Raw genomic sequence first — 144179 nt, 5'->3', positions numbered from 1 at the left:
CTCAGCCTGCTGGCCACAATGCTTTTGATGCAGCCCAGGACATAGCTGGCTTTTGGGGTACAAGCACACACTGCAAAGTCATATAGAGGTTCTTGTCAATCAACAACCCCAAGCCCTTCTCCCCAGGGATGCTCTCAATCCATTCTCCACCTAGCCTGTTATTTGTGCTTGGGATTGCCCTGACCCATGTACAGGACCTTGTTGAACTTCATGATGTTCAAACACAGCCTCTCAAACACCTCTCAAGCCTCCCTCCAGGTACTGACCACATCACACAGCTTGGTGTCACCAGAAAACTTTCTGAGGGTGCCTGAGTCGCACTGTCCGTGTCACTGACAAAGATGATAAACCCCAGCAGTCCCCATACCAATGCCTAAGGAACACCACTCACAGCAGAAGAAGGCAGTGACTGAGGTGCTGAAATTGGATGTTGGCAAATCAGTTGAGAAAAATAGTGAATTGTTTGTGAGAATGTAGTGAGACGCAGATTTATGAAGTGTAGGCTTTGTTCTCTCTTTCCTTCCCATTGAGTCAATGGGAACCTGATGCAGTTTCAGCTGAGCATCTGTGTCGACTGTTCCTGTTCCTACTACTGCATGTGGCATATCGGATCTTCCATAATACTGTTACATGTTCCATTTTTTCCTGACTGGTAGCAAAAGTCCTTCTTGGCATCAGAGGGCAAGTGTGACCCAGAGCTCCTAGTGCCCAAGATCTCTTTAATGATGCTGGTAACAAATGGCAGTTCTTTGCCTGAAACACACTAAAGAGTTCCAGAATCTTTAAGTAATAGAAACCCTGTACTGCAGGACAGGTCACTGGCGTGGGACATCTCTAGACAACTGGTCTTCTCTCTTTAAAAAGACTCAGGAACCCTGAAAACTGCAGTGAAGATCATCTAGGGAGAACTTCGAGCCTTCAGTAGCTGTTCAGAACCTGTCAGCAAGTTCTGCAGCAAATGAAGTTGTAAACTACTTGCTTCCACTGTTTCTGGTATCCCTTGGAACTGAATTGAGCCCAGTTTCAGTACTGTGTTTCTGGGTGGGGAATTGCTTCGAAGACTAGGAGTCCTTCCAGAATCTGACACCCAGTGAAGTGAAAGTAGGAGGTCATTTTAGGAGGAAGGGAAATGAGCCTCCAGAGTGTGGTGAAGTACTAGCACATTAGAGAAGAGGTGTCTGCAGACATGCTGGCTGGAGCTGCCCAAATTAAGTCACATGGAAGCTAGATGCCTGGCTGCAGCTCTCATGAGGTTGTCATATGTACTGCTCTGACTGATATATACAACTTAAAACCTCACCCTTTGTGTTTCAGCTGTAAAGAATACAAAAATCTGAATTCCTTTTTTGCTATTATCATGGGACTGAGTAATGTTGCTGTGAGCCGTCTCTCATTAACATGGGAGGTAAGTCTTAGCTAAAATCCAATTCCAAGAAACTTGACAGGAATTTATGCTTTTGGTTAGGAAAATCGTGAATTGGGTCTTTATTATTGATAAAATTAGATCTACTAATTCAGCTCCTGACCATAAGTCTTTAGTTAAGGCTGACAATTTTTAATAGTAAGGCAGTACACCATACCCATAAGATATGCTGAATACCCACAAGCAGTTAACAAGAGTGACAACAGTGGCTTCAGTCGATGAGCTAAACTGTCCAACAGGATGAGCAAGTTAGCCAGCTAACCTCTGAGATCAGCTCATCCTCTGTGTGCCTTTACTGGTGGTTCAGTGAGATCACTCCAGAGATAAGTCCCTAAAATTCATCCTCTGTTTATACGTATTATTTTCTGATCTCCATAGGGACTCTGTTGCCCTGTTAAAATGTGGGTTTAACCCACATTTAACTGTCTTAACCAGTTCTGGTTTTCTCTCTGATGTGCATTTCCCTGCTTACTGTCAGGGGTGCTCTTCATTCTCAGAGCTTCCACCTTTTTCTGTGGCTTTGCTCTTTTGTATATCAGTATATAAAAGGGGTACAGTGTCCAGCAGGGTGAGGTAGTAAGCACATGTAACCCCTGAGAACATATAGGTCATCAGAAGCAGTGCCGATTTGAATGGGCATGTATTTTGTTCATTAGACATTCAAAATAATTAGCACAACTATGTTATTGATGGAACTGAGACCAAAATTTCAACACTTTTACAAATGTGCTCTGAAACAGGAGATCAGACTAACATGCCCGAGAAGTCACCAGCCCTGTTTTCAAAAGTACATGTTGCAAGGAGCATGTACAATCGGTGCTATAGGCAAAGATTTTCAGTTCCTTAAAATAATGACCCTTCATTTGTGGCCACTGAGAGGCTTTGGGAGAGCTGAAACAGTACAGTAGTATGAACAGAGAAGAAGGAATTGAATGTATATACTACATACAGCAATCTGAAATGGGCACCAGCTCTGAGCTGGGGGAGCACAGATCACTTGTAGGTGTGGGGTATTAACTTGAGATCAGGGAAATGTTATCACACTTTGGTTCTGTAGAGCAATTGGTTCATCAAGAGAATTTCTGCAATTTGATTTTTAGCCAGAAAAATACACAGAATAGGCTTAAAAACAAACATATCAAGACCTGATTTTTGCTATATTATCATGCATTTACATTAGTTGCATGCGCAAATTAGATATTTGCAGGTGCAAATGTCCAATTATACCACTTATTTCACAAATACCTAATCTGCATGCATATGCAAACTAGGCACACAGTTGTTGACACACATCATTAAAAATTAGGCCCTTGCTGTGGCACAGTGTAAATAGCTTGCTAGGGTACACACTCCAAATGTAGAAAGTATTGCAAAAAATAATTTCTGCACTAAAAAGTCTCTGTTAATTTTTAATGTTACCCACTTCCAGTGGTTGTCTAATTAATTCAGCAAATACAGAGAAATTTCTTGTTAAAATTAGAAAGCTGACATGTTCTGAGTGTACCTAAAAAATTACTGTGATGTCTGAAACTAATTTATAATGTATCTAATAGTCTTTATCGTGAAGTTATTTGATCTGTATGACATAACATGCATGAGGGGGGAAAAGCGTGTTTACTGAAGCCCATTTCATCTCAATCATTGCATGATCAACTGGCCATGTTTTATTTGTGTAGGTATTGTGGACTGAAAAAAATATTCGTTAATTTATATCCCAGAAAATGGTAGAAGCCCTTTGTTGCTGGGCATGTCAAGAATTTAAGCAATAGTTGGAGATGCATCAGCATGAGCAAAAAAACCTGCTGGAAATGCCCAGGCATGGATATGAATGTTTGCAAGGGCAGTTCATCATAGGTATGAATAATTAAGCTGAGCTGCCCCTACACAAGTGATGTGTAAATTATGCTTTCAGATAGGCTATAATCAGGAATATCCTGAAAACATTCACTTGAACTTCCACTTACATTCTGAATTTAGTGATTGTGATGTGAGCCAAACAAAAATCTGAATCTAAACATCCCAAAGGAGTAAATTCAAGTCGGGGTTTAAATCAGGATCCAGGTTTCATGGCTGGTCCCGTCTCTATTTATAATCTGGTTGCTAGGAAACATGTTGTATTTTAGATTAGTACATTGTTAGAAATATCTGGCAAAAAAGAGCACTTTCCTGACTTAGGGCGTTGTAGAAGGAACTAGCATTTACAGTAAAATTACCACACTAATCAGATTTAATTAAGGTTTGCTATTTTTGTTTTTATTAACAGAAACTTCCAAGCAAGTTCAAGAAGATCTATGCAGAGTTTGAAAGCTTAATGGTGAATAGCAATAGATCCCTTATCCTATGCACAATCTGAGATAATTCAGTTTCTGAGTAACTGATTTGAATTCCTTGATTCAGAACATTTTATATGTCCTTGTTTGACTTTAAGAAGTTTATGATCCCGTTTTAGAGCTGCTAAAACAAGTATGTATGACTAATAAATTATACTCTTAGGAACCTACTCTGAGAGAACTTATGTACCACTCAAAGTTAATCTGGGAACTCAGAAAAGCTTTATCACATGTTTTCTGATAGTACATATGGGAATTTCTATTTTTCAACCTGGATTTTTCCAGGCAATACATTTTAGTGTTACAACATACGCAGAACTGGATCTGCAGCTGCAAGGAGGCAATAAAAATGTGTGGTTTCTTTTATGAAGGAGGTTTTTGTAATCATATCTTACCTCGCTATTTGGCACAAAAAAATGTTTGTGTTTAGTGGCTGCGTCCTCATCATGTAAGCAGTTTGGGAGAAGGATAAAAGGTGTCTGAATTTCCAGATGCACTTTTAAAGGCAGAGAAAAAAATAATTATTTTAATAAATGTCATGACACCTAAATGAATGCATGCAGTGTCTCAATACATATAATAATACATATTAGTAATTATTTGATTTCTCTTTTTTTTCCATAAGGATCCATCGAGAAACCACAGGGCCTACAGACTAACTGTAGCTAAATTGGACCCTCCAATAATTCCTTTCATGCCACTACTTATAAAAGGTAAGCTTGGAAGTTACCAGAATTATTAACTTGAAAGCTATTTGTCAAATATTTGAAGGATAAGAGTAGCAGCAAGAAAAAGCAAAAATCAATCTCAGTGTGAGGTATGATCTTTTTCCATTATAAAAAGCATGACACAGAGACAAGAAAAACTGCTTTCATACATCTGAATATCGTGCCTTGATTTTATTAGTCTCGGAAATGCTGCAAATTAAAACCCAAATGTTTCACTTTTACAGCTGCTATGATTTTTGTAAGGGATAGAGAAAATGTTCTACTGTTTTGTATGGCCACGATTCAGTAACGGGCTTTTATGTGTCTTTTATTTCTATACAGACATGACATTTACTCATGAGGGAAACAAGACATTCACTGACAATCTAGTAAATTTTGAAAAAATGGTACGTATAACATATTTGAAAGAAAACTTTAAAAGACCTCCCTATTCTCCTCTTCAACAGTGAACTTCTCAACAGTGACTTGCAGAGCTAGAGAAAGTGAAGGCAGGAGCAAGAGCTGGCAAAAATAGTCTGTGTTGTGTAAAGCGCCTGGGACCTTTGGGTTTCTGGAAAACCTCACAGAGGCAGAGAAGGAATTGCCCACTGAGCCACGCACAGCCAAAATGTTTCCTAGGAGAGATAGCAGCAGTGACAGGAAGCAAAGCTGTTAGAGACACTTTTTAACAGCCAGTTTGGGACCAACCTGTGATTTTAACTGCTGTTCTTCAAACAAAACTGAACTGCCTAGGGTTGGGATAGTTCTGCATTGCTCCTCAAAGAATGAAGGAAGCATTAAATAGAATGTGCACAACATCTTATTTTCTTCTTTCCTTTAACAAGTGAGACATCTGTGACTTGATTGCTTTCATATTGGAAAGGAGAATCAATGATAAAAGGCTAGATTATGCTTCAGTTTGATTTATTTTAAATCCTACATGTAAGCTGTCATCATTTTAAACACTTTTGTCAAAAACTGCAGGCAGGAAACTTGCCACCACAGAAATCTCAGGTAAAACTCAAGTTCCTCAGCAGTGGTTGCTAAGGCCGTGTTCCTCAATAATGTTGTTAATGACACCTGCACCTGAGAACCTACAATAGCCAAGCCCAGCTATGAGCATCTGAAAACAAAACCTGACTTACTTTTCTGGCAATGAATTGTAAAGTCATAGAATCACTAATGTTGGAAAAGACCTCCAAGTCCAACCATTAACCCAGCACCACTGTTCTCACCAGTAAACCATGTCCCCAAGTGCCACATCCACACACTCTTTGGACACTTCTATGGACAGTGATTTCACCACTTCCTATGCCTATTCCAATGCATGACCACCCTTACAGTGATGAAATTTTTCCTCACATTCAATCTAAACCTCCCCTGGTGCGACTTGAGGCTGTTTCCTCTCAGCCATTCAGCAGCCACGCTAGAGCATATCTCCTCTGGCACCTATGTATGCTTGTTCTTAGTGCTGCAGTAACCAGAACCACTCCATGGTTATTTCCACTGCATTGTGGAGGAGTTTGTCTGACCCTCTGAGTACTGATAACTGCAGAAGTGGGAAAAAAGAGGACTTTCAGCTCTTGAAAAAACTTCAGAGAAAAGTGGTCATCACTCTGAGTGAATCCTCTTAGATTTTAATCTGTAGCTCTAGGACAGCCTCTGTCCTAGGGTAAAAATACCCCTCTACTAAGATGAGACTTTTTTGTGGGTAAATGGCAGCACTAATGCCTGAATAAGGGCCTGACCTCACTTTGCAGTAATGGCGTTTTGTAGTTGCATACACAGACTGTGTTGCCATCTCCTTCCAAAGGCCTTGAGCCTTCTACCTGCAGAAAAGGATTTTTTTTTTCTCAATCGCCTATTCTCATTAGGTAGACAAATATATATATTTTCATGTAGATAGTAAGTACTTTGGGGAACACAAATGGATCTCAGACTTGGTTGGAGCACCTCCAAAGCACAAGGGATGGCAGCTGCATTGCTATAGCCGTGGTTCTGTGGCTGGCACCAACATCTCCGCCTCCCTTGGCCTGTTTACACTCCTGAGCCAGAAGAGCCAGTACATCCACTGACCTCAGAGCTCTATCCCTCAGGCTCTTTTGTATGCCTGATTATGTGTAAAAGCCATTACAGGAGGCAGGAGTTCTCCTGTAAGCACTTCAACTTCAACCCAGGCTTGTCATTTAGAAATAGTTCTGCACCACTGTATACCACACATTGGCACTCCCAAGGCAAGGAGTGAATTTTATAGCAGCCTAGACCGATCTAGGCTGCTGCAGATCTGACCTTTTCACCCTAAGACATTGCCTTCTCTTCAGAAGTATGTTATCTCCGGAACAGCAGTTTATTAGTAGTACCCAAAAAGTTTTAAGTAATATTTTACACTGCAAGAAGGTAGTCCCAGTAATCGGGGTTTTGATAATTTTCTTTAGGAGGGGGAAGTGAATATCAATTAATTTTTTTTGATACTATATATTTTTTTAAAGAATCAATATTATGTCTCATGTTCCTCCAGTCAACGGAAAGGGAAACATTCTCCTTTTTTAGTATTTTAAACCTTTCTTCAGTTGGTGCGCTACCTAAAAGCTCACTCTGCTTTTTCTCTTGGCCTTACTACAAGTATATCTTTGTATTTTTATTGTTCTTCACTAGCTATTCTGCATGCTTCTATGGTGTTTTTACTGGCTCTCAACCCATAGCTGTTCAAAGCAACCTGTATTCTAATTCCACCCACATAGTTCATTCAAATCCTAGTGTGGACCTGGCAGGTTTTAGCTTTTTATATGTGACATCAGGTCAAGCAAAGAAGAAAAGCCTACTGTTAAACCTCAGTCGCTGCCGCCTACTTGTGTTGAGCTTAAAACTGTCATATCCACACATAATTGCCAGATATTAACCAGTGAAGACAAGACCATTCAGCCAAATAACTCTCAGATAAAGTTTGCTCTTTTTTACATAAGCATAAACCCAAGGTAAATCTGTGATGTTACTCTGCCATTTTCAGGAGAGAAGCAGAAACCAGATTTCCTCACAGGAATCATGTCCTGCCATTTGTTGTTTCTGTCTGTTTGTTCTGCTGCACGATGTTCTCTCACAAGCAGATGGAGATTCCTCTGAATATTGCTGGGAGCTACCCTTACCGATCTTTCTAAAACATCTTTGTTCTTTGGAAAATTGTTTCCCTTGATCCATCCTAAATTTGATATTTGCTGAAGTTTATGAATAAAAATATCTGGGTAGTAGCCATTGGTGGTGCCATTTGCCACCGGAGGAGGTGGGTCCCTCTGACTCTCGTGTAAGCACAGTGATGAAACTGAGAACAGCCTCTGGCATCACGTCTGCATTCTCACCACAGAGCTCTGATCCCGACAGCTGATGTGCTGCTGACAACTTTATTCCTGTAACTGGCAGCCAAAAGTAGAAGTTTGATCTAATGGCATCTCTTCAGCTGAAACAGCTTCCTTTAAATCTGTTCTGTTTTGTGATGTTTCTGTTATTATTTATATTAAACCATGCGTCCTAAAACATGCAGGAGCTGTGAGGCAATGTCTGAGCCAGGAGATCCCTGAGTGCCAGAAACAGCGAGGCCTGGTTCCCTAAACGTTTTTGTTTCATGGCTGCCTGAGCTCTGCTCAGAGCTTTCCTCGTGGCTGGGGCATGTGTCGTTTCTTCATGGTTGGGGAATTCTGTGTGAATAGGCTTTTGTCATAACATAGGAACTTGCACTACAGCCTTTTTCCTGAAGGAGACAGGAGGGCACTTATACAATCTTTCTCTTGTCCACAGCCATCTATTTTCACAGAAAATTGTTAGGAGCTGTCTTGTGTTTGAAAACTCTGGGTTCTTTTTTCAAATTGAACAAAATTATCTAGAGAAGAAGGGAAAAAACAGACAGATGGTGTGAAACCACATTAGCCTAGTCTTTTTTAGCAACTCAAGCTAAAAAGGAAAGAGCCTGAGTCGATTTTTTCCTGCTACACTTTCCTATAAATTCATCTTTTCAGGGATGTAGTGACAGAACTGTGGTATTGGCAGTAGTAGGGGGACATCACTCTGCAGAGCATTGCTGAGCTTTTGTGACTGCCTGTGTGACTGCCTGCTCCTTCTTCCCCTTCCCCATCTCCTGATCCCCCATGGATGCCTTATTTGGAGGAGGCTGTGAGGAGTGGGGGGACAGGGACAGCTAGCCAGGGAAGAGAATAACCATGTGTGGCAGAGCCATGGCTGTGTGTAAAGAAGGACGTTTGTAAATGGAGCCATTTGGTTTGTACAAGATGTGGGCCAACAGTATTGAACATGTCAGAAATAGGTATGCTCTTATTCTCTGTATTTGCACTGTACTTGAGCTCTTTACTATGCCATTTATTGCATGAAGCAAGGGGGAAGGAGGGGTGGTGCATGTGGAGCAAGCATTTGGCCTTAAAATCCATCCTGGAAAAGGTTATTTATACTCCTGTCAGCAAGTAGACAGAATAACTAAATCACCAGTCTTAGTAGTGCAAGTCTTTAGTAAAAGGCTTTGTCTTCAATACCAAACAGACGTGGTTTTAGAGAAGTATTGAAGGTCTTTTACTTATCTCCCTGCAAGAAACTGATGGAACAGGTTACAAGATGTTTCCACATGGTGTGGCACAGATGTCCCTTCTAGTTTGGCATATACTTCATGACACTAAACTACCTGCATCTCTTCTCCACTAGTGAGTTGATAGATGCTAACTGTAAGTGTTGTTTAAGAGGACTCATCTGTGTAATAACTGAAGACATATTTGTCACAAAGAAACAAAACTTGTAACATTTTTTAAATGCTGTTCTTCTAGTTTGACAGGTGGGGGATATTTGGGGAGCTGCAAATAATGTGAAAGATAAAAAGGTGCCAGTAGGCAGCAAACACAGTTAGTTTGCAATCTAGAATGACCCTCTTTTCAGGTGAAGGCAAGCACCCAAAGCTGTCAGTAGTAATAGTTCCTATAAACTCTGTATGATTTAGCAGATAGAGAATAACCTACAACCTGCAGTGCAGTACATGGCAATATATAATGTTCAAGTGACACTGCTTTTATGGCTATACATTTAGAAAAAATTTAAAAGCCCTTTCCTAGAATTATGTCTTGCCAGGGAAAGAAGAGAGAGGAAAGGAAGGAAAGTACTGAGCATGATTCTTTGTAGGGACAGGCAATATTTCATCCTCTTGACCACTTACTGATTTCTGCATTTTTCAAATCTCAGCTGCATAATTCTGCACTCTGGCTGCCAGTACAGTATTTTGTATTCATAGACAGAGGAAAGATGTGGTTATTTGGGAACTTTATCAGTGACATTTCTCAAATCATCAGACAGTCTGAACAAAGATCACTTTCGATGGCACCATCTTCATGTCACACTACCCAGCATATCTCAGAAATGGAACCTGCAGAGGGAGCAAAACTCAGGGAAAAGCTCTGAAAGTGCTGACCTCCCATGGTGGCACAAGACAGTGCCATGGTGCTGACCACTGATGCTTCTTTTTGTCAAGCCTCTTCACCCTTCAGGTGTGAAATGAGGATTAGAAAATCTGTGCATATTCGTTTTCAGGTTTTGTGGAGATGAACAAAAGGGAATTCACCCTCTGATCCATATGCAAAAAAAAGGGCAAACATTCTTTCATTTTTGGAACATAAAGATTATGCAAAAAGTATGTGACTAAAGCCCTTAGTATTTTCTATGGCATATATGAATATTTATAATATTTAGCAACCTGGGTTTGAAATGGATTAGAAGATAATGTGTTGGCCTGCTGCCACAGTTCCAGACTGTGTAAAACTTGAAAGGGTATTGTTGTGTATATATAGCATGCTGGTAGTAGCTGTTGCTTGTTATGTTATGCAGTTGGTTGTATTTCAGAAAGATCCAAATTAAGGTTTGTATGGCTTTTCGTTCGTGGTCTTCCTCAGCACTGTGACTAAACAGAGGTCAATCTTTGCAGGCATTGACTAGAGGTAATCCTCTGTTTGAAGAAAAATTGTAAGGAGCAGGCAATTAAACTTCCATCTGAACATTTTTTCTGTGCATGTTTCTAGTTTTCTTGCATGAAAAGAAGACAATCCAACTTATCTACAAGATTCAGGAAGGAAGATTCACTTTTGTTTCATATGCTGTGTTTCTGTTCATTTCACACCTTACAAAGAGTAAATCTTAAGAGCTTAGACATTATTAGACAGTACAACAGCACCTGGAAAAAAAGGCAATGTGAAAGAAGATTATGTATCGTCAAGGATACATAATGCTTCAGAATCTCCCCATTGGGTTGTGGTGCTGTCTTTGGGCCACAGTTTCTCCATTTATTCAGCCTTAACACACACTTACTGATTCATTCTGTGTTTCATCATTGCCAGAACACTTCTGAATGCACAGATTGAATCACAGTATCCTCAGGAACAGGCAAAGTAACCCCTTAAAATGAAGTCTTTCAGCCAACTGAAGGAGGCCAGGCAGTTCAGCCTTTCACCAGAAGTCAGACAAGTCCATTGCCACTTTGATTTTCCTTGCCTGGAAGAGCCCATATAATGAGAAATTTGGAAATAGGGAAAACTTTTTAAAAGCCTTCACTACACACATAAATTGTCTGTCAGTACAGTCCAGCGTTACAGTATTTACTCTCAATGCTATGTTTTGCTTATCTAAGAGGTTCCATTGAAGTCAATGGGACTCATTCACATGCTTAATGCTAAACACCTGTGAGATTGTTTGCAAGGTAAGTACCTTAAAAAATCTGCCTGGTTAGAATGGCTTGAAGAGGTATGAAAATTAACACAGGATAAAACTTATTCTTACTTGAATTCTACTTGTTTTCCATATGTAAATACATATGACTTTAGGAACAGTATAAGCAGGCCCATATCCAAATTCCCTAGATCGTTTGGGAAAGTGTGTTTTAGAATTAAGGTATTTTAGATCAGTTCAATAATAGCTACATTTCATTTGATGATACAAGTTGTAATCCACAAACATTTAGTACACAGTGTTTCTTAAGCTGACCAGCAGCCATACCCATTTTTGTATACTTGACAGTACGTTAAAATGTGTGGGATTATTCAGTATGTCTGTAAGGAACGTTTTGCATTGCTGTTTCCCCCTTCTGGAATGACAGATTTCGCAAATATATTTTATTTAGAACATCATTTTCGTGTAAAATTGTAATGGTGTATGAATTTTGAGGAGTGTATGCCCTAGGCTTTACTAGTAAGAGATATATAATTCCATTGTGTGAGGGTTTATGACTAACTAGCTTGTTAATCTCGCACCATATTTCCAGAAGGTATCAAGTAGCCTGGTGAGAGTGTGCTGTGTTAAAAGATGTAGCTGCCTTGGAACAAACATTAGAGACTGATTTGGAATAGCATTTCCCTCCTCTATTTTTTCTTAATCTAAGCAAAAGAAATCGAAACAAATGTTGTCCTCATAACAGTGATTGGATCAAACTACCTAGCTAAGGAATTAAGTCTTACTGCTGAAGTTTCAGTTTATTTGATATAATGCAGAACAAGTAATCCTGCCCCTGCACTGATGGGAGTATTACCTATGTGGCGCTAATCACACAAGCCAGTTAAAACTGTGCAGTCCAGAACTAAATCTGAAATGTTTTGCTCTTTGGCTTACCTTAATTTCTGGTATTAAAAACTATATTGTAAAATAACACCTGATTTATCAGAGCAAAGTGCGTTGATTAATATTTTCTTACCTAAGTGAGTGAAATTATGTCTTTTTTTACTGAAAAGGAGGCACAGCCACGAACTACTGAAGTGATTTCTGGGGGTTTTTTGTGAATTGATATTAGAAGGGCCCACTAAAAGTAAATCCACTTTTCATGTTGTGTTAGGTACACTTGGGCAAGCTAACACTGCCTAACAGGACTGTTTGATGAAACTTGCCTACAGGACCACAGTTCTAACTGTGGCCTTCCACCTGTGAACTGAGCATTCTGCCAGAGGAATCAGTGAACATGCACCCTCACATGCTCATTTACACTGTCATTTTCCAGGAGGACTGCATTTTAAACTCAAGCTCATATAAAAGGTGAAAGCTCTTTAATTGTTGAATATGTTCTAGAAATGGCCTTGCTGTTAGGCACTGATGGTCTTTAAATTACTGTGTATATACTCCACGGTGTTCCACACGATACTCCTTTTACTTTTTAATGTGGTAAGATGTTATCAGAGAAATGCACATCGAAGGGGCCGATGTTCATTCTTAGTTAGGGCCTTTTACAGCATTCAAGCAAGGGAAAGGGCTCTCTGAGCACATGTAAATTATACTCATGCTTATTTAAAGCCTGTGTAAATGCAAATCACACCCTACATATGAGAGTATCAGCATTAAAATTATATTTTCATTCATATGACTGCTTTTATTGGCATATGTCTTCACACTCAGGCACAGTTAGGTGCTTCGTTTAAATGATGATAAAATACAGTGCTTGTTCTCTGATTGCATCCCGTCTTTTCCTTCCAGCGCATGATTGCCAACACTGTCAGGACAGTGAAATTCTGCCGAAGCCAATCTTTCAGTAAGTGTATTACAACATCTGCACAGTCAGCATTATCATCAGTAGCTACAGTAATTACAACTAATTCTGTGTGTACCAGAATTGAAAAGCCTGGTTTCCAGTGATTCTTCCATGTTTGGATCCTGTGATGTTTCACAGGGCAAAATATCTTTCAGGAAGCTCTAATAAACCCCTTCTCTTCCATCTCTTTTCCAAGCATGTGAAAGAGCTAAATATCTGTGAGGTCTCTACCCATCTGTCAAATTAGAGCCAGTTGAAATTGGCCAGTGGGCTCAGAAGTGGTTGAAATAAGTCTAGCAGGCAGGAGCACACAGATACGTGCCAGATACTTGCTTGGGTAAACCCTGTTTTAATGGGAAACCAGTCCGGAAACATGACATTTATAAATGACATAAGGTGATGCATTTAAAACCTGTTTGTCAGTATAATTACTAGAACTTACTTGAGGCCCTGTAAGATGACAGGGCTGTATGGTCAAACTGGCTTGCTCTGTGGGTCTCGTCCCGTCTAGGTGCACTGTCAGCCCCAGTCGCATTGACATTTCCTCAGGGTTCCATCCATTTTGACTCAGAGAAGCCTTCCTCTTTCTTGACTGACAAAATGAATTATATAAACAATATCTTTTCACAAAAATAGTTTCTTTCTCTCTCAGTCAAAGCTTAACTTTAGATCGAGTTAAAGGAAATTCGTTGGGTTTTTTTTCTCCCACCATTCAGATTTTATTGTCTGTGTGTCTTTAATTTTGATGTTTTAAGCACCACAGAGACCTCCACATATTTAGAAATGGAAGTAGATTTTCACTATATTTGATATAACAAAATGTCAGGTATACATGGATCTACTGGATCTAAGTCCCACACTTTTTTTGTGTATGTGTATTCATGTGTTGTAGATGCTTCGGTATCTTTTTTTAGTCAAATTTAAGTTACCTAACACATATTTCATTACATTGTAAGGTGTTCCTGTAAGGCTGAAGATACTCATTTTTAACTCAGTGGTATTCCGTAATTGTTGCCGGAGCAGGTATAATGTGGTTATGTTAAGTAATGTAAAAACGTAGTAAATTCTGAGGCTTGAATGGGATGGCCATTAAGCCCTGCATTGTTACAAATATTTAAGAATGAGCTAGAAATGGGAATATTACGTGAAAGGAGGCTTAAATCAATGCTATAATTTTGAATCTGTGTAAAGTTGCGGGTTCAAAAGCCGATGGGTAGCTTTAAATCGTACTTGTTAGCTATATAATTTATAGGTATTTACTGGTAAGGTGATTATGAAACTGAAACCGAGGGCCATCCATTTTAGTAAATGTAGCCAAGGATATCCAAGAGAAAAAGTTAATTTGTGGGGGTAGTCACCAGAAAGACTGTCAGATACGGAGGAAAGGTTTCAAAGAGACCGATTTGTAAATATTTTCTTTTTAACTCACCAGGATCTAGTCTTTCCTGTGACAGCCTGTAAAGAGTTATGCATTCTGTTCAGGCATTTGTTCATTTAAGTGTATCAATCCTACATCATTTCTCTTTCACCAGATCCTGATGCAGCCCTAGCTAATAAGAACCATCAGGATGTTCGGAGCTATGTGCGGCAATTAAATGTGATTGACAACCAGAGAACTTTATCACAGATGTCTCACCGACTAGAACCGCGTCGAGCATAAACATTTGAAGCGATGATGAGAAATGATCTTTAATCCTGTCAAGGTCACTTGTTAAGAACTTCACTTTCTCTGCTACTGCACTGCCACTACAAAAATAAGCAAAAACATATTCTAAGGTCTTAGGCAACGCACAATATACCAGCCTGTTGGAGAACTTTGGCTGAGGAAGAATTTATGCACTGTAGGCGTACAGGTGGCCATGTTGTGAACTGTTAATTCCTTTTAAAGTGTAGTGATTTCTCATATGGATTAAAAAAAGGCAAAACATAAAATAGAATAGTTAGTGGGAAATGCACAAAAAGCTTCTAACAATTCTAAGGTAGGTAGTGATTTCTTCTCCCTAATTAAAAATCTGTATTTTGTGATTTAGTCTCCAGGTCAGGACCAAAACTGATCATCAGTTTAGCTTGCTTAGCTACTGTTCACCTCAGTAGATTTATGTAAGCATCTGATGAAAGAATGCAGGTTCAAGAGAAGTCCAAGATATAATTCCATTCAGAGAAGACTTGCAAATATTTCCCTTTTAAACACAACAGATGCTAAGAAAATTTCCTAAGCTTAATTATACTGTCTACTACTACAAGCAGTGTGGCCATTTCAGAAAACTGACAGGACTGAAAATATTTCAAATAATAAATAATCTGTGTTTACATTTTACTTCTTTATTTTTAAACTACCAATTAGGTTTTTACAAAATTCCATTGCAAAAGTAAGGTTGTCAAAATCAATAGCATTAAAGGTAGCAAAGGACTGGTTCAAAAAGAGCACAATATGCACAAATGGATTTCAAGAGAATATTTTCCTGGACATTAAAACCTTAAACTTTAGCTATAATTAATTGTGGCTGGTTAACACATATTTTCTGGTCTTAAGCATTTACAAATATCTTAATTTTCAGCCAATTGTTTTGCACTTTCAATAGACTGTAAATAAATGTTAATTAATTATGTTCTAGAATATTTATTTATGTAATAGTTATTGTGCCAAAATAATTCCATTTTATTTATTTTGTTTAGCATGTTATGGGAGTGCAGGTTTTGTCTTCACACTTGGTGTGCATTTATGTGTAGGAATTGTGCGATCTCCCTTTTCTGTAAATAACACACAGTACCTTATTAAATGTAATTGCTGGAAAGGTTTAGTCACTGGCCTTATTTGCACTTTCAGCTTCATTCCTGCATAAATAGCAATGCTACTAGTTGGCTGATATATCAAACTTGGCTTGTCGTTTGCTGGGCCTCGAAACTACAGTTGGCCCACATCCACTGTGATATGGATGACGAGTTTAAAGCCTGTCAGATCCATCCCTGACACGGGGGATGACAGGCCTGCAGTGACATAACACTACGGTTTTATTAGCTGGTTTGTTTCTAAGGAGAAAACATTTAAATTGGAAAGAAGGGATATAAAAGAAGAAGGGATGTATTCTTAATTTTAGCTATCTGACTGATTTGTCCTGCTCAGTCAGTAATGTGAGTGCTACAGGTTATCTTATCTTGGACAGGATTTTACCTCAGGTTGGTTAACTCGAGACCTTGGCTAATGTGGCACTCGAGAGACCTCTGGCTTCAGTCACCATAGGGCCTGCAGACATGAGGGAAGAGGTGATCTGGCATGTACCCTTTCCCCTCCGAAATACTCCTCAGGATAGTTGTACTACTGCTGGGTAAGCCCCGATGATGGCCAAGTGCATGCCAAGGGAATGACGATGTTCAAATGGCAAAAGTCTTTCCTATTGCATTCACACTTGTTGTGTGCTGTGGAGCTGGACGTCATAAAACTGATTAAGCCTGCAATTAGAAGCTGCGAGTATTATCTCATAATTAAGCTTCAGAGATGACCTCATTGATACAGTCTGCATTTTACTTCAGACACAGAGTATTCTTTTCTTGGCACTGAGCAGGCCTGTATGGAGTCAGTATACACATAAAGTTTTTTTTTATCTATAAAAAAACCTGCATCCTTTTAGTCAAAACATAAATTTTGCAAAAGCTGAGAGTCACCAGGGAAATGCTGACACATAGAACCACAATCTGCTCACTACCTGCATTCTGCAGAGGAAAGAATTACACAGTTAAGAAATATTCTGCAGCATGATGAAATAATTTATTTTAACTTTGCTGTCTAACTAGAAGTTCAAGATGATTCAGAGGAAAACCAGCTAATAACATAGAGACAAATTTGTGTCTTATTATTTCAAGTGAGAAGCATTTATTTCCATTTGTACTGTTCTATGAATATACTTCATATGCCTTTTTCAAATACAAAATCTTCCCAGAAGCAAAGTATGCAGTAGAATAAACTACAGGGACACAATTAATTCAAAAGGCATTTTTATCTTTACAATCAATTTGTAACGTTTTTGAGTTCATGATTTTATTTGTTCCAGATTTGTTCCTATTGTTTGGACTTTCATTTATTTCTGTGTTAGCTGGTTTATAAAGCTGCCAAGTTTTGGCTTGGCTCTGTGCATAGACCAATTCTTCATCTGTTTAGTATGTTTTTATCCCCTTGGTTTATTTTTTTTTTCTTTAGAATCTCGATCTGTTTTACTTATTTGTTGCCAACAGTCTCTATTGTGTAGATATATCCCAGTGATACAAAGGGAGGTTTTATGGCACCTCCATATCAACAAATGAATGCAGTTTACCTATTCAATGAAACTGGTATCTGACATTTTTTAATTTTCCAATAAAGGGTGCTGTATAAATAACAAGTGTTGCTATCTCTGTATCTAACTCATTCAAGTGGCTCAGATAGTTGCTATGGTGCTGATCACTGTCTACATACTTAGAAATTAGATGAATAAAATTACCTTGTGGCTCCGGGATCTGTCCTGGGCTTCTCTTGCTGCCTGTGTTGACTTTACAACAGGAAGGCAGCTGTCAGTATATTGCTCTTGCTGTATGAAGTCAAAACAACCGTTGCAATAGTGTGAAGAATGAATAGGAACTCAAGAAACACTGAAATGTCAAAACGCCTGTTCTGACTTCACCCCGTGCTCATGGCTGCGAGTCACAACTTGATCCTGCTTCAGTGAAGACAATCCTTTACCTGCTGACTCGGGGCCGGTCTGTAAGCCTGGGCTCAGAGGCTGTGCCAACACAGACAAGCTGGAGACAGTCGGGTGATGCCCAGCACTGCTCTGCTCATGGTCCACACTGCTTTAGCTGCAGCACTTGACCTGGTTTTGGCCCATGCCAACTAGCAACAGAGACTGTATCCAGCTGTTATTTGTGGGGGAGCATGCACTACGGACCATTTCCAGTGGGAACTGCAGACAGGCCTGTCCTTCCTTTCTCCATGTCCCACCCCCTGTCCTCCAGTGAGACCTAAGGCGCTTCACACCTCCATCCCACCCACTTGCATGAACAACATAAACACTGCAGCACAGCACCCTCTGCATTTCAATTGCCGGTGGAAAATACAAAATATTTTTTGTATTTTCACTGTTCAAAATTGTGGTTATACCTGAGGGTCACAGGCTGCAGAGTGCTGGTATGGCTGGTCTGTGCTACTTGGCCTCAGGCCCCAGACCCTGACCCTGTTTTATTTACTGGCATGGTCACAGCTGTAGTTTTCATATGAGAGGTGACCGGGTGGAAGTGTCCATAGTAAACTTCCACTGCTGAGGACCAGTGAGCCAGGGTGGGGAGGACAAACATCTCTGTTTAGGGCTGTAGAGCCCAAAGAGTCACAGGGTACCGCTCTCCCTACCTGGCACATTTCGCTGGTGTCGCTTTGTTAGCATTTGCTCTTTTTCTCAGTGATCAGGCCTGGTGTTGACAAAGGCAGGGAACAAAGGTTAAATCCAGAGAGGCTTGAATCCTGCACACCAGGAGGCTACAACTCTTTGATAAAGGCAGGATCCAAAATATTTTCCATGGAGATCTTGTTGAAACCCAGTCAGTGACAAAGACGTGATAGTGCCAGATAGAAGAGTTCAAATGTTATTTGCAGGACTCTGCAGATTGAGGACTTGGGTTCTTCCTTCCTAAGTAAACTACTGTAATGGCACACTGCCTCTGCAGATCAGGTACAAAGAGAGAGACAGAGATTAAAAAAAAAAATCCCTTTTCAGAGACACTGGCAAAACAACCTTTTAAATACAAGAAGTTTAAATATAATTTAGAAATCTTACAAAATAAGTTAGAGAGAAATCAAAAGATTTAACTTGCAGGGGTTCCAAAAGAGATAATGAATTTTGCTGGGGAAAAAAAATTAGCAAAATTATAAATCTAAATTGTTAACATAGCTTCTTAGTAAGGTCAACTGCATAATATACAGCACCTTAACCTCTTCTAGCAATTTTTAAACACCATGCAGCTTAAATAGACTACCTCTGAATTCAGCAGTATTTCATCTGGGAGCTCTGAATGCAAATCAAGAGGTAATAGTGGAAGAAAATTAAAAGATGTGCTATTCTCATTTCAGTTTTTGTACTGATAATAAGGAAAGCAGCATAGAGTAATATGGCAAAGTGAACCTCTAACTTGAATAGCTTTTCTTTCACTGTTAATCTGAAATGCATTACACTCTGCCTTTTCAAATAATCATAATGTTCTTTACTGTAGCCTGCATTAACGTTTAGCAGGCATAAGCAGCAGCTGTCACCAGAGGTCAAGGTATTAGCAATCAAAGGGAATAATGACCAGATTAAAAAGTTATCATTAAAATTACTAAACCAGAAACTTCTTCAGCAGCCTATCTCTGGAGCCCTGCCCGCTGGGCTGTAGCTGTGCCTGTGGAACCCCTGCCCCCCTCAGACACCTTGCCACAGCAGCACCGTGGGGCTGGCCAGCTCTTGGCTGGGGTGTACACACGGAAGCCTTGGCAGCTGGAGGGAACCCTCGCCCCTCTGCCTCTCTTGGAAATGTACATTGCTGCCCCAAAACAATTCCTGCAGGACTGGTGGCTAAAACCTGACCTCGAGCTTCCCATGTGCTACAGGAGCACATGGGGTACGTCCTGCATGTGTTTACCTACACGTCACCCAACAGCATCCAGAGACTGGCTCCTACTTCATCAGCCCTATGCTTTGCTTTAGCAATTACAGGCAGCTCTCATACACCATCTAACTCAGGAAGCAACTTGTACGTTCACAAAGGAACATAATCCAACCATGGGCTTGGCAGTTCATAACTCAAGTGATGGGGGGACTACTGTAAAAAAGGAGATTCTTAAAAGGGAAAAAAGAGCATGTACAGCTACAAAATCTATCATGTCTAACCGATGAAGGATATTTCACAAAGGGTTCACTTTTAATAGGCCTGGCATTCAAAGGTAATTTCTGAATTCAAAATAAACTCAAAAACCGACATGATAATGCATAAAGAACAAGTAATTACTGACGCAAATTGGAATATTTTTCTTGGAAACTCCATGTAATAAAAATGTGACACATGGAGGTACTGGTAAGAGCTTGACCTTTATTTCCTGGCCCTAATCCATTTGGGTCAGAGTGACAAAAAGCTAAGCCTTTGTCACATGGCAGGGGTCAGCCAGTCGTCTAATTTTTTTCCTCTTTTTGCTTTCAAATGCAAATAAAGCACATTACCAATGAAAATAATGATTGTAAATGAATACCTCAATTAAAGGAAATTTACATAAAGATACATAGGATAGAGGTGATAGTAGATACTCCAACATCCTAACAGACAATAATCCATTTCTTAATCAACTTCTGTCAATAATCATAAGCTCCCTGCTCTCCATGGTTTCCTCATTATAACACCACCTCTTGTGTTTTTAAATAGTTCTTTCTTCAGATGCTGTCCAAGCCAGCAAGTGAATCCACTAGCTGTATTTGCCGACTCTTTGTGGTTTTTCACAGGTGTACATTATTTCTGCACAGGAGTACTGTCGGCAGCATTGTGGATGTTCTCAGATAACAGAGAGCCAGTGCTGCCTTGGGTTTTCTTTAGATGTCCTCATTCTCTGTAGGACTGACCCTTGAGGGCTGCAGTACTGGCAGGTTGCTGTCTAGTGTCTGTTTGAAATCCAGCATTTCCTTCCATTTGTGATTCCTGCCCTAGTGTTTCTCCTGTTCCAGTCGTCTGGCATGTAACTCCTTTGTGGTGCTCCTGATCAGTTAGCACTGCTGCCAGAAACTAGTTAGAGGTTTGCATGGATTTTTGTTTTCTTCTGGTCATAACTAGATATTGTTAATAGTGTGCTTGTGTTTTGGGGGGGTTGATCACCTTTTTTTGGAATCGGGCAAAGGGACTGAGATGATATGGCTAAACAGATTTATCAAGAATAAGGGCTTTTCTGAGGCAGGCTAACATTATGGACATTCTCTAATCTTATTTAATCTCTAAATCCAAAGAGAAAAAGATGTGATCTCCAGTAGATTTTTTTCTAATTCACATAGTCTGGATTAAACAAGTAGCAAAAAATGTACGCTACTAATACTACAGTATATCATTAAATAGAGCTAATATTTTAATCTTAATACAACTGATTCCCTGTCAATGCTGGTCAAAATTTTCATGATTCCAGTACCTGGATATACTTTCAAAGAAAGATAAATGTGCTAAATAGTTATGTGCTAATTGGTTTTAATAAAGAAAATATAATATTATGCTTTAAATCAGTTGTTGAAAGTTCTGTGATGTCATCTTCCCTTGGTGGTCCTCAGAGGTGGTGGAATTGTGCCTGCCTCTCCCTAGACTCTCTGTGACTGAGCAATCTACTGGAAAAAAATTTCAAAGGAAATGAAGGGACTGTTGCTTCAGTGGAGCTTGCAGTAGTGTGGATTAGAAAACACAAATGGGCACAGCTACAATAAGTTCAGTACAGCTTTAAAACAAAGAAAACAAGGTTAAGCTGTATTACACTTTAGAGGAAAAAAGTGCCAAAATTAGAAAAACAAATTAAGTCTATTGGACCAAAAAATTTAATATAAGAAGGAATATGAGCTATATATATATATAATTAAAAGTATGTAATGAAATGGTAACTGAGCAGTGTACTACTGAGTGGATTACAGCTGAGTATAATGATCAGCTAAAAATTGTGGTGCCAGAAAAAGATAAGAAAACCATTCTTGTAAAACAATCAAGAATTGGATTTCTTGTTAATATTTTGCTATTTCGTGGCTATCTCATTGTTAATTATATTGACATTTTTGAAGTTATATGTGCTTTTTATACTGCACACATTCCTGATCAAAAGGCAAACAGTGTACAAGCTGTAGCCTGCCAGTTCTGAAAACCGCTGTGCACAAAGCAGGTGTTTGATCCACATGCAATACACCTACTGCACACAAGCATACTCTGCCACATGAATGTTTGTATTAAATAATTCTAGTCTATATTTTGAAATTCTGTACTTAACAAATTTATAATTAATTAATATTAAGTAATATGTTTAGAATTTTATATTAAATATACCATATAGGCAATTTCATGAATTCCTTATTTTTCTCTCTAATACCAAAAAAAAAAACAACAGACAAGAAAACAACAACAACAACAAAGGGGGGTCTAAGAGATGTACGACGGTTAGTACGAGCTCTTTCTTCATTTCCTATGAAAGTTGAGAATAAGCCATTGCCCACAGCACAGCAAAGACTGGGCTGATGAAGCAAACAGGAACCACAGCCTGCATGTGCAGGCATGGGGGCTGCATGTGGCGTCAGGCCGGTGTTTGTGGGTGCATTTACAGCAGGAATGGCAGGATTGCCTCAGAGCCAAATCCAAAGAGAATTCCTTAGATTTTCCACTTGCCATCTCTCAGAAAGAGAAAAGGCAGCTTATTTTGGCTAGCAGTACCATGCAAGTTGCCTTTTAGTTATGCCAGTTGTGTTTTGGGGTGTAACTGCAGAAGTGTGGATTGTGGCCTATGTGGACATACCTGCATAAATTTCAGCGAGTAAAGTGCAAGCAAAAGTAACACAGAGAGGGCTTTCACGCCAGCCACTCATTTACCTCTTCCAGGTCACAAACCTGACGGAATAAATGGCATAAAATTAATGCCACCTTCTTGTTACTGCTAATATTGTTCAAACTAGCTGTATTACCACTAGCATACACTAGTGCTACATCTTCTACAGTAACGTGTGTACAGCCTTCCCAGTGTACTCCAGGCATGACCTCCACCATGTTTTATGGCAAATTTTTAAGCTAGAAGTGGAAGCAAGCCATAGCAACCAGAGAAACAGCAGTGCTTCAAAGAAACCTCTGTACTAAGCCCGAGATGAACTCTGAGCCAGTCTTGAAGGAGAATTGAAAAATACGGAGCAGGTGTCCACCTCCAAATTATCTGTGTCTAGAGTTTCACGTACAGTTTAAGCTGGCATAAACCAGCACTACTGCTAAAAAAACACTGCCAGGCTCCATCCTCTCTCAGCTGCTTATATCAGCCCTTGCTCCTTTCCTGCCTTTGCACTTGGTGAGTCTTGGTGCAATTGCCCCATGACCTGCATTCTGATCAGGGTGAAAACTGATTGCTTTTCCCTGCAGTAGCTTCTCCCCAGCCCAGTTCCCTGTGCAGCCGTGCAAACACCGTGCTGGCAGAAGGTGAGGTGAGCAGCTCAGCAGCAGGAACAGGGCTCGATGGGCAGGGGAGGGGTGTGCCTGCTGCTTTTGGCAGGCAGGATGATTCAAACCGCCTGGACGCATGCATGAAACTGTATTTTCCATGTTGAAAGGTGGTGAGACAACATTGCACACCCTGTGATGAGATGTAAAGAGACAATTCATATGAATCCTTTCAAGTCTAAAACTGAGTTAAAAGTTGCTAGAGCTGCCTTTATCCTTTGCCAATTGTTGTGGCTTTACAATAACTTAGCTTGTTAGCTTTTAAATATTTTCTTTTTCTGCCTGTTCCTTATAAATTGAAGAAGTCTAAGATGAGGATTGAGCAATCCAGGGGTAACTTTTGAGTTTCTCAGGTTGAATTTGCTGCCTGAAAAAGGGGGGAAAACATAACATACCACCGTGTGCTGGCTCACTGTTTTATATCTTATTATGACCACCTAAAATAGTGTAGCACTGGGCTTGAACAGTCCTTGTGCAGGTTCCTTTGCTTTCTCTCACTTGTCCTCTAACAGAGCAGGTGCAATTACATGTTTTAAACAAGTGGCATGTTAACACAGTGCCTGGTGCAGACTCTGCACTCCTACTCTTGAAGTAGGAAATATTAACCACCCCCTCATTTCTCATGTGCTACTGGAATAATTTTTCTTTCTGCAACTAGGGCCTAAAGTCAGACACGATAAATCCTAGCTCTGCAGTTAGACAGCCGTGGACAAAATACCTGGACAAGGCATGCTGGGCAAGAAACCTCTGAATGCAAGTGTTCAAGTCTCTGAAGAAGATGCCTATGAATCAGGTCATTTAACATTCAAATAGATTTTTAAATCATTTGACTAATTGGCAATTGCCTCAGACAGGAAGGATAAGCACTTAAGTCACAGCATTTAAGAGACTAAGTATGTGGCACCTCTCCTCCTCCAGAGCATGAGTTTCATGTGACTTGTGTTTGATATTTGTGTGTTCTTTTAATAATGTGGCTCCTTTGACTGGAGACTTCTCCAGGCTTACCGGCATATCAGTTCATAATAAAGCACAAGCACTCTCAGATCAGACAAGAAGGGCCTGAAACTTTTGTAACCAGGGGAAGCCAGAACATGCTTGTCCTGGCAATACTGAACCTGTCAGATGGGCTAAAGGGATCACCAGTGTCCGCTTTTTGACTTTCTTACCATCTTCATGTACTTATTGCACTGAGTGCTTAAGCTCTTAATGAACTTTTTTCCTATTAAGCTACTACGGTTCAGTGAAATGTCTTATTTTAAGTACAGAAATGTATGCGCTTATGCTCCACTGTTTTGACTGGTTTTTACCCTCTCTTGTACTGAACTATCACACCTCGGAGGAAAGCCTCTGATGTTTGTTAAAATACTGTATTTGATTCATTAGTAAAGTGTTCTTCCATTATTCACCTTGATACCATACATCTTTGAGATGTACAATTAATGTATATGACTAAGTGTGATGCAGTGCACCTCTTTGTGAATCACTGTGCTACACAGCTGGGTTTATATGGCAGATCTACATATGCATGTAAAAATAGTCAAATATGAGAGATAGCAAGGAGCTGCTGCAGTGAATGGAAAATCGCAGTGTACAGTCACCTGTAGATGACCTGGGGAGTGCAGAGTAAAGCAGTGATAGGCATTGAATCTTTGCACGATACTGATACAGAAAATGTGCTGTCACAGCCATGTGATGTGCTTGCCTCAGTAGAAAAACTGTTTGCCCCCCAAGTCTTTTGAGTCACTTCCTTTAAGCATGACAGCCTATTTTTAATTTGCAAAAAGTTTTCTGCGATGGCAGAGTACCTCAATGGCATTAAAACATTTGGCTAAGAAAGGATCCAGGTGACTTCAGAGGGTGGAGGTGGGTTGTCTCTGTTTCATTCCTGACCTGGGGTGATAATCCTGAGGGCAGCTGGGGAATATGGACAAGGAAAGGGAGGGTTACAATTGCCAGTCAAATCCTCCTCTTCTTACACATTCCTAAAAGGAGGACTGCCTATGGGAGCACAGCCTGCTCCCTTCCTACTCCTGGGGACCTCCAGACCTGCACCCACAGCAGTTTGGCAATCCCAGAATATAAAGGTGCTGCACCTTATGGAAACACCATTCCAACCCCTGTGGCACAAGAACAATGAAGCAGGGTTTTTTTACAGTTAGCATCTTCTGGTCATTTTGGTAAACAATTTAGCCCTACTGCCTGTCACTGAAGCAGGAACCCTGGATGGAGGAACTTGTGCTTCCAAAGCTGTGACTACTGCAGCACAGCCCCATGCCCAGACTCCCTCCACCTGCAATGACCGGGCTGCACTTGTCAACTAGAAATACCTGAGCAAACAGCCCTGCCTGATCCAGAGGCTTTTCCCAAGTTTGGCATGGCTGACCAACAAGCAGACATCCACTGAGCCAGAGGGCATCCTCCCTGGACAGCCCAAGCTAGGTGGGCCAACTGTGGGGCACAACTGTGGGGGCAGCAAGCAAAGCATCGCCAGCTGGTCGAGGGAGGGGATTGTCCTGCTTTGTTCTGCACTGGGGCGGCCTCACCTTGAATATGGTGGGCAGTGTTGGGCACCACAGTATAAAATAAGATATAAAGCTATTAGAGAGTGTCCAAAGGAGGGCAGTGAGAATCGTGAAGGGCCTTGAGGGGAAGCCGTATGAGGAGTGGCTGAGGGCACTTGGTCTGTTCAGCCTGGAGGAGATTGAGGGGAGATCTCATTGCGTCTACAACTTCCTCGTGAGGGGAACAGGAGCGGTAGACATTTATCTCTTCTCTGTGGTGACCAGTGAGAGGACCTGAGGGAATGACCTGAAGTTGTGTCACGAGAGGTTTAGGTTGGATATTAGAAAGAGGTTCTTCATCCCGAGGGTGGTTGGGTACTGGAACAGGCTCCCAAGGGAAACGGTCACAAAACCAAGCCTGGCAAAGTTCAAGAAGAATTTGGACAACACTCTCAGGCACATGGTGTCACTCTTGGGAATGGTCCTGTGCAGGGCAAGGAGTTGGGTTCGATGATCTTTGTGGGGACCTTCCAATTCAGAACATTCCGTGATTCTATAATTCCGTGAAGCCGATGCTCCGTCCTGCTCGCCTCACGCCAGCCTCACCACAGCGTCCAGCGCCCCGTAACCCCAAGTGTCGTGGACGAGGCTGGGGGGCACGCGCTGCCCGTCGCCCGCCACACACGCACCCCCGGTCCCGGGGCGGAGGCGCTGCCGTGGGGCCGCTCCGCTCCGCGCCGGACCGCCCGCCCTGCCCCGGCCCCGCGCCCCCTGCAGCCGGGGCACCGCGCTGCCCGCGCCGCCCCGCGGGGCCCGGGGTGGCGCCGCTGCGAGGCTGCGCGGGGGCGGCGGCGGCTCCGCTCCCGGCTCCAACCGGAAGCGCGGGGGACGGAGCGGGAGACGCGGTCGCGCCGATTGCAGCTCCCTCGGCGGCTCCGGGATCGGCGCCGCTCGGGTCCCGCCAGCCCAGAGCCCCTCGGGAAAGGTGAGGACGGCGAGGCGCTCCCGCGGAGGCAGCGCTAGGGGCGGCGGCGCGGTCGGTGCGCGTTCGGCCGGGCGGAGGGAGGCGGGGGGGGGCAGCCGGCGGGGCCGTGCCGTGCCAGGGGTGTCCCCGCCGGCTTGGACGTTCCCCGCGCTGAAGCAACTTGGGAAGCCCCGGGGAGGGAGGCGGCGTGGCCTGACCTTGCGTCGCCCCCGTCCCGCCGCCCCCGAGAACCCCCCGCGAAGGCAGCGGCGCCCAGGCGCGGTGGGACGGGGGTCGGGAGACGGGCCGAGCCGGGGGCAGCCGGGCGGGCAGGCGGGACGGCCCGGCACGGAGAGAGAGGTGCTGCCAGCGGCGGCCGCCCGTGACGGCGGGCAGGGGCGCGGGTAGCGGGACACGAGCAGTCGGCGTCCGGCCAGGGGCTGCTGCCCTCGGCCACCCCTGCGCCGCTCAGACCGCGTTTCAAACGTGTTCACTTCACGGGCACCTGCTGCGTTTTGCTGTTATTTTGGGCATGAAATCACCCGGGTTGGGCTTTGAGGTGTGTCTTTCATTCTCTCCGTTTTTTTCCTTTTCTCCTTCATTTTTAAAGTAAACTGGCGATCTTTTTTTTTTTTTTTTTTTTGCTGTGTTTGTTCAAGTTAGCTCGTTTCCAGCAGCATGCTCTTTCATTAAGCACGCGTGTGTGTGAGCCATCCATTACCCCTGTATCCAGCATGCTCTGCTGGGAGTTTTAGCGACAGAGCCATCGGGAAAGCCATGGATCATTACTTTTTCTAAGTTCCAGAAGCAGAAATAATTTGAAAGCACTGGATTAACTGGGTCACTGCCTGAAAACATCATAGCTTTCTGCTGGAGGCATGCAGTTAGATGTTTTCAGGACTTTGTCCTTAAATTGTAAGTCCTTAGAAGCTTGGTTGTTTTATCTATTAGAAATGTGCTTTGCATACTGGTGGCAGTGTGTGAATAATGGTAACCCTGGAGAGCCTGGCTCACTGACGGAGGGGAAGGCTGACAAAACTGAGGCCCAGATCCTGCAGTCTGGCCCGTGTCAGGACAGAGCTTTGCTACGGGCCTGTATGCAGGTTTAGCTGCCCTGTCTTTCTTGCATGTGTGTGTACTCCTGTCAGGCATCACTTACAAGGTATAATGTAAGTGAAGTGAGCAGTTTAGGGTTTTTCTGAGATAAAATGTTTTCTATTTAAAGCAAAGCCTTTAATCCCTTCAGTCTGCCATTGACGCAGCTTGGGTTGAAAAGAATTCTTTTCCTGAAGTACTCAAACTGTTTAGGCTGAGTTGAGCCCTTTTTCTCTAGCAGTGCTTGTATAAATTAAATTAAAATTAGGAATGTTATTAATGGAAGTTATGCATAATTCTTAGGTTCTGACAAAGGACAGGCTCAAATGTTGTTGCTTCTGTAACTAAGGTAGGCAGTCTCACCATCTGCAGGGCTGCTCCTCAGTCTGATTAAGAAATTTTAACTGTAGGGGCTATTGACTTTATTTTAACTTCTGGAGAGATTAGAAGATTAGGATATATTTAATTTGGAGTTGTGCTTGGAGTTTGTTTGTGGCTTATCCATCAGCAGTTCAAGATATGATTAAGGGGTTTTTTACTTCTCAAAACTTCTTTCTGCAGTATCTCTTGTAGCTTGATATCACAGTAACCCCTTTTCTGTTTTCTATTTGGACAAGACAGTGACTAACCATGTGTTTGGGGGGGGGGAGTTTGTTGGACTTGTTTGTGGAATTTTTTTTTAGATATATATTTTTTAAAAGACTAAATAAATATGCTGCTGAAAAAAATCCAGGTTGATATGTTCAAGGACTGTAGGCCATGTTGGATACAGAGGATGATTTGGGTCTAAAAATGGATGTTCAAAGATACTGAAAGCAAATGGGCTGTTTTGCCAAATAAGGAAACTTGGCACATTTGGCTGTGTATTTTAAGATAGCACAAGTGTGGTGTGCTACTACTTTATTGGCAATATGTTGGCAGTGTGCCTTCCTGAAAGAAGCACTGAATCCTGCTTCATGGAACCACACAGTGAAGTGAGAACAGCGAGTGGCGTGGTTGTTCCCCTTAACAAATTACAAAGGATGTTCCTGAAGTAATTGAATGCTTGAGCAGTGTCAGGTGCACGTGCAAGATGAGGGATGCAATTTTCAGTTCCACAGACACGCACTAAGCAAAATATGAGTTGCAGTTACTGTGCAATTTGTGCTGAATTCTTTCCTGCCTCCTACTTCTAAGTCCCTCAAGTGGAAGTTCTCTATACTCTGGGAATGGTAGCTGAATGGCAAATGGAAGGGTCTTCTGGTTTGTACGTGGAATAAAGCAGAGTGTTGGTCATGGCAGCACTTGCCCAAATTGCAGCCTGTTGGTAGGGAGGTGTGAGGTACAAGTTCTTCCAGTGTCACTCTGGTAAGATGCAGGGCAGCCTTCAGCAGGGTTGGTCTGCAGCCTGTCTGCCTGGGTGCCCTCATTTTGTGGGGGCCTGGGTGGAGCAGACAGTGTGGGATCTCAGCAGGGTCAGGCCCCCACATGGGTTAATCCCCTAAACTACTGTAATCATAAGAAGCCAGTGATGGCAGATGTTTTCCTACACCTACATTTATTAGTGTAATGAACTGAGCTTGTGGTGACATAATGGCTTGCTGCAAAGTGACTCTGTGTAATAGAACTAACATGGTAAAAACTAATGTTAAAAAGTGTTAAATGATTTCTTGAAGTGTTAAATGCTGCCAAAGCAGCACTTTTGGTTTGAAATGAACAGCTTCTAACACTATGCTCAAGTAAGTTACTATGAGGGGAAAAAAAAAGACCCAGGAGAAGATGGAGATGTTGCTGCAAGATCATAAGCTTGTGTTAACCATTAGAAATAAAACAGAAAAAGGAGCAAGTTTTTTCCCTCAGGAAGATCCCACAGGAATAACTGAAATAATCAGCAGTTGAGTTGTTTCCTGAAACACCTGCCATTCACTGTTTCTGAACTGTTGTGTTTTCATTTAGTTAAGAACAAGAAACGCAGTCAGTCAGTGTAGTGTTCCCCTGGCTACGCAAGGATGGTGATTAAACATTTGAGACCATGTGAGTGTGGAAGGGTGGTGTGGGTGCCAAACCTGCCTTATGCTGTGTGTGGGAGAGTTGCCACTACCCCAGCCCCAAGCCTGGAGACCCTGCTGCAGAGGACTGCTCTCCTGGCTGCAGAAGTGGAAGATGTGAAGAGGTGCCGAGCGTTGCTGTAATGCTGTGCTTGTTTCAGATACAAATATAAGACTCTGGAGTTAACTGAAATACCTGATCTACTTTTTTCCTCTTAACCAGTGGTATAAACTCAGATTGTTTAAGAAGGATGACAAGTTAATGACTGTGTGCAGATTTCTCACGTGCAGTTGTTACTCTAAACAGTTGTTTTCTTAAACATAACAAAGAGATTGATCTCTCTAATTGAGGATTAACTACCTTGCATCCGAAAACATGGAATAATGTTTAAACAGGTCTGTTGTTTCATCTAGGAGAAAACGAACGTAGGCTGTTGTTAGTTACAAATCTCCAAATAGAGTGTCCCTTGGAAGTCTCCTCTACTTTCTCTGGAAAAAAGCATCTGGAAGAGCCCAATACAAACCAATGAATCATTCTTTAAATAATAATAATTTATTGTGTGCTGGTGCCTATAGCATCTCTACAACTGCTTGAAAGGAGGTTGCAACCAGGTGGAAGTCAGCCTCTTCTCCCAGTCAACTAGCAATAGAACAAGAGAATATAGTCTTATGCTGCACCAGAGTAGGTTCAGATTGGACATTAGGAAGAGTTTCTTCACAGAAGGGGTGATTAGATATTGGAATGGGCTGCCCAGGGTGGTGGAGTCACCATCTCTGGAGGTGTTTAAGGAAAGAACTGGATGTGGCACTTGGTGCCATGGTCTGGTTGACAAGGTGGTGTTCGGTCATAGGTTGGACTCAGTGATCTCAGAGATCTTTTCTAACCTAATTCATTTTGTGATCTGCAGCTGGTTGACTGCTGTAGGTAAACTTGAAATTGGGGAGGTGTTTAAAGGAGGAACAGTAGCTTCTGCAAATGCTTGTGTGCCGGGCAGTGCGTTGCCAGTGCATGAATGTTAGGTAAAATTTGAAGTGGTAAGGAGGACCCATCAGAAAGTATTTACCAAGTGTCTGGTGTGCATGTTTTTCTGTGCTGGTGTAACTTCCAGAAATCAGATAATTTACTGTTTTGTATGGGTAATTTGGTTCTTCTGGGTGAACAATAATGTTAAATAATTTGACAGCTCTTCAGAGCTATTGAATTCAGATAGTGAAGGCCAGAAATACTTGCTTCCTATGATGTATTTTTCTTTTCACTTTGTTTTCTGTTCCTTCTGTCATCCCAAATGCAGCCATCTGTTATCAGCTGTTCCCACTTCACTGTTAAATTTATGGTCCAGTCAGTGCATATGCTTTTGCCTATGAGTAACATCACTCTTCTAACTAATTCTATTGTCAATAAGGAGATTGTTCACTCAAGTGTAATTACCCACGTCCATAAATATATGCAGGGCTGTGGCCTTAAATTGTGAGGTTTCTGGTTTGGGAAGCCGACCTTTTTTATTTATCTATAAAGCATCACATATGCTTGAGACACCATGTACACAGCATTAACGTGGGGTAACTGCCAGAGTAAACAGAGCAAATGAGCTTTTGTTCCTGGAGATCTGCTAATTAAGCAACATTGGCAAAGAGCAAAGTGTTTAAACTGGCTTCACTACTCTCTTAGTTTGTAGGAGTGACCAATTTGAGCTTTCTCTAAAGAAAATGTATGCAGGATGGTGCAAAAGATGACTCTGGGATGGCAGGAAATCTAACATCGGCAACAAGGTTAAAACAAGAACTGAAGGTCAGCAGGAGAGTTTGGGCACCTGTATCAGGGAAGGGGCTGCAGAGCACTGAAAGAATGCACTTGATTTCTTATCCCATTGGTAACCACTACTCCGACTCACAGTGCTAGGGAGAGAGCATTCATGTTCCCTTCCTGAGAGCTTTGCAGGCTGTCAGTGAAAGGCTTGAAATCTGCCCCTTCCTAAAACGCCTTCTTGTAAACATAGTCAAGTTGTCTTGGTACGGTCAGCGTTTGCCTTTACCTTTATGGGTGGTCAAGAGTTATAAAATGAAGCAGGCAGTTTCAGAAAGGCTTGATGTTACCTTATGCTGTACGTAGAAAAGCGTTGGTATCTTTGTCTTTCATTTGGAGAATAGCTGCAACCAAACAGTGACAGAAATTCCTGGTCAAATGATGTCTCAGTTTTAATCAGATTAGCTGCACAATAGGGGAAGCCAGGGGGCAGATAATATCTTTGTGTTTCTTACAGAAGGGACTGGCATAAAGGGATTTTGGCAGTCCGTAGTATTAGGTGTATTACAAGTGCATTTCCGAGCTCCGGACAACACAGAGTGTGTGGATTCCATCTCAAAAATCCCTATAGAATGGAGACTCCGAGAAAACGTAGTATGTTTTGGTACTGTCATTTACCATTGAAACTGGGCATGTAGTTTTCATCAGCAGTGCAATATCTCTGGTTCTTTTTTGGATTGTTTCATTCAAACCCATTTCTCATTTTATGCTGATAAATTTACTTTCATTAATTGCAGGTGTAGTAACTTTTGCTGGTAATTAAAACTACTTTGTCTAAGCTGGTGCATCTGAAATGATCCCGTAGCAGGCTTGCAGATGGATCTAGAGGATGCCATGTCCTGCACTCCCACTAAAGACCTGAGCTTTCTGATCTTACATCTTTAAAAAAGGAAACCTAAAATTAGTCATTCTTCATGCATTTAGGTGATAATATTTCTTGAAATTCGTTACGGCCATAAGCTTTATCACCGTGAAATCTCGGAGAGGGACGTTCTGTTCCCGTCAGCAGGCTTGGGATCATCTCTTGAAACTGCCGACACCGGTCTTGGCACGGGCTGCAGAATTTCACATATTGTAACACAGATGAATTACCTTGTACTCGCGCTTTGTTACAACACGCAAACAGAACTGAGTCACTCGGGAGCAGAGATTTACCAGGGCCGGGTTTCTCCACGTCCGTGTGCGAAGCGCTCGGGCCTCGCCCCGGGTGCGCGGTGTGTCGCGGTGCCCCGCTCGGCGGCCGGGGCGGCGAGTGCCTCCTCCCTGGACACTGCGGCGGGAGCGCGGCGTGCCTGGCGTGCCTGAGCTGCTAGGCAAGCTCCGAGCCCGCAGCACGCTTCCTGTCTGTCGGCGCGCTCCGCTTGCCACGGGCGAGGCAGCGACCTGCCTGCCTCTCGCAGAGCCGCTTCCAAGGTGTTCGGGAAACGTCAGTATCCCTCTGAGGAATACTTTTGGTCGTTTCTGTCTCCCAGCTGCTCCTGATAGCTCGTGCAAGTTACACAAACGTTTGCGCAGCCTGTTGGAGTGCGAGTTCCCAGGTTGTTTTCCTCCCGTGCCCTGTGGATTTTACTTGTAGCGTGCTGTGATTCTGATTTTGGGGTGTCTGGGCGTGGGTAAGAAAGTCCATAAACCCTTGTTAATGAAAGCTTTTCTTTTCACAGGTTTTGCTGTGGTATATTTTGTCATTATGAGATGTCGTCTACCAGTGCTTCATTTGTGCAAATTAAATTTGATGACTTGCAGTTTTTTGAGAACTGCGGTGGAGGGAGTTTCGGGAGTGTCTACCGAGCCCGATGGATTTCTCAGGACAAGGAGGTGGCGGTAAAGAAGCTGCTCAAAATAGAAAAAGAGGTAAAAGTTTACCTTCCATTCACTTTGTCTGCTGTGGTTACAAGAGCAAAAATTTTTTCTAGTGTCTTCCATCTGGGTAATGCAGGCAAACTACCTTTGGCTTCTTTGTTTCATTACAAAACCTTGTAAGTGGATGACATTAGAGTTGAGTGGTCCCAGCCGAGGGGGCTGATTTAAACCATTATTGTTTTTACTGTTCACTGTTCTTTCCCACTTTTTTTGTTTAGCAGCTCCTCTCTGCCCTGGCCCTGAGGAGAAGGAGAGCTAGCTGTGCCTGTGGAGCTAGTAATTTTCCCTTGATGCCAGCAGGCATGTTGCTGGATAGGGAGAGGTAGTTTCCACTGTCACTGCCTGATTCTGTTTTTTCCTCATGACTTCTGGTCTCTTAAGGGTTGTGGTTCATATCTGTATGTTCATTATAGGCTTAGCATTGTCTCCTCCCTGCCTACTGCAGGTTTTGATCTAGGGCTCCATAGCTCCTAGTTAGTCATAGCCACACTTCAGCTTGGCCTCGCAATGAGATATTTTTAAGACTAACTGTTCTACCAGTCAACTGTCTAACTGTTCTACCCTTGTGGCGTCCTGTGCACCTGGAAAGGTGGACAGGTCCTTGGCAATCCTGAGGGAAGAGGCACCTGTACTAACTAAAGTTGGTTTGTTGTTTGGTTTTTGTGTTTTTTTTTTTAAAAAGATTTTTAGATTTGCCTGAAAATCCTCTTTACCCCTCAGCTTTGTACAGTTCCAGTAGAGACACAGTGTATGTGGTCCTCACAGTGCTCTAGCCTGCCTGCTGGTCACCACCACAGATGGAGCAGTGAGGACACAGCAGTCTAATGATGAACAACACAGTTACTGGACTGCTGTTCCAGCAGGACTATTTCTAACTTGTATACAGTATCCTCCAAGTATTTTAGGAAGCCAGTTATAAGCTGGAGGACAGCAGAGCTAGGCATAATAGGCTTAGTAAATAATGAGACACCAAAGTTCATCCACTGCTGCAGCAACTGAGCTGTCATGATTACACCATGCTTAGTGATGTGATAAGAATGTTTGATCATGATTAAGCAAGTTACTGTCTAAAATAATGGAGAAGGATCTCATGATTTTTCCAGGATGGTGGAAGATTTATACATTCTGTCCAATGTCAGTTTGGGCTGTTCTCTTTATTTCTATTATTTTTCAATTTAGAAATAGATGAAGACAAGTAAAATTGATGCTATGCAGTATCAGTAACGTGCTCCTTAAAAATCATCTGGGTTGCAGTTCTCAGTAATGGTCTCTGAAATATCTTTATGTGCGTTTCAGGTGGGATTACACCTGTGTCTAGGATAGACTTGTTGCTATATACTTTAAGCATTTTTTAAAAGTAAATTTAAAAACAACGTTACTACATCTTGTGATGGCATAAACCTTAACGGAATGGGAAAGGATGGAGAAAGAAGGACAGTTCTATGTATTACTTAACACAGTTGGACCATTCAACAGAAATATATTTTTTAAAATAGCCCAACACAAAGTTCAGCTTGTAGTAATAATGAACACAGATTGTTCAGTAGGAAAAGGAAACCATACGCTGGAAAGAATTTATTATAATATAAGGATTTATTTAGGGATTAATGAAGACTTGCAACTCATTAAGAGGTCATATCATAGTACTGTTGTGCAATTTGGTTAAATGTGTTGCATATCCAAAGGAGGATCAAGTCATTTTTAAGAACCAGGTGTGCTTTATCTTGGTATGTGGGACTGGGCGAATTGTTGTTAGGCAGTAGGTGCAGATGTGGTTTTGTTGTGTTTAAAAGAGTGTAAATGAACTGTAAGGGCAGCCCAAGGGGATTTGCAAAACACAGAGTGGAAAGTTAGGGGCAGTGGTGGTGTCGAAAAGGGGTGATGAATGTCATCCATCAGCATGAGTTGACAAAAGGAGAGGAAGTGCCTTCCAGCACAAATTTTATTTTCCTTCAGAATGGTTATCATTTGCAACTTAAACTAAACAAGACAGGTTATGGCTGCGACCAGGTTGGTATGGGCACTTTCTCTTGAAAATTTTCTGGCAAGGCAGCGGAGAGGCAAGTGGTGATGCCTTAAGTAAGTCTAAGAAGCTTTGGCAGAACAGTCTGTCAGCAGTTTTAGAGACTTAAAAATTAGACCTTATTTACAAAAGTTGCATTGTCATATGGAGAAAATGGTGGGCTCAGTTTAGTGCAAAAAGTTATTGCAAAAACTAAGGGTTAGAATTTGTAGTCAGACAAATTAGAATGGAAAAGAAAGCACAAATTATCAGGAGTGAGGATGAGTAACGCTTGGCACAGACTACAAATGGGAGGAGTGAAATGGAGGATTCTTTTAATTTCTTTGTCTTCTCATTGAGATGTCTTTTTAGACAATTGTTTCTGAGCTCAACACAGTAACATCTTGCTGCGGTATGGTGGCCTGTGCTGTACCAGAGGCCAACCTTGGTGGCCAAAAGGTCTCTTCTGACCCTAATGGCTGTCAAATGTTTCCATGGGTAATATGTTCCTCTGTAGTGATCACAACAGTGAACATCTGTGACTGAACTGCACTGAAAGTCACGGTGAGTCAATGGCTCTTCTGATAACAATACAAAAATACAGTTACTTGCTGTAACTGTATGTGTTTAGTAGATATTTGGATGCATTTAGTCCAGAAAACTAATTATTACTCTTTCTGGTTTATTTGAAAGGAAGTGTCCTTTTAAATCCATGACTGTCTTGTATTTCTGTTAACTGCTGCCAATAATCCATAACAACTGATTAGAGGGAAAACAGAGGAGAGTTGTGAAAAGCTTGCTCAGAGGAATTTCATGCTAGCCAAGTCCAGGGGCACAAGCCAAGTTAATAGAGCTGTGGTATCATTCTGCAAATATGTTGTATCTGTGTGTCATTTCATTAAACAAGCCAATCACAACCAGCAAAGATCTTGAAGGTTTTATATTAGTCAAGGGGCTAACAAGTTCGAACATATGAAACAAGGCAATTTTTGTTCCAGCACAGCACACTAATATATGTGTTTAGAAAAACTTACAAATACTTGGAAGAGTGTTGCTCTGACAGATTGCTTCAAAACTGTTTAAAATCCAAGAAATACCTCTGCAGGGCATTAAGTTTTTATAGACAGGCAGTAAAATGTGACTTTACAGGAGCAGGTGTGTGTTTATGTGAATAAAATACATCTAAGTAGGTCTGCTGAGAAAAATAAATATGCTGCAAGGCCTTGACTAGAGTATCAGATCTGAAACTGGGCAAGACTTCTGCTGATTAAGTAAAACATAGGAGTGTGGCCTGAGTGATTAAATAGCAGCAAAACCAAAATTAAATTGCCATTTTACTATCTAGTACAAACACTCTAACAGTTTTAGGTTTTAAGCAGGGAACAGGAGTTCCTTGTGAATTGTTTTATGGAAAATCAAACTGTTGGTGTGATGTTTGTGATGCATGTGGTCGGAGTAAAAATGCCTCCTGTAGGAGGGTCTGTGCTTGCTCCTTTTGCCCTAAGTGGTAATTGTGTCTGCTCATGGAAGAAAATCGCACACCTACTACTCAGGAAGTTATTTGGCATTTTTGAGAGTGATTTATATGAATTATTGGATAAGCCCATAATTTGGCTCCCACTGGAATGAATGGGAGAGATTGGGCCCAGGGTCCTTATTCTGCAAATTGCTAGCAGTTCTTTTGACTCCATTATCTTGAGCAGATAACTGCTGGAGTGAAGTGTTACAAATGTTGTTTTTATGCCTTGCCACATTAGCTTTTCACTAAAGAGCACTCGCCTCCTTTGATTGTACATCTTTGAAGTTCACCCATTACTTGTCACTGCTTTTGAAGGCTGTGCTTTTGATGGCAGTTTGTTGGCATCTGGAGCGTGGTTCTTCACCAGGAGATTTATTCCTGCTGGAATTTTACCTGAAATTTGAATTTAATTTTAATATCACAGCTCTTTGAAAGTATTGCATGGTCCACGAGCTGTCTTTGTGCTATTGATGAGCAGCAGTATTGCCTCTGGTTTGCTTGCTTCAGCCATTACAATCATGGTACTTGGGTATAAGATCATCTGATTTCATGAGGTACAGTTGTTCCTGGACTCCTCCAAAATACTGGCAGTGGTCTGTGCAAACTGCAGGAGTGTGGTGGAAAAAAACTAGTAAAATGTAACTGTAATCTTATTGGGAAATACTTAAATACTTCTGGTGAACTAAGAGAACTAACTTGAGGATAAAAGATGTTAAATTGAGTAGGATTAACTATGCATGCCTTGTTCAGTCGTGTCTCTGTAATGCATTTGAGTTTTATGAGACTCAAAAATAAAAACATGTTTTCTCTAGTTTTGATGCTGTATTGCCTGAAGTCTGGCTACCATGGAAGTTAATTTTATATTGCCAGTGTTTCTTTTATGTAATGCATGTGCAGTAAGCTTTAGGAGATCTTTTAATGCTTTATAAAAATTTTCTTATGGAATATAATACAGTGCGTTCACTTATTTTTATGATCGACTTCTGAAAAGAAATGTCCAGAAAACAGGGATTGTACCTCTACCTTCTGAAGGGGCTGAGTTAAGTCTAACCGCATGCATGTCACTAGACTTACCTCACTCATGTTTGTAGTGCTAAAAGCGAGCATGTGGTAATTTTAATGTGGGTCATGAGAGTAGGAACTGGGAATGACTTTCAAGAGTAACAAGAGAAAAACAACAGAGTAAAATAAAGCAAAGCAAACCAAACTGAAATTGATACTTGGTTCTGACAGGACTAAAAATAGTAGACGTTCTTTTTGCTTGCGGTTTATAGCTGGTATGGGTGCCAGCCTTGAATATTCAGCTCTCCACACTGAGTCCTGGCTGTAATGAAGAACAATTTTTTTTACACTTTTTAATTATATTATTAGCTCTTTCTAGGGGCTCCTATCCCCTTACCTCTCTTATGTTTGAGTCAGCATGTACTGGGAATGATTCAAGATAATACCTGCCAGAAAATGTCTGAATTTACCTGGTTCCAGCTCACTACAGCAGGAATGACAAACCCCGTTTCCAACTCATGGTTCTTTGGTGCAGGTGCTAATGAGCAGTGAGAGAGGGATTAGAGTGTGGGCTCTGTGAAGATACACAAAGTGTAGTAGTCAAATATGTGAACTTCTCAGAGATATCTGCAGTGAGTGATTTCATGGGAACCCTTCCAACCCCTTGTTAATTTAAAGAAATTCTGCTGTATCTTGTTAATAGCTCAAAGGAAATAAAACTATATTTATTATACTAGAGAGATGTCTTAAAATGTCTTAGTTTCTGTTTTACAGAGTGGTTATTTTGCAGGATTTTCTTTTTTCTTTTTTTTTTTTTCTAAATTTTTTAATTGTTTGGTTGTTTTGTTGTTGTTGTTTTGTTTTGGTTTTTTGTTTTGTTCTGTTTTTTAATTTGGTAAAGAAATTATCTTAGAGCGCTCCTTTTGGTGCTAAGGTATTCCCAGAAGGTGTCAAGAGGATACTCGGAACCCTTTATAGACTGGGTATTGTCAAAATTGCTTCAGATGCTCCAGGTGTTGTGTATTCTGTATCTTGGAGAATAAATAATTTCGGATAGCACAGACTTCTGCAATAAATTTTTGACGGATTCTGAGTTTGCCTTACTCTTGGCTGTCATTCACATGGTATTTTCTGGAGGACTTTATTTAGTAAATACATGTCATATTTTCAGGTGCCACTGCATGAGATTTTCTGTGTTCTTTGGGTAAGACTGTGTTGTAAGTGTTGAGTGGCATATGGGTTGCAACCAAAATATTTTCAAAACCCCTTTGGTATTTGGGAGACACCAGTATAATGAAAATTGATGTAGCATTGCCAGAATACAATTATTCTTGGGAAGAACAGGCTTTAGTTTAATTTCCTCTATTTTAGGAACTTTCATTCCTGTGTCTCTGCTTCCTAAAACAATCTTGGAAACGTAGCAATCCAGACACAGAAACATTTTGGTCTGTGTTCTGCTATATTTTACTGTAGTGGATTTTTTAACTTGTGTATTTAAACATTTTTATACCATGTTTTCATTAGGTGAGTAATGTCTTTGAGAGTTGCTTTGTGTAAATAGTGAGTATTTGTAGTACTAGTTGTGTGGCTTACTAGATTTTTTTGACCAACTTAATTTGAGATTCTTACTTACACAGGCTTGTGTATACACATTCTTTTAAATCAAGCCAATTTTGGGTTAATTTGAAATAGACATCAGTGAAACTGGCGTGTCAGGACCCAGACTGGCAATTTGTGGCTTCAGAAGTTATTTTGAATCAGTTGAGACATAATAACTGACAGTGTTGTCATCTTAGCTTGCAGTAAATGAAAAGTAATTTCACACGTGCTGGGAATCTTACTGTAGCCATATTTAAGAAGTTTATCCTTTCTTTATAGCTAAACCACCAGGTTTTTTACTGGAATTGTAAAGGGTCAAGTGCACACGTCCTTCTCTTGACTGGTGGCCAGCTTTGAACAGTTGGTATATAAATAAATTTGATAAACAGACAAATTAGTAAGCTAAGTAAGATGCACTAGATATGTCTGTCGATTCCTTTTGCTTGTCTTTTGAATTGCCTTAAACTTTGTATGTGAGAAATGGCATTATCTTGCATTTGCTGCTGATCAGGGGTACAGGTACAGCTGCTATAGCTTGGTTGAGTCACAGGAATTTACTGTGCACCTGATCTCTCTGTGGGGTTTGGACCTTATTGCCTCAGTTATCTTTAATTTTGGTGGTGAGTTTTTCTGTGTTTTGGGTTTGTTGTTTGGTTGGTTTTTTTTCCAGAAGGTGTAACCTCTGCAGGTGAACAACAAGCCTGTTTCCTACAAATTATGAATCAATTTTGTTTAGAATAGGGAGAAAATCTGTCTCTGATTGTTTAGAAAGCATTCTTTATTATCTATTTTGCTATCCACGATTTGGAATGGGGGGGAGAGTTTATTTTTTTTTATTATTTGGTTGGATTTTTTTGTTTTGTTGGTTTTGTTGTTGGTGGTGGTTTTTTTAGTGTTTTTTATGTATTTATTTATTTTTAATTTCGCTTTAGGTATGTTTCTCCCTTTTCTGTCTTCTCTTTGCATGGACTCAGTTGTTATTTATAATTTGAAGGAGAGGTTGTGTTGCTTATTTCTCCATGCCAGGAACCCTTAACATCAAATGGCGGCTCTTGTGTTTCCCCTCCCACGACATTCTCTGACCCCAAGCTTCTGTTGAAGTGATTAACTGCAAAATAGTATTTTTGGATGTTTAAGCTGTCCTGAAGCTTTTCTGTAGAAGAGATCCTTTTTCTTCCAACTGCTGTTACAAGTTGTTGCAGGCTCAAACAATTGAGGTCTGGTTCAATTTAGACTTATGTAGAAATTTATCTAAGTATGTAGTTTTCTTAAAATGAGGTTACTGTAGAAAATTGGAATGGCAGGTGAGTGGTAACTTTAGAGATGGTGATTGCATGTTTGAGTCTTGAGTACTTAGAGGGACAGCTGACAATTTAAGTTGTCTGTGACCCACATTGAAATCTGTTGGTGTTGCAGTTCCTGGGGGTGCTAATTAAATAGCTTGCACTCACTGCAGCATATGGAATGACGAATTCCAGAGTTGCTGTTGAGGTGTGTGGAAGTATTGTTTGAATATGACGAATGTCTGGGTTGCTGCATGCCTGTGTGATGGTTCAGATGAAGTCAGGAATCTGTGCTGGAGTTGATGTGATTCTGTGAGTCTGGGACCATCATTCTCCTGGAGGGCGTTTTCCATAGATTATTCAAAGCTGCGTGTGGATGCCATGACTCTGGTTGGGGTCCCCAAACTACCTGCTATACACATGGTAGCAATGGAATCTTGAGCAACATGTTTTGTCCTTTTTAGGAGGGCAGTTAAACACTCAGGCCCTACTTTACTTGCCTTTTTTTTTTCCTTAATTTTAGACTGTCGGCATGTGAGTTTAAGGGTCTGGGGCACAAAATTTCACTGAAAACAAAGCTGAAGGAAAAAAATATGTATCCTAACTTTAAGGCAAGCCTCAAAATCCGTCTTTTTATTGTCATGACAAAACTAAGACTGTAAAAGTTATTTCATATTTACCTATTGCCACTTATTAAGGTGCTGATGGAGTAAGTTTCCTTTTTGAGATGACAATATAAACAGTAACAAGAAACTTTCAGACCTGTTTATGTTAGCTGGAGGCTGCAGAGGAGCCCAGAGAACAGCTTTAGTGTTAACTCTTTCTGTCATATTCAGTTAACAGTGCAAACACACCAAGGAGATGAGGCCAATAACAGCATATATGGAGCTGCACTTCTGATCCAGCTGCCTCTAAACTTTTTAGTGTTTCATCAGTTACAGTCCAGCTACTGGGGAAGAATCCTATTTGCAAATACATGTTTGTTTACTAGGTTAGCGTGTAGAGAATCTACATTCTGCATAATTTCTATTTAAGAAGATCAGGGAAACTGGGTGACTTGCACACAGGAGGGGCCTCCCTTATGGCTGCACCTCCTTGGCAGAGTAGGGCCTGGCCCCTTGATGTCACTGAAGGGAACAGTGCCACATACCTCCCCACTTCTCTTCTCCCTCTGGTTGCTTATGTATTTTACTCCAAAACTTCTGAAAGTTGGGGTTCCTTGTGGCTAAACGATGTAGGCAAGGGAGAGAAAAAAAACATGTCATGATATACAACACCTGACCGAATACCTGCGGGTTTTGTGTATTGGGCACCTGAGTTTCCAGTAGCCACATCAAAAATAAGCATGGTTTGTAAAAACCCTTGAGCTGTTGTAGGAGAAGCGAGGAAGCTCCTGGTAGGCACCAGAAGACAAGATGCAGTTGCTTGTACGAAGTTGCTTTTGGAGCTGGTAAAACCAAAAGGCAGACATGCAGGCTGGGCGCGTGGCAGCCTTTCAGTGAAAGCTGAGGCGCTCTGCAAATTATTATCTGGCAGAAGCAGTATAGGAGAGATGAGTAGGTTGTTCTGGAAATTTGTTAAAATAATCTAATTGCTGCACCCTCAAGTGAATGACTGACATTTTCCATAAGGTTATCTTTTCGTCTTGGAAGAACAGTAAAGCAGAGAAAGTATAGAGCGTGCCTGTCTGTGGTCAGAGGGGAAAAAGCACAGAAATCACTTTTTGTCTAATGATATAACAAGCTTAATTTTAGTAATATCAGATGCATTTGAGGCAGTCCTGTTAAAGATGATGGCTTATAAGTAGTGATTGGTGGGGTTCAGTTTTTGTGAACTGTGTTCTTTTAATCTCTTAAGCCAAAGGGAAGGCTTTTTGGCCTCTTTGTGATGATGTGTGTGTGAATGCTGAGATGCTGCATGTGATATTAAGTATGTAGCAACAGATGGCTAAAATCCGGAGCTGTTGAATTTCTCTTTCTTTTGGATGTTGCCTTGCTAGTACCCCCTGTAAGAGTTTGTGAGGGCCCTAAAGGCAAATACAAGATCCAGAACCCTACTCAATAGGACCACACATTTTGGATTTCTGCTCTTAATTTTTGTTTTCTCTGTTGTTTATGTATTTGTACCAAAGTCTTTATTATAAGATCTTCTTTCCAAGACGATGTCGCATCTGTCCTGTGCAGAAGTTGGCAGTAATACGGTTTCTGGCACTGTGTCCCAAGTGGTTTACTCTGTTCCCATTGCAAACCACTTCCCTGTAAGCACTGTAATTCTGGAAGGAGTCCTGCAGTTTTTAACCAACTGTGAATAAGACTCAGTCCTCCTGGGATAAACAAGCATTCTGTTGTTACTTTATGAACCTGAAATCTGCAGTATGAAATCTGCCTTTTCCTTACTGTGTTTCTGTGCTGTACGGTGAGAAGGGGGGTCTTGCCTGCCTGTTACAGCTGTTAGCGAGACAAACATGAAGTAACAGCACTAACAGGGTGCCTGACTCAAGAAATTCAGAGCAAGTGACACTTGATTCTGTAGCAACGCTGGCATCGGCTGTTAGCTCTAGGGACATGGTCATTGCCTTGAAACTGTGACCTGAGGTCCCTTTTTGGGAAAGGAAGAACCTGCCAAGCCCTTTTAAAAGGCCAGGGCAGCTGCTTTGTTTGTCTTTTAAAAGTCTGTATTTCTGCCTTTTTGCTTGGTCAATATTTAGAACCATTGAAAAAGTAAACGTGACATGGGGACTGAGATCCTGCTGCTAGAGCTCCTTTATAATTACATATTCAGCCACAACCGCACAAAGGAAAATGAGAGTCCCTTTTCCTTTATGTACCATATTTCAGTTTTCCCTTAGGTTTAAATTGGCATTTTGGACTACGTTCGCTTGAGCCACTGAAGAGCTTATCAGAAGAGGAAGGAAACAGAGGGAGGGAAAGAAAGATAGATTTCCAAATGACAAGCTTTTGAATAGTTGAAGTTCAATCCCTAAAACAAAAAGTGGAATCTTTTTTTTTCTAAATAATATGCTCTACAGTCTCACCTCTCATCTTGAGAAACATAAAAGAGCGAGCAAAAGAGATGACCCAAATCACAGAGTCCTTTGAAAGAAGAAATTCAGCTGTTTTGAACACTTACAATCAAAGGAAGTGGTTTCCCTAATTACATGAACTATGTGAAAGCTCTCAGAATAGCTCTTCCACCCCAGGATTCCTTGCACTTTAGAAGTTTGCATAAAAGCTCACATGGAGAATCAGATGCAAAGTGTTTGATTCAAATTTTATTAGGCAGAAGTGAGCATACATTCCTGTCTCTGGATTTGGCAGCTGCTTGGGTTTGGACCATAAGGCTGGGGTTGATGGATTTCAGTCCTATACTTTTAAATCTTTCACTCTTCAGGTTCTCTGGTGAGACACCCCTATCGAGAAAAGTAGAAATGAAAAAATGGATGAGGGATAGAGGGGTCCCTTTGTGAGCTTTCAGTTGAGGATTCTTCACCCTGATTAGGCTGTTCATTTTTGTGAAAACCCATCCCTGTACATAGGTCTTAAAAGAATGAGGAATTTTGCTTCCTCACATTTTAAAGAAACTGTGTATCTTAAAATATATATTTGGAAGAATTGGGATCTTAATTTTACAACTTCAATACTATTCTAGCACCAGCATTTACTTCAACCCATCAAAATTCTGAATTCAGTAGAGATTTTGAATAAAAAAGCAATGTTTTCAAAAGGCTTTTATGCCTCATGGTTTCTTTTTGTATGTACACAATAATAATGGTATGTTAGTCTAAACTAAACAGTGAGGACATATGAAAAGATGCAGGACACTTCTAAAGGCTTAAGATCTCTGCTGTCCCTGAGGATACAATATGGAATAATTAATGGTTGAAATATTTAAAAATAATATTTGCAAGGTTTGCAATAATATGCAAGACTATCACACTTGCTCTGCACAACAGTGACCTCAGAATGGTGTCATGTTCTCCCCTCAGAGCCAACTACAGTAATTATATCCAGATTTGCTAAAGACAGAGATAATTGATGAAACTGACCTTGAGGAGAAATCTTGAAGCCCTTCAAAGTGTAACGATTCAAACTCAAGAAGGAAAAAAGGCAGAAGGGTTATGACTGTCTTCCAGATATATGAGATCAGCCAAACCCTCTTTATAGTAACACTGTATAATAATTGCAAGGTGCTACTAACTCTTCATGAAGAGAAAAAATGTTTCTCGGGGTTCTTTTTTTCCTGCCAATACTGCATTTTTTTTTTTTTTTTTGACTCCCTCCCTTCCCAGGCAGAAGGAAGGACTTTCCCTGGAATTAGAGATTTGTCTGCTAGAAGTGAACACCCTCAGCAGGCCAGCAGCACAGTAGCAGCACATGCAGAAAGAGAAGGAAAATGTCATGTAGCTGTACAGCATTCTGATAGGGTGGAAAAGAGTCCTTGCTGAGCCTTCTACAGAGATTTGTCTCAGGCAGCAAAGCTTTGTTGTCAGTATTGCCAGAGGATGATTTTGCTTGGATGAAGGACAATGCTTAAAGTCATTTGAACCTTGCTTGACCTGAAAGTGGCATGTAAAATTACATTTTCTTGTGTCTGATCCTTGAAGGGAGCCGGTGTCTTAGACAAGGTTTTACATACCTCTGCCTTTGGAAAATGGGAAGCTGTGGTGTATGGGATGCTGTTATTCTTCCACACCAAAGGACCTGTTGCAGGTTTGAATGTGCTGTGTGCCTCCAAGACATCACGGAGCTCCTGGGCCCCAGATCCAGCTTGTGAGCTCAGTTCATTGTACTGAACTTTGCAAATCTAATCCTTATCATGCTCGGAGCATAAATCAAGCAGTTAATTGTGCAATTGTACAAGCAGTAATTGTGCAAGGACTGTGGCATTTCTAGAATAGGAAGAGATGCAAATTCTCCCTGCTGCACTCAGATTTAGACTGGTATTGTCATTAGCTGCAGCATGATGCCTTCTCTTCAGCTTTTCAGGTACAGCCCAGAGTAGGCACAGAGAGAGGTTTTGTTGGACTCTGCACAACGTGACCCCGATCCTGAAGTCCCTGTGGACTCATGTAATACAGCGTTCCCACTTCCTCTTTGCTGTTTCATTTATTGCGGGTCCTCACGAAGCACAGTGCAGGTCAATGGAGGAAGTCGGTTGTTTTGGAACCACAAAATATTTATCTCCATTTTGTAACTGGCCTCTTACAAATGTTACTAATTTCCCATTAGGGTATGGTGTGATGTTCCTCTGATATTGATTTCTGATGTGTCTGGAAGTTTTCTACTAAATAATGAAAGAAAAAATTCAAGTCTGAAGGTGCAGATTACTGGTGTGGAAGTAGAAACTGACAAATAGAGAAATGCTAAAGCTGAACATGGTTGCAAGAGGTTCTTTCCCCTTACATGTCTACCCTAAAATAGATTGTGTTGCAACATGGAGTATTATTGTGGTGCTGTTACTTTTGCATTCAACTGTCCTCTATTTACCGCTTTTCCTGCATCTGTATTCTTTTAGGGATTTTTGTCTATTCATGTCTGTGAGTTAGAGCAGTTCTCAGAAATGTTTTGTACATATTTGAGAATTAATGGTATGCATAGGCTGTGATTTTTTTTCCTCATTTTCCTCATTTCCAGCTCTCCCTAGAGGAAATGCTCCTAACTTGCATGTGCTCTGTTCCACCAAACTATTGCAAAGGAGTTGGAGCAGGTCTCAGGCTTTGTGTTCTCAGTTTGGCTCATTATTCAGTTTTGTTCTTTCTAGTGGGTTCAAACTCCAAGGCTTTGACACAGACGTTGGTAGAGGTTACAGTACCTCTGGTCATTCTGTCCTAACTTTGGGGAAGGAACAGGCACGGGATATTGTTGTTTCATTGGAGAAGAGCCACGAGAAAATCATTTGGCTTAATCTGGTATCCTGTGGTGGTACAAAACCCTGTGAATTCTTTGCTCCTTATAAGTCTGTTCATGAAACTCAAAGCAACTGTATCTTCAAAGGTCACTTCGTAATCAGTCTCACCCTTCTAGGTAGGTTCTTCTGGATTTCCACTTTCTGCAGAGTGCAGAGATACTAGTATTCAAGTTACTGCCTTTTAAAAAAAATTATTTTGAGGCTGGCCACTATTCTTACATAACAAGGATTAGAAATGAAATAGCTGTTATTGCCATATCTATGTAAGCAGATAGCTATGAAGAAGCCTAGATAAGATAGGGAGTCCTGTATACAAGAAATTCATCAAAGAGAAATAGGAGAAAAGCTGAAGTTACGTGTCAGAAATATATAGTACAGTCATACTAATAAATGTTTTATGACACTTAAAAGCATTTTTAAAATGTTGGTAGTTTTCCTCCAAGGTTTATATCTTAGCCGTTGTTTCATTTGAATTTTTCTTAGTCCTAGTGGAAAAAAGATTGAGCTATCATGAAGGTAGCCTGGAGAATCCCAAGAAAAAATAAACAAGGGGTCCATGCTTCATAAAGGAAAAGCTTAAAATTTCAGGATTTTTGTCTAGTTTTATTTTTTGACCATCACTACCCAGTAGGGGTAGTATCTGAGCCAAGTTTCTGAGTAAGATACAATTTTCAATCTTAGACAAAGAAGAATAACTTTTCTGAAAAGCAGGAAAGGAATTTATGTACTGAAACTTTAGTTTTGTTGGAAATGGAGATTCTGATCCATAGTGGTCTAGATGGTAGTGTGGGCAGAGACAGAGAGCTGCTGTGAAGTATGTTGTTCTGGTTATTGCTTTATGGGATGGTCCTGGTTGAAGGACAGTGGTACTTGGAGAAGGTGCAAGTCAGGTGTTGGTGGAGTTAAAAGTCCTGGGTTTCCAGAGGATGTTTTTGCTTATGTTCTTGGGAATTCCAGCTAGGTGGAAGGGAGATCTGGCTGTAACCTGAGGAAGGATGCTTACTGCTTAAGTCCTGGTGAAGAGAAAGAGGACTTGGTAAATGACAGAGACAGCTTGCTGCTCTGGATTCAGGAAGTAAGGTGATCTGTTGCTACTGCGTGGTGAAACCAGAACTGGAAGCAGATCTGTGGTGAAGATTTCAGCATGATTAATGGTGGATTATTTGGACAGTTGTACATAAAAACATGATGTAATTCAGATAATGCACAGCAGTCGGAGATTCAGATTATGGTGACAACTCATGTTCCTGAAAAAGTTGGATGTTATGAGGTTGTGTTATGGCATCGGTAAATGTGGCAAGAAAAAATGCCTCTCATCCTCGGGGGGACTCTCAGTCACTTCAGCAGAGGAACATCAGTAGTTGGCAACTACTTTCACTCCTTTCTTTTTATGCCTGCTAGTCACAGCCAGAATTTCTGTTTTGAAAGTTTTGTGTCTTTTTTAAGTAGATGGATTCCAGCTAGGGAGCAATTCTTTCCTTTTCTGCAGGGCCAGGTAATTTTCAGAGCCGTGTACAGAGCTGTGGTAGCCCGTGTGGAAAACAAAACCACATGTGATTTGCTGTTAGCATGTAACAGTGGGGTAACACATCTTGCCATGTGCTGTTTTCATGAGAGTGGGCTCAGCCTGTCTGGTTGAGAAACGTTTTCTGGAATTATAACGTTCACTGTGATTCCAATAAGAGGGATCCCCATCAAGTGCTATCCCTATCATTAGCTACAGTAGGTTGGATTTATCCACTCTAAGACAGGCTTTAAATGAGTGCTCATCAAGAACATGATGGGTTTTATTTTCCTTGGTTAAATTACAGTTTTCATGATCAAGATGGAAAAATACTTTAGTGTAAAGATCATAGCTGCTTTAGAGGAGTGGATCAGGATGCAGAAGTACAGCTGCTGCTGTCTCTGTTGGAGTCTATGCTAATTGTTCAGCAAAAGACACTATATAATGAGCTTTGACTTCTTCTAGGTTATCTTATCCAGATTCCTTACAAATACTGTGCAGATCTCAGAAAAATCACTGCTCCATCTGGATATGTATGGCCACGGCTCCTTGAGAGGGGTGGGTTTTGCCCATCACTGTCATACCGGACTGTCTTTCCAGCAAGGTGCTTACAAGACTTCCAGTGACTGATCTCAAAAATAATTTCCTTGGATATTTTTCCATTTTTGTGACCTGAAAAGATTCAGGTATTGCATATTAGCCATGATACCTTCTCACCTGTGGAGCAAGCAGGGAGTCAGAATGTTTTACATTTTGTTATTCCCTTGTATTTTAGGGATGTTGTTTTTGTTACTGTTCTCCATAGTCAAAGCAGGTTTGTGTTCAAAATGATTGCAAGTAACTGGGAAAATTTCCTAGCACTGAGAAGAGAAATGATGATTGCTGAAAATAAACTGCTCTATGGGAGCTCAGGTATTTCAGTCCTGCTGTTTAATCCACTCATCTGTTGTTTCTACTCAATTGCTGGTGTTGCTTTGCAGCTGGAGGCAGCTTCATACTCCAAATCTGTCTGAATTAAATATTTAGAGTATTGCAGGACATTGATAACTTCTAAACTCTTACACCATTACAAATTCATAGTTTATGTGTACTTTGAAGGTTTGTACTATGTGTGAATAACACTAGTGAAATCCAAAGTAAACTTCTTGTCAGATCTCCCTCTATCAGGTACCTTAATATTAAGCACTTATAGAAGTTGTCTGCTGCAAAATGTAAGACTGCTGTGGGATATGTTTGGACATTATGGATTTCTAGTTGAAATCTGTGTGAATTATTTGTCCATAATCTTTGTGCTTTTTTGTTGTAATGACAGTGTAACTGTAACACAATTTTTTTTTCAAACTTATTAAACCTTCTGTAAGGATTTTCTGCAGAAAGTGCCCTTGCTTAGTTTTGTCAGTCTGTTAACAGCCTCTTCTCTCACTTGTACCAAGCTTTTTCCATGGGCTGAGCAAGCCTTTGCAGTGTTTTGACAGGCATATTCTGAATTTACTGCCTAGTGCTTCTAACCCCATAGCCTTCTTCCTTGAAGTGCCAAGTTACATGCAAGGGTTGCTATAAAAAGTTTTATACTCTATTTTAACTCAGTTTTCTTTTCAAATGGTCGATATCCAATACATTTTACTACTAGCATGTCCTTTGGTGCTGCATGATGCAAATTAATTATTTTAAAGTAAATTTCATAAGATGGGGGGAGCCTGAAAGAGCACATAACAAATTTATGTCCATATTCCTTCCCTGTTTTATATTATGACAGTTTAACAGAACTGAGTTGTCTTGGAAATGTGCTTTTTTTTTCTTTTCCAAGATTGCAACCTAAAAGTCAATACAACGTATTTGAAGTGTGTTTCTACCACAGTAGCTCCAAAAATGAGAAATGTTTGGTGATATAAACCAGTGGATTTAAAATAATGGTAAGATGATTATATAGCAATGAGAATTTATTAGTTTCCTGTATATTTCCACTTATAGTTTCTGGGATTCGTGTAGGACATAATTTTGGATGCAAATTTGTTGCTTTGAAACGTTTGCTCAATCAAAATGGTTTTAAGTACGAGTTTTGTACGTCACTGTAGGTGTACTTGTGAGAATTTAATTCTGTTATTTACAGAAATGCTGGTGACATCAATCTGAGAACGTAATTTAACTCTTTTCTGTATGGTTTTAAAAAACAGGATGCTGTTACTTAAAACAGCTCAAATATAGAGGCTATCTTCTAAGACAAATTGTGACAGAGTTTTAACATGTAAATAGGCTGCAGAAGATTGCTTTTATTTGGGATAAGTTGTCCTCTAAATGAGTACTAAAAGAGAAGCCCAAGCTCCCACAGCTTTTAAGTGGCTTATTTGCGTATAAAAGATCTCACCAATGTTCACATGTTTTTCCTCTTGTATTGTTAATATTAAAGACAGTTTAGTAGGTTTAGTAAACATTCCCTGAACGGGACAATCAGTATGCTTTACTTCTTATTTGAGGACCCCAAAGTACAAAATTTTTGTTTGTATTTTTTTCCATGGAAAATTTTATGAGAACACATAAATCAGTTGAAAAAGTTCTAAGTTTTTATTTTGTATCTGCTTCATTTTCTCTTCAGTGTTCAGAACTGTAATAATTGTGTATCAGAACAAGAGGGCACTTTCTTAAGCTGTTCCAGGGGAGGTTTAGGTTGAATATTAGGAAAAAAATTTTGCTGAGAGAGTAATCAGACTCATTGGAATGGGCTGCCCAGGGAAGTGGTGGATTCACTGTCCTTGGAGGTTTTTAAGATGAGGCTGGATGTGGCACTGAGTGCCATGGTCTGGTAACCACAGTGGTGTTGGATCAAGGGTTGGGCTTGATGATCTCGGAGGTCTTTTCCAACCCAGTTGATTCTATGACTCATCCCTGCTATATAATTCTTAGTAATAGTTTAATGTTTCTTGAAGTATCCTGTTACTGCATATTAGAAGATAATTTATTAGCAATGATAGATGCTGATTGTCTAGTATTGTGTCTGTAAAAAGATGTTTTGGGCTTGTTTACCTAGAGAAACTGGTGTATGGTAAGAGGAGTCATCTCTTATTAGACAACAGTGAATTCATAAGAGAGTATTCATGAGACTCTGGGAATGGAAATAGACTGGATGTATTTTTGAGCAGGAATCTAGAAATAAAGGTGTGGTATTTATTTGCGTTAGCATTTCTTTTTTTATGTGGTTGCCACTAATGGAATGATTTTAATAAAACATCAGCTGGCCTCTTCCAGCTCTTCTTTTATTAGACTGTAAAACCCCCTGAGAGTAGCTAAGTTGCAACTCTCCCAAGGACATGATAAAGCTCAAAGCCTTTAAAATGCTATAAGACTTAAGAAAAAAATGTCTTTCTAAAGCTGCCTTAAGTGTGTCTGAATACCTCCTTAATAAACATGACAAACAGTTATCTGGAAAAATAAATAACCAAACTTTTGCACAATATAATAGTAAGTATTATAAGGCAGTTAAGGAAGTTATGGTAATCAGATTCTTTGAGTAGCTGACCGTGTCTAACTCTAATTTTACATGGAGCAAAGGTGCCTCTTGCTGTGCAAGCTACTGATTTATTAATGGGAGAGTTGGTTGGCTGCTGGCTGACCTGATGATGTCACAAGGCGATGTGTTAATCCTAAACCAGTGTGCTCAAAGCAGGGTGGAAAGATGGCAGTACTTTACTCTTTCCAGTCAAGTGCTCCAAAGGCACCTGGAAGAAGTGGTGGTTGAGTTGCTTTGGGCCCAGTTTGTCCAGACCCAAGCAGAAAAGTCTTTTGATACTGGAAAAATTGTGTGGACAGATGTTCTTTTGCAGTTCCAGCTGTGCTGCTAGCCCAAACCCTTGATCAGTTCTCTTGACTACAAGTGTGACTATAATAAATTTCCGACGTATTTCCGAGGAGAACCACAGTAACTAAAATATGCTGAGTCGTTTGGTCTTTGCTAACTTTCACTGCCTTGGGATAGGGAGCTCTAACAAGAGCAGCTGCAGCTGCTGAGAGTAGCTGGCAGGCAACAACACAGCTGTATGCAAAGTGCCTCCGTCCACATCCCTACTGTCTCTGTGGCTGCAATTAAAGATCTGACGATATGGCCTTGTCTGATTCCCGAGTAATGCCAGCTCAGCATCAGGTGGCCATTGCCCACATCTGCAGTCAGTACCAACCTTTCGGATGTCATCAGAGCTGAGCTGCATTTGCTGCTTTTGCTGTGCTGGTACAGGACAGAGCAAAAGCAAACGAGGGCTTGGGTTAGCCCAGTGAGCTGAGGCTTGTGATGCTCATAATAAGACCACGCTGTCCAGCCAGCTTGCTTTGTCCTCTCATCTGGGGACAAATGGTTGGTTGTACTACAAGGTTAAGAGCAGTACTAATGGGTCTAGAGGCAGCTGTAGGGTGATGTCAGTCATAGGTGATGTAATTGACATTTTCACATATGTCAGTAAATAGAGATTAAACAGCCATAAAACTAAATTACCTATTAAACACTGTGATCTATAACATGGTTCACAGGACACAATTACAATGTTTGTACACTTAGGGATTACCTGAATTCCAAACTCTTATACTGTAGCTGTCTTACAAATTGAGTTTATTTATGGTAAGCCAGTAAGTGAGAATTAAATTAAAATGTTTTCTGTGTAATTTGCTTTGACCTTGGATTTTGTGATAGTGGTTGAATTAGGTAAACAGTGGATTAGGTTTGTTTAGACTTCTGAATCCCTTTGCCTTCAAGAAATGGCATCTAGTCTGTAATTCACTTCAGCAGGACTCAAGAGGAGCATAATTTCATCCACACCTGTGATGTAAGTGCAGGCTGAATGGTTTCAGTGTAGTTTGATGGTCAGTAACAGGCTGGGACTAAGCTTATCATGGGACTAAGCATAATATTCATCTCTCTCTCAGTCATCTTGTGTGTCTGACTGTATCTCTGTGTTATGTCCAGGGGAGTTTGTATTTATGTGTTTGGGTGCCTCTCCTTCAGCTAATAACCATTAGTTATGCTTCAATACAACATTAAAAAAAAAAAATCTGTTTTTCACACAAAAAATTAATTTCATTAAATAGCAGAATACTTGTTTCTGTTCATCACTGGTTAGGAAGGAAATTTGTGCTCCTTTAGCTTGCATAAAATAGAAAGCAGCTTTACTGAGGGAAGAGTGTTGTGCCCAAGCCAGTGAGGGCTGACTTCTTCAACGGCCTTTAGGCACAGATGCATGACAGGATTTTCTTCCTAGCATTTAGGTATTTTGGATTTAAGTATGAGTTTGATGCTTAAAAGTGATTCTGAATATTCTTGTTAGTGCCTAAGAAACCTTTGAAATACCAGTCTTTAACCACCACTTTGTAATTTGCTATCTGAAAGTCATTTTCATTGAAATATGGCACCTTCTTGTCAAAAATAGTACAAAAGCTTCAAAGGTGTGGACTGACTTGCATCTGGTTCTCACTGTAAGGAATAAGTGTCTTTAAATTGGCTAATGGAGTTCACAGCTGATGTACAGCAACTGAAAAGAGCAAAACCTTAAAGGAATCATCTAGAATCACTAAAACAACAGCAGAGTGATTAAAAGTATTTAGAAAAGATTTCTATCAGATATAATGGTCCTTAGAAAGAGTTGGCAAATTCCCTGCCCTACACAGTTGTTCATTCAGGATATCTGCAGGCAATTACAAGGTGCTTCTCCATATTTCTTGGATGGAGGCTTGCTTTGGTGTTTCTTAAATCTCAGATTAGAGTATGAACATCAGTGTGAAGATGATGGTATTAGCCATGGCCGAAATGGAATTTTTTCATACTTCTGGAATATTATGTTAGTGTATAATATCATGTAAATAGGATAATCTTAGAAATTTTTTTTTTCATCTCTTAATAATAAAAGCACTGTGTGTCAGTTTGCCTGTGGCAGTGAAGTACTTGTCTTCTTGACCCAATGCTCATATCTTGCTTGCTGTCCCTTTCGTGGTAGCACTGGGATGATTGGTCAGTCTGGGTTTTGCTGCTGGTGTTGCTGCATTCCAGGCCTTCCTTGTATCCACTGGTTCTGATGGCTTTTGCTGGATACAGCAGCGTCTTCTGTGAGATGAAGGAGACTCACTGAGTTCCGCACATCGTTGTGGTGGAATAGGGAGCTATGGCACTTGAGTGTGTTAATCATGGGGCATTTTTAATCATTCTCTGAAAACATTGGGCTAGTACTAGTTCTGTAGCCAAGACCTAAAGGAATTAGACCATGGGAAAATCAAATGTAAGACCCATCAGTTTAATTCTAATGACTTATTGAAGTACTTGTGTTGTAAACACCACAGCAGGTGGTGTGCACAGTGCTTTAAAGACATGGGGGTTTAATTACTTTAGAAGAAGATGGGTTTATTCCATTCCTCTTGACCAAGATGTTCAAGATAAAGTGTTCTAGATAGTTTGTCTAACTGTTTGTGGTATTCCTGTCTTCTCCTAACATTATTCAGATAGTCTGTCAAGGAGTATTAGGTCTCCTGGTTATCTGGCAGTAATGCTGGTAGGAATTAGAGGACATTTCCCAATTGAATATTTCCTAAAGAATATAAAAATGTAATAGAAAAGTATAGGGGTCTGCAAGCCCATGGAGACTGTGTTCTGAATGACTAGGCTGTCACCTGCATCCTCTGGACTAGGGAAGGAGATTGGAGGTACAGCTTGTGCCGCTGTTGCGGCTGTAGTCCCTTGCCTTGGGAGGCTGGTGGGGCTGCAGTTTTAGGGCACAGCTCCTTGAACAGACACATCCCTTGACTGGCTGTAGGACTGTTGCTGTTTACCTGCAGGTGAATCTTGCCACATTTTCTTAGATAGCTACCAATTAAATTAGTTTGTGGACTTGTAGATGAGTCAGTCTGCAGTATGATTTGCTGAGAACAGCGTGCATTTAAAAGTTAATTTTCTGGTATTGTGAAAAAGATTACTCACTTGGTGGTAACACTGTTTTTCTTGCTGAGCAGGCTAAGCAGGATGGAGTTCGTGTAACCCAAGTGCAAAGCTATAGTTAAAGATTTAATTGACTATGTGTAAATGTCTGGGCATTAGCTAAAGATAAAGGTCTTACTTTGAAACTGTGTTAAAGTTACTCAGAAAAGTCTTTAAGCAACAACAACAACAACAGCAAAAAAATGAGTAATGTGGTGCCTTTATCTGTAATCATGCAGTTAGGCACACCTATCATGGTACCGCCAAAAAAAATACTGGTTTGCTTTAGCTCTACATTTATTACAGTAACACTGGCTGATGTACCATAGCTTTTTGCATCAAACTGCTATAGCCTTCTTGTTTTCAGTGAATCTACAAAGCTACATATAATTTCATTGGCAGTTATCTAAGAATTTGTATGAAGAGTAAACAGCAACATTCCCATTGGCAGATCTGCTGAGGGATCTGTCAGATCAGATACATTTGGTAAGTTCTGAGGAGTTGTGATCTTGTTAGATGCTCTTGCCTCGTATAGAGTTAACATAATCTGAAACTCTTAAAGTAATGCATTACTGTGGAGAAAAATATACTAGTATCTATCTGTATAATATGCATATTTGTGTAAAAACATCTGTCTAAAATCTTGAGTTGAGTACTTACTTTAATAAACTACAGAGGTGAGACTGTTGAGAGACATTGAAGGAGTTACCTGACTTTTTATCTCAAAAACTATGAAGAGGATATGTCTTAATATCTGTGGATACAGTCTCATTGTCTTGCAATCTCTTTCTCAAACCTAGCAGCATTGTTTAAGTGGAATTTGAAGGTTTTTGCATGTTTATCCAGAATTGCCAAACATCTGTAGTCTCTGAGGAGCAGTTGCAGCTGCACTGCTGGCTATTTGGCAATCCCAAGCGCGCTTGCTGTGCGTATTCAGTCAGACTCCACAGCGCATGCCCGGGAATTCCGCATTTCCAGTAAACGTTGGATGGAGCTGTGTGTGCATGGTATGCTCTAACAGCCTGAAGTGCTGGACTCGCTGAACCCATAGTACTTTGTGCATAAACACAAATTCTGGATAGGACTGCTACAGCTCTGCCAAAAATCCCAGATCTTTCTTTGAACAAAGTTTTCCAAGGCCTTCAGTTTTTCCAAAGACTTAACTTCTACATCTGTGCCTTGGCCATGAAAGAATAGTCTGAAATTTATTATTTTCCCCCCAAACATACAAAGCATTCATTTGCCAAACTCTCTCATGAGGTTTTCAAATGCCAAGTGTTGGTGGACAGTCTTCCCTAGATACGTATGTGTTTATATATGTGTTATATATATGTGTGTACCCACTGGGGTATAAAATAAGCTATCATGGTAAATGTCCCATTTTAATTGTCTTCTTTGTTTTCAACAGGCAGAAATACTCAGTGTGCTCAGTCACAAAAACATCATTCAGTTCTACGGAGCTGTCATTGAACCTCCAAATTATGGCATAGTCACAGGTAAGGATTTTTGTCTGACCTTTTCCTTGATTCTGCAAAACTCCAATGTTACAAGGCATTTGTTTTACCCTATTTCAGCATTTCGTTATTTGTTCTGGCCTTGTTTGAATGTTAGAGTGTTTGGCCCCATCTGCCTCAATGTAAATGGGAGTGCTGGAGGTGGAACCAGGCTGGGAGCATGGCTGGAGGCAGTGTTGGAGGCAGGTGGAGCCTGGGGTCCTGCACAAACTCAGCACTCATTTAAACAGTAGCTTTCACTGGGTTTTCTTACCCTTTTCTGAGAATTCCTTTTCCATTTCAATTGGTGTGTCACAGAAGCAGAGGTTTTCATGATATGAAGTTTTGGCAGGTTCTGTGAAAAGGAAACGCTGAGAGTGTGCTCAGAGCAAAGCTACACCATGAATTCTGCCTGTATTGAAAATAGGAGAATTTGGAGTGGGAAGTTCCCAGCCCTGGAAAGAGCTTGAAATAAAGTCAAGGGTTTATAAGACATGATAAGACAACTCCCTTTATTCATTGGAATCTAGGTTTTGTTCATTCTGACATTCCTGGAATTATACAGAGATTGGTTTTTGTGGTATTGTTAGGGTTTTTTGTTGGTGGTTTCTTTTTTCTATCACCACTTTAAGCTTCCTGCCTTTACTTGGGAGTTGGTCTGGGTAGAATATTTTCTCCCTGTCCTGTATGGAAAAAACTATGTAAGATAGTTGTAGAAAGTAAACGCAAAGCAAAGCAATCTCCCATCTACGGAAATAAATGTTTGGAGAGGTAAAACCTGTCAAAGTGTGAATTAGGAGGCATGTTGTGTCACGTCACTTCAAACACTTCAAAGTTTGAGGTAAAGAGTAGTCTTTGTGTGTGGTACAGTCTTAATACCAGTTTGAATCACTGCTGTTCAGGTTTTTATTGGTTTTCAGATGGCGATCAAAACTTGTGAAAATTCAGTTATTTCTACCTGCCTCTTAGACATCTGGTTATCACAGCAGATGGCAGTGTAATCCGGTGGGAGCGCATCAGAGAGGCAGCACTGTTCAGAGCATGGGGAGCTTTGCTCACCAGAGGAGTATAAGCCTAGTGGGCATCTGGTGTGGCAGCCAGCACTCCAGAGGTGCATGGGGTGACCACTGTCTACCCACTACTACACAGTGCTCAGAGAACGCACTGGTGATGGCATGTAGACAGGAACTTGAATTCCTTCTGGAAACAATAAAATTAATACAAAACTAATAAATCAGGTAATGAAATTTTACTATCCTTTTTAATGTAACTGTAATAACCAGCAAGCAGAGTAACAAAGGAGAGGTGTAATCAATGACTTGGGATGATGTCTGGATCAGAAGGCCTCAGTCTGATCTTGTAAAAGGTCAGTGTTTGGAGACATTTGACCTGCTTACCAGTTGCAGGACAGCAGCTAAAGTAATTCATAATGTTGTTGAGAACAGGGACTCTTTAACCACCTGTGAGAAAGAGACTCTGGTGTGGCCAAAGAAAAAAGCTTTTTTTTTTTTTTTTTTTTTTAGCAAACTATGTTGATTCTCCCTGCAACTTCTAATGAGACCAGAGTCCTGAGGGTTGGAATGGAAGCAAGTCTCCATTTCCCCAACCATTTTCAAATGAGACAATGACTACTGTGAAAAGAAATGTTAACTGTACTTGAAATATCTTTTAGAGGGGTTTTTACTTCATTATCTTCTGGATGACCATCAGTGTTGCAGACTTAATCCTGTGTTTAATCAGAGGTTATTTCTTGTGAGGGAAAATCCCAAACAAAAAGGAATGCAGAGAAACTAATGTTTCTTCAGTGATGGAGATAAATCATTCAACCAAGTATTGGCATGTACTGAGTATTAGCTGCACGTAACATCTTATGTGGGATTGTCAAGGAGTTCTCTGAGAAAGGCTCCATCTGCAGTTAAAACACGTTTTCCTGCTGGGATGTGTGTCAGCACTACAGCAGATCATCCCGCCTGGTGAGCTGCTAACATGGATCACATCATTCTAGATGTCACTGGCTGTCTGTCAGCAGCAGTGTCAATGTCTAGCTTTCAGGTGTGCCTTTTGACCACAGCTGCCTCCTTCCAAAAGGTTCTCAGAGCTTGTGCTCCCGTTGCAGAGAACTGTATGGTATATCCCACAGCCCATCACAGGGTGGGTCCAGTCAGGCACTCAGTGTGTTTCTTTCTAAAGCAAGTATTTCTTTTCCATTGTAGACAGAACATTGTCCTTGTGATGTGATACCCAAATCCATAAGATCATAGTAAAACCTGTGGCACAATAAATATATAGAATAAATACCAACAGTAGAACTTTGTTGATAAAAGCTTGCTTGCCTCTGTTCACACAGAGTGGCAAAGGGTCTGGGGAGCTGAGTTGTCCCTGACCCTGGTGGATCAAATTATGCATTGTAAAGGCATGCAAAGCATGCAGCCAACCTATTCCTGAAGAATCCATTTATAAGACAGATGATGACATCATGGGTAAAAAAAGCTTCTGTTTTAATTGTGGAAATGTGCGGGTCAGCAGCTTACTCTTCTGTCAGTGACATCAGAAGCAACACGTCTGTCCTTTCAGTGGGAGGTTCTGCTTGCCACTTGAATGTTTACGTTCTAGGGACTTGCTATTTTCTCCCTCTTTCATTTAGCACTGAAATCTTCTCATCTGGCCTACCATGTTCTAGGCTGCAGATTCAGTCGTGTCTCAGTTTCCTTCCACATGCAGGAATCTCCCAGTAGTTTTGATTTCCTTGATAAGGAACAATATGATTTTTTCATGCATTTAGGCTATCATGTTTCAATCATTGGTTATTAGTATTATTATTAACAAAATCAGATACATTCAATATCATCTTAGTGGCAATGATTTTGTGGCTGCTTTGAAATGATATGAAGATTCTGTGAGCCTTGTGAGTAGGTTCCAAGTTCTACCTGAGAAGCACACTGAATAGCTTTGGGAGAGGGGGCTAAGAGGCTTAAGTTGCTCCTTGCATCCCACTGATCTTTGTGCTACTTGGGCTACATGAGGTGGCATGTGCCTGCTCTCTCATGGCAAACAGATAAAAGAAAATGTATCAGCTGTTCATCTCATAAACTTCCTGTATTGATGAAACATGAATGAATTCTAAGTAAGTATAAAACTTATTAAATAAATACTAAGCAGAAGAGCTACAGCCTTTAGACCATTGTACATAACCTACAGCACAAGGAAATCTGTCCTGCATATCTCAGGGTTAGACTTCTAGTATCATCTTCCATTTTTTCATGAATAAATTATTTGATTTGCTACTCTGTTCCTCCATGGGCAAATAGGACATAGGAAAAGAAAATTTTAATTTTCCTTTCTACTTGCAGACCCTTCCTTCCTAACAGAACATTATATATTTAACACGTGGCTATACTTAAAAAAAAAAAAAAAAAAAAAAAAAAAAAAAAAAAAAAAAAAAAAAAAAAAAAAAAAAAAAAAAGAAAATCCTTTGTTACGGGGCATCACTTACACACATTATTGCTTACCAGAGGGGAATATTCTTGATTTTGGAAACAGTAAGATGGATCTGATACCACTAACCTCATATGTTAAATGCTCTTCTGATCAAGACAGCAAAATCACTGTAAAAAAAGTAAGAATTTTAGGTTATATAAAAGTGGCACTGTGCAAGTTTCGGTTGTCTCCAGTTTCGCACCTAAAGGTGTGTAGGTGAAACTAGCATGTTATTCCTGCTTTAAGCCATACAGCTCTGGTAGTCAGACTGGATTCCATCTGCCACAGGTACAAACACCAGTAGGCCCCCAAACCCCCACGTTTGTACCCATAGAATCCTGCTGTGGGATTCTGTTGGTGTCGTTAACAGAAATTAAGAAAAAAAGGTCTGCTTATCCTGAACAAGGAGCATCCAGAGCCTTTTATTCTGGAATTTGAACTGCTTTGCCTGAGCTTTCTTGATGCCAGACCTAATGCCTTTCCAATTTCATGTCTGTTGTTATATATGATTACAGTTTGTTTGGTTGAGTTTTTTTCCTTAGGAGTAGATTATGTCTATGTTGGGGTAATCAGAACAAACTACCATTCTTCTACTACACTATTAATAGTATTAGCTGCTGAACCCAAATTCTTTGTTATTAAGCCAGAGGTTGACTTCTTTCTGACACTCACAGAGTTTCTATTACATATTTCATATTAGGTTCAATGTTTTAAAATGTATCGTTTCTTACTGTTTTTAACAGAGTATGCTTCTGCTGGCTCACTGTTTGATTACATTAATAGTAACAAAAGTGAAGAGATGGATATGGATCATATCATGACCTGGGCAACTGACATAGCTAAAGGTAAGCAAGATGAGTGGTGTATAGTATCCTACACAGCCAGCAAAATGTACAGCTGGAGATGCTTTCCTTAGGAAGTCAGGAAAGCCTTCGTAGTCTTTCTTATTCAAATTGTAACAAAACCAACCAGCCAAACATACATACATAAAAAAGTCCCTTCATTGTGCTTTTTAATATGTTCCTTGTTTATTATGAATCCCAAATACCCTGAAGTGAAAATGGCTTCTATGAGCCATTTTTACTTCTGGTGTGCCCCTAAGTCCCAATAGATAATTTTGCTGATGTAGAGTAATTATGAGGTAAAGTGCATAATTACTCTTACACTTGATTTGAATTGGGGCATTTAAGGAAGCTAAGGGCTTATTCTCAGCAAACATGCTGAAATTCTTCATATAATAATGTAGAATAAGCTGTTCCATCCTTTATGTTCTCTGTGACCGACCACACAAGAATTAGTGTAAACTAATGAACAAATGGTACATTCATATCCAGCTTCCTTGTGTAGACACCATCTTAGAGAAAATAACTATATATGATATGAAAAACCCTTAGCATATCCATATAGATGCTCTGATAGATATGTGAGTATTGCTTAGTGCTTTTTACTCCAAGTGGATTATGGGAAGCTTTGCTTCTCCTTCAGCATGTCAGTGTGGCATACAGGTATGCCAGCTTGTACCAAGTATAATTAGTGGGAACCAGAAAATATGACTGCAAATTCATGATGGCCCCACTCAGCCTGTCTAACCAGGTTGTTCCCTTGTTTTGTGTAGGAATGCACTATTTACACATGGAAGCTCCAGTCAAAGTTATCCACAGGGACCTGAAGTCCAGGAATGGTAAAGTATCAAAACAGTGAAACGCTCTGCATTTACTGTTACCTCTTAATGTAGCATTTAAATCCGTGCCTGAGCTTTGGGAACAAGCAGAACTAACGCCTTGGCTGTTATCAAGCTGCACTTGTTGAGGCACAGAGGAGCCTGTTCTGTCCTCCCCATCCTGACTCTGCCTGAGCTTCATTACAGACCCTGGCAACATTTAGAGCACTATGGAGGGCTCTTTAAAGTTGTCTTGCTGGCCATGATTATACCCATTTGATCAGCTTTCAGACACTGCCCAGGCACTTCCCTCTTCCTTTTTCTTTTGGAAAGGCTGGCAGACACCAGGCACAATAGGCTGGATAAGGTCTATTATTTGTTATCAGAAAATCTTGTCTTTACTGTGGCCTGTTTTGAGGTTTTACAGATATTCATGCTTTTGAGTAATACATATTCAGTGTGCAGTCTGTACGTAGCAGTTGATGGCTGTTTATGAAATTAGCAGAATATTGACTTTAAAATGAAACTTCCACTACCAGTCGTGGGATAGGAGGGACACAGATTTTAATAATGCAGACAGGGAGATAATAGTCAAGAAAAGTCTAGGTCTCACCTTGGTTTTCTCCTTTTATTAATGAGTCTTCTAGAGATCTTCTTGATAAGCCTAACTACACTGGGGAGAACAAAGTTTATCTGTGTTGCTATCTTTGAACTCAGTAAGGCCTGCCAGGTTTTGCATTTGTTGGGAGGCTTGCAGGAATTCAATAGATGTTCTCTAAAGCTTCTCAAAGAAACCAGGACAGTTTGCACATGTGCACAGTCAAGTGCTCGCTCACCATAAGATCATTTGTCTTGTTAAAAAACAAAGTATTTTGCTGTGAAAACATACTGTGTTTATTTTTAGCATTCTTCTAACCTTTTTTTTTTTCATTTTCAGTTGTTATAGCTGCTGATGGTGTGTTAAAGGTATGAATTCTTTAATATTTTGGAGAGAGATGCTGCTTGAGTCAATGTTCTGATGTCTCATAAATGAGGCTGATACTCTATTACCTATTTAATTTTTTATTTATTCTTTATTTATGCCAGATCTGTGATTTTGGTGCTTCAAGGTTCCACTCCCATACGACACACATGTCATTAGTGGGCACTTTTCCATGGATGGCCCCAGAAGTTATTCAAAGTCTTCCAGTGTCTGAAACATGTGACACATACTCGTACGGAGTGGTGAGTGCCTCTCATTTCACTATGAGTGGTAGAAGTTCTCCAGTGTGACAAAATTTCACGTGATGCAAGAACAACAATTCTAAATAAGAAAAACAAAAAAACTCTCACTTTCTTTTAAGACTGACCCATAATTTGTAATTACATGCTTGAAAATGATAAGAAGAACAGTGTTTTGCATGTTTAGTAAGATCTGTAAGTAGTAGATTAACAGCATGCCAGTGTAGGGAAGTGCATGCTTTACCACAGTTGTTCAGCATATGTTTAAAGGCTTTTAGGAGCCACTGAACGACCTGCATCATGAATCTCTGCTTGTTTTTTTTGTGGAACTGAAGGTTGTCTTGTAATAGGTGTATAACAGGATGACATGATTAGCATTCTACTTCCCCTAAAATGGAATATCACTGATTTATATTAAAAAGTAAGCCACTGCTCTATGCTTAATTGTTTAAAAGACCCTTCTATCATTACCTGTGAGAATAGAGACTCTACCCATCTGAAAATATAGGAGAGCCCAACATTACTTTGCTGGTTTTCTGAAGGGTGAGCAATCAGTTATAGTTAAATACAATGTCTGGTTTTCAGATTCAATAATGTGAATTACTTCACTCTGTCCACGGTTAAACTCTAATTTGGTTTTGCTGTGCAATACAAAATAGGCTAGAAATAGCCATAGTGGTCAGATAAATTGTGTGCCCGTAGCCATTCTGTGATAGAAGACAGTGAAGAGTACTTTGAGGGGTAAAGGAAAGGAAGTGGGATTGTAGTTTCCATGCTTATCTGTGTATTAACCATATTTGTGTTTGGATTCAACAGTGGGTGGTAGAATGAGGAATTCTTCAGTACCCATCAGGTATTGCCTCTTTTTGAGGGATGGGAGTAGATAGCTGTGAGGGAGGCATTGTGTTTTTAAGCTAGCACCTAATGGTTAATATACCTAAGCTGATGTTCCAATGGAGGATGACTTAAACTTTTTGCCAAACAGTTGTTTATAGTGAGAAAAAAAATATGTGAGAGATGATGTGGCATCCCTTAACAAAGGTTGAAGTTTTGCAAAGAGGGAGAAAAAGACTGTATTTTCAGATTCAAACTCCTTGCTTGCTTAACTGAACTAGGTCACAAACAGTGGGAGAACATAAGCTAACAAATGTAAATGTTAATGTAAACTGTTACTGAAAGCAATCACATATTGTCCACTGAAGGGAAACATTCCAGTTTCAAAACAGAACAAAAATGTTAGAGGAAAAATTCCAAACATAGTCTTATAGCTCAAACTGCTCCTATAGTCATCCTAGTTTGAACTGACTTGAAGTAATGTTCTCTGTGTGGGAGAAGGTAAGGAATTATTTAGTATCTTATCATGTGAAGTATTAACAGTGCTTTGGGAACAGTATGTCATGCATAGTTTGTTTGTCCTCATCCAGACAGTAAGGTTCCTTTGACAGTTCTGTGCTTGGAGGTAAAACGCAACTACCCTCCTTATGAAAACAGTTCAGTGTTACCAGAATATTTTAATTTTGTAATGGATGTGTAGTGCTACTTTAGAGTATCTAATAATATTTGACCCACATTTTTTAATATATTTTTTTTTGAGCTAATATCTTCTACTGGGGATAGAAGCTTATGAATTCGTAAGCACTTAGGAGTCAATTAATCCTTTTGTAACTCTAGTCTTGGAACATCATAATTTTCAGAGGAGGTACAGGGGTAGAAATGAAGAATGGCAGTGGCCAAAGTTCTATATTGCTGAAATTACTGACCTAATGAGGTTATACCAGCAAGAAATAGCTTGAGTATAACATTTAAGGTTGGAATCTCCCTGCGAGTGTTATGACTATCAGAGAATTAGCTAGGGGACTGAAAACAAAAAATTCTGAGAAAGGGTATTTTTGTCTCTTCAAATTCTTATTATCTATAAAAACAAAATTTAAAGAATCCTTTTTCAAAGTGTAACACTTGCCAGCAGCTTTTGTGCTAGAGAGACAAATCTGCTTTTCTTCAGTTAAAGTCCTCTTAACAAAGAACAGAATCCTTTCAAATGTAAACTAGTAAGATGCTAGGAATAGATATTCCATTTGCAATATTTGTCATCTTCCCCATGGTTTTCTTTAGTTTCTTTTCTGCTATTTTTCTGTCTGACACTCTGTTCTTTCTACAAACCAGTCTTTGATTTTAAATATTCCGCTTAAGGTGTGTGAGAGCTTTTTTCCGTGAAGTGTCAAAATCTTTCTGCAACCTTATAGGTCTGAGTTGCTTCTCAACTGAAATGAATTTTCCTCTTTGTGAACAATTGTATACATGTTTGTAGTTAAGGTTCAGATTAGCTTGTCCTGCTCTTCATGGATGGTTAAACAGGTCCATGTTTCTCTTCAGGATATATAGTAAATAATTTATAATACTGCCGTGAAACGCTAAAGCTGAATGTTCCAGGAGGTTTATTAAAACACAAAGACAAATCTTGCACTTTCCTTCATCCATGCTGAGATTCTCTTTTCTGATCCATTTCCAAATCCATACTCTAAACAGCAGATACCAAGTGTTACAAATGATCAACCCTGAAATTGACTCATATGCCATTGTGTGTTGCTCAAAAATTATTCCTTGCATCTCTGCCAGATAGGAAAGTATATGTGGAATGACAGTGTCACTCAAAAAGCTGTTTTGAAATCATGAAGACATATGCTCAGAATATGTTATCCTGGCAGAACTGTTTGTGGTGCACCACAGCGTGTTTGTCTATCAGTATAAATGTGTTAAATCATAGAAAGCTTATATGATGTAGCTGAATTATTTTATCACTTACAAGTACGAATAAGTAAAACCATTAATTGGCTATTGGTGGCATAGAGACTGCCATTAAATGTAGCAGCTGTTCAAACATTGCTGTAGCTATGAGAACATATGTTATTTATAGAGGGAATGTTGGCCAGCTCCAGGGGTTATCCCTTACTCTCTTTGAAAAGAATTATGCGATCTTTAACTGCAGTTGGATCAATGCAGAGAAGAGTGACCTAATTTTCATGCCTAAGGGCAGTACCTCTATGAGTGCAATGCTAATGCTCATGCTGTACTTCCACTCACTGTGGCTCCTGACCATTGTCTGTGAACAGTTTCCTACCAGGAGAAAACAGCTTTTTTTTTTTTTTTCAGTGAAGATGTTCAGAATGTTTTCTTTCCCTCAGATTACTCATTTGGATGTTCCCCTACCCAAATGGCACTTTGAATCTTGGTTGGCTTTGCACTGGCGTGGGGATGCAGGATGGGGTTGGGGGTATTGTAGAGTTGTTTTTTTATCTTTGGGTTGTTAACACATAGTTGAGAGGATAAGAACTGAAACGCACAGCTGAGCTGACAGAAGTAAGTGTAGGAGCTTTTTCTGAAGACCGCGTAATTCTTATTCTCAGCTTCATGTATAGGATGACAGTTCATGCATTTATCTCTCCTGTCTGTTCATCGGTATGCAAAGATGAGCCCAACGTCTTCAGAGGCCACAGGTTACAAACCCCTACATTAAATGACCTTCCTTTGTTTTTCATCATTGTTTCTAGCTTGGCTGTTTTTTCTGTGAGCACCTGCTGTCCATCATCACAGAGGTGTGATGTGATTGGGGAAGCAGGTGATCCTCACCGTCAGGGGTGGGAGGGGATGTGAACCATGTCAATCTCAGTTAGATTTTACACCTGAAATGGAAGATAAATTGATTTCCGTGTGAAGTGAGCTGGGGAGCCAGTTCTGAAAATGAACAGAGCATACCTCGCAATAAAAGAGGCTGGGGTAAGTCAGGTTAAGGTCCTTGTCTGCTGCTCAATGACCCTGGGGAGAGGAAGAGGCAAGTGGGAATGCAGAAGGTATCCGTTTGCTGCTTTTTAAAGACTGGTGGTGCAATCTTTCCCCTTAGCTGATGATTCAGGGTAGCTAGTCCAAGAGATGGGGTTGAAGCTCCTATAAAACTGAACGTAGAGATACATCACTGCTGGAAGGAAATGCTTTATCTATACCATGGGCTTGAATATTAGAATTGCATTATTGTTTGAATGTTTTCTAAATCTGTATAAGTAGATACAAGGATTTACAGCATCCCACTTTTGGATCTTTTACTTTCATTTATTAGTAAAATGAAAGCTTTAAGAAAAATTCTTCATATTGTGTCAGATTGCTGTTTTTCTCTTCAACTGTGTGCAGTCTTGAAGTGTTTTTAGCTCACACTGTTGGTTTAGGGAGGCAGTGATCTGTACAGGCAGTGGAAATAAACATTGAAAGTGTCATGATAAAGGAATTCAGTTCAAAATGTTCTGCACAAACATACATGCATGAATGAAATGAGACAGCTCTTACCTTTCTTGCAGAAGACTAAATTGTAGCACAGAAGTAGTTTCCCAGCTCAAGGCTCTTTGAAGACATTTAACATGTATTTCATTATGTTCTTTACTTAGAAAATATATACTGCTCTATCTTGTGCAAACTTGAGTTTCTCCTCTGTGATTTCATGGTGCAGTCCTACAGATGAGGTGGTTCTACAAGACTGCTCAACTACATGTCTGATTTGATCCAGGGGCTTCTGTTTTAAACTGACTGCTTTGTACACTGCTTTTTTATCTGAAGTACATGGGGTTGCTAAATTTTTTCCTCCTCTCAGAGTTAAATTTCCTTCCCTACCAGCAGAGAGGTGATCATTGGAGTTACTAATTGAGGTGCCTTATTTTTCTTCTAAAAGGAGTGAAGTCTATATTTCTTATTCTCAGGAAAAGTGTCCTTATTTTTCCAGGATACCCTTACCTTTACCAATCAGTCTTCTGAAGCAAGCAGAATTATTCAAATAGGTCTATTGTTGGAGTGTACCCCGCTCACTTGATGAAAAGCCCAACTCTGCTTCAATGCTTTTTTTTTTTTGCTTGACTTCCATCTGCCAATATTGTTGCATTTTTTTTTTCTGATTATCTTCATGGCTGTCCACAATCCATTTGAAATGGTGTAGCTGGAATAAACCTGGGTACTAACCCTAACAGTGAGGTTATAGAGACTTGCATAAGGATCTTAATGCATTTAGGCAAATCCTGCATAAAATATGTCTCTTTTTTTTGTTGTTCTGCTTCGTATATGAGCAGAAGAAAAAATTTGTAGATATTTGTAACAGGATGTGTAAGTGAAGGTTCTGCTTTAAAAAAAAAAAAAAAAAAAAAAAAGGGACATACACAAGTGGAGGTAGAAAGTGCTATTAATTTGGTTGAATTCCAATATGTCGTCCCAGTGGCAGAAAACCAAGTTGGATTCATTGACTTGAAGCCTTCTTGGTGATGCCTGGCTCTTTTCTACAGAGTAGCTTAGATTCTCAGGTACTGTTACCAAAGCGCTTAGAGCATGTAAAATTAGGAGATCTTTCTATATCTAAGTACCATACATATATAAAATTTTGAGGAGAACAGAGTAATTTTATATATGCTGTGTATATTGCTTACTTTAACATGATCACATACTTGGAGATAAATGATTACAGTTTGGATTGCAAAATTATATTTAATATTTTCATAGGCATATCATAGGAGCAAAATACCTTTTGGATCATATTCACTGGTTGCAATCATATAGAAATATTTTTAAATGAAAAATTACTGCAAAGCAAAGCTATGTCTAGTTGGGGCTGAGAAGGAGGGGAAGAGTTCATTGTCTTCCCAAGTCTCAACTGCCAAATGTGAACTTTATAGTGTACAAAGAAAGTAAAAAAGCATCCCAGTTTTTCATCTTGGCTTTTCTGTAGAGGAAAAAGCAGAAACATTCAATTTAATTTAGTGAGAAGATCTTGCACACAAACACTGGTCCAAGTTCCTGCAAATGGAAACTGGTTGCCTGGTAATTGGATACAGAATAGTGCTGTATCAAGGTTTAATAATGTATTTAAAATACAAAGTACAGAAATAAAAATTCTTTTCTTTTTTTCCCTTCCAGGTTCTCTGGGAGATGCTAACAAGGGAGGTCCCCTTTAAAGGCTTGGAAGGATTACAAGTAGCTTGGCTTGTAGTGGAAAAAAACGAGGTAAGACTACGTTTCTACATTCAGGTACATAGATCAGAAAACAGTATTGGGGTTTTGCAAAAGACTTTTTCATCTTCTTCAAATTGAAAGTAAGTTCACGCGTATGGAAAGATTAGCAGTAGGAGCTAACACAAAGGGTCAAAGTGATGTTATTCCTCATGAATGGACCCTTTACATCTAATTGTTGCAGCTTCACGTCGTGATGCTGTAGATCAAAAATTGTACAAGTACTGTACTAGTTTCTCAGTCTCAATTGTAAAACCTAGGGGTTTGTTCTTAGTGATGAAAGAAGCCATTGCGTCCAAGGTAGGGGAACAGTTTAACTCCATCTCCTGCGTTTAGGACATCTTTTTACTGGCCGGGAGTTGATATATCTGTAAGAGACCTTCAGCTACTTCAACTTAACTCTCCCAGCAGGAGTCACTATAGTACAAGAAACTGCCGCTTAGATGAAAATTTCAAAAATAAAAGAAGAAAAAATAGTTTAAAAAAAAGAGAGAAATTACAGTTTTGCCACCTACGTTCAACACTACATTGAAGATGAGCTCCTCACTGGTATCGGCAAGGCTGTGGCATAGCTGCAAGCCTCCTCATGCAGAGTCTTTCCATTTCAAAAGCACTTCAGTGGTGTAAACACCGTTTGTACAGTGTCCCCAGCCTCGCTTTTCTTCTTCTCACAAATTGAGGCTTTCAGTTAGTTGGACATGTGAGCGTATATCTGAACACATAGTCCCTTGATATCAAAGACAGTAACTACATTTAAAAAACATTTAAAGTTGTGACTGTACCACACACAGACAAGCATGGAAATCCTCCACAAAGATGAAACCTCCTCTATCTAGACACAGCGGAAGCTTGGGAAACATTACAATGGCAAGGCAGTGGCTGTACAATACAGGTTTCTATTATTCTACATAAACTGTTTCTCAAAATGCTTCAGAGTTAAACTAAGAGGTTTCCTCCTCTTAGTTTAATATTTTTTGTTGGTGTTTTTTCCCCCTTTATTTTTTCTTCTATTTGAGGACTGGATTAATTCCAGTGAGTGACACTGTGATATACTGATTAGTTGGAAATGCTACACTAACAGTGTGAAGATTATGAATGTGGTCTTCTACTGCATTTATCAGAGCAGGGGGCATAAGGACACTCTTGTAGTTTAGGCAAAGCCTCATACATCATTTTGAAGGGGTAACCATAAAGCCGTCCATCAACAGTATTTGTTTCTTGTGCCTACTACTTGCAGTTTACATCAGGGGTACAGAGTAGCATTGGGAATGTTTAAAGAGATGTAGTCACATGCTGAAAGATGACAGAGCACAACACACATTTCTCTGTAGTTTTCCAGACCAAGGAACTATGTAAAATACAGTATGAACAAAATGTGGACATGACTATTTTACTCATGGCTGAAGAAACCTAAGGGGTGACATTTTCAGAGGCAGCTCTTTGCCTGCCAGGTACCACTAACCTGTTGCTACCAACTTCTTTAGAGGGCTGTGGGGGAGCTTAGGGGCCATTGCACAGTTTTTGTTTATTTCCAGCCATGACTTGGGTACCATGTTCACCATAAGCCTTGTAAAAGTCTGCTTGTGCTGCTTTTCTTCCTACTTTCCTACGTCCCAAAGCAAGTGTAAGGATCAGGTTCTGCTCTCGGTTCAATCTGTTGATATCAATGGGATTGCATGCTTCCAGTCCACAACAAGACTGAATCACTGTTGAGCCAGTCCTCCATTTTTTGCACTGCAAGGCTCTTGTTAAACTCAGTGTGGAACTGAAGCCAAAGTGCAATTGCAAAAGGTGAAAAATCCCCTTTGCAAATCCTGAGGCCAACCAGTGATTCTAATGATTCTCTATGGGTCTCTTTTGACTCTGCATAATTTCAGTGTTATTTTTATTCTGGTAGAGTTTCTGTATGGTTTTTTTTAAGCTAGAAAAGAAAGGCATGACAGTTCGGATTATGCTAGGCATGATCTCATAATAAATGCCAGTGAGAAATATAATCTTTATTATAATATGACAGTTTTGAAATCTGCTGCCTCTATATTACATATTATATAGGTGACATTCTGCACAAGTGAGACAAGTGGTGATTGCAACTGATTGTCCACTGTCTGGAACAGTGAGGGTTACAGACAATACTGTAGCAAGACTAGCCAGTGTATTTTTAGGCTAATGACTCAATCAGAGATCAAGCACCAGTACAACTTGTTTATGCATTGTACAAATTTCTATGTATTTCTTGCACAGAAACCTTTGTTATTACATTATTAAGTTATAAGCTTAAGTTATTACATTATTTTAATAATCAGAGTTCTGCAGTGCCCTGCATCTATATCTCATGTTTCCAGTTCTCATGGTGTTCAAAAGCTTGTGGAGCAGAATTTTTTAACTGTTTACTTATGGCTGCTGTGTCTTTTAAGGCTTTGCAGGTTATGCAGCAATATGATGGTAGAGTTTGTCACAACTTGCTCTGCTTTGCTTCTGAAATGCAATCGTAGGGCAGATCAAAGGGTCTTCCTGGTAGGTTGGTCTGAACAGAACTATAATACGTGGTTGTCACCTGTCAGAGGACAAGGAACCTTTTTTCAGCTTGATCCCTCTTGGGAGTCTATTTTGGCTCATTTTCACTGAAGAACTGTTTTTTTAATCTACATTTTTTTTGTTACTTATTTAGTATGAAACATCTGAAGTCAGTAAACTGCGTTAGTGACAGCAGAGGAATCTCCTTTGGGTGTAATATTGTTGGAAGCACTTGCAGTCAACTGGAGAGCGTGTGTGTATGCGAGAAAGTCTGTCTGGAGACAGACTCTTAATGTAAAATCCTCTAAGACTGACTGAGTGAATCTTTTCATGGTTTAAAACTCTCAGCAAATGAAACCAAACAAGCTTCAAGCTAATTCTCTGTAGTCAGTGGTCCTGGCTATAACCAGCAACTCCTTGTCTTCAGTCATTAGGAAATATTTATGAGTTCACTGTGCTCTGGGAGTGCTTTCCGAGATCTGCATGTTCTCATTAATCCTTCTGGCCACAGGCTCATGAAACGTCTCTTGTGTCATGTAGAGCTTCACCTAACTCTTTTTAACTCACTTAATGTAATCTATATTTCAGCCATTTGTGTGTCAAAAGTGATTGTAGCATTGTACAGCTAGATCATCTGTGTGGGAGAAAGGAATTAAGGCAGCCTGTACATTATGCTGATCTTGACAAGCATCTTAAAATAACATGCAGCAGCCTCCACAAACTATTATGTTTTAGTATTAAAAGCTGTTTGTTTTGGTTTTAGTTCTTCCCTGAGCTTTCTTAAGAAACTCCATTTGTGCATTTCTTAAATTCCTTTCTTATAAATCTATTAAAAATTAATTGTATGTCTTGCTAGTGTTAATAATTTTGATTTTTCTTTCTAATATGTCAGACCTCATTTTTTATATTGTGTTTTAAAGAAAGAGTGTGTTTTAATTCTTTTAATCGTGTTGCTATTTTAGGAAATCTATTAGTAGCAGCTTAAAGGGAAATGCTTCCAATAACTGGTACATTCTCTTTCCATCAGAGATTAACCATTCCAAGCAGTTGTCCCAGAAGTTTTGCAGAACTGATGCAGCAATGTTGGGATGCTGATTCAAAGGTAATTTAATGTGTTTTTGGTTTTTACACCCCCCCAAGCCATGTTTTGCAAAGTGCGTTAGCATTTCCACGGGGGACAAGTCTGAGCTGACACCACTGATACATGTTAAACCACATTTCTTAACAAAGATAACTAGGGCTGGGTTTTTTTAATGGGTTTATATATTTATACCTAGATGTCTGTCTCTCACTTTTAATCGAGAGCTACTATGCTACGAGCTTACCTAACTACTAAAGACAAGGACAGGAAATACATTAAGATGGCAAAAACGCAGCCATTTTGGAGCAAGTGGGAAAATGACGGGTTTTATATTTTCTTTCAGTAGTTAATATTTAATCTTTTTGGATGCATGGGAGCATCATGTTATGAAATGCCTATTTCAAGGTCCAATTTTGATGCCGTCCTTGTGTTGAAAATACAAATATAATTCAAGAATAAGTTAATCCATAAAACATGGGTAGGAACAGCAGCAACACATTCTGAGTTGACATTAAATCTTTCCTAATCTGTTCCCTTAGGACTTGAATGATGAGCTTTATAATGACTATACTTTAATAATATGATAATAGCAGTACTGTTTAACGATGGAAACAGAATAAAAAGTTAAAGTGCCAAACCATTGTTATTATTAATCTGCTGCTACAAGGAAGGAATTAAATAGAATATTTAGACAGTAAAAGCTTTTGTAGATTATGGGAGTTACCTTCTTTAAATGGACTCTACTACTATCCTGTTTTACATAAAACTAACTGGAAAGAGCCTGTGGGCATACTAGCTTTATTACCAAGGATTAACATCCATTTCCTTTGCCTATGAAAATATTTGAGACAGGAAAGGATAGTTAAGCAGAGGAAATTATCCTCTTTTTCTCAAGTCAAGGCACCAGCAAGAACTTTGTGTCTTTAAACTCAGGAGAAAGCTAGCTACTGCTTCAGAGAGACCAAGGTCAATTCCAAGACAAATTATAGCACTTAGGTTCTTTAAGCTAGAACGCTTTATCACCAGAGGGTAGTCGTAGAAGAATAATATGAGAAAGAAAATATCCCTTCTTAGTCTCTCTTTTTTAAGCAAGAAATTGCTTTCCTACAGAATAGATCTGGAAGACTGAGATCTGTCAACATGTGGTTTCCACGTGAACAGACATTTAATTGTCATTCCCTTAATAACTCCCTGTATCCTCCCCATAGAAGGGGAGGAAAAAATGCTTTGATTTTTGAATCTACAAGTAGGCTGTTTTAATTCTAGGTCAGTAATTACTGAAGAGCACTTTCTGTGACAACTACTTATCTTTAATAACTGCTCCCAAGTATCAGCATCGCTACCAAAGGCCTCAGAATAAGAATTACTGGGGCTTCTTTTCTATAATTGTAGCTTGCTCTCTGCCTTGCTTTAGCCACATCCATAAGTGTTCAAGAGTGTTGCTGTTTCTCAAGGAGAGGGAGGGAGGGATCTGCATGTTGTAAAAGAAGGATGCTTAACCATCAGACTGAGTTCTGTCTGCCTAAGTAATTCACCTGGGTGTGTGCTCCTGGGAACGTTGTTCCTCCAGAGGCATCTCTGTTCTGTGCAAAGAGTGAATCTCTTGTGAGAGGGGTTTTCCTGACAGTGCTCTTCGCTAGTTTTTCTCATGCAGCTCTTCTTCAGTTAGGCAATTATAAATACTTTGTTCACATGACTGAAATGGAGTAATCTCTGGTCACAATTTGGGCATGTGACTGACTTATTCAGTCACATGTTGGGAAGGGATCACTGCTTACAGCTCTCAAAATGCTTTGATAAAAGGCTGTGTGGCCTGCATGAGCCAAAAGATGGAGCACGCTCCTCTGAAATAGTGCTCTGTGTAACATTCCCTTTTTGCCAGGATTAGCTTTAGAAAATCAGATCGTTGATGCATGAACTGAAGGTCAAGCAGGGGTGAACTCGAGGATGTCAGCTGCTCAAAGGCAGTTGCTAAGGTGCTTACTTTTAGTCCACAGAAAGCATAAGGTAACTTTTGGTGGCTTAACCTTGAGAAAAGAGGGATGAGCATTTACTGTGGGGCTAAGGAGTACACTTGTAGAGCTGCTGCAAAGCAGCTGGACTATCAGATACGGCTCACATCATAACTTCTTAACGGGAATGGACAGAGTTATTAACATTGCTTTGAATTCTTACGAAATTCATCATACATGGAGAAAAATGTCTGTAGTGCAGTGCTCCACATGATATTTGGAATGGTAGTCTTTATGCAGTTTAAACTGCTAGTTGAAGTAAACAGTTCACATGTTAAAATTTCTACCAAACAAGTTCCTTTTGCTTGGGTACTAGACTGTAGAAACAAGATTTCTCATCACTGGTGCCTTTTTTTACTGTTGTTACTTGCTTTTGAAACACAGGTGAATGATTCTTTCTCGTTTCATCTATTCCTTTAGTTTATCCACATATCAAAGATGTTTATAGATTACTGAGTATTTCAATGGAAATCAGAAACCTGGGAACAGAGAGGAAGCAAGAAATAAAGGTCATATGGATTAAATATCCTCTGGTTTTATGCAAACCTATTCAGTATGAAATACTGAGCGGAAGGAAACAAAACATTAGCCATAATTATTTCTAGAGGGGCATGTGTTGTAAAGATTTCAATATGAGGCATCACAGTTATAAAGGGAAACAGTTTTCAAAGGCAACTCATGCCTTGATATTTTAAGAATCTCATATAAGGACTTTCTAGAAAGTACTAAGCAGTTATCCACCAAAAATAAGACTTTTTTTTTTTAAAGTTTCTCAGCTCAGGCTCCCAGTTTCACAGATCACTTCTTGACAGTTTTAACCACTCTGTACTTAGAGTGCATTTATTAAATCTGAAATTACCCTTTCCTAAGGGGCAAGAAACCACCAGCAAAACCCACATGGCAGTGTAGGCTTGTCTTCCTGTCATCTTTGTCTCTGCAGAAAGCTGGTACCTGTAAATCTGGCAGCTTCAAAGCTGGCAGGGTAGCTGCTGGCTGTTCACAGATACTGCACAGCCAGAGATGTACAAGCTTTGACAGTACTGTGTGACTCTGCAATTGTTCCAGCTCTAGTTGCACAGCTCAGGAACTCCTTTGCCTGTAGCATAGGACCCACCAAATGTGTGTTGCTGCTCCTCCCAGATCAGTTGGTTGGTCCTTTTGCTTGCCCTTATTAAAAGCCCTGTTCTCTTGTCATTATCTCCACTCCAGTTAGTGCAGGCAGGCTTGACAATAGTGCTGACTGTGCTCAATTAATGTTAGCCCTGTCCTATACTTCCCAGGATATTCCCCCCAAAAAAGGAGCAAGCAAAATTTATGAAAGTGTTTTGTAAAATAATCCTGAATGAAATGTAAAATGTTGTGAGTAATGCAGCATGGGGATGTTTGCCCTCGGTCTTTTCCTGAAAATAGGATTAGTGTAGTTCAGGCTCATTTTGCACCTGCTAGTCTGTTGGACAGGGCATAGCAGTAGCAGTACCCTGGTGTACTTGTGGGGAGCCACAGTCTCCTGTCTGGCAGCTTCCTCTCCATTTGGGAGGCTCTTGAATCACCTCAACAATTTGTCTTGTAACCATGTGGTTATAGGAGACACAGCTGTAGCAACAGTAAGGGTGTGAGGGCAGTTGGAAGGTTCTTCTGCCACAAAACTGCACTGGAGTTGTCCTTGTTGGTGCCGGAGGTGGATTTTGTGCTCTGTACCCCAGTGCCGCACACTCCCTGACTGGGGAGGTTTGGGCTCTTCCAGGGTGTGTTGAGAGGATCTGCTCAGCTGTGTTGGGTCCTGCAGCATCATGCATGTGGAGGGGAGGACTGCTGCCTCCTCCAGCTATCTGTAAAGGCAGGGTGACCCTGCTGGGTTTCCAGCTCAGCAAGCGCTGGTGAACAGGCACCTGTTGCCAGGTGTGCCCAGGTTGCTGCTCTCTGGATGCTGAGCTGGGAGCCAAATTGCATAAGCACATGAGAGGCTGGGGCAAGTGTGTCCATTGCAAAAAAAGCTATGTAGCTCGTTCAACTGCCCATTGCTTGAAATCATGGAGATGGACCCAAAAATGACAGACAAAGCCTCCAGTTACAGCCGGTTAGTGCAGCATTACAGTATAAGAGAGCTTGTCTTTTTTTTGTTGTTATGCATTTGACACTTCTTCATGCTGTTTGACATTTAAAATAAAGAAATTGTCTTTCTTTCATAATGTGGAAATGACTTGGATCTTCCTCAGAGAGACACCTCAGCATTGTTCCTGATTGTTTTTGTGCTCCCAAATTAAAATGCACGTTTTAATTGCGGCATCTGTAATTTTAGCAGAAATGGTATAATTAAAGGCGCGATAGAGAAAGAATGTGCATCATCCCCTTATTATGTATCTACATTTTGTTTCAACCTTTTGTCTCAACCTTGTCTGGGGTCTGTCAAACAGACTAACAGAGTCAGCGCTCTTTCAAGAAACACATTTAACTCTGGCTTTTTCAGTTTTCAGTTATTATCCTACTTCATAGCTTCCCCTTGGGACTAAGGGGAAAGTAGAAAATACAGAAAAGTTTTAACTGCTCTTTGTGATTAGTGAGCACAGTGGGTGCTGGATGGAGAGCCCTGAACAGAAAGTTCAGTAAATGAGCCCAGGATAGAAGAGCACAGAGGCTACTGATATGAGCTTAGCTGCCAGGTGAGGCATCCTTACCTAGCCTCAATCTTCACTTCTTTCCTGGCTGCTCTGTGGTAGCTAAAGTGAGAGGTTTTTCTGAAAAGTCTCTCCTCTGCAAGAGGGGAACTGCAGCCAGAAAACAATTTTTGATGGGTAGCTAAATACCTTTTTCACACTGAAGAGTTTGTGTTAGCACCTGTAAAAGGCTATCTCTAATTACTGGTTGCTGATGGGTCCAGCCTTCTGTATTTGGCAGCATTTTCCTTCTTAGCTTGAGAAAACTTTAGAATTGAGAATCTAGATTATTATTGATGCTGCGAATGCTGTTTTACTGGTAGACGTGGAAGACTAAGCTACGGCTCGAGTCCTACTACCTTATGTGACTCTTCCCAAACTGACCTTTTCTTCAATGGGAGAACAAAAAAAAATCCCATTTATAAACTTGCAATCCTCTTGTAGGATTAATGTGTTCAGAAAGGAGCATTGCAATTTCTGTTGCTTGTGGGTTTTCAGTTGAAAAATTCCTGCAGATATTTTTAGTAGTTGTATATGGATGCAAATGCTCTGTTTTGTTTTGGTTTTCCTTTGTTTTTAGAAAAGGCCATCTTTCAAGCAGATCATTTCAATCCTGGAATCTATGTCAAATGACAGCAACCTTCCAGACCAGTGTAACTCATTCCTGCATAACAAGGCGGAGTGGAGGTAAGTTTCCTTCCTCTGAGGATGAAATGATGTGGTTTTATGTTTAAATGGTATGAGCGTTCTTTTCAAAAAGACATCAGACTCTGATGATGTATTGGCAGCAAATATGTGTGCTTGAGGTATTTTTAGGATGTAACTTACCTTGTTGTTTTTCAGGAATGCCTAGAATGTTGTGAAACTTGTATTAGGAGCCAATGCACTTAGCTGTACCCTCTATTTATTATTACACTAGTTTAGGTATCATGATATTTATGGGTTTGTGATTCACATCTTAAAACTAATTACGAGTTTCCAGTCAATAGCGTGGGGACAAAAGAACTCAGATATATGTATGATTGATGCAATTTTCATAGAAAGTGTATAGATGATGTTAATATCAAGACCGAAAAAATGATAAAGGGCATAAAAAGCCCCTTTCAAGTCAAGCCTCTGTTTGTCCTCACTTGTTTGTGTTCTATGCATTGTATGTGTTGTGTTTTTTATGCATTCTCTGCCTCGTATGACTGTGTGTCCATGCATCCAGCATATGCTCAGGCCAGCCCTGTTTTTGTATAGTGCCCCAGCATTGCTTGAGTATATGATTTGGGCTATTGCTGATTGTAATTGTTATTCAAAAGTGATTATAAATGGAGATGAGCTTCGAGAAAATTTTATTACGTGACAGTTTTACAGTTAAACTTCCAGCCTCTTTTTTGGTATGTGCCAAAACTTCTGGAACCTGTCCCCAAAGCTTATTTGTGGGTTAGAAAACTCGCTGCTTCCCAGTCCAGCCTTCTGTTTGGGAAAGAAAATTGAAAGCAGATCTGCACAGGCAGAAGAGTTTTTCAGATGATTGTGCCTCAGTCTATATTAAGAAGCGGTGGCTCTGTGCCAAGTAAGAAGGGAGCACAAATACTGAAAGATTCCCAGCCTGCAGGCATCGAAGAAACTGGGGCTGGATGGAGGATGGGGAAGAGCACATGGAAACGGGGTTTGTGTCAAGCCCGGCATCCCACGTTTCCTCCGCTGCCTTCCAAGGAAAGGCAAGACGCAGAGTTTTAGTGGGGCGAGTGGAAAAACTGAGCTGGCGATGGGACGCCCCGGTCACACGGCGGGGTATAAATAACCCGGGCCGGGGCCGGTCCTGCCCTGACTCAGCAGCGCCGGCGGAGGCACCGCGGCCCGGGACGGCCGGCGGCGGCACCGCGCCATCTGCTGGCGGCAGCGCCGCGCTGCGCCCGCCCGCCGCTCGGACCGCGGCCTGCCCCGCGGCCTGCCCCGCGGCCTGCCCCGCGGCCTGCCCCGCGGCCTGCCGCGCTCCCTGCCCCGCGCTTTGTCCCACGCTCTGCCGCACCGCCCGCGGTGCGGGACTGCCCCTGGAGCAGGCTCCTCTGCAGCCCCGGAGAGCAGTGTTCAGAGTGCCCTCTTACCAATCAATACCCGGCTCTCGAGCGTTTGCCAATGATTTTGTCTGTGGTGGTGCTTTTACTGCGTTATCAGTATACCCTCTTCCCCTAAAATCCGTGCTCTAAGGCTTGGGACAAATGTAGAGTATTTCAAGAAAAAAAACAAACTTATTTTATGGCCACCGTTGTTTTTGCAGACTCTGGGCATCATATTGTGGTTTTGACAGAATACAAGCAGGGTTGGAAGAAAAATATCCCCCAATGAGGGGCTTCCTATACACCCCTACATAGTAAAAATACTTATTTAAAAGAGGAGCAAGTACTCAAATGCCCTTAGGAAAAGCAAATAACTACTAAAATCTTGCCAATATAGCAGAATGAAAGCTGTGCTAGCTGACACGCACACTTGGTAACAAACTTTTACTTAATCAGTTTATTTCTTGGGGTGTGACTCAGGTGGCCCAGGTTCTTGCAAATTTTATTTTGATGCACCTAATTTACTCAGATGGGGAATGTCTGAAAAGGTGTTAATGAAAAAACATGTAGAAACAAAAAGCTCTTTGATGCTATCAAGTAACAGAAAAACTTCTTACCTTGGGGACTTGTGTTAAAGATAAATTTGGCATTTTCTTTTTGCAAAAATAAAGAACTTGGAGACAAGGAAATAGGAGAGAGAAAATACAAATTCCTGATGAGACGTGATTTTCTTGAAAGCAAAGATGATTTCTGAATTAAGCCGAAATGAAAACACAAAGTGCAAAAAGAGCACAAGTTGTGTGGGGAGTTGTTTGGAAGCTGGGTAAGAGGGTTGTTCTCCAACCCAAATTCTTGTAATGGCTGCCTTCCCTGATGTGAAAGCCTTGTCTGTATGGAGGCATTCATGAGCGTTAAGTCAAGTTAACAGAAAGTATGCAAAAAATGTGCAACCTGAAGAAGGTGAAAGATGCATAAAGTGATCCCAAAGGATAAACTAAAACAGGCTAAGGCTGTTTCTAAAAACAGTTACACCAAAGTTAACATGTTCTAATTTCTGCACTGGAAAATCTTTTCTTTTATTCATTGCTGCTTCTTTTTCTTTCATGGTTTTTTTATCCCATAATGATTTGCAAAGAGGTAGTGATACCAGCAGTAGGGAAAGAATGAGATGTGTTACCACAAAATAGGGAATTTTAATGAAGCCTGACTATCAGAACCCTAGAGAAGGGTGGGCTTGGGAAAAGCAAAGGTTATGCTTGTTCCTTTGAGGGACCTCTGAATTAGTGATCCAAATACTGCACTTTCACAAGGCTACTGCACTTACCAAAGCAAATCAAAGCTCAGGCAAGCTAGATTACATTTTTTTTCCACTCTTAAAGATGAAGTTCTTTCTATATAGACATGGACAAACTGTATCTGTAGCAGCAAGTAACTTCAGTGGCACTGACTGGCCCATGTGAAAACCGAGAGTTGGCTGAGTCTATACATGACTGGTGGAGTTTATTACATAAATGACACTTTGACCTATCTATAATGTGGTTTTATTTGAAGCATTCTCTGGTCCTGATTATATTAATAATACATTTTAATCTGCATGTTCTATTTCAGTATTGTATTTCCTAAGTGTTCTGCACATTTTTATTCTTTAATTGAATAGGGACACTGTCTTATGCCTGAGTTGCACGTGTCTGCTGTATGTTTAAGTTCATATTCTGTGATGGTTTTGAAGCTCTTTCTCAAGTCACTTTTATTGCAGTAGAAAAAAATTACTGTTGAAGTAATGATGTTCCAATTCAGTGAGAGATCACATTTGTCTGCAGTTAGTCACATATACTAACTGCATTTCTCCTTCCATCCTCTCCCCACGAGTGGCTGTTTTAATGATTAAAATAGTCTATTAGTGATACTTTTATTAGTTTATCAGTAGCAATTCAAGACATATAAACAAATGCCAGTCATTGTTTTTAGTCTGTGAATGTTTATCATTATGGTTTCTAGTAATACAGTATACATTCTTCATTGTCACAGAATGAGATTATTCTAGAAAAGCCAGTAAACTCAGAGTGCACAACTACAGAAGCAAACAAATCCACATGCCCTACCATGTGTGATGTTTCAAGCTGCTTCATTTATGGAGTAAGACTCATTAAGTGGGCAATGTACGGTAGCTTTCTCTTTAATTACACAGCTTCATTATACAGTGGAATTATTTTTCAGAATGCAACTGTTTTTGCAGACTGACCTTTTATTATAAGAGAAGTTTCTGTCTAATGAAGAGAGGTAATTACAGCACAAAATAGACTTTTGACGCATAGAAAACTATTGTTACCAGGACTTCCCTAGCTCAGAATGTTATTTTAAAAGAGAATGTAATTTACATATTTTAAAAATTATAGAGTTGTGTGTAAGTAGCAGTGATGACGAGAGATAAACTAAGAAAAGCTGCACTTGCAATTGTCCTCAAAATGCTCTGTAGTTCCCACAGTAGATTGCATAGTATATGTTGCACCTGTCAGAAAGGGTTTATGATAGGGAAATGAACACTGGGAGCAGAGTCACTTTCTGACCTTCTGTCCAGTGCTTTTTTGTTTTATTCCGTTATTGTCTCTTTATTGGATTTTATCACCATTTTCTACCCAGCACAGAGATCAGTCTTGACCTTTGCATGCCTAAATATGATAGAGAATTTTGTTTGAAATCTGAGGCATGATAATTAAGAAGGGCATTTGTTCTGACCACCACATCGAACAGCTCACTCAGCAAGACTCAAGTGTGATAAATGCCTTTTCCCCCAGGTGGCTGATTTTTGCAGTAGAATTAAGCATGGTGCTAGAGTTTTGCAGTAGGCTTTGCTGGTTATTCCAGCTCTGAATCCTTTCATTGTACTTTGTAAGCATTACTCTCTGACAGGGATGTCTTATTAAATTGAAAAATCTGTAAAATTTGGAATATTTATATTATTTCATTTGCTTAAATAGACTGTTTGGGTATGCCATTTTCCCACATTGAGAACCTGAACTCCTTTAGGCTGATCATGGAGAAGAGTTTAATCATTCCGTTCAAGGACAGGAGATTTACAGAAAGCAATAATTCTCTTTCCCTACCCCAAACAGAAATGGCAGCTAACTCTGTTAGTCCTTTTATTTTCTTTTTGAAAACATCAGAAGGAACATATTTTGTTTGCAGTGTGTTTACATAGGAAAAATATTGTGAAAGTTTGAGCAGAATATTCGACCTTACAGAGTCCCAGTAGCTGTCTCTCCAGAGCTCTCTTTAGCATCTCTGTCTCCTTAGGAGCTTGCTTTTTCTAGGAGGAAAACAAAACATTAGGATTGACTCTTTTCACAACTGTTTTCGAAGACTAGTTGAAGCCATAGTCAGGACACAGGTGGCAGGCAGTGCACAGTCTCCCAAACAGGCACAGAAATGGCTCATTAAATGCAAATACAGGTTTGGATACAAATTGGAGTTTTTTCTTTGGTTATCCCATGAGCAAAAAATGTGTCTGAATCTGGTGACAGAGTTGCTCTTCACCTTTTAGTATACACCCCTGCATTTATAGTGCAAAGCTTATTAAATCTTCCAAAGAGGTTCAATTCGTGTGTTTAAAAGATAATGTCCATCAGAAAGCATGTCAAAAGAAACCACTTTGTTGAGGGAGGTACGTGCAGTGAAACCAAAAAAAGATGCTACCTGAAGCTTCTTAGAATACTGCCTTCATTTCCTGCCTCTCATATTTTTCATACCTTTGCATGTACGGTGAGAAGTGGAGAAAAGTAAACCAAATCCTTTTCTCAGCTGTTCCTAACCTGAGAAGCTTGTGTTTGTAACCATTTGCAGGGCTGGGTCATAGCATGGTTTGTATTCTTGCTCTTATATTTTCACCTAAAGAAACAGGAAGTTAAGAGAGTAAAACACCCCAGTACTGCTTCTGTGCATTTGAGTGCAAGTCCAAATAGTATTTATAGCCAAGTTATAAACCCAGGCAAATGGGATTCTTGGACTGCCCATATTGTGTTGCTAAGAATTGTCCTGTTACCAGTTCTTGATGCAGTTTCTTTGTGGATAAGGTCATTTTTCATGATGTTGAGGGGAAAGAAGGCGTTTTCATTCTTAAAATACTGTTGTTATGTGGCGTTTTATCTTTTAAATGTTATTTTTCTTCAGCTGAAGATATTATGGTTATTCTCAAGTATAAACATTGCAATTTGTTCTTAAAACTCTGGAAGGCTTTGCATTTGGTAATTAAATGAACTGCTTGAGTTAGTATTGTACTTTTCAGCCTTTCACATTTAATTAACATTCAAGTGGGAATTATGATCAATTTATATCTGTCAGGAAAAGACAAGACATAACAAATTGTCTCTGTGCAGATGTGAAATTGAGGCAACCTTAGAGAGACTAAAGAAACTGGAGCGTGATCTGAGCTTTAAAGAGCAGGAACTAAAGGAACGGGAACGACGTTTGAGGATGTGGGAGCAGAAGTTAACTGAACAATCAAATACTCCTGTAAGTAGACACTAATTCAACTTTTCATCTTGTGTCAGAAAGTGTTTGGAGCTTTGTCTATGTAAATCTCAAAACACACCAAGGAAGTAGTGCTCCAGTTGTCTGTAGTTGGTTTCTTGGGCCAATTAAAAACTATTTTATTGCATCACTCCAGATAACAGTTACTTTTTAAAAAATTCATCTAATACATTAGGCACCAGATGTTACTGATAGTTTGTATTGGGACATGGGCACTTTAAGTAATGTCCTGTTGATTTATTTACAGTTCTCAACTTTAAAAGTTGTTTGCATTCAGTAAATTCTTTTTTCAGCTAGAAAGTTGTTGACTTTAATGGATGAAGGATTTGGTCTTAAATGTAAGAATTATTTGTATCTTGCAGAAGGCATCTTAGGAAACCTATGTAGATTTTTTTTATTATTCTGTTCTTTTTTTGAGAAGCAGCAATTGCCATTCTATGAAAAAGGGGGTCAAAGTTTGAAGTGCTAATTTAAGGTTGTGTTCATAATTATAGATAACATAACTTTCACTGGCCAGTTACCAGCTGTTAGAATTGCTACATTTCTATTAATAAATTGAACAAAAAGCCTTCCTTGCATTATCTTGAATTTCTTAATGAAATGTGATGCTCTTCAACCACTGATTGGCAGAGGGAGGACCACAGGGTTAGTGCATGGCAAGATGTATTACAACAGAGTTGTTAAAAAAATACTGTGATATCTGCTTGTTTTTAAAGCACTAACCAAAGCAAATACCAAATAGAGATTGCAGTAGCATATGATTTTACTCATGCAGTTTTACCCTACTTATAACCTTGACTCCAGCCAGACCCATTTACATATGACTTGTTTTCAAGGCATAGCTTATTGCTGTTGTTTGAATGAAGTTGCACTTATGTTCCAGCTGTGAACATGCAGTAATGAAATAATGAAGGATGAATGTTTTCCTGTGTGCAGATACTGTATGTTCTCAGTAGATATCTACGTGCCTGCTTTAACGCTTGCAAGCTTCCAGTAACTGAGCTGTGGGCCATTCTCTGTTCTGAGCGCAGCATGAGACACAGCCTTAATGAGCAAACCTTTTCACCAGCAAGGCCCTAGGGTTTTTTATGCTGTACTTGCTTATGACTTGTACTTTTCACTTAGAGCTAGCATTCCTGAAAGAATAAAGCATTGTGCTAAGACCTATTGTGCTAAGCATGAACTATCTTTCTGCATAACATTAACCCAACTCTCCTATTGCATTTAAATGCAATTTCTTCTAATAGAGAAATATAGGTTTGTTTTTTCTGTAGATCTTAAGTGCACTGCTACACAGAACAGCTTTAAAAATGGCCCTTTTTTTTTTTTTGAAAAAAAAGGCATACTGGCAAAAAATGGCTTATTGAAGCAGGATTGTCTTTTTCATAGCAAATGAAGTTCTACAAAGCACTGGTTACATGTACAACTATATTTTAAATTCATAGCTGTAAACCATTTGGAAAATATCCTTGGGCATTCTGTTTGCAAACTGTAATCCTTGGGAGTCGAGCATCTGCCTTCCTCCATTGGTCCAGGCAGTGTCTGCTCAGCAGTATCGAACTTGAGGGTTGTAATGGGGAGCTGCAGTGCTTGATTTTAAGCTACCTTGACTGTAAAAACAGTAGTAAAGATATGGCAACCAGAGCTATGACACAGCTTAGGGTGTCCACTAGGCATGAACCTGGTTCTTAACTAATACTAGGCCTTGTTGTGTCCTAGCTGGTACTCTTGTCCCTGCTCTGCATTCTGGAGTCACCTCTTTGGTTTGCTCTGCAGCAAAGACCAGAGGCCAGCAGTGATGTGCAGGAGGAGAAACTCAAACCAAGTGAAAGGAGAACAGCAAAGCTGTCTCTACCACTTGATTCTCCATTGTTGTAGGGGTGGTAGAAGCTTCATCCTGCATGGTAGGTAATTATGAGTGGCAGGCTGCTCCTGCTCTAAAGGATGAAGTATAGCTTTACACCCTTCAGCATGAGAGAAGGATGAGGCCAACATTTAGAAACTCAAGTAGTGTTTCTCCTTGTTCTTTTTTTGTCCCTATTTCTGCTGTATATTATACCAAAGACACCTTTGAGTCTGATCTCTGCCAATTCCTTTGTGCACATCTCCAAGAGCCTCTAGCACAAGGGAATCTGGAGCCTTTTGGAGGAGTAAAATATAGCCATAGCTGCAGTGAAATGGGAGACTTCTTTTGAAAGAGGACCTGACTTTAAGAAGACAGTTATGTAGCCAAGCTGAACCTCTTATTTAGAGGAAGACAGTGAGCAAGACATGAAATCCAGATACGCACCTGCGGTGCCATGTACCTGCAGGTGGTCACTTAACAGTGGAATTTATGGAGATTGGTAGATCCCAGCCATCTCTCATTGTCTTTTCATGATAGTCATCCTATGAAATGTGACACCAAAGGCATGTCCTGTCCCAAAGAGCTCTTTAATTTCTCCAGCTAACAAGATGGCAAAATATGGAGGAATTAAAGTAATTATAACTTGTAAAATTAACCACAGTTATGACCGTTCACAGTTTACCCACTATCAGGCATTGAACAGTCAATGACCCAGAAATGTGTTCTAGTGGAAAGCTGATTTGCAGCTTTGTTGATTTTCTTTTTTTAATAGGGATTCCTTCCCATATGTCAGGGCATGCTCTTCTAAGGATTTAAAGTTACTATAACTAACTGGCAAGGAATGGTGTGTGATGTGGCTACATCTTGTTTTTAAAACATTACTTCTTTTTATCGTGAGAGCTTTTGGTATTCTTGATCCAACTAGTGCTGTGGTGATGGTGTAATTGGCTTTTTTTTGTACAGCCAGGTGTACAGAAGCTTAGCTGCTGGTTCTTTCATCTTTTAACCATAGGATGCATGAAGACTATTTAGGGCATCCCATTTCGCCAACTTCTTAGTTTTGTTTTTGTTTCTTAAACCCTGATTACTAACTTTTGTTAACCACAATGCAAATAGAAAGCCTGTGTAAGTAGGGAAAACTCGAGAGGAACAAAAGACAGATATTGTCTCTTTTAATGGCAGACAATTAGTCAGTGTAGGTGGTTTTACCAAGAAATGGGCACTCTTTGAGCAGCCTGGCCGTGAAGCCTCTTGTGTGAGAGACAAGGGCATCACCATGATTACCCTTGTAACCTGTTGTGACCAACTGCCATTGACTCTTCAGTCAGTTTTCTGATTAGGTTAAAAAAAAAGTGAAAAAAACGTGAATTTTGGGCAAGTGGTTTTTGCAAACAACTTTGGAAAAAAAGGCCAGTTCAGGTGTTCACACACCACTCCTTTGCTGTTGTTTCAGTAGGTAGTTTAGTTTAGGATGAACTCCCGAGTCTTTACTCCCTGCGGAGCACAGGCAAGCCTGTCACCGAGGTTACTAGCCTGGCCACTCTGAAGAGGCATTAATCGTTATTTAGCTGGAGAGAGCACATTGCATTTGTTATTACAAACAGAGTGGGTCAGGAGAATACCATTATGTGTAGGTGAAGGTTATATCAGTAGAGATCTAATGCGATGTACAAATGGCAGATAGCTATTGATATCACTGAAAAAAACCAAAAAATTCCCAAAAACTAAGCTAAAGAGCCAGCCTAAAACAGCCCCTCTTCCCCTGCATGCTCATCCTTGCAAAAGGTGTTAGTGCAGTCTGGAGGCTGATTCCGCTGTCCTTTGCATTGGTGAGAGGCTCATTTCTGATTGTGACCGTTGCAGGGTGACCCCTTTCTCTCCTTTTGAGCGTACACTCAAAACCAATCTGCTACTGCTTTTGTTTCTGATATTTGGGGGCTGCTACTTCTGCACCAAACTGTGGGAGCTTATTTGGGTTCTCTGATCTTAACCTGATTTATTCTTCAATCCTGAAAGGTTCAATTAAGCAGCTCACTCAGACTTCTGTTTTATCCACATTGTCTTGGGAGCCAGTCCACCTGGCTGGGAACTGTCACGTTCTGTTTTGCACTGTACAAAATGAAGGATTGAAGAGTTTGGACCTTCTTTTGTCATGAGAGCTCTGCTAGCTGTGGTTCTTGCCATGCCACTCAGTGATTTTACATTTTGATTTAAGAACAATGACCCCAGAAGGACACTGTTTTAGTGAATCCTTACTTGGTCTCCATGTTTAGATTCACTAATCATATGCTTTCTGTTGATTGCCAACTAATATGGTGGTGACTTTTTCCTTGATTTTTGAATTGGTTCTAACTTTCACTTTTGCTCTGTCCTTTCCTCCTTTAAATAGTTTTTCTTACCTCTTGCTGCAAGAATGTCTCAGGAGTCTTACTTTGAATCTAAAACAGAGGAGTCAAACAGTGCAGAGATGTCTTGTCAGATCACAGCAACAAGTAACGGGGAGGTAGCTGGCATGAACCAAAGTCTGAAGGCCTTGATGATGACGGGCTTTGGGGATATCTTCTCTCTGAACCAAGCAGGATCTGTCCTGCATTCTGGAATGCAGATAAACATGCAAGCCAAAAAGAATTCTTCTAAAACCACCTCTATGAGAAAAGGGAAGAAAATCAACATGGCTTTGGGTTTCAGTGAATTCGACTGGTCAGATGACGATGATGATGATGATGATTTTGACGACACAGATGATAGCAGTGAATGAAATAAGTTATAGAATTAACCCTGAAATTGTTTTAGCAAAGCAAAACAATAAAGTTTTAGAACAAGAATCCTGTCAGTTTGGTCTGTTTAAATCCTGTAAAAGAACAACAACAAAAACAAACAAACAAAACAAACAAACAAAACAAACAACAAAAAAAAAAAGGTGAGATATTTTCCAGGCTGAACATGTTTGTGTGTAGAAAGACATGTTGTTTTTGTTTAGAATGTGCTGACTTATTTCTGCTTTGATGAAATTTGGAACTAAACTTTCCAAACTAATGGAGATTATAATTATTATTTTAAGAAACATGAGTATATCTATAATTCTTGATGCCTGATTACAGAAACTATGGCTTGATAAACTTAAGATCTGAAAACACTTGGAGAAACTTCAATGCCTTTAATGCCATTAATGTACTTCAAATTTTTCTTTTGTGTTTTTGTCATTTCCCTTACCCCTTCAATTGTCAGTCATATGCATATACTTGTACTTCCAGATTTGCTAATCCGTTCTTTCTTACTGTTGCAGTGATGGGGTTTGCTGTGTTTCTAATTTAAAGCCTTTTTCAAGGCAGCATTGTGGGAAGTCACAAATAGGTTTCTAGGAAGAGAGGAATTAGTTAAATACACAATTTAAAAACTGAATAGCAGCAGAATCCAGATAATCCCTATTAGTAGATGATTTGTATAAAGATTCTTTTTTCCCTCACGTGTATGTGCATGTGTATATAATTCACTCTAGCAGAGTAAACTGCAATCAGACCTCTGCATCTATTATCAGATATTGTGATCTAGAAGCTAATTTTCAGTTATGTTGATGTAAATCCAGGAAGCCTCATTAACTTTGATGGACTTATTCTTGTACCTGAGAGCAAAAATCGGTGTTCTTAAATTTTGATTCTGTTGCGTCTCCTAAACAGTGTGTGCTACCCTTAGGTAAGGACAAAGAGAAGCCACTATGACATTTCAGCTTGGACCTTACTACTACTGTGGCTTATGTGAAATTCTCTGTGATGGCAGTAATGTGAGGAATATTTACTAGTCTCTGTATACCTGTTTTTTGCAGCTAAATCACTTCTAAAGTATTGCCACTGCTGTTATGGCTTACTGTAAAACTCAGTGTGTAACAATCTGCTGCAATAATTGCCTACCAGGCACTTATTTTGAGAGCAGTGAGGACGTTTCTCCTGATGACCCCTTTAGTGGTGATGCAGAAGGAGGGAGGGAAGCCAGTGTGAACACTGATGCAGGTTAGAAAGGAAGATGTAAAATATTTGCCCAAGGAAGAAGGGCAGCATTTCAAAAGAAAAATGTTACTGTGCAGTTCAGTGGTAGTGGGAATAGGCCATCAAAATTCCATTCTCAATTACTGGAGGGGTTTCTTTTATGAAAACTTCTTGGTTTGAGTGGCTTCTTTAATTATAGGCTTGCCTGTTACACAGCTCTAACCCACATATTATGGTGAGTGTTTTGTAGATAGCTTAGAGAAAAATGGATACATTAGATAACAGCAGGCCTCAAATCATTACATGTTCACTCAACAAAACAGAAAGTTCTTTGAAGGAGTTTTTCTAGAGTGGGCACCTCTTTGGGTCATCAGAGAGAATTGTTTTATCCTTAAGCATCAGCACTGGTCTCCAGTAACCTGCAAGGCAGCAAGTGCTGTGCTTTAAACTTGCCTATTCCACTCAGTTTGCACAGGATTAGACCCTCCAAGATGCTTAACTTCTGTAGGATGTAATTTAATGTTCTTCCGAACAGTTACAGATCCGCTGACTTGCAGTTAACCCTCTTGTATCCAGGAGTTTTTTTTTCATAACAAAATTGTACTTTAAATGATGCAGTAAATTTACTCCTTGGAGTATCCCAAGGAGAAACTTGCTCCCTCAGCAGTGGTAGAAATGGCTTCTTAGGTCCATCAAAGCAACATGATTTTAGGGAGAAAAAGGGACATGAAAGGGCAAAGTATGAAATGGAAATACAAGCAAAAAGGCTGTTTTCAGTGCAGATTTGTACTATTTTTGTAAGTCTACGTCTGCTAACACCCACAGCGAAGTTACTATTTTTGTAACTGCCACTTTGCACTCAGCAAAATTTGATGGATTCGTGTAATGGAATATGTGCACTTTAGATTTTAAGATGTGTGTCATTGTGCATAAATTACTGTACCACGTAAGCAGTGTAGGGTTGTACAACTGAAAATGAAATTTGGTTCAATACAATTTAGTATTCAAAAAAAGCACAAAAAATCTGTCCCTGGCAGATTTTGCACTTTTTTGGTGTTTGACAATCTCAGAGCACTTCATGCACATTTCTGTTGTATGGATTTTAACTGAATTTGTAAATCCACTCTTTAATCTTTACAGAAATAAAAATAGTTCTTAAGTAGTATGACACAGGGTTTCATAGTTGCAAAACCACAGGGTTTAAGTCTGTCTATAAAGTTTTGTGCTTACCCAGATGTGTAATTTATGTCAGCAAAATATCATCAGAACTTGGTAGCATGCTTATAGGAATTTCTATTCGGTAGTTAGTTTCAGTATTTTTACATGAAACAGAGATGGATTTTTTCCTCTTTGCCTTTCTTTCCCCATGTTACTTGTCAAAACAAATAAGCTATATTGAGAGAAAAATTAAACTCTTGTAAAACTTCCCCATGGTTTCAAGGTAGCAAAGGTGGTCTCTGAATTGTAGATAAAATTATAACATCTGACAAACTTCTGATGCAGTTCCCCTAACATAGGGTTATACTTACGATATTGGCTGTGCTTACTGAAAAAGTAGTAGTATTGATTGCATATTTACTTTGCTGTGATGACTTTCATGCCAAATGTCTTCAGTTTACAAGCCAAAAATCATACGTGAGAATCAAGCTCTGTCGTTTCTGTCTCTGAAATGCTTTTCACTAGATAAAGACTTTGAAAGTGGGCAGATGTGGTGGTTGGAGGAGCTCAGAGTATTTAATCTTCCACACTGATTTTCATCTGCCGTGTATCCCAATCCACCTTCTACCTGTATCATCATCACCAGGTTATATGAGTCTCCACAACAGTCCAAAGCCAGGTAGTGTGTCAGCTTATGAAAGCATTAACCAAACTCAGAAGGTATTTGTCTGGCTGCTCTGGGCTGTGAGCAAACCACCAAAAGCCTTCCTGTGCCTTGTACACCTCTCAGCTCATTAGGGCCTGCCAGGCCTTTTGGGTTCCCAGTTTTCTCTACCTTCCATAAACCTCTGGAGGTATTTGCAGTAAAATGATATGCCTGCATTTGATGGAAGGGAAAGTTAAGAACCAAGCCTGAACTTCTCATTTTTACCCAGCTGCTGTAATACCAGCATTGACTTAGGTGGGTAAATGGCCTGAGAGAAGAATGGGAAGAATTGACTTTTGACTTGCTTAAAAATGCGGGGTCAGCTGGGACCAAGACAGGATGTCCAACTCCCTTTCTTTTGCTTCAGCAGTGGAGAAAAAAGTGGGAAGGGGACTTAAGGGAGGAAGACTTTTGATCTAGTAAGTTTTGTGATGATGACACCACTAATTCCTCAGAGTAGCAAGTGTCTTAAGATACAGTGTTCAGGTGTGCTGCATCCCCAACCAGGTGTGTGCTGCCTGACGTGGAGCTTGTCCCCGCTAGATGGGAAAGGCTTCCTGAAGGTGACATCTGGTGCAGCCTCTTGTCGTACAGTCGCGTTCTCGATTTGTCATTTGTTTATCGTTCCAGAGGTTTTCTTAGATGTTGATTCCCTTTCCTTCTGGGTTTTAGTGTTTATTCTGATTTAAATATCTGATATGATAATGATTGGTGTTGCTCTCAGCAGTAGCAATAAATCCTGTGTGTGCACATAGCTGTTAAGTATTCAGCAGTGTTACTGCGTGTCTTTAGTGCTGTAGTTCCTTTTCTGTAATCAGGCAGCTTTTACAGGTTTTTAAGAAGACCTCTAACTTGACAGAGGTTTTAACTACAGTTGTAGGTAGAACGTTCAGGTAGAAAAAGTAAGTTCATATAGTAATTTTCACAGCCCTTAAAATGCACTGGTAGGAATCTGGAGGAGGGACCTTTCCCCTTTCCTCCAGACTTCGACTTAGTGTACACTGTAAAATCTGCACAGAGATTTCTGATGTGTGAAGATTTAATTTTAAAACTGTAGAACCAACAACTTTCTTTAAACATTTTATATTGTGTGCTAAATATTCATATGCCTTTTAAAGTCAGATATAGTCCACTGCATTTCTTGCTTTTGCACTACTGAAGAAGTTTTGTACTGAATAGTAGAAGTCGATGCTACTTACACTTCAAGTTTGAACTGATGGAATTTGAATAGAAAATATTTTCACAGTGTTGGAAAATTTCATTTTCCCGTCTGAAAAAGCAAAGCTGAGCGCAACGCCTATGCCAAGACTCTTGTGCTGTAAACTGAATATATCATTTGTGTGGAACATGCAATGTTACACTTCTGTGTGGTAAAACCTTGCAGTGTTAGTTATTCTCTTTGTTGCACTTGACATACCATGTCTTGTTTTATTCACACTGTGGATTTGATTTTCCAGTGTAAAACCAAAGCAAACAAACAAAAAGAAATCATGCAATGTATTCAATTTCCTCAATTGGTGTCATAAACTTTCTTTTGATGTGAACTTTTTCTTTGCTTCTCTTTGTTCCAATCTTCTATTTTGCAATAAACATTTTGACAGTAAATTTTATGCATCTGTGTCACTGTGTAAAATGCTGGTGTTTCAAAACGTTCCTTATTGTCTACTGGTTTAAGTCATGTTTTTGTATTACTCACGGTGTGACATTTCCCCTTTATTCTATATTTAAAAAAAGAGAAAATTGAAATAATATGGAACATATTCTGCCACTGGTTGTATTTAAACACAGGGAAAGCTGAAAAAATCCACTGTACAACTAAAAATGTAATATTGGACTTCTGCATTAAATGATTGAGTTGTACAAGTTATTGTACCAGGCTCTTCCTGCAGCACCAGCTGGTTTGACTATAAGTACATACAAACGACACAACCCAGTGAGGGTGTTCTTGATTACCATTTGCCCTTCCTTGTGCTTAGGTGTTTCCCCCAGCATCACTTTTGCCCCACAGCATCCTGCCCAGGCTGCAGGTTGCTGTCAGTATAGGGAATGCCTGACAGCAGGTAGGTTGAGAAGATTGATTGCAAGTGTGGTGTAGTAGTCAGGAAGGTCTCATTTTTGTGAGGCAGGTACATCTTGCTTTCTGATGCCTTTGGCTCTGTCCCCTTCAGGGAAACAGTGGGCAAAGGGGTGGGTTTGAGGACCCGCTAGATCCTCCACGCAGAGGTGACTCTAGCTGGTCTCATGAATTGTTTGTGCCCAGCAAGATTGGAGTAAGACATTGGTGGAGGAAGAGGAAGACAATCTGAAAAGTCCTCAAAGTGGGGTGGGCAGCAAAAAGTCTATAGATACGGAGGCAGAAGTCAAGGGATGTCAGGCAATCACAAGTCCTTCAGTGGGGGTTTCACATGGGTGCTGTGAAGGGTGTTTTACAGTGATGGCTGAAAGTTGTGAGCAGATTACACTAGACCCTGGTGTCGTGCGTGGAGAGCCAGGGAAGTGCTAAGGAAGTGCCAGGAAGGCACCTAAGGAGCAACTCTGTCCTGGGGCTCAGTATTCAGCTGGAGGTGGGTAGGGGTGAGTGCCTGCTGAGGAGGCGTGCTTGGCTTGTGGGTGGAGGCTGGAGAACTCAGGGGTGGCAGAGCTCTCTGGAGGAGGGAACGAAGCCATGGGGGCTAAGGGTAACAGAGCTGAGTCTCTTGTTAATCACTGGTATCTACATCAAAGAAATTGCAACTACATTATGGTGGTGAGCTCCTGGGAAATGCTGACAGTCCAAATACGGATATACACCAATTAATGTTAACTCTTTGAGCTGGATAAAAATGCCAAGAAGCTGAAGCTTGGGATACTATGTGCTTGAATGAGTAAAATGGCAATCCCTATTACAGTGACATCTCCTCTGTCAGTTTTCAAATCATCCCAGAATTTTGTTTAATGCAGCCGTTCCCCTGTGCATCCTCCATGGTTTACTAGTGCTTCAAGAGTGAACACCATTTTGCATCCAGTGTTGGAGGAGGCTGGGAATTGCTGCACTCCCCCAGCCTCAGGGGAGCAGTTAAAATGTTGGTAGAAACCAAGAGAGACTTGTCTGTACATGGAGAGGAAGACTAGCTGTAGAGGCCAGACTCCAAATTCTGCTTTCATTGCTGTCCAGTGACAGTTTTCTTTCCTTTTGTAGAAAATATCCATCATTTGGGAGGGAGTCATAATCACAGCATTATTTTCATTGCAAAAATCGAAACAGCAAAAGCCTTCCCAAGCGTCAGTGCCAAGAGGAGAGACAGTTAGAGTCTCTTGCCATCAGACAGTTTAGCTTTGCTTCCTAAGTTGTTTCTTTTGGGGATCTGCTGGTAACTCTATCTGCATAGAGTGATGGGATCGATTTAACACCAACAGCATATTGATGGAGCCAGCCCATAATCAGTGTGAATCTAGTGGTTTAGTACGTCAGTATGAGTCACAGCCTAAGTCCTGTACTTTGCAGGGAAAAAGGAACAGAATAAAATCAGCCCCCAGAGTAAAATTTGGGTGGAGGGGATAAAAATGGTCAGATGGTTTTCTTTTCAATTCATATCTCTCACACAGTTGCTGCCCTCCTTTGATATTTGTGCATGGACCGAAGAAGATGTGGTGAGTATTTTGTGTTAATGTGGCCAGCATCGTGCTGCTGGAGCTCTCTTAGCATCTTACAGTGGGTACAGAGGGCGGGGAGGCCGGATCAGAACATCACCAGGTGAGATTTTACTGTTGTTTGTTTGGTGAAACTTGTGTCCTAGAGAGGGTTTAAAATGACCGTAAGTAAATTAAGGACTTGAGTTACCATCATAAAACAGCCACATTCTCCAAAGGCCAGAAAATAATGGGAGCTGGGAGCTGTCAGCAGCAAGGAGGGCATTCCTGAGTCACTGTTTAAGGGATGTGAAAGTGCCCGAAGACCTGATCCTGGACAGGACGAAAGAGTTTGGAAGGTTTTATCCCACTGTGTGCCACCTGGACTGAAATTAACCAAAAAAAAGTGAAGGAGGTTTTAAGGCATGTGGAATCTCTTCCATATAAAAAAAATGGCATTGAGTCTTTTTTACCATGTTATTTGATTAAAAGGCTAAACAAGACACATCAGTGGTTTATCTCTGGCATAGTGATGTGTCATGATGATTTTAATGTCCTATCTGGCAGTCTCTGTGTACTGTGCATCATGGGGCTGTTTAGCTGATGTTTATTGAAAGACTGTCTGGAAAGCCAGTGCAAAAGCCGTAACAGCCCTGGCTCCTTCACTTCAGCTCTTTTAGCTCATGACATCACTCAGCTGCTGCTTTGGTCATTTCTCTTCTTCATGACAATAAAATGAGGAAGGTGGCTGCAAAATGGAAGGCAGTTTTGAAAAGCTAAATAGAAGTAATCAACTGTATTGATGAATCTCGAGTCCTTTAAACCAGAGTGAGAAATATTTTTAAATTTTGTCTTAAAAAAGAATGTACTTGTGGACTCCGAATAACTGTAATACCAAATGTTGGTAATGTGAACTTCAAGATTGATTCCTCTTTCTTTGCAGTTTTTCTGGATGCAACAACTTACTAGAAAAGGTAAAAGCTATTCATATGTACTTTCATATTCACATATATGAACATATATACATTTGTTCATTTTTCCCCCTCCAGTAAAGTACCCTATGCATTTCTGAATAACCTCTTTTATCTTAAGGCGATGCTTCTGGTGAAATGAGTGTCTATGCTAGCTTGTTTAAGGAACATCATATCACTGGGAAACAACTGCTTCTTCTAGAAGAAGAGGATTTAAAGGACATGGGAATTGTTTCCAGAGGACACATCATCCATTTAAAGGTATCATTAGCATATATTGAATGTTGCAGTAGGTTATAGGTTCTAGTGTGAACATTAAGAAGGAGTCTTTGAGTTTTCAGTAGTGTTAACAGAGTGACAGAGCTACATAGAGAACATATTTGGTATCTAAAATAAATAGTTACAGGTTCATGTCGATCTAGAACCCAAAGCAACCTGAGCATCTTATGAGGCACAAAAACGTGCTGTTATCTTTATATTCCTCTGTAGTTCTTGGTTTTCCTGTGAGCTAGACTGGCAGTTCTGCTACAGATTCACGTAGGAGGGCCCAGCAGAAAACTTGGGTATATTCAGAGAGAGTTTGCTTTAGCTGAGGGAGAAGCAGATACTAAAACAGTTATTTGAACTGAAATCTCTGAACTTCTTAACTTTTGTATCTCATTTATAGTGTAAAGCATACTTGGACTAAACTCCATTGGACAAACTTTAAAGCTGATTGACAGGTTTCTTTCAGAGGCTCTTTCAGAGCTTCGGAAAGCTCTGTTTCACAGTGTTTTAAATATCTAATTGTTTGTAATGAATTAGGAAAATCATGGTCTGGAAAATGTGATCAGACAGCAGTAATGGTATTAATACTGTAGCCACCGGAGAGAGTTCAGTTTTCTGGCAGCTTTGGAAAAGGGTTTCTCTAAAAGCAGCATCTATAATTCTGCTGGGTCTCAATTATTTTAGATCACAATTTGCTAGTAAAGAGATACTTGTATCCTAATTGCTAGTCCTGCAAATTTAGCTTCATAAGTCACACAGATTTATTCCCCTTTTGCTCATCAGCCATTTTTTCCATGCCCACACACCATTACTGATATATTTAATTTACGTTTCCTACAGGGAAAATTATTGAAACTTAATAAAGTCAATAATGCCCAAAATGAATGATTTCAGCTTCCTGGGTTGATTGAGCATAAATAAAAACAACAAAAACAACCCCCCAAACATCTCTTTCTCTGATTAAGCAGATCTGATTCTGAATGCAAAATGGGGCCAATCTACCATGACAGTTTCCAGAACAGGGCTGTATTTTAAACTCTTCCCACATGCCCTGATGTATCCACAGTGGAAAACACAGTGCACATGGAGTTTCACTGTTTTTCATGTTGGTATTTGCGGTATGAGATACTAAATAACTCCCATCTGATTTTGTTGATTTTTTTTCCTAGACTGCTATCGAGAAGTTAACCCATGACTACCTAAATCTATTTCATTTTCCGCCATTAATTAAGGTAAGTTGCATTGTTTATATAAGAACTGCTTCTTGTGTTAATATGAATATTTTATTGTTCTCATGTCTCAACTTTCTCCCATTCAGGGGAGGGCGAAGCAGCAGTTCCTACATGGAGTTGTAACAAATGCAAAGGGTCAACAGCAGTGATGGGTCAAAACAAGTCAGAACAAGTAATAAGATAATAAAAGTTGTTTTCAATGAGGCTCTAAGATTTTATCGTGGAACCAGTGGAATTAAATCAGAAGGCTAGTGGTTGCAATTCCTTTGCTGTCATTAATCAGAAATTACTTTTAAGAGCTATTCCTCCAAACTGGTGCCACTGACTGCTCACCACTGAAGAACAGCAGACTCCTGGCCCAGACCAAGCCCATCATTCCTCAGTTAGTAAATGTTATAGGAAAGAAGGATGATTTATAATGTCTGGTCACCCTTATGTTAACCTGTTGGTTTTCTGATACATGTAACAAGAGCCATGCAAAAGGCAGAGAGTGTTTGAGAACCTTGGGGTTACTAAAACTAATATTTCCCTGATTTAGTTCAGTGAACTAATCAGCAATTCTAGACCCCAAAGCCTGAAGTAGCTTTTTTAGTCATAATTTATTGCACAGCTATAGACTGAAATCCACTTACAGGAAATTTGCATATAGCAAAACTCTGTTCCCTGAAGGGGAAAATGAAAATCAGGGCTTTGCTGCCATGCTGTGCCAGCTGCAATTCCAGTGGCAGAGGCTGCCACAATACTCACAGACACCATGCTGTGCCAGAGCAGCTTGGCCAAGAGCAGAAATTGTGCAGCATCTCCCAGATGCCACCCACTGCACGCCCTAAACCCATACAGAAGCCATGGCCCCTCTTGAAGTATGATGCCTCCTTCCTGCTGCCTGCCAGTCTTGTAGCATCTGAAAGGCAAATCCTTTATGCCACCAAAGGCTGTACTCATGTCTCCCAGTGGATTGTCCTAGATGTGGAGTCTCACTTTGCCTTTTTTTTTTGGCAGGATTCTGCAGGTGGAACTGAAGAAAACATAGAGAAAGTAGTGAATCTTGAACTTGTTTTTGGTTATCACTTGAAACCGGGAAATGGTCCAAAGGTAAGCTGTTTAACAGTCCAGTATCTTCTGGACACAAAAGGGTAAATTGGCATGAGAATCCTCTGGTTGTGGAAAGTGCCGACTGAATGTCAAGGTGGCCAGTGAGACTGCACTGGTGATGGGGAACTGCATCCCAGAGCAGGCAAGAAAGAGAAGAGTGGCACAGAAACCTTTAAAAAAAAGCTGCTGTTTCCTTCTGAGCAATTTTTTTAACTGTTATTTTTGAAGTTCTGGATTTCGCTTTGTTCCTTTTATCCCAATGGGTGTGAAATAACAGTCCCTTTATGAAAAGAAGCTCCACTGACAGTTGAGCGGTGCTCTTTGCCTGATATTGGTGGACAAACTGCTACTTTTGTCTCAGCAGAAAGGAGATACCGTTCTATGCGTCCAAGAAGAGTTTGGAAAATACGTGGTATGCATGGCTGCTGGCTGGGCAGGACAGGACTGGTTCTGGTGGGGACTGTGCCCTCATGGTGCTTGGGAAGGAGGGAGGGGTAGTTGCAGCTCATTGCTGATAGCGAAACTACTGTGCATCAGCTGGTAAAAGGCAGTTGCCAGCATACCACATCCTAATCAAACCTCAACTCCAAGCCGAGCTGGTTCAAGGATCTCTCATTAGACCCTGTGTAATAGGAGCACTGATGACTCCGAATGTTCCAGCAAAAGATTTCCACCACGTTGTTTTTTCTCGAGAGTGAGGTTTGTCCCATGCTTTTTGTTTTCTTTATCCAGCTTGCCATGGACTCTGAGTTCAAGGGGTTTAGAATTAATCATCTACGTGGAAATGGTGTGCAAAGCATTTCTGAGCTGGAGTCAGGGGTTGTGACAGCAGGATTTGTTTCCTTTTGTATTTGATAAATCTGCATTGTGTGTCCACCCTAAACTTGTGGGAGTCTGACTTTCATCTTGTGTTATCTGACTGCTTTGCTTTCAGGGCATATTGTTTGCAGAAGTCTCTTGATTTCTGTACTTGGTGGTGCTTGCAGAGAAAGCATTTAGGTTTGAACTTAGTAGGAACTTGTACTGAAATCATTTCATCAATTTGAAAAAGCTTTTTGTCTGGAGATTTCCTTTTTTAGTTTGTTTCTTTTATCCTAAGTACCTTTTTCCCCTATAAAAATCTTCTTTATCAGTATGTGAATTACTTAGACTGTCTCAGTGTACTTGAATGCATGTTGCTTATGCTGCTGTACAGCTGCTTTTTTGTAGGTGTGCATGTGCATTTTTGTCTCCCATGTGCAACTAACTCTTCAAAGAACTAAACATCCATGAAATAGCTCATATCTCCCTTCCATTTCCAATATGGGCTGTGAGCCAAAGTGCAGAGAGGTGAGCAACTGCCCCTGGGAAAGAGCAAGAGAAGGAACAAATAGACCTGTGAGCACTGGGCAGAAATTCGTGTTGTACTAACACCTCCCCAAGTCTGACGATGAGTAGATGTTTCAGCCGTGACAGCAAAATTTGCAGATGAGACAGTGTGCCAGAGTCTGTGGGACAGAAGCTGAATTTTTATGGGAGTACAGAGTTAGTTCAATGGGCCTGTGTAGTGCTGACATAACCTCTGCAGGTTTCTGACAACCTTTTTTTATTTGGTCCTGTCTTCCCTGTGAGCTCCTAAATGGTCCTATCTGCTCTGGGTGCTGTTGGGCCCCCTTTCTAAGGAAGCCATTCCCTCTGAAGCCGTGGTTGCATGCCAGGCATGCCTTCCCTGTCAGCTGCCTTGCTGCAGCACCCTGTGTGCTTAGTGATGTCATTCCAGGGAATGTGCAGTTTGTCACCTGAATGGGCCTGGGCTGAAAACATCTGTCTGAGATTTGCACATAAACTTGTACCTCTCTTTAAAGATGTTGCAGCAGAGCCAGTTTTAAAAAGTGGACTGGAAGGAGTAGACCACCTGAGCTTTTGGGCAGGATGCTGGGGCCAACATGAGCAAGTAATTTGCTTTAAACATAACAGTAACAAAGACTGGTGTGGTACATACAATACAGAAAATTTGGCTAGCTTGCTTCTTTGAAAACCCCTGGATACAATCTTCTAGCTCCCCTAGAGGCTGCTCTGAGCCAGCTACTGCTGCCATCCAGATTTGTTCCAAAATGAACTGGAGATTGAGAGTAAACCAGGATCGAGGGGTTTAAACTTCTTTTTTACTGTCCCGCTTTTGTAAAATAGTGGTGCCTGTTCCTGTAAAACTGGGTCAGCAGAAGCACTTGGGATCATACCTTCCACCATCTTTATAGCTAAAAAGCTGGACTAAATTAGTTTAAAAATAAATTTCTCAGAGGAACTTTACCCCAATCAGTCCCTATAGCCAGCTACCTAGCTAAGAAGCATTTTTCCTGTTTTAGCCATGAGGAAAAAGAGGCAGTGAGCTCAAATCTGGGTTATGCATTGAGGGTATGCATTCCCTGGGTGATGTGGAGGCTGTTAGACTGGTGTACATCGGAGGAGGCCTTTAGGCTCAGCTAGGAGGTGGTGTAGTGCAGCAGGGAGGGCTCTGTACAGGGGAACTGGTCATGCTGAAAGGTTTTACACCAGGCTGGCTCTGTGCTGGTCTCCTGGGCTGAGTTCCCGTTAGTTATTGTAGAACATTTCCTGGTGTAGTTGTGCCTGGAAGCAAGCCCACCCAGGCCATCAGAGGTGGCTCTGCTGAAGCCTGGGACAGGATGGACGTGTGGGACAAAAGTGCTCTCCTGATTCAAATTAAAGCTCTGGCGTGGGTGCAGCATTGGTGTGCAGCGTGACATACTGGGTAGAAAAGTGCTGGATGAACTGACCCAGGGCACAGAAACCATTTCAGGGGTGCCGGTTATTTCAGATGTGTTTGGCTGGTCAGGGCGCACAGCATCATCTCCAGTGTGAAAATATGGTTCCTCAGGGCACAGTTGTCCCCTCCTTGGCACTGCACCATGCCCCATCAGCACAGCCAGTGCCTTAGGAATGGCAGTGCCTTTTACTGAGGATGCTGGTGGATATGCTTCAGGTCAGCATTTGAATGTTCAGCCTTGTCTGTGCACTGAATGAAACACTGACTTCCCAGCACACATCTTTACCAGCCTCATATTTGTTATCTAATTTAAACTGCATCTTGTAGCGGATTATGTTGGTTTCCACCAGCTGACAGATGCAGTCATTTCATTACAGTTTCCTTCCCTTTTTAGCTACGTCTTTGGAGGCAATAAAAGCTCAGTTGACCTTTGTGCTCTCCGAATGCATAAGGAGTGAGCATTGCAAAACTAACCTGGTTTTTAGAGGTTTCTTTTCTGACTCTTGTAGTTCAAGTTATGTGGTTACTTCCATTCACTGCCTTTTAATGACCTTTCTGTACACAATTCCTGCTGAGCTTAAAGGTGATAGATTTAGACTTTTTTTTTTTTTTCCACAAATTAAAAAAAAAAAATAGGGGACCACCAATTAACTCCAACATGGAAGGTAAAACAACAAGCCCTGGCAATTGTGGCTTGAACTGATTTGCAGAACTGCAGAGGGTATTTTCAATGGCTTTCTCATCCTTGGTGGCTCATTAAAATTTTCCAATCAGGGAAAGGTGCCTGAGCTATGTTGGCTCTGCACTGATGAATCACCCAACCCCGTGTGAAGAATGGCTTACAGTCTTTTTGCCTTCTATTGATGCATTCTTTAGTTTTGGTCCTCAAAAGGGCAGATTTCACCATGCCATTGAATGTTCTCATTTTTTACCTGGTATGTCATAATTTGACCTATATCCGAACACGAAGCCTTGAAGTTGGCTCACCATTTCACCTTATTTTTCCCCAGTTACCTCTCCCTCTATTTGACAAGGTAAGGAGCAGAGCCTCTTCAAAACTGTCTGCTGACTCTGTGAACTATTTTCTAGCCTTGAATATCCAAACTGGGATATATTTTAATGCTATTATTTAAATGCGTAGTGCAGAAGTGAATATACTATTAATGCTACTTTAGAGAGGTGTTTTGACCAGCTCTTCATGTGGAGAAGCCCAGGCTGGCAAAAGGCAGGTAGTACCAGAAAAAACAGTACTGAAAAAATTGTAACTGGAATGTACTTTCACAAGTGCTTGAGACCATTTCTGCTGCCTTTTCTCCTCCACTCTCCCGCTATATCAACACTCACAAATCCTTTCTTTACGTTCTTAAAAATAAAGCAAGGGCCAAGGTCTAAAATTTGAAATTCTACTTTTGTAGTTTTTAGGTCGCATATATTTCCCATGCTTTGTAGGTATTTTAACCCGCTTCAGTAAAGTAAAGCTGGAAGAGGAATTGTTTTTATCTGACCCTTCCTTTACAAGATAATTGCAAGTACCTTGACTTTCTAACATGGGGTTATTTAACCTTATCTCAAAACCTCATCTTCTAAATCCTCTCTCTTTAATTCCATCTCAAAGCACAATGCTTTCAGGATTAAAGACTAAGAGTTACTGCAAGAATCAGAGTAACTGTGTTTGTGTGCAATTTTCGTAGATTTGCTCCTATTCTAACAAGTAGTCAGTAAAGGGGTAAACTCTTTGTGAAGGATCACAAAAAATGACCTAAGCTGTAAAGTAAAACCAAGCCACATTAAAATATTGCCAGCACCACTAAGAACTGATTAATATAGTCTGTCAAGAAGGTTAATCAGTGTAGGTGAATCAGAGCTCCTTGTATTCTTTCAAAAAAGCTTTTCTGGACCATGTATTGTTTTTGCATGAGGTGGAGCTGGTATAACTTCATCATCTCCATCATCCACTGGGATTGCTCCAGCTGTAGCATGCATGTGTAACTGAGGTCAAACTCAAGCCAATACCTTTGATAATCCTTGTGTAGGCAGTGCTATACCAGGAATTCCCATTAGAAGTTATTCCACAGCCCTAAAGAGCCATGTAGACTTTTCAGCTAGGTGATTTGCTCACTTGACTTTCTAAACTTTTTAATCTCAAGATTTATGTTTATACCTTGATCACTGAATTAACTTGCTGCCTTCCACACATTATCTCTCACATGCAGCCTTGGTCATGGATGTGTCTGCAGAAGCAGACATGTTGCCAGTGGTTTGTAGGCTTGACACATGCTCTCCAGACAGAAGCCTTTGTTCCCAGCATGCACAGGACATGTCCAGCAGCCCTGCCATGCCTTTCCTGTGCTTCTGTGCACCTTGTCCCCTGCAGCCCCAGTGTGTGAGCAGTAGCCTCCACCATGAGTGGGGACATGGCGCATTGTTCCCATGAGCGATCCACGGGAAGTGGCACTGGAGGGCAGGGACAGTATAGGAGGACACCTGTACAGCCCTCAGGGAAGGGACTCATATTTCTTGTTCTTCCACCTTTACGATCATGCTGTTGCAAGCAGGGTGCTCCTGTGGATGATGCCTGCGACTGCAACAACCCCTCTTTGCTTCTGATCACGTGTCAAAGGCAGCTCTTGTTGAACGCTGTGGTCTCGCTCTCCTCTCACCGGCTGCAAGTCCCTGTTCTTGGGCACCAGCCCCAGCGCACAGCAGTGCCTGGTGTTTGCCATGATATCTCCCTGCGTCGTGGCACAGAGCTCCACAGTTCTGGATGTTAAAGAAGGGGGCTGTCAGGAGACAGATATTTTTGGTACTGCTAGTTGGGCTGCGTAGGTGTTAAAAAGGCCTCGTGCTTCTCCAGGCGAAGCTCCAACCAGTCAGTGCCTGTTGCCTCGCAGAGGAGTAGGGCCTCCAGCTTGAAGGAGGCACCCAGGCAACTGATAACATAAATATATCTTTTGCTTGCTTTGTTTCTGTACATTCTAAGACCATCTCTCTTGCAAGGCCTCTCCTCCGCCCCTCTTTTTTTCTGCCTGCACAGCTGAAACAAAACCGGCGGTGGAGCCACCTTCTCTTGCTGGAGCCTGGCTGGCAGCAGCCTGCCCTGACCTGAGACACCAGCCATTGTTAAGGGTATAACACATTTACATATTTTGCAATAAAACATCAGTTATTTGCATTACTGTGTCAAGTTTTATTTGATTCTTTCACCTAAAAATGACTCATTTTCCTTTCTTGTATTTTAAAAACCAACTACTCTAAGCTTGTTTGAGAATAATCAAAAATTGCCCATTTAGCTAGAAGTCATTTTCTTTTCAAAAGGCAAATGTTATTTAATCTTTCAGCTGTTCATTGTGCCATCATAAATACTTTCTTTTCAGCACAGTTGTGGGGACTGAAATGAGCCCACTAATTGCCTCCCATTTCGACTGACATGTGGTGGTTTAGTGGAAAGAGAACACAGCGGGGAGAAGGAAATAGGAGGCTGAGAAAATGAGAGCTAATTATTTTCACTGCCTCATGTCAGGCTCTGTGTCAGCCTTGTTTTTACAAACTGGAAGGTTTAGCACTAAATAAAACAAACTGGCGTCATGTTTTTATATACTGGCAGTGTCATGGAAGCAGCTGCACATCTCAAAGACAATATAATGCCTGCATTCGCATGGACACCATCTGACAGCCACTGTGAGCCACTGCTAATGAGGATATCACAGTGGTGCCAAGTGAAAGGTGCTGAATTATGTATGATTCTTCATCAGTGCAGCAATAGTCCTGTACATCATTATGAGACATTGTTTTGCTGAAGAGATTAAAACATTCTTAGTTCCAGACCCTGCAACCTATACATGCTACAAGAGGTTATTAATGGAATTTTTAGGGAGAGTTTCTTGTGGATTTCTTTTTGGTTAAAAATATCTCATGGGACAAAGCTGTGGTGGGTCATGACACTATATATATAAAGAAGAGAAGCAAATTAACCATAATTGTGTTATCTTCCTTTAAATCCAGTATAATAAAATATAGTGTAGCAGGGTGATACATAATGATAAATAACCCAAGTGCTGTCACTAGATGTTCAACTCTAATGCCTTTAAAACAGCAGGTTTCAGCAGCTGAGATAGATAATAGCTAAGAACGTAAAAGAGCTTCTGGGGACCTAAATCATCAACATGCTACTACTTTTAGTATCAGCATGACCAATATTTTTTTCATATTTGTTTCATCTCATGGTACATCTTACTTTTCTTCTAATATCCAGTTACCTGCTACAATGCTGTTTCCATTTTTATTTCAATCTTTAAAAAAACAAAAAAGTTCATTCCAACCACTGGTTTTAAAATGATCCTGGATTTGGGCCCCCTTGAAAAATGAAGTGCCTCCCCAGCAAGGGTTTTAAGCTGCTTCAGGACACATGTTTGCTGTTTAGAGCCTGTGCCTGATCTTTTTCATTTCCCTTTCATTTTATTTTTTTTTTTGTCAGACGTTAATGCATATGGGGCTAAAGGAGTATTGTCACCACAGTAAGCTGCAGACTTAAGTTTTAAAGTGGTTTTACTTTCTGTTTTGAAACTGAGGAGAAGCGGCTCAAATACGTGTGTGATTTTCATTTCTAGAATCATTTTCAGAAGCTGCTGATTTTTTTACTTTGTCAAAGTGTTATTTGAAAACGTTTTCACACAAAATTTTGCTGGTTTGAGAACTGGTTGCCCCTCAGTTCTGAAACTAGATATTTTTTTAAAACAAAAAGCTGAAATTCTCCATTTAAATCAAAATCAAGCAGGTAAATACTGGGAGATATTTTAATGTTTGAATGACAAGATGTTCAGGGAAGTCTCTTTGAAGGACTTGTGTAAGCCTATTTATCAACCAGACACTTTCAATTTCCAAATTATTTTCCCACATACATCTGGTGCTAAATGTAGTCTCAATCCGAGAAGCCTTATGGCTACAATTCATGACAGAACTGAAATTCGTATGCTTGGTTATTCTAGCCAAATTTTTGCTTAAGTGGATGAGCATCTCTCTCCTATTATAAGAACCTAGAATTCCATTACAAAACAATGAAATATGTCCATTTCTTTCTGCAGCACACAAATCTTGCATTATTTGCTGTGTGGTTGAACAAAATAGTTACCAGGTGTGTTTCTTCCTTCCTTCTTTCCTCTTTCCTTCCTTTCTCTTTTTTATATCTTTTCTCTTTTCCTCCCAGCATCTCCTTCCATTTCTTGCCCCCCTTTATTTCCTTCTCTTTCTCCTTTCCAGTGATGATTTTACAATAACACAGAATGGAAATCTTGCCATATAAAACAAGACAGGTATTTTTGGGTGACCAGGGAGGATGTGCCTGGTGTGGTAACTTGCCCTTTCGGTATCTGCACAGTGTGGCTGTAGAGGGCTCCAAGGAGGAGAAAACATTTGGGGACTGGTTTTGAAGGACAGGTTATGTTTCTCTGAAGATGCAGTTCTGATCTGGGGAAGGCAGTGTTTGTGCAGGGCTCGTGCATCCACCGCTGCGTGGGGCAGCCCGATTGGTTCCCGCATGGAGAGCGGCTCCTGCGTGCACGGTGGATCCGGCAAGGGGCCGGGCACTGGCAGGTGCCCATCTGCCACACTCTGGCTGTACACAGCTTGTCAGCCTTTTCTTTAGAGATGGCTAGTTGATTTTTTTGTTTTTTAAAATGAGATCATGTTTGTCAGATCTAGTCTGTAGGGAAATGTGAGTGAACAGCACAAAATCCTGAGTCATGAGGAGCCCTGCCACAAGGTGCAGCTCTGGCTCTCAGGTGCTTGGCACTGGTATTATGGCAGGAGGTGTGCTGGACTAACTGGAGGATAGCACTTTATGTCAATATTTTTTTTCTTTCCTTGGCTCAGGTGTTTTTGTAAAACTTAAAAATGTCACCAAACCGCCTCTAACCTCAGGTTCAATTTGCAATAGCATGAATGAAGGAAGTCCTGCAAAAAAGGCTGACAACAGGAATGGTGTGGGCTGGGAGAGGAGCACGGTTCGAGGGACAAGAAGGAGTGCGAGGCAACTCTCTTTGCTGTTGCTGTTCAGTTACATAGGACATGCTGTCCTCAGCTCATGTCAGGGCCAGGGTGTCGTGCTGTGCCTACCTGGGACAAGACAGGCATTAGCCTGGGTTAGTTCACAAACCCAAAAAGCAGGACAGAAAAGAGATGTGCAAAGAGATGCAGTCCATGATTAGGAAATGGAGGCACAGGGCAACTCTGTCACCTTATTAGGTTGCACAGAAAGCCATTAGCACAACTGGAAACTGAGCTTGGTGCCTCTGAGTCTTGGTCTGGTGCCCTGACCACTGAACTGCAGTTCCCATCACTCAAACTTGCACCAGGGCAGTGTGAAAACCAACTCACACATCCACTCTGCTTGTAAAATGTGAAAGTTTTCAGCGGGGACAGATGGACATGCAGGGCCAAATCCTGTTACAAACGTAAATTCTTGTTGCAGTTTGGAAATGTTTATACTTCAGTTTTCTTTTGTTTTGGTATTGCCAATTCAGTGCCTGATTGAAAGCTTTGAGACTTCTGAGGGCTGCGCTCCTTGGTTATGCTTATGAGAGATGCACATGCAAACACTGGCAGATAATGTCATGTATGAAGGGATACTTTTTAGGCTGCTGTACATTTGTGTGTGCAAACAACTGCGGCCCATGCCCTAAGCGGCTGTCTGTGTCCCCGTGGAAAGTTTTTGCATTTTCTGAGCAGATTTGAGGTGAGGAGTGCCTCTGGCAAGTGCTGGCACACTTGCCAGATACAGACCCTTCTAAGCCCCTGGTATGTCTGGAGGATCTCCTGCCACTGTGAAGGGAAGATTCCCTCCTTCCCACATGGAGATGAATACACAATGCTTCACTGCAGTCCTGTTGTCCCTCAGATTTTGGAGGAGCTCAGTGCACCGGACAGCACCTCATCCCCAAAGCACCTGCCAGGCACACCAGCAAATGTTGGCTGTTTTGGACCATGGACAGGCAGTCTCCAGTCCCCAGTGGGAGCCTCCCTGGCCACAGACACGAACCCAGCTCCAGCACTCAGCCGATGCAGGATGTCCTGTGGGATGCTGCCAGAGCTGTCATCTTCTGCAGGCTCACACCTGTGCAAAGTGTTGGGTGTTGGCCCCCTGTTCAGCTCAGGAGATTATTTAAGGATAATAATTAATACCTTTTATTGCTTTGGTTTATTAGACTGTGATTATTTTCTAAACTAAACTTGCTTATAATTAATAGTGCAATTGGAGGTGAACAGAAGTTGAGGATGCTCAGTGCCTCACTGGGCACTCAGTATCTGAGATAACTGAGCTGTAATAACAAGCTCATCCTCTTGCCCGTTATTTGAGCGATTGCCTTGAAGGTGTTTCACAGACTCTTTGGTCATTTGTTCCTGGGTTCAGCAGGACAATGTCCTTGGGGCTGGCTGCCAGCACTGACTGTGACCCCAAGTGACAGCTCCCACCACTGCCCTGTCCCTGCACCTCCCCATGGGTGTGCAGAGCTCCCAAGCCTGCTCCAGCAGGCTGTCTGTCCAGGTGAGGTGCTGCAGGGGATCCACACCTCTGAAGACATCCAGACCTGCCTGAGAGGCAGCTGTCTCTCAGGGTGAGCTAAGAAAAGACTGAACAAGAGAACTGAGGATTTTTCTTTATCAATACTTGCACTGGAAAACATGCATATCCTAAAATATGTATATGTCCCTTAACTTTCTTTTGGGTTATTTTCTTCTCCTCATATATTGAGGATTAGATTTTGGGTTGTTTCAGCCTTCAGTTTTGTTTCATTTTGGGGTTTCTTGTTTGTTATTTTTTTTCTATTTGTATTCTAACAATCCAGCATTCTTTTTTTTTATTATTCATAGGATTGTAAATGGAAAATGTACATGGAGATGGACGGGGATGAAATTGCAATAACCTACATAAAAGATGTGACATTCAACACTAACCTACCTGATGTAGAGATTTTAAAGATGACAAAGGTATTTACAGCCTTAAAGCTTTCATGAATCCACAGATCTCAAACAAAGACATTAAAATACCACAGCAGTCGACTTTTGTGCTTGCAGAAGCTCAATCTCTTGACAGCTTTTAAATAAAATGCACATTTTAAACAGATTTGTATCATAATAGGAGTTAGGTATTTTGGTTCTCCTTTAAGCTGACAGTAATGTTAACAATAGAAAAATAAGAGAAAGAACTAATTTATATTTTCGTGTTTTAATTTCATGTTATACCCTCTGAATTTATTACCCTTTTTAAAGAAAAGAATTTTTAAAAAATTATTTTCTTTTTCAAGAGAAGAAACTGATTTAAATATTCCAGAAGCTTCATGTGATTTGTCTGGGACTTTTATGGGGGTTTTCTCTCTCTCTCTCTCTCTCTCTCTCTTTTTTTTTTTTTTTAAAGTGGTTTTAGAACTTTTGCATGGTTCTAAAACTCTCTTTCATGCAACAGTGGATTGCAAAGACTGAAACCCATTGCAGACAGTACATCACTGAACATCTGCAGTTCAGTGTCACTAGGCATTTTATCTTATTTCAGAACCTGCCTGTAAATATTTACCAGCAAGAACTTAGACTGCTTTTCCCTAAGCAGCAGAAGTTTTGTTAATTCAAAAAGCATTTTTTTAGCTGGTCTTTTAATTTCTGGTTTTATTAATATGCTCCACTTGGTAATAGCTAGCAAAATAAATTTCTAACTGAAAAAATATACAGCTTAGTTACCAGTTATGCTGCTCTAGAAGCACTGGTAAAAACACGCAAACTCTTGAATGCTATTTATTGTGAATTTCTGGTGTAAAATTAGGGGGAAAACCTTTGGTTATTTTTTCCAAAGGAAAAAAATGAAAAGCAGATTATCAACAGTCAGGATTTTAAGAGAAATGTCATATAGGTATATTTGCCGACAAAGATTATAATATAAAATTCATGCTAATCCTATTTTAATAGTGATTTCCGGAAAAACACTTGTAATTTTTTCTTATTATTATTGGTTTTGTTATTATTAGTTTTTTGTTTAATTTTAATCTCGGACATTTAATTTCTTCCTTAAAAAAAGGCTTAAATAAATTAACAACTAGATACAGTAACATTAATGTTTCACATAATTCAGCATTTTTTATTTTGTCAAGGAATATCTCAGAGAATCTCTAGGTATTTGTTCTTGCTGGCCTCTATAAATCTAGCCAAAGAAACCCTGTACATGCATAAAATTGAAAAAGGGTTTATGTCCCCATGAAAGCATTCCACATTGTCTTACCTCCTGCCTGTTACATATGGAAATCTCTTCTTGGTTTACTTTTGTAAACAAGGAAGTAAAGATTTCCAGAATACTTTACTTTATCTCATAAAATTTTAAGAAAGGTATTGATGTTAGCAATATGGGAATGGATGAAAAGAGGCAGATGTGGGAAATGCCTTTGGGGTGTTTCAAAAACAAGGCAGGAGGTGAAGAGCATCTTATAAAACTCCCACCATGTTTTTTTCAGCCACCATTTGTAATGGAGAAATGGATTGTGGGGATAGAAGAACACCAGTCTGTAGAATGTGTTGTTACATATGAGGTAAGCTCTAAGAAACAAATAAAATTGTTGATCCAAGATAAAACCTACACAGGAGGTGTGGAAACAGCATCCTCTGGCTTTGTTATATCCTATAATCAAGTCTCAGCAGCGTGCAATTAATTGTAAAATCTAAAGTTCAGAGCAAAAGCTGAATGAAGTTTACAGAGACAGTGGCCTCAGACTGCTGCCTGGGACGGCTCTACTTCTCAAGGAGGAAAGCTCCTTTTGCTTGAAGTGTAATGGTCAGTGTTCTTTGCATTACTTGGAGAGGCTGGTTTTTATCTTTTCAATGAAGTGCTAATTAGTAGAGCAGACAAGCAACAGGAGAAGAAAGAAAATGAGAAATCAAGAGTAAAATAAGATAAAATCTGGAATACAGTTTGATATGATAGAAATTAGCTGTTGTTAAAAGGGTTTACATTTACTTACAATTGTGTTTTTATAAAGACCAATGCTGTGCATCAGAAGGAGGCTAATAACTGAGATTCCAGCTCTGTCCTTATTCAGGCAGTGATGGAGAAACATGGAAATTCTGGACATGGAAATCTCAGATGTGAAGAGTAGTCATTTTCTTTCACCCTGAAGTTTCTCACAGGACAGCAGTTCGTTGTCCATAACAACAAACTGAAGAGTTTGGTGCTCCTTGAAAATTTAGTTGGGGGTTCCCCTGCAAAAATACCTGCTTAGACCTACCTCTTTTAGCAGTGCACATTTGATGTTCACATTAACAGAGCTAGTAAAATGTATTTTTGTGTTTGTAGAGGAAGGCCTTCAGATCTTTCCTCCACATGGTACAAGAATTTAAACAGTTACTCTCTACCACATTTTTCGCATAATCACAAAGTACCGGCCAAAATTCTATAGAGTCTAAAAATACTCGAGAACTGGCTAAGTGGTTTGCAAAATAGATCCTTTATTGAAAACACTGCTGCTGCCCAGGCACTCATGGAAGTTCCCTCTTAGGAGAGCTCAGTGTGTTGTGTGTTGTTATGTCCTCACTTGTGTTTTGTGTTCTTTCTGTTAGAGTGATGTTAGAGCTCCCAAAAGCACCAGGCACATCCAAGCTATCTGCTGGAGCAAGGTGAAAGCACAGGACGAGGTTGAGACAGTACAACTCATGATACAGACCTCGGTCGCCAACTCAGAGGGGAATTCACGGAGCAGATCTGACTCAGGTAAGTCAATACGTGCAAACTTTATTGTTGACATGAGCAGGGCATATGTAAGGAATCATAGAATCAACTGGGTTGGAAGAGACCTCCGAGATCATCAAGTCCAACCTTTGATCCAACCCCACTGTGATTACTAGATCATGACACTCAGTGCCACATCCAGCCTCGTCTTAAAAACCTCCAGGGACGGTGAATCCACCACCTCTCTGGTGAACAGCAAAAAGTCAATACCACTCTTTCTTGTAGGCGCCCTTCCAGTACTGGAAGGCTGCAATTAGGTCATCAAGAAGCCTTCTCTTCTCCAGGCTGAACAGTCTCAGTTCTTTTAGCCTTTCCTTCCAGGGAGGAAATCTTGGGGGCCCTCCCATGGACTCGTTCCAACAGGCCAATGTCCTTTCTATGCTGGGGACCCCAAACCTGGATGCAGCACTCCAGGTGGGGTCTCAGGAAAGTGGAGTAGAGGGGCAGAATCACCTCCCTCAATCTGCTGATCTGCTTTTGATGCAGCCCAGGACACGTTTGGCTTTCTGGCCTGCAAGTGCCCCAGCTGGCTCATGTCCAGCTTCTCATTGACCATCACCTTAAAGAGTGCTGGTGAGTCCTTAGCCGGGCTGCTCTCGATCTGTTCATCCCCAAGACTGTATTGATACTGGGGTTGCCCCAATCCAGGTGCAGTACTTTGCACTTGATCTTGTTAAACCTCACAATATTCCCATGGCACCACTTCTTGAGCTTTTCTAGGTCCCTCTGGATGGCATCCCATCCTTCAGGCATGTCAGCTGCAGGTGTCACTGCAAATTTGCCGAGGATGCACTTGATCCCTTTGTCGTTACTGAAGATATTAAATAACACTGGTCCCAATATGGACCCTTAAGGGACATTACTTGTCACTGATGTCCACTGGGACTAAGAGCTGTTGACCACTACCATCTGGATACAACCATTCAGCCAATTCCTTATCCACCTAACAGTCCACCCATCAAATCCATCTCTCTCCAATTTAGAGAGAAGGGTGTTGTGGGGGACCATGTTAAAGGCTTCACAGAAGTCCAGATAAATGACATCTGTAGCCCTTCCCTTGTCCACTGATGTAAAAATCAGGAAGCATTTTGCTCCCCCACTCCTCATCCTGCTGTCCATCCACTCAAGAGGCATGGGAAGAGAGGCTGACACTGAAGACTGAGGCAAAAAAATTGTTGAATACATCAGCCTTCTTCTCATCTGTTGTTACCCATTGTCCAGCGTTGCTTATTAGGGGAGTACACCTGTTTATCAGGGAAGTAGCTGTGGAAGCCCTTCTCGTTATTCTTTGCATCCCTTGCCAGCTTCAATCCCAGCTTTGCCTTGGCCTTCCTCACAGGATCCCTACATGACCGAACTTCATCTCTACACTCTTTTCACTCCCTGTGCATTTTCTTCTTTCCCTTTAGTTTGAGCAGTAGTTCCCTACTCAGACATGCCAGTCTCCTGCCTTCCTTGCCCAATTTCTTGCTCCTGGGGAACTCTTGCACTCTGTGAACGACTTCCTTAAAGATCTGCCAGCTCTGTTTCACTCCCTTGTCCCCAGGAGTTTCTACTGACTATCTCCTTGAAGAGCTGGAATTCTGCTTTCCTGAAGTTCAGGAGCCCAACTTTACTCTTTTACCTGACTGATATCCCTCAGGACTGCAAACTCCACTAGTGCATGGTCACTGCAGCCCAGGCTGCCTCCAATCTTGATGCCCCCAATTAGCTTGCTTACATTGGTGACCATCAGATCCATTATTGCACCCCCTCTAGTAGGGCTGTGTATTACCTGGGTGAAGGGTAAGGGGGATGGCCTGTGTGCCACTGTAGGAAGCATTCTGGAAGCAGTCCATAGAGATAAGCTACAAATCTTTTGTCTGCTGTAGTCACTTGCACATCAATAGCAGACATAGAGGTCAGGTTTTTCTGCTCCAACCCCAGAATGCTTCACAGTAGTAAGCAGCTCTAAATTCTGGTACTTTTTCAACCCTGTCACTGGGTCAGCTTTGGTTCAACCTTTTCATCCCCTCCAGTGCATAAGGTCATTGGGAGAGGTGTTTCTGCCTGTGGCCCAGGCTTCTTCCACTCTCTGGAACATGCACACACATCCACAGTAGCCTTTTCATGATAGCAGGCCTCTTTTCACCATAGTCTGCTTGTGGGCACTGGATTGGGAATCAGCTGGCAAATCTGACCTTCTCCAAAATCTGCCCCTCTTCACCAAGAGAAACAAGTACTCAGCTTTGTGGAGCCATGTGTATTGGCATATCAAAAGGATTTGGACTAAATTACAGCACCCACACAAAGTGTGCAGGGCCTTGGGTGAAAATTAGTTTCTTAACCAGAATGTTAGGAATGCATCTGCTGCTAAAGGAGACAATCTCACACATCTCTACCCAGCTCTACCCTGTTAGGAATAATGGAGTTTTCCACAGCTGTTTTGAGAACTTGGAGAGCCAGTACTTTCATCAGCTTTTTACCTGGCTTTCTCTCCCTGCAACCCAAACTCAATAGAAGTGCTTTGACCAGCTCTTCCCTCCTGCCCTTAGCCACCCGGCACACAGGCAGCTTTGCACAGATGTTGTGTTTGGATAAAGGGTACCTCCTGTAAGAGATGTGGCCAGTGCTGACACATACTGCGGTTGTAGCCTCAGAAGCTGCAGGTTTAAAACCCCAGGTTTCAAAAATACCCACCAAATCCAAGCAGTTGGTGGCTCAGAGAGCATGTGAGGGAGAAGCCCCCTGGTCCATGAGAGGCAGTCCCACAGGGCACGCTGGCAGATCCTTGCTGGGCAGCTGGTGCCTGGGCTGGCAACCACGGTTGGCTGTAAGGAGCAAGGACTGAACAGCCTCAAGGGAGCCCCTTGTTCAGGACAGCATTGGCTTTGGTCCCTTGGGGCTTGTGATAGCTACACGAGTGTTGATAACAAATGAAGACCCAAACTTGAATCCTCAACCTGCTGCTTCCAGGTTTACGAGGTCTGTAATTTACATCCACAGCCTTTCATAGGAGGGCATGGGGAAATGGCAGAGCAGATAGTGTCTATCAAGTATGTTTCAGCATGCAGGTTTCTTTTGAAAACATGAGTTTTAAAGAGTTTAAGAAGCAAGTAGGCAATTTCCATCTGTCTTTCTCTGAAAGAAGGTTCATCTCAGTGCAGGTGGAGCTGTCTGCAGTGTTGGTGTCACACTCAAGCGATGACACGAAAGACAGTTTCCTTTTGACATATTTGACATTAGGTTGAAGTGATTTAAATCTCTTTAGATTCAAACAAAGTCTGGGGAAAGGAGAAATGAAAGAGACTATCCATTAGTTTTAACAGGAGCAATCCTAACGAGGACAGAGCCCCTACCCAGCTCCCACAAAACTCCCCACAGTCAATGCAGCGTTCCAGCAAGAGGCAGTGAGGGTTATGCTTTCCTGTTGGAATGATATTAGTGATATTTAAGGACAAATCATTCAAACCCCTCTGGAGCAAAATAATTTTAGCTGCTCCCCATGGATTTTTGGCCAGAGCTGTGGCCTTGGATAAGAGGAATTCCTGGTCTCTGCTCTACCCACAAAGTAGCAAACCAGGCAGCCTTTGCAGTTCAAATGGAAAATTTACTACTACTGTATTTGCTAAAGGCTTTCATGGAAACCGCAGGACTGACTTTCAAAACCACTTCAGTCTGATCTCTGAGAGCTACAACTTTTGTTACAACCCCAGGGCTGTCACAGTAGGTGTAGAGGGAACTGTAATACCCTGAGTTGTTCACAGTTAAGCACTGTCTGAGCTATCCTGGCTGAAGTCTGCTGCCTCACTGGCTTTTCCACATACAGAGATGATTTTCTGCGTCCATCATGAAGCTGGATGCAAAGTGGTTTGACTTCTAAATTTGTAATAACACTAACAACTGAAGTAGCTCCAGTTGTTGTGGTCTGTAGCAGTTTGAAAAGAAATTGGAGTAAGAGGAGATAAATCTGGCTGCTGCAGGTGGGATTTGCACTGGCTCTGCCTCCTCTCTGTGCTGGGCTGCAAACAGTATGACTGTGCTGGATGGGAGAGATGGAGGTGGAAGGTGATGCTGCAGCAGTGCTGGAACTTTGGAGTGCCCGCTCTGTGCCTACTCTGGAGGTCTCCAGGTTCTTTTCTAAAGAAAGCTGTGTTGAAATCTGCTGAGGTTGCCTAGAGCATCACAGGGTATGTTTAAACCCAGATTGGGTTAAAAACATTGGGAAGGGGAACCCACCTGAACAGCCAAATGGATGGTTCAGTAAGTATCTTGTAGTCTAAGCTCCATAATCTGCACTGGCATCAGAAATACTTGTATCACTTGCTATTTAAAAAGTCCAACATTATGTTCAACCATAACACTGAACATACTCAAACCCAGGACTGTATGCTTCAAGGCTGGGGGGGAAAGGGTGGTTTGAGATGTATTGAGGTTCTTGTGAGAGAAACGCTGGTACTAACCTCACACCCTTGGTAAACCTGAGAGTAGTTTTCCATCAATTCACAGAAAGCTGACTTTGTTTCCATTTCCCTGCCAGGCATTGACAGTCAGTGGATGCAGACACTGCGCATGCATCAGATAGCAAAAGCCATTTCTCACCAGCACGGCCACCCCCACAGCCCGACCACAGTCACCCACTACCTGCCTTACCTTCACAGCCAAGACTCCTACGCTGCAGCCGTCAGGAGGACACCCGCTCCCGTCAATCACCAGTTCACATCCATCAGCCACTCCAGGAACTCTTCTCCCATCTCACACAGTTTGATGAGAAACCTCTCGAATCTGCATCTGAACTCAAAAGGCAGCAGTGCCTCCAGCACAGCCTCGGACACCCCTTCGGAGAGAGACAGGTCTGCTGGCAAAGGTAGAAACACCCCCCACAGCGGTAACTCCCGCAGCTCCTCGGGCGGGCGGCGCAGTGGGACCAGCTCCCCGGTGCCCCCCCGACAACTGGGAAGACCCAGCAGGACTTCTTTGCCAGTGGCCCCTCCGGCCTCCCAGCACCACAGGTACCCCCGCACCCCTCCACAGCCCACGGCCATCCCGGGCATGCCCCCACAGGGTGAGAGCGAGCCCAGGAGGGGCGAAGGGGAGAGCAGAGCCAGCGAGGGCGGGTGGATAAAGGTGCAGCACTCGAGGAAGCCCCACAGGCAGGCTGCTGGCAAGCCGGGGAAGGAGAGGGCCAGGGGGAGCTGGCGGGGCCGGAGGATGTTCTGAGAGAGGAATTTGGCCCTTTTTGTAACTGAACATTCAACCTAGAGAAGATGCGCCTGCTCCTATTTAATTTGCTGCACTGAAGCCGGTACCCAGCTGGCCCGGGACCTGCCGCTGGACAGGGAGAGCTGCTGCCTCTCCTCCTGTCACTGTCAGTGCCAAGGGATTTCATTTGGTTTTCTCCCCTCTGTTTGGCTGCTCATGTTCTCAGCTGACTGGATATCCACTCATTTGCTTACTATTTCAATAATAAAATCAGTAAGGCACAGCCAAGTGCCACAACAAAAGGCTCTCTGTTTCATCCTTAGGGAAGGAGTTGTTACCCCTCCCCTTACCTCACTTCTGCCTCCAGATGCCAAGTCCAGCTCTGAGCAGGGTCTCCTCAACCCTTGTCTGGTCTGCTTTTGCCAGGGCTATAGGAAAAGATAATTTTTTTTATCAGACCAGCATAGTCTGGAAAAAAGGGGAACACAGGGACATTTTGCTTTAAGTCCAGTTCAGTAGCTTCACTTCTCCACTTTCAGCTTGCCATCCCTCTCAGGAATTTCTTACTTTGCTCCTGATTAAAAGCCCTAGCACTACCTACCCACCACCACTGAGCACACTCTGTCACATACACAGTTGTCATAATCAGAAGGAGTATCAAAACCTAGGCTTTATTCTTTTGGGAAAAAAATAATAAAAATAGAGTGAGAAAAAGGCATTTCTTTTATCCTAGTTACAACTAACCCTACTGAGGTCTACGATAATGTTTATCCCTGGGCAGCTGGCATTTTTTAATTGAATTTTTAAATGTGGCCAGACTGTGTTGCTTTTGTCTTTCAGTCTTCAGGTAGTAAAGACGAGGTCAGCAAAGTTTCCGATTAATGTGGTCTTTAGCTCTGCTGAGAACAAAGACACAGCTTAAACTCAGTTGGCGTCAGAAAGTTTGTTCGTGGCCTTTTCACTCCACGTTGATTTCACACAATTAAAAAGGAGGAAAAAAAGTTTGGGTTTCACAAGATGCAAGAGAGAAAAAAAGGAAGAAACAGATAAAGGAAGCTGAACCCAAAGCAATGCCTGGTACCCTCTGAAAGCCAAGAAACTGTAAATTAGAGATGCCTTTGAACAAGGTGCTACCTACCATCCATCCCAGGCGGTACTCGCTGGCACACAGTTGTGGGCAATGCTGGCAGAGCTGCTGGCACATCACCCCCTCAGGGTGAGGGAGCTGTCATCATAGCCCTGTCACTGAACATTCAAAAGGACACGTAAATTCCCCGCTCCACACAAAGGTCACTCCTGGGGTACATGCAGCTCTGCTCCCTCTGATTGCCACCAGCCCCAGTGAGGGCTGAGCCCTGTGGTGAGTTTCCAACACCTACCAAGAGTGAACTGGGACTTGCATTTCATGAATTCAGGACACAGTCCACCAAAAATAATGAAGCAGGACACAGTTGATACCAGGTGTTAGGAATTGGATCTCTGTCATTTAAGCACCTTTTACACTGACAACAGTCAATTGCAGAACAAATAGAAGCTTTACCTTGACTTGAATTTGGTTGCAGGTGAAGCCCTGTGGTAACAAAGTTTGCCACTTTCCTGTGGATTCAAACTGGCTGAAAGCTAGTTAGTAACCCAGCTTCTGGCTCTGGTTTACAGAGTCTGCCAACTAATTTGGGGGACGTGGACAAATTAGCACTGCGTGTTACAAGTTATCAGGGAACTGGCATTTTTTTCTAGGTTGGTGATCCTTACCTGACATTTCTTACCATGACCAAACTGGTCTGGAGGATACCAACTAATAGTAATTGCACCTGAGAGTACTTGTTAGAGATGTGCTTGTGTTATTAAAATTTGCATATACATCTCAGAAATCACGTTTAGGCCTGCACAAGTCCCAAGAAAGAAATTGCAAGAGTTTGGAAGGGTACCTTTCTTTTCTATGGTGATCAGGATAGTTGTGTAGTTGTATGAGCCTGAGATACTGTGGGCTTGTGGTGGCAGTTCAGGATTTATCAGCTGCCTGTGATTGTTTGTCAAGATGTCCAGCAGGATTCCTCTGCTGTTTGTAAGCAATTTAATGCCTTGCCTAATTTTAATCTGCAATGTACTGTTTCTCCACATCTGTTGTATTACAGTGTTCATTAGCATTTAAAGAAGGAATGGTTGGTATTGATCATGCCTGTTAAAATTAAACAATCAGACATTAGTGACTGATTAGAAATCCTTTTGCTGCACCAGCATTGCTGGTTAAAGCAACAGTCAGGGAACTTGTAAAAAAAAAAAGTCAGCAAGATCTAGTTTTCCATCTTGTTTTTGTCACTCTTAATGTGGCTACTCCCCATCTTGGTGCTAATTCATTATAAATAAAAAATGTGCTTACATTTTCACCCCCCAGTACTTTATGAAGCTGAGCCATTTTTGTTCATGTTTTACCAACATGCACCTAGAAGACCATGCGCAGCAATGTCAAAAAGATGACTGTCTTGGGCAACTACACTGCAGCAAATTTTCTTTGGAAAGGAGCCATGCCATGTTTACTTAGAGTTTTCTTAGAAGTCTGTTAAAGCCAATCATATTTAAGTACCAGTATATCTAGATTTGCACACTAGGAGCTGGACACACTGCCCTCCATCCACACACATATCATTGGCAGTACTACAACTGCTACATCCTCCCTCCATGGTTGATTCTGCAAGTGGCACAAAATATCGCTGCTGTAGAACTGCCCCTCGCTTTTCTGGCTTTCCTTTCTCTTGGTCTTCCTTTCTATGTGCATGGATGTTGATGTTTTCTTAATCCCCAAAAGGTACCTGCATTTTCCTTTTCCAGGGTGTAAAAGGCTCTGAATTATAAGAAGCCAGCTCTGAGATGGCTGCTGGAATGGATGATGAAAAACAGCAGAGAGCTCATGAAGGCAAATTCAGAACTGGACGTCCAAAGTGAGTATTTGCATCCAATGGAGAGAATGTTTACAAAGTCAGATACAAACCTCCCTCCCTTCTTCCCTCCCTCCTTCCTTTCTTTTTCCTTTTTTTTTTTTTTTTGTCTCTCCCATATACCTAAGGATGTCTCCAAAAAAAAAAAGAAAAACAGGAGGGTGATGGAGAGCAGACACTTACCACTGAGGTCAGCAATCATTCTTCTTTAGCTTGGCAAGATATCCCAGAGCTGGGTCTGACCCTGGTGGATTTTGGCTTCCTAAGCACACAAGTTTCCCCAGCAGCACTGGTGTTCTGTCACTACCATCAGAAGGACTGGCTGTAAGAGGTGAGTGTCCTGGGAACCTGCTCTACAGAGGGACTGACAGCCAGATCAGCAGCCTGTTGTGGCTTCCCTGTGTACAGGGAAGGGGTCAAGCAACTGCACTCTCAGGGCACTTGTTCCCTGTGTCTTGCAGGTCAGAGACATGTGCTGTAAACCAGCTGCCAATTCAAGTGCCTGTGAAACCCTGCTCCTAACCATAGTGGGCAGCACGTGAATTGGAGACTCCCTAGAGCAAAAACATTGCCCAGCCCTGCAAACACAGGCTGCTTTTGTTCACATACAGCCAGGGCACAAGGGGGCTGCCAACATGCAGCTTGCTCGAGAGCCAAAGGTCTTTCTGAAAGGGGGAGAGCTGCTCAGAGGGCTTTTACAGCAGCTCATCTGCCTGAGTTGGAGGAGCAAATTCACAGAAGGATGATTGTCACAGGGGTGACAGCCCACTGAACTGTCGAGGAGGCCCCAAAATCGTAAACAACTCCAGGCTGTTCCTCACCCTAACCCCTTGTGACGTGAGTAGACCGTCAATCCATCTCAGGGCAGTGGAGCTGCAGAGGTTGCTTTCTATGGCCTGGGCAGGAATTTCCCCCAGCTCAGTGTTTGATTTGGGCAGCACTGTAATCTCTTTCTCTTCCAACATTTCTAGTTGTTGCTTTGGCCTCATATTGATTTTGACAGACGTACCAAAATGTAATGCCTGCACTGCGCTTGTCAGGAAGATAAATAGAATAATGATGAGAGAGGGGAGATGAGGTGGCCATCTGACCCCTTTTTGCTGGGGAATGCTGCTGCCAGGGTTTCAGCCTGTCCAACTGATGCCATGGCTCACTGTGCCTCTGTGCTGGGGGAAATCTGGTCATACTGCCTGGGTGGGATGGGATGGGATGGGATGACTGTGGGACCTGCTCATCCTGTGCTGATATTGCTGAGACCTGCCTTCAGCAGGGGAAATGCCAGCAGCCCCTCGGTCTCCCCACCTACACCCAGATCTCAGTGATGCCATGCCAGTGGACAAAACACTGCCATGCTCCCAGGAATGGTGGATCTCAGGGCTGGGTTTCACAGGCAGTGTTGCTGCTGATTGGTTTATTTCCATGAAATGCTAGAGAAAGAAAATCCAGTTCCTGTTCAGCTGGGAGGGGAGAGTGCCCGTTTGTGCCTCCCCCCAGTGCTGCCATGGCTGAGTTAATTCCCCATGAGAATCTGCTTTCTTGCTGGCACCGGTGTGAAATGTGGATGGGTGTTTTTGGACATTGTTTACTTTTTAAAGAAAGTATTTGCTACTGCAGCTTTGCTCTATCTTACCTGCTCCTGATGATTATTTTCTAGCAGTTGGCCTTGTCTGACAGCATGCTGACCACAATCTGCCAGCTTGCTGAGCTGATTTAAGGAGCAGAGGTTTCTTAAACCCTCTGTCCTTCCCCACTTAGAGCAGAAGCCTCCAGGCAGGGCACCCCTTACCTCTGTCCTCCTCTCTAGCTCAGCTCATGCTGCTGAGGATCAAACTCCATGTATTTTAAGACTTTCTGAAACTTGCAAATTTACTGCCAAGAAGACTAGAGTGTGCATCAAGTATACACAATTAATTTTTTTGATTGTGCTATATAATGCACTTTGACATAAAAATAATAATTATTACTTTTGCCTGGGAAAGATGGGCAGTGGCTTATGTAACTGTGGAAAAACCCCGAACTAAGAGACCCCCTGACATCTAATGTCACTAAAATGGAACCAAATAGCTCTGCTACCTCTGAAAATTATATCTGACAGAATTATTTTCTGTGTATGTGTCCACCATAGAAGGGTTTTTACATAATATTCTTATCTAATGAATTGCCAAAGTGTAGTAGTTCGAGCCAGTTTGTTGCAAAAAGTTAGAGGTTAGAGAGGAGAAGTCTATTACAGCAATAACACTATTAAGGGTCTGCCAAGATCACACTTGAGTACATGTAAATACATGGCATTTGAGATTAATGTCTCAGAGGACAGAGGAATAGTGCTGGGAGGCAGTGACGGCTTGGGAAAAATGAGAGCTGGGGCTAAAGCGCGCAGCCTTTCCCTGCAGCTCCCACTCCAGCACCACTATGCTCTCCCCAGCCCACAGCAGCCCCCAGCAGCTGCAGCCCACTGCTCCCACCCCTGCCACCCCCTGCCCGAGGGTCGGAGCCTCCTCCAGGAAACTTCATGAGGCAGTTTGGCAGGTGCTGACGGGCGGCAGCCGTGAACACTGAGCTATGTGGAATGAAGTGGCTTAATATATCTGGGGCTCAACACGTACATTTGGTTTTCTGCCTTGGCAAGCAAGGTGAGGGCTTCCTGCAGCAGAGAGGGCGTTTCTCTCATGCTGTGAAAAAACCCAAGGGCCTGAAAACTTGAGATGTGCCCTGGGGACCCCCTGGCAGGCAGTAGCCAGCCCTGAGGGAGGCTTTCTACCTGCCCCTCCCACTTCGTTCCTCCTGAGAGAGGTGCCAGGAGAGAGATCCTCCCAGAGAAGGTCATGCCACCACTTGTCCCCCCACTCCCACCCTCTCCCAGCAACCACATTTTGTTGAGGGTTGGTGGAGGCAATGCAAATCAACTTTTCCGAAGTGGCAGTGGCAAAGCTTGTATAACAGGGAAAAAAACCAGACTGCAGTAAGTATTTCTGATTATTTTCTGATAGCCTCCTGTTTCCCACACCTATACATTTGTAGAATATTTTGTAAGTGATTTCTTTATGATGAGACCAGATGTAATTTGTGTTTTCAAAGAGAATTACAAATCAAAAACAATGAAAGGGCTGGAATCTTGAGCTTTTAAGAGTAGCTACTATGTATCAACAACAGCTACTTTTGATGAATATCTTTTGCTATGCGCTTTGTGGAATGGCTACAGGATACATAAATGAGCATTGTAATTAAACTCCTGTAATGTGGATCATAATGCTCTGGGCTCCAAATGATCTGCTCCAACTTATACTTGGAATAATCATTAAGGTTTCTATCAAAACTGACCACATTTTATCCATTCTCTTAGTGCACTGATGAATATAGTGTCTATCACACTTTTTCTCTCACTGAACTGTATTATTCCTTTAGTTTTCCTTCCCTTACTTTCTTCATTTTTGTGGTCTCACCAGTGTCAAAGAAACACAGTATTGAATAGGATCAGATGTGACCACCTTCAATTCAACATGCAGGATGCATTTGCACCCAGCCTTTACTAATAAGGAAATTACAGCAAAGCACAAGGAGATAAAAAATTGACAAAATAAAAAAAGAAAATCTATTTCTCCTTGGAGAGATGAAAAAGGAAAAATAAACTAATTGCATTGGGGAGGTATTTTGTGGAGCTGGTGCAGTTGATCTTACAATAAACTGATTTGTTTACTATATAAACTGATCATACACTATAAATATTTAAATTTATATTTATTTTACAAAATCTGATTCTACCTATCAGAGCACAGTGCCAAGTACTTACATTAAAAGGTACTCCATAAAAATTGACATCCAGCAAACATGTAGAGGTCTAACTATAATTAAATCTCCAAAAGTGGCCATCCTCCTGCTTCTGTATAAGAACAGGCGTGTCCTTTCTGGGTTGCAATCAATAGCAGGTTACCTGATTATGCACCTTATTATGTCATGTATAGTAGTGTGAGCCACTGGAGGGTGACATGTGAACAAATAGATTTGCTTGATCAGATCTTTTCAAGAAACACACCTTACAGGAGAGAGAAAAACAATTAGTGTGTGTTATAGGTTACCGATTTACAATTTACATCATAAATCAATGTCTGATTATTTTAATGCAAAATGTTTTTAGCTTCATTTTATTGCACTAATGGTTTCAATAACACACTATAATTTGCTCAGATAGAGCAATTGAAGAGGTGATTGGACAGCTCTTATAGAAATTTTTAATTACTGTCATTAGTGGCTGCAATCTTATTCTTTTCTATGGAGCTAAGATACAGGTTATTGCGTTGTGCCACGAGTGCTCTGTGGCCATGAGAATCCAAACTCTCCCTTTCTTCCGAAATGCTTACTTCTATAAATATGTGTCTGCGCAGGTCTCATCACAATAATTTCTAGCATCGCACAAACATTAACTAATGTACCCACATGCTCTTTTAGGCAGGTGTGGTGGTACATCCCCACCCTCAGGCCGTGCTATGATCTCAGAAATACTCATTAGGCCTTGACCTTGACAAACAGCACCTGGGCTTAGCTTCGATTGAGCTTATCAGAAACTCTATCTGCTTCTAGGAACTTATGCTGCCTAGTGAGCTCCTAGTTTTTAAAGAACAGACTTGAAAAGTGACTTTTCTTGCCTGAAAAACAACCCAACCGGAATGATATTTTTATCAGACTTTCAAAGAAAAGTACTGACCCAAATTGAGGCCAGGATGAAAAATTACTATGACTAAAGCCAACTGTCTTGCAAGCCTATAAGCAGCAGTCCTAAGTGAGATCCTTTGAGCCCTCCTGGACCACAGCAGGCTAAGACCAGCATCTCCCTCTGAGTGAGATGCCTCTCAGAGCCAGAGAACTCTCAAGTTTGCTGTACTTGGAGGACCCACCACTGAACACTAACAATGGAGCCTGGGCTGATACCCCCACTCCTTGAGGCTCAACCTACTGAGAAGATGCAAAGGCATCTGGCATGAGTACTTCACTAAATTCAAGAGGAATTTTTCAAGTGTATGTACAAATCTTGTACATACTCGTTTAAGTCTGTGTGTGTGTGAGTGTGAATATGCCATAGAAAATGTAGTATGAATGTTGCTCTCCTAGATTCCTAAGTATCCTAGATTCATAAGGAAGTTAGGCCAATAATTGAGTTGCTGATGAGCTATAGAAAATTCTATAAGAATCTTTTGTTAAATTGTGTACATTAAGCTATCAATTAAGTTCTGTTAAGTTTAAGTGTTGTTGAAAACTTTTAGGCCTAAACTGTTGTTCAAGTCTGGGGCTAAGTTTGACAAGGAGGTAAAACTACTCTGAACCTTGTGACTCAGTGGAAATGTCTCCCTTATTCCTTTTTATCCTTAGCCTTTCTCATCCTTACCCTTCTTCCGTGTAGAAAATTTTTGGTTGGTTTTAGTTTTGGATTGATTGATTTTAGATTTCAGTACAATTTTTCTCTGTGTGCTTTAACCATCTAGTAAGTAGAAGAGTAAACATTGCCAATGAACTTTGTTGTGCTTTCACTTTTATATTAAACCTGCTTTTGCCAATACCTTTGCCAGTGATTCTCTGAGTATCCTGAAACACTCATTCACAACAGCATTGCTACAATCTGGGGGGAAAAAAAAGGAAAAGGAGCATAAAGTATGTTGTCCATAGTTAAGATAGGAAGTGTGTAAGAGAGCCAGGGACGGGGCAGCAGGAGTCCAGCCTCCAGAGAGAAAAGTTGTGTTACAATGCCAACAGCCAAAATCTGCGGGGTGACATGGAGGACAGTGCTTGTCCTTCGTCCCAGCAGACCAAAGGTCACATTTCTTGCTTCTGACAATGGAGCTATTGTTGGAGCTCCGTGTTCTTGCTACTGCTTGAAACTCCTAATATGTAAACAACTTTGATTCCCCCAGATGGATGCAGAAAGTGTTGCACACTCGATCTACTGCATGTCCCTCTGTAATTTCAGCCCATTCCCTTAGCACATCTTCCAAGGGCCACTACCATGCACTGACAACTCATTTCAAGGACAGACAAGAACTTAACAGACTATTTTCTTGGAAACACTTGATAAAACACTCTAGATGATCTTTGCTGGCATGTGAGTCCTGAGGGGTGAGCTCATTGGTAGCATTAGGCAGGCCATACAGGCCCCAGACTGGGGACTGAACAGGCAGAGATGTTCTCTTCCACTCACATTAACCTAATTTAAGTGTGGCTGAAAATAAAATGCTCACCTGGCTTCAGCTTTGCAGTTCTTCAGTTATTGTTAATAGCTAGATGTAGGACAGTGGTGCTGCCTATATCTTGACAAACACAGGGTAAAGCCAGTTGGTAAATTTGTTCTGCCCATCCACTAAAGGCATCTGGGCCCTGCAGGGCAGAGCAGTGGCATGAAGGGCACGAAGATGAAAACAGGAGAAATCACGGTGGCACAGGTCACAACAGCCATCACCTGAGTTACAGATCTTCATTTTCTCATACCCTTGCTGTGTGCTGTAGGAAGGGAAGCCCCTGCCCTTCATGTACTTCCAATTTCTCTTTTCCCTTTCCTACTCCCTTCTCCCCAGTCCTCTGTAGAGTATAAGCTAACATACACAATTTTCAATAAAATAATTATTTTTCACATATTAGAAAAAGAGCTGAAAATACAGTTCACAAAATGTCCTGTCCAGATTCACCACAAAGTCCCTGCTCTGGCCTATTAATTTTAAACCCATTTGACTACATACGTAATTTGAAGATTTGAAGAATGCTGTTTGCATTAAGCATTAAATGGAAAATTAACTGCAGTCTGAAGTTTTGCTTCAGCCAGTACCATCGGTGCTCCATAACATTTCATATGATGCTCTTAAAATCTGTGAAGGTTGGCTACTTTTCTAGTAAAATTCTGATAATAGTGATTCAAGATGTTTAGGCTGTTACTGTTGATAAACTGGATCTCTTCTTCCATATAAGTAAATTAGTATTGGTAGATTTCTTGTTCTGAAAGAAGTAAAACTACATCAAAATTCAGAAAACACCCCCCTCTTCCCAACTAAGCTGTCTTGTTTGGAAACCGTCTGGGTGGCAGTCCTCCACTAATGTGGATTTAGAAGAATGGAGGGTGGTCAGGTCTCTGGAGAACCTATTTAGTTCATCTGCCTTTGTGCATGTGCTGAGAAGCCAGCAGTGCAGGTAAGTACGTAATTATGGGCTTATTTAAAATGGAGATTCTTTTACATGACAGATTGCAGTGTGTGCAGGAGGAATAATGCCCACAGAAAACAGAACACCTCCGCCAGGGCTCTTGTACTCTATTGTGCTATAGCCTATTTACAGGCTTTGGCTTTTGAGATGATCCGTGGTTTGCCTTACACGGGCACAGGTCTGTGTGCGGGCTGCACGCGCATGGGGCCTCTTCCCTCCTGCGGATTGCGGTGGGGACTCGCCTGTCAGGAAGGCACCTGGGAACGCTCAGCAGCAACAGTTGCACTGTTATTGAGCCCTGCTCAAACCGCGGGATAAACAGAGGATTATAGCAAACACTAGGGCCACAAATCCCATACAGCTTTTTCAGGGCTTCTCCCATTACTCTTGCTGCCAAATACCACACAGCAGTTATTTTACTGTGTTTAATGGCTGCACTTGATTTAATGTACTATTATAAATGTTACCTAAAATGCTTTAAAATCACCGATCTATTTTGATCTGTCTTCAGATAGTACTTTGTTTGCAAAGGGCAAGGCAGCCAACTTCTTTGCTAAATTCTGTTGCACTGCTGTAGTACCAAAGGACAGCCGGGACACAGGACCTTTCCTGCATGGAGAAGCCCCTGCTGCCCCTGAAAACTGACAGGTTTGGGGGATTATTTCAGAGTGGTGAAAACCAATCCACGTTTGGAATATAAAATTTATTAAAAAAGAAAATATAATTAGAGGCCCCGGCGGGGCGGGCCTGGGCCCACTCCCCAACTTCCTTCCCCCCCCCCCCCCCCCCCCCCCCCCCCCCCCCCCCCCCCCCCCCCCCCCCCCCCCCCCCCGCCCCTCCGGTTCGCGCGGCGTCCCGGCCGGGAGCTTTTCGCGCCACAGGGCCAGGCCCTTGCAGCTCCACAAACCCCACACCGCGAATAGGAAAAAAGAAATGGGCCTCTGTACTGGCCCCTCTGGGGACGTCCCGGGAGACCTGACGAGCTCCTCAGCAAGGGTTATGGGATGACCGCGGGGCGATCACGCCGGGTGCCCGATCCCCGGGGGCTGACAGTTGTATCTGCCAGGACGCGGGCGGCAACGCGGGAAAGGCGCCGCCGGGCCCCGCCCCCCGCTGTCCCGGCCGCTTTGGCGCGAACCTTCAGTCCCCCGAGCTCGCCCCGCCGCCAGCATCGCCAGCATCGTCAGCATGGCTCCGCCGCGCCCGCAGGTGAGGCTGCCCGCCCGCATCGCCGCACGGCCGCGGGTCGCTGCTGCTGCTGGAAGAGAGAAGGCTGTGGCGCTTGCAGCCGCGCTTTCCCGGGACTCTGCGGGGTATTGCGAACTGGGGCATACCGGGCTACGCCGCGCTGCGGGAGGCGGGTGGGGTTGGCCGGGGAAGCTGTTTGGGCTGGGAGGCTCTTTGCGCTGGGCACTCCGGCGAGAGCGGCGTGGAGACAGCCCCTCCACGCGGGCCGGTAGTCTCGGGCACCCTGCCCCGCCGTGGTGCTGGAGCTCCCCGTGCCCCCGCGCATGGCGGTGCCCTTGCGTGTCTGACTGGGGTAGAGGACGCGCCGTAGGAGCTCCGCTCGGAGCGAGGCGAGCGGCCCGGCGCCATGTGGCCAATGCCCCCCCTGGCACTTGCCCGCTGCCCCAGGGCCGAGGGCGCGGGGGTGGCCGTAGGACGGTGACGGCCATAGGACGGCGGTGGCCAGGGGCAGGGGCGCGGCCCCGCCTGGCAGAGGCGGCGGGCGGAGGGGGCGGTGCACAGGCGGGCGGGCGGCCCGGCCACACGTGTGTGGGGCGGCACCATCTTAGCGGGAGGCGGGAAAAGCTGCCCGCGGAGCTGGCGGGAGTGAGGGGCCGCGCCTGAGGGGATGGGTGTGTCTATCCGGTGACTATCCTGGTTCGGCTGGGCTGGGCTGCGCCGTGCCCGAGGCCCTCCGGTACCGGCCGGCTCGCCGCGGGGTTCTCCCTGGCTGGGCGCTCCCTCAGCCTTGGCTGGGGACAACCGGGAGCGGCCTCTTTTGTGTGTGGGGCCAGGCCCGGCTGCCGTGCTGTGCCTCGCCAGCCTCAAAAGTCGAAAATCTGAGAGCAGAGCGGTGCAGGGAGAGGTCGGAGAGTTCTGAGTTGCCCTGGGTGGTTACTGTTTAAGCCCTGTTTATACAGAGTTTGGCCCTTTCGGTGGGCCCGTGAAGCGGTAAAGCTTGTGGGTGCCGCCGCCTTGACCTTCGGGTCGATGCCACCCTCGGGAGATAAAATGGGTCATTGCCAGGAGAAACATTCCCTGGGAAAGGAGAAACTGAAGCCTATTAAAAAAGATCTTTCAAACCGATGGTTTGCCACCGATGGTAACAAAACGAACAAAACAGCAAGCTGCTGTGTCTAGAATAGTTGTTTGAGATCTCTCGTGGGTATGATCCTCTGGCCCTTCCTGAACAGCTGCAGTGTATCTAGTGTTTGCCTCAAACTGAAAGCACTAAATCAAAGCAGATCTCTGAGCACTGTTCAGGTACTTGCACTTTTTTCTGTCACTGTCTATGAAGACTGGGATAGAACATGATTTGTGTGTATATTTCCACTTGTGTGTTGGCACAAAAGAAGTGTTCTTAAATACTTAAATACCGAAACTTATCTGTAACAATGATCAGAACTGTATCAGAGTAAAAACCCATTCCTGTTTCTAACTTTAGGATTTATTTCAAAGCTGGTGTTAGTTATGCTGACTTGCATTCAAGATTGTTAAACATCCTAAAATGTTCAAACCATCTAAACTTCAATAGAAGGATATGCTTAAAAGCTAGTGTGCTACAGTAGGTCTGTTCTTAACGGTGTTACCGTTGTCGTTTTTCAGCGCCGAGGTCGTTCAGGAAAGAAAAACTTCACAGCCTTCAGAAATACAAAACTGATTCCCATGGAAACATCCTCATCCTCTGATGACAGTTGTGACAGTTTTGGTTCTGATAATTTTGCAAACACAGTAAGTACAGTACAAGAACAAATAAAACTGTACGTGCAGTACTAGTAAAGCTTGAAAAAAATGTAAATTGGTTAAAACTAGTAAATGTTTGGTGCATGATTGAAACTACTTGCTCTGCTTTTGGTTTTTGTAGTAGTTATAAATCTGTGCTATATGCTGTAATTTCATTTCACTCTTCACTTGTGCTTCTAGGTGGTAATTGTTGGAAACAGATTAGCTATTATTTCTAGCCTTTGAAATATCACCTAACCTGCCTGGTAATTTGCAATTTTGCTTCTGAAACTCCTTGTTAAATTCCTTAACTAATTTTTTTTCCATATTTAAAAAAAGCTATTTGCTTATACTGTACTTGTGAATTATTTTCTGTATAACTTCAGTTAAAGGATATTTAATTCTTTGTAGAAACGCAAATTGAGGTCGGATATTGGGAAAGCCTGTGATGATGAATCTTTCTGTGGCTTTTCAAAAAATGAGGTTCAAGATGCATTGGTAAGACAGCTGATTTTAGTTTGCAATTTTCTGTTTGAATTCTTACACATTCGTAATTGAAAAAATAATGCCAGCTTCAGCTTGTCTCAAATGTTTAAGAAAAGAAGTATTATTGCATTTTATACACAATCTAAGTAGCCAAAGTTAAATTTTATTTTTGTCTCCATAAAAAGCATTCAATATTCTGAGCTCTACAAGTTCAGAATAAAATCTGCCATATGTATTTTGAAATATAGCTCTTAAAACTGGATGTTCCTCTGTTGGACCCTAACATTTCTGGTTTTCTCAATATGACATGTTAAGCTAGCCCATGGATTCCAGCAAAACTGAGAAAAATCGCTGTGTATTTTGACATGCAGTCAGACCTGCACTCCAGCAGCATAACATGAAATGCTGTGTGCCTTTAACAGTAGAGAAATAGTGATAGGTGGTGAAATCTGCCTTCCTGCTTTTCCTTGACATCAGTGCAAGATCGGCTTTATTGCTTGAAATCACCAACAGTTGGTGTTGAGAAAACAGAAGTAGTACCATGGTTGGCAAAAAACAGGTTTGTCATAACTTCAGAACATGCTGAGGAATGACTAGAAAAGAAAAATGTCTGCCTTTAAAGGCAGTTCTCTTTCCCACATCACACAAACTATCTTTGCTATTAGACCTGCAAGTGACAGCTAAGTCTGCTGCAACTGAAACCACTCTCCCTTTTTGGATGTGTTGCGGTAGTACCATGTGGCTCTCCCTGAGGGATTTTTACCCCTGTGCTCCCCTCTTCTCTTGCCCCGTCCTCCTAAAATATACTAGAGCACTAGGACTGGATGTCTGAATTTCAGCCAAATAGCCTCTTTTACCAGCCACAAACAAAATATTGTTGACTGTATTTGATTGCAGAGCAACTCCGTTGGACTTACATACTTCCCTTCTGGTTTGTTAACAGAAACTGGAATCGGATTCAGAGGAGAGTGATACAAGTGCAGAAAGTGAGGTAGCTCAGAGAGGGCAGAAATGCTCTATTCCTCTAAAAGTAGCCATAAGGTTTCCACTTCGACGATCGGAGAGGAGGAAGGGTGATATAGAACCTGTTCCTGAAACACCAATGCCTGATGCAGATTCAGACTCTGACACTGAAGACAAGGGAGCCATGTTTTTAGAAAAAAGAGCTTTAAATATAAAGGAAAACAAAGCAATGGCAAGTATTCAATGTCTCCCCAGGGACTCTCCCTTCTTCCCCTCTCCCTCTTGACTCTGGGGGGACCTCTTTGTTTAAATAAACTGTAATGGGAATTTATGTGAATGCATTAAAAGGAATTTGCATTCCTAATATATACTTCTGATATTTTATATCCACTGGCATGTGAAAATGCATAGGCTGCAAGCCTAACAGCATAGTAAGTTTGAGCATTTCCAAATTACTTGCAGTCACTAGAACATAAATAAGACATAAAAGTAAAGAGCAAAAGAGTGACTGCATTTCCTTTAATTAATTGTACTTCTAGCCAATTGCCCTAGTAGTCTGTAATAGCACATAAACACCCTTTTAAGGTTCTACTTAATTTTTCTTTCTCTTGTTAGCTTGCAAAACTAATGGCTGAGTTGCAAAATGTTTCTGGTATCTTTGGTGGGAAAAAATCATTGCCAGCTGTCAGTCATGTGAGTATAAACTTACTGTATTTGTCTTCAGGTTTCCAGGAGTCGAATTCTGACTCTCAATTAAAAAGTTTAACAAACTCTTCAAATCAAAGTCCAGTCAGAATTTCATTGCTTCCTAAAACACGTATCCTCATTGTGTAATTTTCTTTTGATTTGATTTGCCACTGTATAAAGCAGAACAGATTAATTCATAAAGGTAAGGTGTCTCCATAGGCCAGTAAAACTAAACAAGTGCTATGTAAATACGTATTTATACAGAGGCTGGAGATAAGGGGGGGGGCAGCTCAGACTTTGAAGCTCAGGCCTGCATATTCCATGAGTCTGGAGACTTGAAAAACACCTGGCTTTTAGACTAACCCTTAAGAAGGTTGGGTTGTGAATCAGCAGTGTAATGAATTTCACTGCTGGTTTATCTGTAAGGTGGGTGAAGATAAAAACAACACTAAAAATTGTAACTTCTCGTAGACAGGGGTACTGCTGCTGCATGGGGGAATTATTGTGTCTTATACCTGCATAGACACAAACTTGCTTTTGATTGTTTCTCTGTGATTAGCAGAATGCCTGTGATGAATTTGCCTAGGATGTTTTTACCTTGTGTTTTCTGACTGGGACATAGATAGACATGTCTTTGGGAAAGACAGAAGAAAGGCATCTTTTGGGGAGGAATTCAGCAGGGGCTGGAGCTGTCTGGGTTTCTGCCTGTTTCATTAGGGGCTTTTAAATTTAGCAGGGACCAAAGCGACTTCCAAGACGCTCATCGCCCAGATATGCTTTGAGGAGGAACCCAGACCGAAGTTCTCGGCCTCACACAAGGTCCAGGTCCTTGATTGAAGGTCCTCCTACTCTTTTACCGGAAGAGGAAGAAGATGACCGGTACATCTTGGTGAGAAGAAGAAAGATACCTGATGAATACGTGGAGGTATGATGAGGATCTAATTCTCCTGTTGTGGGTTGTGAAGGTGTTTTTTTGTTCCTTCCAGACAATAGCAATTCACACAGAGTTGATGAGGTTTATCAGTATGCCACGGTCTTGGAAGAAGTACAGAAAATAACATATTGTATGCGTTTTCCTATTTCTGTCCCTTATCCTTGAAAAATGACTTCCTCTTGCACTCTAGCAGGAATTACACAAGATAGTAGCTTATCTGCACCTTGAAGGTGACAAATCAGGTGAATGTGCTAAAGCTGCATTCATACCATATGTCTGTGCAAACTTCTGGTATATCTTGTTTAATATATAGTGGGTGTTTGAGACTTTGGCATTGCTGTGAAAATCTTACCTTTGTAGAGTTTTTGCTGAAACCAATACTTATGTCTTTGCTAATCAGCATGAAGCCCAATCTCCCAGGAGAGGTCACCGTGGTGCCATGGCTTTTCCACACATTGTGCGCCCAGTTGAGGACATAACAGAGGAAGAGCTCAATAATATTTGTGGATCTGCAAGAGAAAAAGTATATAACAGGACCATGGTAAGTATATTCCAGCTTTGGGAAGTGTGTACTTTGTGAAGTTATTTTCTTGTTATTCCTTGCTTGTGTTTTAGCATCAAATAGAGCAGACTCCCTCTCACTGAGAGGAAGGATGTGATGTTTGGGAGAAAGATCTTGAAGTGTCCTTTCTTATTTTTGCCCAAATTTGTAGAATGGCCTTTACCAAGCCAATTAGCATGCTTTCACTCTGTAACACTATCAGCTTTTCACTATGAACTTTATCACCTAAGTGATACCAGCCATGGAAAGTGATTAACAAACACTGAAGATGTTGTGTTAAAACAGTCTTGTTTCAAACTTGCAAGGTGGCTTTCTGTTGTTGGACAAGCACTGTTAGCTGCCAAAGAGATTTCGTTAAATGCTTCATTCCCCTAACTAAAATGCCATCTTTAATGTCTTGTTTCTTTTTCCTGGGTTCTAGGGATCCACCTGTCATCAGTGTCGCCAAAAAACCACAGACACCAAGACAAACTGCCGTAACCCCGACTGCGTGGGAGTACGGGGCCAGTTCTGCGAGCCCTGCCTCCGCAACAGATACGGGGAGAGTGTCAGAACAGCCCTGCTGGATCCGGTAAGACAGTTCTGAATGTTGGCTTTGTTGTGCTTAGCTTGAGCAGCCAGGTGTATTGGTTACTCACAGTGAGAGTTTTGATAGGAGAACTGCTTACAGTGCTGTAGTACATAATGCAGGCCTAGCTTGATTCAACTTGAGTTGCAGAACTTTGTGGTGTGTAGAACTTGCTGTATTTACTACTTCTGTAGCTTTATTTGCAGGATTGAAGTATGAGAGCAGAGCAGCGGCCAACGTATTCTTGTATTTGAGCATCAAAATACTGTCCTTTTTTGCCTTGCATTAGTGCTTAATACCCTATGGAAGGGTTCTGTGTTGTGTACTCTTATGGGTTGTGGTGTAGGAGTTAAACAGAGTGGAATGCTTCCTGTGGTTATGTGCAGGGCAGTCAAAGGAGAGTTTAATCCCCTACAGATTGAAGAATTCGTACTCTTGCACTCGTTTAGACAACTTCTGCTGTGTGATGTTTCCTTTAGAACTCAATGTGGAGCAGGGCACTCTTCTTAGTTGCAGGTGTGAATTGTATCTGGCATTGCAGTTCACTTAAAAAGGCTTGTCTGTTTTTTTTCTAGACATGGAGGTGCCCACCATGTCGTGGAATCTGCAACTGTAGCTTCTGCAGACAAAGAGATGGCCGATGTGCAACAGGTGTCCTGGTTTATCTGGCCAAGTACCATGGCTTTGACAATGTCCATGCCTACTTAAAAAGGTAAGGATACCATTGTGTCAGTGACTTGGTTGCTTTAACTGGGATAAGCATCTCAGAAGTGGGAGAGTAGAGCTGTCCACATCCTAGTTCATCAGGTAAATCTCAAGATCAGTCAGTTGGCTTCAGAATCTGAGATTTTGACATGTGCTTTTTCTGATACTCTGGTTTTTACTGAAAACAATAGGTATATACACTTTTGTCTTTTGGCTCTCAACTTCAGTGTGTTTACTGTCAGGGCTTCCAGTAATTGAACTAAACAGTTTTCAGTCTTTTGCTACAAGCTAACTCATGTTTCTACTTATCTTTCAGTCTGAAACAAGAACTTGGAATGGAAGACTGAAGCCGTGACTGCCTTTAAATTTCATACTCTTTCACCAATGTCATATTATTGCCTACAGCGAATTGTTTAATCAAATGAGATCACAAAGTGCCTTCCTTCCCTCCCCTTTTGGGTAAAAAAAGGATAAAAATTTTCATTTATTTCAGTATAAATCATACTTGAGAAAACTGTTTAATGAAGATCTTCACCCACAGGCCATTGTTTTCTCTTTAAACAACTTTGCAATAGAGGTAATATCAGTATAAGTCCTTGCTTTCATGATAGTAACTTCTTTCTTTTTTTTTTGTCCTGAAAGGAGATGGGTCTTTAAGCCATTAGTTTCACTCATGCAGCTATCTGTGCTGCAGGCTTACTTATGCTTTGAAAGTGGTCACAAAAAGGTAGAGATGTTCTGAAAACTCAGGGCACTTTTCTCCACAGAACCAAGCAACCGACTTCTGCGATACAGACACTTACTGGACATTAATGATCAAATAATCAATTTAGAATTCTCTAAAACAACAGCATGTTCTTAAGTTCAAAAAGAAAGTCCTAAAAGTTGCAGCCAAGCGGTCTCCAAGCACTAATTTTTTGGTTTTTCAGAGTACTAAAAGTACAGATTGATCATTTCAAGGCAGATTCTCTGAGTCACTTAAAAATGCAGCAGAAGCAGTGGTTTGAGGTGGCACTTCGTATTTTTTGTTTAGATGAGAGAAGGCCACTGCTGAAAGCTTCTTCGGCACTAGCATTGCGTGTTGGTGACAATGATGTGAATGTACTGGTATACATTACAGAGTGACCACTGTCTGAAACAGAATGTACCCTTTGTTAAATTGCTGTTTTGATTGACTCTTGCTCTTGCTACAACTGCAGAACTGCTTTGCAGAATCAGCAATGGTCCTGGGAAGGAGGGATGCCTCCAGACCAGGGCTTGGCTAAGTAGAGGGGTAGTGGTTCATGTGGCTATTGGCCAGCTACAAGTGGCTGAAAGGTGGTAACTTGTTCAGTTTGTCAGGAAAAGCAGCAATGCATGTTTCTGTCTCCATGTGATTGTGGAAGGCTATTTCACATGTTTATGAAACAAGTACAGCAGAAATGGAGCAGAAGAATTCCAATATGCTGTGTGCATGGTGTCTCCTGGACACTGCTGTAGAAAAGAAGGTGCCACGAAAATTGCATCCAGAGAACCACAAAGTGTAAATGTGCTTAGTTTGGTTATGGAAACTACTGTGTAAGCTTTGTGTAAGGTTCAGAATGCAATGTTACAAATAATGTACAGTTGAATAGTAGAAGAATCAACATGGGTTTAGACTTCTCTGCTTGCGCAGTACTTGCTCTATGTGTATACATAACGATCCACAGTTTATACCTTTCTGAGAGTTGCATAAGTGTGTGTGGGAGGGGAAGAGAGAGGAATTTAGAAACAAAAGATATTTATGTCTCAGTCTGGCAGTTATGTTTCATAAATCATTTCTCCTATAGAAAATCTCCTGTCCTCTCTTGATGTGTTTTTATAGTGTGAATAGCTCTGCAATCTGACCTGGAGAGTGCTCTTCCTTCTAGGTACATTTTTGAAGAAGGAGCTCATTTTAGAAATACACATTCTGACAGATAGAAGTTTTTTGGTTGGTTTTTTTTTTTGTTTCCTCCTAATCGCTTGGCTTTCCTTCTGATTGCTAGAGTGTGAAAGTGCTGTGCTAAAAGCAAACCCTTGTGTTGTATTGCGGAGACTGCTGTATTTAGATTTACTCAGATCTTCAATGTTCTGTACAACGTTTTTTATTTTGAGAATAAAAATTTTCAGGTTAAGAATTTTTTTGCCTCTGAATTGTTCTTAAAAAGCCTGTTAGACCTGCATTTGTATTTTACCATCTTTCAGGTAAACTTATTTTTGGAAATAAAGGAGTTGGTTTCTTCAATCATGCCTGGGGGAGCAGCGATACTTGGACATCTTATTCTCCCCAGCCCTGTGTCCCTGAACCAGGCTTGCTCTTATATTTATGCTGCTTGGATTGAATTGCTTGGTACCTGGTGAATAACTTGTGATGGTTGAAATACAGTCTTTGTTCAGCCCAGATACAGACTTTAGGCAGGTGAGCTATGTGCTTATCCTTCTGGTTTTTTTCTTTTAAACTAGTGTCTACATCCTGAGCTGACCAGGATGAAAATAAAATTTTGGACACAAGTTGAAGTGAAGTGCCTGCTGTTTAATGTGTTTTTTTTTTTCCCTAAACAATCTGAGGAGCTCTTTTCTGGAGCAGAGAATAACCTGAGGGGCCTTGATTGCAGGCTGATAGTGAAGACTGGTTTTTAATACTTGTGCTGCTTTTATGTTGGCATAGCTGGGTCTAAAGACAGGAGTTATATGAGTCTGAGGCAGAAGATTACACAAAGCTGGCCTGTAGTGAGGGGAAATGGGAAAGAAGTGATCAAGCAGAGTGACTAAACTGTCCCAGATACTCTACTGGTAAGATCCTCGTGTTACTCACTTAAAAGATTTGTTTAGATGCCTTTCATCACACTGCTGGTGGTGTGAGAATAAATTCATATGTAATTGTGTAGGACATTAGTTTATATTTTATGTAATGATTTTGGGGTGTCTCAATACACCTCTTTCCCAAAGTTCTTCTACCACAGCTACTTGGGTACTGTTGACTTTAAAAATAGTTGAAGAGCTCATGGTTGATAACTGCAGTGAATGGACAGCAATTTAAGAAACCGTGAGGAAAAGATCCTGACTGTCAGCTTTTAAAAACCAAAGATATGTGGAAATGAATTGAAGCTCGTGTGTGAGGTACAGTGACTGCTAATTTATTATTGAAAAAGGCTGCATGACCTGACATTCACTGCTATCAGCTTTAGAGTCAGCTAATCTTGTGCCTAGGTTTGATGAAACCACCTTTTTTTTTCTTTTTTTTAAGTGGTATAATAAATGAATATATAGTATATGCTGATTAAATCGGTCCTTATTATCAGAAGATTTTCTTAGAATGATATATAGTAATATGTGTAATTTGCTTCTTCCCTGTTTCACTTGCTTTTTAATTAAGCCAAATGTTGAAGCATTAGATCTCTTCAAATGCTGAGAAAAGGAATTTTGATTTCATTGCCAATTAAGCAAACTTTTCATTATATGTAAGTTACAAAAACAGCATGTCAGTGTTACTTCACAGGCTGAAGTAGCATGCACTAAACATTCCAGAGCAACACACTCAGCTGCTTAACCTGCTATATTAGTGTAGGGAACTGCAATGGAAATCTTTTAAAAAATAGGCATTAGCTTTGGAAACTATTCCTCTTCCTTCCTAGCCTCGTGGGCTGATAAACTTTGATTTTGTCTGCCAGCAACTTAAAAACGTATTTTGAAGAGAAAAGCACAGAGATGGTAACATACCAAAGCACCATCATTTGCTTGGGTAGGCTAATGGGGCGAAAAAGGGCAAAATGGAGGCATCTAGTTAAAGAGTGGCATCCACTTAAAGAATGGCCTCCCATGTTCCAGGTTGAGGGAACATAGCTGACTTTGAAACCATCTGTACTACACTGTGCATCTGAAACATTCAGCAAGAGTCACCCACTGACCTCTGCTGGCATAATCCAGCTTGTTCTTTTACGCCTTTTTGTGTGTGCAGCTCTTGCATGGCTAATGGCTTGAGCAAATGTGGAGATTTTGGAAACACTGCCTGCTGTTCTTTCATGTTCTTGTCCTCTAAAGCATCTTAAAGTGAGTAAAAAGATACAATTTTCCCTGTCGAGTATAGGCTGGCCAGTCTGTGGGTGCTAAACACCGGCACCCAGTTAATGCTGGGCTTTGCCATAGATGTGTGTGAATGTATCGGCTCCAAACACTGAAGAAAGGACAGCACCACCCTTTTATGCTTGGGTCCCACTCTTCCAAGTGATAAGTCTGGGGCTCCTAACCCCACAAACGCTTTGGGAGTGGCAAACAGTAGGGGAATTGTATGTTTGAACTCAAAAATGTAATGATGTATACGAGCGGTAGGAGTCCTGAAAATGGGAGGTGAGACGGGAACTAGGAATCCTACTGTGACTGATACTTATAAAAAGTTGTGGATATTGAATTTGTAAGAAAATATGTCTAGAGCATAGAGCTACAGTCATATTAAATCAGATCTACTTTTTGCTGTTTGGTACAGACTTCCTTCCAGGTAGAATTGATCGAGCTCTGATTGTAAGGATGGCAGACAATTCTGTTACATGAAAAAAATAAACCAGAAGTCATGGTATGATTGGGATGGGGTAAGAAAGCATTGTATCTGTCTGTCTATTAGTAGTACTTTCGTAGTGTTTGTACTCTTCACTTGAACTAGAAAAAGAAGTCAGCTGGACAGTAGATCCAGCTGTGTTGAGACGTCCTGATACAGTCTTTCCACTGGAGTATGTCTAAAGATAAAACTTGTATCTACTCCTGAAAGCAGATACAAAATGCTACTGAAATTAGAGATTTGTGTTTGGGTTCCAGTTAGTTTTACATCCTGTCCTGCCAATATCCTTGCAGGCAGGGAGAATGAAATTATGTGAATTATGTTCTAGGTTGTGTCAAGAGGTTTAAGTAACAGAAGCCTATGGCAAGCATTGCTATTTTCTTTTAGACACGTATACAGTAAGAAAGCAACTATCAGCACTCATTTCGGCCTTGCTTTACCTCCTTTTATCTGAATGCCCATGTAAAAGTGGTTCGTGAATTGCTACATAAATTTCACAATTGAGTGACTAGGGCTGGGGTGAGAGGTCTCCCACAAATAAAAATTGTTACGTGTGTTTTCAGAGAATAAGCAGTTATGTCTCCTCCCTGGATATCCAAACAAATTCCTGTTTGAAAATAAAACTACTGGAAAGACTATACTGAAAATTTAAACATTTTAAACTTCAGAGATATTTAGATGTTTTGTATTTTAGTATATAGCTGAAGTAAAACAAGTTCAATCGGTGTCTACCATTTTGTTTAATGCCTTGGAGATTCACCATCTTTAGATATGCTCTAAAGTTCCACGTCTAGAGGCTTAGCAATGTTCCTACTCAAATGTGAATGAACATAGGCACTCTTATCTTACGTGATTCTTTTCTTACATAGCTTATTAGCAGAATTTAGCAGTAGGAGAGATCCTATTTCTTAGTGCTTTTGTGCTATGGGGATTTTTTTTTGTTGTTGTTGGGGGGGTTGGTTTTGGTTTTGGGTATTTCTTTTTGAGGCTGGTTGTAATGTGAATACAAGTGATAACAGTGAATCATCAGGAAAAAAAAAAACCTTTGGAAATAAGCCAGAGTCAAATTCTTTTCTCGTGCTCTGTTCAATCTGCTTCCTCTTTAAAAGAAAACTTTCACATTAGCAGAAAAATAAATGCTTAGCCAGAGTTCTTTTTGTGTCCCTTTCAGCAGGGAGAAGGGAATGAGTGTGCCGAGCTCAATGCCCATGCTGGCTTCCTCCTGCCGTGGAGAGTTAACACTCTAAAAGCTTTTTCTTCCCCCTTTATTTCTCTTTCCATTTAATTCTTATGAAAAAGTTGTGATGTTACAAATTTAGTATTGGAAACCAAGCACAGAGTTTTGTTGTGAGGAACTGAAATGCTTTGATATAACCCTAGTTTTTTTTCTGCGTGAAGTAACTTCTAGTTTTTAAATGGTTGGTGTAGCTAGAAAACAGCATCTGTACTACAAAGCTCTGAAGAGCACCTCCAGCAAATAAAAATACACAGTATACATGATATCTATGTGCCCGTTGCAGAATACAGATATAGTGTTCTGTCGAAGCCTACTGGTATGATCTTAAACAAGTCACTTTTCCTGTTGCTGCAAGACCAAAGCCCCATTCACTTTGACTTTGGAAAAAATTAACACTTGAATGTTCTAAATGTAATTACAATTAATTTTCATCAAGACATGCAGATTTGCCCACAGCAAGGAATAATTTTTTTTTTTTCCTTTTTTTTTCTGGGTAGCTACTAGGCACAGACTGGAAATACATACCCTTTCTCCTTGCAAGGAGAATTAGTTTATTTTTTAGACCCATTATTAAGTATATTATGCAAACTATAGTTGATGCAAGGGAGTTGAGAGTATTGCAGTCTGTTAGTTACATTTTTTTATAATTCTCACTTGGTTTTCCAGTTTCCAAAATCTCATGTCTAGCATTTGATTTTTTTTTTTCCAGTTCTGAAGAAAAGTTATGGCTGAGATGAACAGTTTGGCTGATATCAGGCTTAACTAACTCGCTAATTAAGCCTGACTGCTGAAATCTAGCTTCTGTTTTCCCCTGTACAGATGTCACATTATACTTTTAACATATTGGGATCCACAAGGAAATGGGATTCCTGCCATCTGTAAAAGTTCCCTGCTATCTAGTGATACAGCCAGCCTCGCTGGGTTCCTTTGCACCTCCCAGTATGCCACAGCATGCTGTACAATATGCAAGACAATGTGGATTTTATAAAAGGGAGTCTCAGAAGTCCCTATGATAAATGGATTAGTTTGTACAAAACACTCAACTTTTCTCCACAGTTAAAAACACCTCAGCCTCTTTCTGCCTCAATTTCTGAGCAATGATTTCTTGGTGTTTGCATGGCGCCTAAACTATGTGGAGTTTATCCCTCAGAAAAGTCATTGGAGAGAAGAGAGGTACTAAAAGTGGCAGACCAGGGAACGGTTGCTACTATTTTACCTGTAGTTGTACTGAGCTTTGCAGTGCTGTGGTTAGTGTATTTCTGGGAAATGGAGCACCGAAAATGCGAAGAGGGGAGAGAAACTGTCTTGAAGTTTCTTTTTGTGTGAAGATCATTCAGAAAGTGTCACCAAATCCCACCACTAGTGAGAAAAGGGAGGTTATGCTTCGTTTGACAGCCTATCTGGAAACATAGGTATTTTTCATCCAGTATTGGTGAGACTGAGGTTCCTCCACATCTGTCACAACAGAAAGCCGGGTATAAAGAGACCTTATGAGAGCAAATGTTACATGTCATGAAACAGAGAAGTTATTAGGTGAAGCAAAAACTAAGGTGGATCTAAGTCTTGAGGTCCTATGTAGAGTTAATTGCCTACAATTTACTTGGGAATAATGTGTAAGGGGAATTGTTGCATGGGGCTGTTCTGATGTCATACCGTTACAGGTTGGTAACTGCACTGTGCTTGTCCCCGTGAAATCTGGTAAAGGCCAGATCCCAGTTTGGTCACAGCAAGATGGAGTGGGAGATTGAGCTAACATTCTCAAGACTCCCCAGGTTTTCTTAAACTAAACAATCAAGAGGAAGAATACAGATCATTCAAAAATGTCAATTAAATAAGAAAAAAAATCCTTTCAGGTATGTGAATTGCACCTAGTGACCCTAGGTTTACCAACACCCCTTTTTCTTTTGCCCTAAATGAAAGTCTTGCTTAAACAGAAAAATTGATGGCACAGGCCAGCAGTGATATTCGTTGATATAGATAAATTTACTTTAAAATTATTTAAGTAGTGCTTGAGCTAGGGAATTGGATTTATTTTCTATAGTACCATATAACCAGAGGTGCAGAAAACATTCTTAGATGACAGAAATGGAAAGGGTTTTCTCCTGGTGCTGAGCTACTCTGATGAATTTCCTAAGACATTGCCAATGTATGCCTTTTGTTACAGTTCAAAGAGGTTTGTATGCTAAAGTCTGCAATTGCAGAAAGAGATGTAAATTATGCTGGAAAGTAAATATCATTTGCAGCCTCGGCTTGAACTATAGGTTCATGTTATTGCATATTTATTTATTTTTCTTGAATCTGTAAGAAAATATTTAATCTGATCAATTGCTCTAAAAGCAGGTGAAGCATAAGGCATGATTATTTGTTCATGTGTTAGTTCTCTGAGATAAAATGCTTTGTTGTATCCTGCTAATACATCCTAAATTTTTTGGTATCACTGCCTTACAAGTTAGAGGCTCCAGGCTAAAGCAGGCTGCTTTCTTGAGGGCTAGGAGAGTCATTCATATTAGAGCACTTCTTCTTAACCTCCAGACAAACCCTTTGTCTTTATTAATGTGAATTATTTTACTTTTTAAAGCAGATATCCCAAATTCTGTTTTGCTATCTACTCCATGGCAATTGAGGCTTCACAGAGTTGGCTATTTATTACTTAATAGCCATGGATAGAAATACAGTAAATTCTTTACAAAATAAAAATCAATACTCACTGACATACTGCATATTGAAGAAAATAATTGTTTATGGCACACAGCTTAAGCTGTTCTGGTAATCACGTTGAAAAATACAATATTTATTCATTAGATCAAATTTAATGAGGCCTCCTGGCAGTAATTATAAAAATTACTGTAGCAGTAAATTACTAATGAGTTGTGATGTGCTTCCTACCTGTGAGGAAGGACTGGGGGTTGAAAAAA

At 41.1% G+C, this 144179-nt stretch overlaps 3 protein-coding genes across 14 annotated transcripts in view; all 3 read left to right on the top strand.

The window, feature by feature from the left end:
• Positions 1–15800, top strand: part of RAPGEF4 (Rap guanine nucleotide exchange factor 4) — a 151412-nt gene extending 135612 nt beyond the window's left edge. For 3 of the 5 annotated variants that reach the window (XM_027878495.1, XM_027878492.1, XM_027878497.1), the window contains 6 exons: positions 1315–1405; positions 3687–3737; positions 4379–4466; positions 4803–4867; positions 12951–13005; positions 14538–15800. In XM_027878495.1, the coding sequence (XP_027734296.1) occupies positions 1315–1405; positions 3687–3737; positions 4379–4466; positions 4803–4867; positions 12951–13005; positions 14538–14665 (478 nt within the window). In that variant the 3' untranslated portion in view covers positions 14666–15800. The other 2 variants (XM_027878494.1, XM_027878496.1) reach the window with 2 other exon arrangements.
• Positions 15801–26584: 10784 nt separating this feature from the next.
• MAP3K20 (mitogen-activated protein kinase kinase kinase 20) lies at positions 26585–122896 on the top strand. 8 transcript variants are annotated; one of them, XR_003570616.1, is made up of 23 exons: positions 26588–26694; positions 33261–33450; positions 56627–56714; positions 60932–61033; positions 61804–61869; positions 62786–62814; positions 62935–63072; positions 69013–69099; positions 72647–72721; positions 77947–78053; positions 83788–83923; positions 95220–95264; positions 96187–96217; positions 96336–96475; positions 97651–97713; positions 98713–98805; positions 109436–109552; positions 111061–111135; positions 112160–112310; positions 116848–117319; positions 120316–120448; positions 120658–120776; positions 120907–122896. XR_003570616.1 is itself a non-coding variant. In XM_027878488.1 (21 exons), the coding sequence occupies exons 2-21, from the start codon at positions 33292–33294 to the stop codon at positions 120353–120355; spliced, it is 2214 nt and encodes a 737-aa protein (XP_027734289.1). In that variant the 5' UTR covers positions 26588–26694; positions 33261–33291; the 3' UTR covers positions 120356–120461. The 8 variants fall into 8 exon arrangements, 6 of the variants coding, with proteins under 6 accessions (XP_027734291.1, XP_027734289.1, XP_027734290.1 ...); XR_003570617.1 differs by having other exon boundaries at positions 120316–120452; XM_027878488.1 differs by lacking the exons at positions 120658–120776; positions 120907–122896 and having other exon boundaries at positions 120316–120461.
• Positions 122897–128729: 5833 nt separating this feature from the next.
• Positions 128730–136883, top strand: CDCA7 (cell division cycle associated 7). Its single transcript, XM_027878485.1, has 10 exons — positions 128730–128830; positions 130454–130579; positions 130982–131068; positions 132000–132251; positions 132635–132712; positions 133443–133631; positions 134041–134181; positions 134624–134773; positions 135346–135482; positions 135792–136883. Exons 1-10 carry the CDS (start codon positions 128810–128812, stop codon positions 135820–135822), a joined length of 1212 nt encoding a protein of 403 aa, XP_027734286.1. The 5' UTR covers positions 128730–128809; the 3' UTR covers positions 135823–136883.
• The last annotated feature ends 7296 nt before the right edge of the window (positions 136884–144179 follow it).

This window comes from Empidonax traillii, unplaced genomic scaffold (genome assembly GCF_003031625.1).
Source record: "Empidonax traillii isolate 1590-97213 ecotype Southwest subspecies unplaced genomic scaffold, ASM303162v1 scaffold42:size1813164, whole genome shotgun sequence".
Classification (NCBI taxonomy): Eukaryota; Metazoa; Chordata; class Aves; order Passeriformes; family Tyrannidae; genus Empidonax; species Empidonax traillii.
The sequence above is the reverse complement of the archived record's forward strand: the minus strand, read 5'-3'. Positions and strand labels throughout refer to the sequence as shown.

Bases quoted from the DNA above. Each gene is read 5' to 3' on its own strand.
- MAP3K20 (XM_027878487.1), top strand. From the start codon at position 33,292: ATGTCGTCTACCAGTGCTTCATTTGTGCAAATTAAATTTGATGACTTG. The intron at 61,870-62,785 runs GTAAAGTATCAA...TTTCATTTTCAG, and splicing joins GGACCTGAAGTCCAGGAATG to TTGTTATAGCTGCTGATGGT. The intron at 83,924-95,219 runs GTAAGTAGACAC...TCTCTCACACAG, and splicing joins CTGAACAATCAAATACTCCT to TTGCTGCCCTCCTTTGATAT.
- CDCA7 (XM_027878485.1), top strand. From the start codon at position 128,810: ATGGCTCCGCCGCGCCCGCAG. The intron at 130,580-130,981 runs GTAAGTACAGTA...AATTCTTTGTAG, and splicing joins CTGATAATTTTGCAAACACA to AAACGCAAATTGAGGTCGGA. The intron at 131,069-131,999 runs GTAAGACAGCTG...GTTTGTTAACAG, and splicing joins ATGAGGTTCAAGATGCATTG to AAACTGGAATCGGATTCAGA.